This window comes from Antechinus flavipes, chromosome 1, assembly GCF_016432865.1.
Source record: "Antechinus flavipes isolate AdamAnt ecotype Samford, QLD, Australia chromosome 1, AdamAnt_v2, whole genome shotgun sequence".
NCBI classification, from domain to species: domain Eukaryota; kingdom Metazoa; phylum Chordata; class Mammalia; order Dasyuromorphia; family Dasyuridae; genus Antechinus; species Antechinus flavipes.
In genome coordinates this window covers 492,229,997-492,374,175 of record NC_067398.1, presented here as the reverse complement: position 1 = coordinate 492,374,175, position 144,179 = coordinate 492,229,997, and positions in this window count along the sequence as shown.

Genomic DNA, 144,179 nt, shown 5'->3' with positions numbered 1-144,179 from the left:
GTGTAAGTATATATGTGTCTGTTTGTGGTTGTTTAAACATTTCAGTCATGTCCAACTGTTCATGACCCCATCTGGAGCTTTCTGAGCAAAGAGACTGAAGGGGTTTGCCATCTCCTTCAGATACAGAAGAAACTGAGGGAAATAGGGTTAAATGATTGGCCTTGTATTACATGATGGCTAGTAAGTACTGGAAGTCAGATTTAAATTCAGGAATCTTCCTGACTCTAAACCTGGCATTCTGTGCATTGTGCTTCCCAGCTTTTCTATTATATGCTTAGGCCGTATCTACACATAGTTACATACAATGTACATGTTACATGTGTGCATAATCCATCTGTATTTATATCTGTCAAATGGTCTTACAACTGATGTAGAATGAAAGTGAGCAATCAAGGATGATACTAAAGTTTCAAATCCTCAACAAAAATCATGAATTTTCAAAGTGGTGTATGTTTATGAGGAAAATTACATAATGATATCTATAATTAATTAATTCCTAGCATTTATATAGCACTCACACTTTACATATATTTATTTAATTTGATCCTCATAGCAACACTTAAAAGTAGGTACTATTATTATCCTCATTGAAGAAACTGAGACAGAGGTGAACTGATTTGCACGAGATTGCCCACTAATCAAAGTCTGATTCAAACCCATTGCAGGTTATAAGACACACAGGTTTATTCATCAGGTGGGTCTTTGGCTTAAATTTGTTCTAGTGGATGAGAGAGGTGATAAATTGGCACTCTCTTTTTCAGTGATTAAAGCTCTTTAAGCACAATTTAGTGGGGAAGTTGGAGTGGAATGAAAGAAAACAAAAGCAGATGTAGTGAGCAAGAAGGCTCATCCATCAGAGGCCTGAGGATGTAGAGAGGAAGGATTTTCTGGAGGGCCTAGACCTTTGCTTTCTTAGGAGTCAGTCAGGCTGTTCTACATGAAGAACCCTACAGGGCTCCAGGGATGGCAGCAGGAACTTTTTTGTCTCACCATGATGTAAGTAGGGGTAACATTTTGCTGCTTCTAAAGGTAGAAAGGCACCCAGCAAGCTGAATGAAAGTGCTAGGGCCACTCTAGGGCAGGACCTCTTAAACATTTTCCATTTGTGATTCTTTGCCTAAGAAACTTTTACACAATCCCAGATATATAAGTATATGAAATAGGTATACAAATCAAACATATACTCAAATAAATCATAAAGAAATTTATTTTACAGTTTGGTATACATATAATTTCACCATTTCTTAAAGATAAAATCAAATTTGCATACCAAATTTGCATACATAGATGGATGTAATTTTTATTTTTACATAAAAATATTAAATTTTTCACTGTTGCCCAATACAACTCCATTTCAAAATTTGATCCACAGTTTGAAAAACTTTGATATAGAGCATTCTTCTATTTTTTTCTTAAGATATTATCCAACTCTGTCCAATGCAAAATGAAAATGTTTTTAGGGAGGGAAGGAAACTGTCTTTACTCTCTATTTCCCTACTTATAATATAGTACCTAAGAGCCATAACTAGGAGATCTTTGGTGGAAGGAAGTAAGTTAATGGAGATTTTGGAGCCAGAGTTGTATTTTCCCCAAAACCCTAATGCTGCAATACAGCTATTGTTGGGAATGCTGGGTTGGAGTTCTTCCCAAGAGGTTGAAGCTCAGAGCAAAAGAGGGAATCATGAGGGAACTACAGGAGGGGAAAAAGAAGGGGAAAGTTTGGTGATAGTTGGTTATTGTATGAAAAGCTTCAGTGAGCTATCATCTCATTCTCTTATTGGTTCATCATATCCTTCTAAGGTCCACTATAGCCCCCACTTTGGAGAGTACTGATCCCAACATTGATAAACTCTGGCTCTTACCCTTGGTCAGTTTGATAACCTTTGGGTGAGGGCTCATCTACAAATAGGTAAACAACAAAGCTAGAGTGCCATAGCTTTGTTTCATCTTACTATTGACAAAATAGCCACCAAAGTAGGACTTGTTCTAGACTACTATTCATGCTACAGGAACTTCTAAACTTGGGATCCATGGGATACAGAAGAAACTATCTAGATCATGTTCCCTCTTTTAATATTGGGTTTAGCACTGTCCCTTCAATGAATGAAGCTGAATTATTCCCAAATTGCCATCATATCAATTCAGGTAAATATAGTAGGGGTCCTTCTCCTCATGTACCTTCCAGGGTGCCCTTTCCTCTCAGTTTAAAAGCTTTTATTTCTTTTCCTCCAGGATTTTCTTCTTATGATCTTTGTGTACCCTTAAACTTGCTCATTGTCTCTTTATGCTTGTTACTAGAGTGGAGTAAGATGGAGAAATGAGTGAAGGTGGTTAAGTACATTTCATTAAAGGCATTCCAATTTGGCTGATTATGTTTCCACCATCAGCAGAGTTTTCCTTAATAAAGAAGATCAAGACACACTGACTTTCTTATATGCTAGCAGGATTTCTTTAAAATCAAGCAGCACTCTTTTTAAAATAAAATTTTTTTTAGAAACCCTGTAGCCAGCTAACAGGGAATTTATGACTTTGCAGAATTCCCTGAGAATAGACGAAGTGAAAAATCGTACCCATGTTGTCAACAAATTCCAAGAATAATGTTCCTGTCTATCCATCCATACAGGGAAGTTTACATGCCATAAACATATGGATGAAAACTGTAATTCACTGCTATCATAAGAACATGTTAAAAATATGTGGGAAAAGAATAGTAAATTTTTTTAAAACCTTAAAAAAAAAAAAAAAAACTAACAATTGGGTATGATCTTCCTGCCCCATAATTTTGCAGCTCATTTCTCATTCATAGTGAAGTATACTTGAAATTCAATATTGAATCTACATTTATTTGACTTTTATCTGATCAAAAATTAACTCCTGGTACAAGAATTAGAAGGGTAAAAATGCTTAATATTCTTTGCCTAGTGCTAACAATGAAAAAAATATATATCTTATATGTGTCTGTTGTTTTAGGCACATTGAGTCAGACTGCATAGCTCTTTGTGTAGTTTATGTCCATTAGCCTAGGCTCATTCATGTGAACATCTCTATTTGCACATGTTTATGTATGTATATAAATGTATATTTATGTATATGCATGTGTTTGTATGTTTACATATAAACACACAAGTGTTTTATGTACATATGTGTATATCTAGAAAGAAGAAAAATGCAAAGAGATAGAAGGCAGGAAGGCAGGAAGAAAGGAGAGAAGGAGGAAGGAAAGTAGAGAGGAAGGAAGGAAAGGAGGAAGGAAGGGAGGGAGGAAAGGAAGGAAGAAGGGAGGAAGAGAGGAAGTAAGGGAGGAAGAAAGGGAATAAGGATTAAGGAAGGAAGGAAAGAGGAATAAAAGTAAGGAAGGCAGAGAGAGAAAGAAGGAGGAGAGAGAAAAGAGAGGGGGGAGAGAGAGAGAGAGACAAAGAAACAGAAAATCGAAAAGAGAGGAGGTTTCTTGGAGTCAGAAACCCCTAGATTAAAGATGTATATCTGTCACATGCTGGTTATGTGATATTTAGTATGTCACTTAATAATTTCAATGCCCCAGTCAACCTTCAATGACTCTACATTAGGGACAAGTTGCTAACAAATATTAGGGGAGGGTGTTCAGAAAGCTGAGTGACAGTATAGTATTACAATAAAATGAAATCACAGATCAAATCAAAGGTATAATGGGAAACAATGTAGTCCAAATTATTCAAATATAGGTAGCCCTGAAATTCTTCAGGAGACAAATTGTCTTCCAGAGTAAGATAGTCTTAATCTATGACATCCTTAGAGCTCCAAACCCAGCAGCAAATGAAGTCAGGGAAAATTCAGGTAATCTTGACCTGACTAAAAATTCAGCAAGTCCATGGCCCCAGAATCATCAAGACAGCCCTGGCCCTAAGCAACATATAGTCAGCTTGGACCTGGTAAACAATGCTAAATAATTTCTGAGAAAATAATTTCTAGTCTTAACCACAACACTGAGGATCAAGAGGAACGGATCTTATTTCTATAAATTTGGCTCAGTTCTTTACATTTTTGAAAAATGAGATCTTTATCAGAGACACTTAATGTAAAAATCTTTTTCACAATTGTGATTGCTCTTCTTTCCTTCATCCCATTTAACCTACTCTCTTACACAAACCCTGTGCATTCTGAAAAATGTTTTGCTTCTGATTTTTACCTCCCTCATTCTGCCTCCCTTCTATCATCCCTACCCCCTTCTCTTATCCCCTTGCCCTCCTATTTTCTAGTATAAGATATATTTCCATTCTCAATTGAATGTATATTATGTCTTCTTTGAGCCAATTACAATGAAAGTAATGTTCATGTGCTCTTTACCCTTTTCACTTTCCCAGTTACCCTACACTTGTAAAAACTCTTTTGTGTCTCTTCTATGTCAGATAATTTACCCCATTCCTCTTCTCCCAGTGCATTCCTCTTTCTCACCTCTTAATTTTATTTTTCCAGATAATCAACCTATCAAATTCAACTCATATCTCTGCCCTCTGTCTATGTATACTCTTTTTAATTGCCCTGATAATGATAAAGTTCTTAGGAGTTACAAATATCATTTCCCATGAAGAAATATAAACTATTGAATCTCTTATGATTTCTCTTTCATGCTTGCCTTTTTATGCTTCCCTCAACTCTTATTTTTGAAAATCAAAGCTTCTATTCAACTCTTGTCTTTTCACCAGGAATGCTTGAAAGGTAGTGGGTTTTGCTGAGTAGGTGATTCTTAGTCCTTTTGCCATCTGGAATATCATATCTCAAGTCTTTCAATTCTTTAATGTATAAGCTGCTAAATCTTGTGCTATTCTGATTATGGTTCCATGATATTTGAATTGTTTCTTTTTGCGCACTTGCCCTATTTTCTCCTTGACTTGGAATATTTGGAATTTGCTAACAATATTCCTTGGAGTTTTCATCTTGGAATCTCTTTCAGAATATGATGGGTGTTTTCTTTCAACTTCTATCTTATTCTTTGAGTCTAAAATATCAGGAAAGTTTTCTTGATGATTTCTTGAAAGATAATGTCTATGCTCTTTTCCTGCTCTAGTTTTCAGGTAGTTCAGTAATTTTAAAATTATCTCTCCTGGATCTATTTTTCTAGATCAGTTGTTTTTCCAATTATATTTCATATTTTCTTTTTTTTTTTCATTTTTTGACTGTTTTTTGTTTGTTTAAAGTTTTAAAGCTTTTGTTTAAAGTTTCCACTTGACCAAGTCTAAATTTTAAGAAATTATTTTCTTTGGTGAGATTTTGTATCTTCTCTTCCATTTGTCCAGTTCTACTTTTAAAAGAAGTTCTTTTCTTCAGTGAACTTTTGTTCCTCTTCTACCATTTGGTTTATTCTGTTTTTAAGATGGCACTTTCCTCAGTATTTTTTGTATCTCCTTTAATATTGACTATTTTCATGATTTTCCTGTGTCATTCTCATTTCTCTTCCTAATTTTTCCTTTATCTCTTTTAAGACATTTCTAAACTTTATTTTTTTATTAAAAAAAAACACAGAAAAAAGAAAAACAGAAAAGATAAATAAAATAAAATTGTCTTGTGCATAGCAGAACATCATGAAGGATTCAAAATATATAACATTAAATTATCAGTTCAAGAAAGGACATATAATAGTAAAACAAATAATATTCATGTGTCCATCTTTTCTTTGTTTCCTTACAAGTTGTTCTTTTATTCTCTGCTGTGCATTTTTTATTTTATTCATTTTTCCCCTTTCTTCCTTACCCCCACTTCCCCCCAAGCAAGCTATAATTAAGCACAGATATATTTATAAATACATATATATGTAGATATGCACACACAAACACATACATACATATATATATACACACACACACACACATTCGCACTGACCCACACACATATACATATATCTATATTCACATACATAGAGCAACATGCATACATATTTACAGTCTAGTCAGTTAGCTAGCCCCAGGGGTACCCAGGGGTATTTCTGTCGAGCTAGACTGGAGATGTTTGCACTTCATGATATCTCTGGCCTGGGCTCTTCAGATCTTCTTGAATTGTACCAGGAAAACCCCTGTTCTGCCCCAAGTCTTCTTTGTGTTTCACCAGTCTATGTTTGCCCTGAGGCACAAATTTGTTCTGTTTATGAGGGATATCTGGAGAGCTTGAAATTTGCTGACCTATTCCACCATCTTTTCAGAATCCTTCCAATGTGAATTCTACCTTTTTTACTTGATTTTCAAAATCCTTTTGAGCTTGTCTAGTCCTGAGACCAACTCATATTTTTCTTTGAGTCTTTGGATGTAGGAATTTTGACTTTGTTGCCTTTTTCTGAGTTTGTGTTTTGGTCACCTGTCACTATAGTAACTTTCTATAGTCTTAAAAAAAAAAAAAAGCCAGAAAAAATTTAAAATCCCTTATTTTTTCTGCTATATTCTTATTTTTCTAGCCTATTTCTTGAATTTCAACTCTATGCTAAAGTGGGTCTCTGGATTCAGAGAGGAGAAGGAACTGTTCCAAGTTTTGTGGGTTTTGTTCAGCTATTTTCAGGGATACTTCTGGGGACTTCTAAGTTTTCATTTCTCCTAAAATGGTATAACCTAGGAAGAAGTCTTTTACTACTCTCCTAGTCTGCACTCTGGTCTGTGAGCAGCCACAAGCATTCTTTTCCATCATGGAGCTGTGACTAGGGTTCCTTGCTTCCCTTTAGCCACAAGTTCTAGTGTGCTAATACTCTCCTGTCCCTGGAACTGAGATTTAGATTCAAGTAATGGTAATGCAAAAAAAGTTCTGCTCCTGGTACCAGCTAAACGACCTCTCTAATCTTCTTCTGACCAGGTATCTGATGGCCTTGCTGTCTCAGGACTTAGAATTCTGGAAAGCACCACCACTATTACTGATTCAGTCTCCTTCAGGCCTGCTGCTGGGTTACGGAAGCCTGGGCTATACTGGACAGAGTTGCAATTTCACCTCAGTATAGCAGACCTTTCCTGCTGATCTCCTAAGTTGTCTTGAGCTGGAAAATTGTCTTTCCCTGTCCTTTTGTGGGTTCTACTACTCTAGAGTTTGTTTTGAAGCATTATTTGAAATTGTTCAAGGGGTTTGGGAACAGCTCAGATAAAACCCTGTCATTTCTCTGCCATTTTTCTACTTTCTGAAACATCAAAATTCTTAAAAGAAAAGTTAAATGAGCTAGAGGAAGAAATAGAAAGTGGAACTATACTAGTAGAGAAATGTCAATTTCTCAGAGCTAAGTAAATATACTGATAAAAAATTAAGAAAAAAGTAAAGGAGATGAATAGAATTTTAGAAAAGTTAGATATACCTCTGGAGAAAATTGAATGGAAATAGAGAGTAATATATCTTTTTCTCAGCTGTATACAGCATTTTCACAAAAAACTGACCATGTATTACTATAAAAATCTTACAACCAAATGCAGAAAAGCAGAAATATTAAGTGCACCCTTTTCAGACCATAATGAAATAAAAATTGCATCAAAAGAATGAAAACAAAAATTAAAAATTAATTAGAAAGTAATCTAATCCTAAAGAACGAAAGAACAAATAATAGAAACAATATTTTTTTTTAAAGAGAATAACAAGACAACATCCCAAAATTTATGGAATGCAGCAAAAGCAGTACTTAGAGGAAAATTTTATATTTCTAAATGCTTAAATCAGTTAAATGGAAAAGAACAGCTCAGAGATGAGGGCATGCAGCTAAAAAAAAAAAAAAAAAAAGCTAGAAAAAATTTAAAATCCCTTATAAGTACCAAATTGGAAATTCTAAACATCAAAGGAAATAGTAATAAAAATTGAATGTTTTTAAAAATTGAATGAATAAATAAAAATAGGACTGGTTTGAAAAAACAACAACAAAATAAATAATCCATTGGAAAAAAAAATAATCCATTGGTTGATTTGGATTGCAAAAGAAAGGAAAAAAAAAGAAATTAATAGTTTCAAAAATAAGAACAGTGAGTTCCCCAACCACAAAAATAAAATTAAAGCAATTATCAGGAGCTATTTTGCCCAATAATATGGCAATAAATCTGACAATCTAAGTAAAATTGATAAATATTTGTTAAAAATATAAAATGCCCAGATTAACAGACAAATAAATAGATATCTAAATAATTTTGTTTTGGAAAAAGAAATGGAACAAGGCATAAATGATTTTCCTTTGAAAAAATTCCCAGAGATAGATTCATAAGTGAATTTTACTATAAATTTAAAGAACAACTAATTCTAATACTGTATAAACTATTTAGAAAAACAGGTAAAAAAGAAATCCTACTAATTTCCTTTTATGACACAAACATGGTGTCAATACCTAAAGAGAGAGGAAAAACAGAGAAAGGAAACTATAAACCAATCTCTCTAATGTATAGTGATGTAAAACTTTTAAATAAAATACTAGGAATGAGATTATGACAACATATTATAAAGATCATATGTTATGATCAAATGGGATTTAAATCAGAAATGTGAGGATAGTTTAAAAGTGGGAAAACTCTCAAAATAATTGACCACAAAATAATAAAAACAACAAAAATTATGTGATTATTTCAATAGATACAGAAGAGGCTTTTGATAAAATATAACATTCATTCCAATTTAAAACATCAGAAACCATAAGAATAAATGGAACTTCCCTAAAATGATAAGTAAAAACAAAACCAACCATTGTCTGTAATAAGAATAAGCTAGAGTTTTCCCGATAAGTTCAGGTGTAAAACAGTGTTGCCTATTATCATCACTATTGTTCAAATTGTATTAGCAATGGTAGCAATAGCAATAAGATTAGAATAAAAAATTTTAAAAATAAAAATAGGTAATTAGAAAACAAAATCATAACTCTTTATTGATAATATGATGATAAAGTTAAACCAAGAGAATCAACTAAAAAACTCATTAAAATAATGAACAATTTTAGGAAATTGCAGAATATAAGATAAATCTACATTACAAAAACAAAGTGGAAAGCAGTCTAGCAGAAATTAAGCAAAGACTAGCATTCATACCATATTCCAAGATAAGCTCCCAAAATGCCTAGATTAACAGACAATAAATAGAATATTTTGTAATGTTCTCTTTTCTCAAAGTATGATTGTTCTCTGGGAGCAGATTTTTCAGGGGGCTTCTGGAGGCAGCCTTAGTTTTGGCTCCATGTAATAATCACCTCAAATGCAGCCAGCTGGTAAAAGTTCAGGTCCTTTATTGTCTCTTCCAAAATAGCCCAGTTATCTTTTTTTGGTTCCCAGAGCTCTTGTTGTTTGTCCTTTGCCTCTTTCAACTTCAGCCTCTCTTCTTCCGAATCTCCAGTTCTGTCCAACTGCAGTCTCTGGCTTCTCAATCTCCTCAACTGACTCTTGGCTGAGGCTCCAAGAGCTTCTTATATATGATCTCTTAAAGGTATGAACTCAAAGGTTGACTCCTCCTCCAAGAGTGGGATTGTGGGAGCTGTGATGTGTGAATCTCCTCCATTGAACTTGTGAATTTCATACTGAATCTTGACTTGTGAATCTCGAACGCTAATGTGTGAACTCTTAAAGGTGTGAAAGGTGTGAATTCTGAACTAGAGAACTGTTAAACACGATGCTAACTGACTTACCACTTTGTAAGAATCCTAACAATATCTAAATAATATCTTTGTTTTGGAAAAAGAAATGGAACAAGGCATAAATGACTTTCCTCTTAAAAAATTCCCAGAGATAGATTCACAAGTGAATTCTACTACAAATTTAAAGAACAATTAATTCTTAGACTTAGACATAAAAGGTGATATCATAAATCAGATGAGTAAGGAAGAAATTATCGTTTGAATCTGTGTATAATTCATTACCAAGTAAGGGATAGAAAGGATCACAAAATATATAATAAACATTTAATTTTATAAAATTTAAAGAATATTGTGTAAACAAAACTAATACAGTTAGAAGTAGAAAAGAAACAGTTTAGAAAAATTCTTTGTGGGGTTTTTTTTGTGCAAATTTTTTCCTAATAAAGTTCTCTTATCTAAGAAATAAGATCCATTTCCCAATAGATAAATGGTCAAAGAATAGAAACAGACAGTTTTCAAAGTTTCAAAAGAAATCCATGCAATCAAAAGTTATAAGGAAAAAAATTCCAAATCACTAATACTAGAGAAATGTGAATGAAAATAAGTCTCATATTCTATCTCACTCCCTATAAGATTTTCTTTTGAATAAAAGAAAAAAAAAAGTAGTTAGATATAACCTATTTGCGCATTGTGTGGACTTATAAATTGGCTCAGCTATTCTGGTGAATAATTTTAAATCATACCTAAAAAGTCATTAAATTGTTTATGTCCTTTAACACAGAAACATCACTATTAAGCTTATACACCCAAAAAATCAAAGAAAAAGCAAAATTATCCTCTAAGTACAATGCTTATAGCAGATTTTTTTTAAATTCTGTAAATGGAAACTAAGAGATAGAGAATGATTAAACAAATTATGGTAGATGAATGTAATGGAATATTATTTGCCATAAGAAATGATAAAATGGATACAGACAAAACTGGGAAGAACTATGACCTGATGCAGAGCTAGGAAGATAATTTATATAGAGAAGAGAGCTAGGAGGATAATTTATATAATAACACAACATTATAAAGAAAACAACTTTGAAAAAATTGAAAACTCTATTCAAGACAATGGCAAATTATGATTCCTAAGTGACAGAGGGGAGATGAACTTAAGATCTAGAATTAGGCAAACATTGTTAAACATGGCTAATATAGGAATTTACTTTTCTTGACAAACCATATTTGTTACAAAAGTTTTATTTTTCTTTGTTGTTGTTATTTATCAATTGATGGTAGAGAAAGATTGGAAGTAGAAAAAAGTTTGATAATAGAAAAAATTTTTAAAAAAATAGGGAGAATAAGATACCAAAAACATGGGAAAAGTCTTGAGTCTAATCAATATTAAAAATGATAATCAAGAGAATAATCTCTCTAATTTCCCATTCACATAAAAAAAAAGATTTTCAGAGAACTACATTCAGAGAACTTACATTCAAGTAGAACATTCTCCATGTGAAAATTAATAGAAAATAAACAGGCTTTTGCTTCTTGTATTCCACAGTATTCTATCTCTTCATTATCATACTATTGAATGAATAATATGGATAAGACAAGATGACATTATGTTTATTGTTTACTGGTTATTTTTAAAAATCGATGTGATACATATAAATTGTAAAGGCACTTTTTAAGTAAAGTATAAACCAAATTTTTTTTAAACATCCATTTAAAAATTCTTTTAGTTTCAAACCCCCTCCCTCCCTTCCAATCTCTCTTTGAGAAGGCAAGCAATTTGCTATAGATTAAACATGTGCAGTCATGCAACACATTTGCATATTAACCATGTTACAAAAGAAAATGGAAGCCAAAAACCCAAGAATAACAAAATTTTCAAAGTATGTTTCAGTTGCATTAAGACTCCATCAGTTCTTTCTCTGGAAAAGGACAGTGATTTTCATAAGTCCATCAGAATTGTTTTAGATTGTTGTATTGTAGAGAATCATAAATCATTCATAGTTATCACACAATATTGCTGTTACTGTTTACTGTGTACACTATTCTGCTCATTTTAGTTCATATATGTCTTCCCAGGTTTTTCTGAAAGCATCCAGTTCATCATCTTTCATATTACAATGGGGGTACTGTCTCAAACTTCTAGCCTTTCTTGCTGATATTTTCTAGCTCTGGAGGTCTATAAGTTTTGGGGATTTCCAAAGTGTTATGATTTAAGGAGAGGTATGGTCACTGTTCTCCTGGCTGTGGAACGGTCTTTATCTAGGAAAGACTTTGTTGTTTCCCTGCAGCCACCAGTGCTAGGAGTCCTACTTCTTGCAGGGCTCCCTTCTTTTTTGAAATTGAAACCTGAGTCCCTACTTCTAATGGATGAAAAAGCTCCTCCTCTTCTCCCTAGAACTGAAATCAGTGCCCTTGTTTCCCTGTGGCCACAAATGCTCTCACTCCTTTTGACTCTGGGTCTGTGAAACTGCACATGGGCAATGCAAAAAAGTCCTGAACCCAGCACCAACAAAGGATCCCCTGCAATATCGTTCAGACCAGTTGTCCAACACACCTCCCCTCTCCATAGGTTGTGAGCTCCTACAGCTGCAGCCACCCCTGTGTTGTGTTTCTGGGGACCATCACCATCCTGGTGAGACAGGCCTTTCTTCTTGAAGACAGTTATCTTCAGCTGAAAAATTGTTTCACCCAATCTTCAGTTGGTTCTGTCACTCCAGAATTTGATTTGAGACATTATTTTAGAGTTGTTTGGAGAGTGATTCGGGAGAACTGGCTTAAGTGTTTTTCCACACCACCATCTTGGATCTCTGTCTTACCCTATCTCTCTATTTTATTTATCTACTTACTTATCTATCTATTTATCTATCTGTTTACCTAATAGTCTTTTTAGGTCTACTTATGTCTATCTATCTGAATCTATCCAATTGTGTTTATTCATCTAGCTAGCTAGCTAGCTTCTTTATTTATCAATCCATCCACTATTTGAGTCTATCTAATTTGTTCTTATTTGTCTTTCATTCTCAAAGAGAACCATGTCATCAGGGAGGTGGTACCATGATATGCAAGCGAATTGGATTTAAGTGAGGGAGAGCTGGGCAAGGTCACTTTCCTCTTCAGAGCCATTTGGGACCAGTGGCAAGATATAGCTCAGGATAACTGGAGATGGTCCTGGGTGAAATGGGAGATCTTAGCTGTTTGAAGCTAAGGTCTTCAACAGGTTTCAATATGACTGAGGCTGCACCCTTAAGGTAGCAACTGAGGCAAAGAATCTCCTCTTTAACCTAGTTCAAAAAACAAAATCTAAATAAATAAATGATTCTGGGAGGGAAAGACTCAAGAGTTTCTGGTGGAAACAAAAATGACTACTATTTATATTCAATCTGAATCAATTGGGACCTAAACAATGACAAAATAGGATTGATTGTTAGCCAGTTAGAATCAGATTGCTTTTAATTTAAGGCTATCTACATATTTTTATCTTCATACTCTATCAATCCATCAATCTATTTGTGTTCAGAGTATTATCAATATGATAACAGTATGATTGAAAGAGGGGAGGTTTTCTGATGACCTTACTGAGGACAATAATTATTTGAAAATTTATGTTTGGGGACTTCCTTTATTTTAGAAGAAGATTCCCTTCTCTTAGATATCTTCTGGCTAAAGTAATGGCAACTTAGTTTAAAGATTGTACTCAAACCTGGTCAAATACCCATGGTACTCCAGAACACCTAGGTCAAGTAAGTCATCAATACTATAATTATGTTCCTTAAACAATTCAAATGGATGATGAGTTGGAGTTAGAATTAAACAGAAAAAGAGGAGAAAAAAGGCTAGATTACCCCTGGGAAATTTCAAAGCTCCTTTGAAACATCTGAGAGATCCTATTGCTCTTCCAGAAGCAAAGATCCATTATTTTAATACCAATAGTCTACTTGCGTAGTTGTATGGCTACAAATCATAACATCAAATTTCCAAATAATTACAAATCAGTATCACTCAGAAGGTGATGGAGAGATATATGAAAGATTTAAGTTATAACCCAACATAATTTGGGGGGAACTATGAATAAGAAAGGTAATGGCATCAAAGAAATGTGTAGCATAGTGCCTAGTTGGACTACACTCAACTGAAGCCTTGAGGACCAGTAACCTTTGCTATTTTCTAGCCTTTACCATAGTTCTCAGTGGAGAGAATAGACTTCCTAATTCTTATATTCATTGGCTCTTCACCCATACCTCAGCTTTCCAAAGAAAACTGCTAATTACAGTTATGTTTTGTTTGTCTCTAGTCTAGGGATTCCTCAAGGAAGCAGGAAAAGTAAAAAAAGCTGCCCAGTGTACAAATATGAATCAAGTACTATTTCTTTTTTTTTTTACATTTTATTTTATTTAATAATAACTTTGTATTGACAGAATCCATGCCAGGGTAATTTTTTACAACATTATCCCTTGCACTCGCTTATGTTTCGTTTTTTCCCCTCCCTCCCTCCACCCCCCCCCCAAGATGGCAAGCAGTCCTATATATGTTAAATATGTTGCAGTATATCCTAGATATAATACATATTTGCAGAACCAAACAGTTCTCCTGTTGCACAGGGAGAATTGGATTCAGAAGGTAAAAATAACTCGGGAAGAAAATCAAAAATGCAAATAGTTCACATTCGTTTCCCAGTGTTCCTTCTTTGGGTGTAGCTGATTCTGTCCAACATTTATCCATTGGAACTCAGTTAGGTCTCTTTGTCATAGAAATCCACTTCCATCAGAATACATCATCATACAATATTGTTGTCTAAGTGTATAATGATCTCCTGGTTCTGCTCATCTCACTTAGCATCAGTCCATGTAGGTCTCTCCAAGCCTCTCTGTATTCATCCTGCTGGTCATTCCTCACAGAGCAATAATATTCCATAACATTCATATACCACAATTTACCCAGCCATTCTCCAATTGATGGGCATCCATTCATTTTCCAGTTTCTAGCCACTACAAACAGGGCTGCTACCAACATTTTGGCACATACAGGTCCCTTTCCTTTTTTTAGTATCTCTTTGGGGTATAAGCCCAATAGAAACACTGCTGGATCAAAGGGTATGCACAGTTTGATAACTTTTTGGGCATAATTCCAGATTGCTCTCCAGAATGGTTGGATTCGTTCACAACTCCACCAACAATGCATCAGTGTCCCCGTTTTCTCGCATCCCCTCCAACATTCATCATTATTTTTTCCTGTCATCTTAGCCAATCTGACAGGTGTGTAGTGATATCTCAGAGTTGTCTTAATCTGCATTTCTCTGATCAATAGTGATTTGGAACACTCTTTCATGTGAGTGGTAATAGTTTCAATTTCATCATCTGAAAATTGTCTGTTCATATCCTTTGACCATTTATCAATTGGAGAATGGCTTGATTTTTTATAAATTTGAGTCAGTTCTCTATATATTTTGGATATGAGGCCTTTATCAGAACCTTTAATTGTAAAGATGTTTTCCCAGTTTGTTGCTTCCCTACTAATCTTGTTTGCATTCGTTCTGTTTGTACAAAGGCTTTTTAATTTGATATAATCAAAATTTTCTATTTTGCGATCAGTAATGGTCTCTAGTTCATCTTTGGTCACAAATTTCTTTCTCCTCCACAAGTCTGAGAGATAAACTATCCTATGTTCCTCTAATTTATTTATAATCTCGAAGTACTATTTCTATAATAGAAAAAAAAAGTAATGCTAAGCAACAAAAAATTATAGACTTATTAGAATAAAATGGAAGCAGAGTCAAGATTACAGAATGTTAGAAAGCTGTGTAATGGATTCTACTTCACAAACTTTTCTAAACCGATCTAAAAAATCTACTAGACTGAATCCTGATGGGGTAAATCCAGAGAAAGTCACTTTGAGTCATTGTCCTGCTGAGCTCAGAATAGAAAGATAGAGGCTTGTCAATTCCGAAGTTGGGATTAGACAGGAGCATTCCAATGCCTAGGGAGAGGCCGTACATCAGGACAAAAAGATATCAGAGAGCCATAACAGGTCACCACCAGATTTCTATAAAGCACAGCAACAGGGACAAGGGCTACCTCGCAGATTTGTTACTCACTATGTAGTTCTACATTGCAAATCCAAGGCTGAGAGCAAAGGGGATATGTGAATGGGGTAATGAGGTGTGGAGGTATTCCCAGTTAGGGAGGTCCTAGGTAGTATAACAAGAAAGGAGGACATTCAGAAGGTGGAGGCAGCAACAGCATTGATGAGTCTCAGACTCAAAGCCCAGAGCAGGGATTCAATTAAAGTATGTAGCCCAGCTGATAGAGGAATAACCAAGGCATGAAACCCAGACCAAAAGGGAGCCTACAATTCTACCATTCTAAACCAACAGAGGCTCCCAAATGAATGATAATGACTGAATTGAACTGCAGTCTGCTTTTGCAAAGACCCAAAAGCAAGTCAAGAATTTTCAGGACTCAGAGAAGAGGAGAAACAATCAAATTTTGCCCTGAATCAGATCACTTTGGTAGCACGGAAAACTTATAGGTCCCCAACATTTCCCTAAGATTTTGGAATAATATAACTCAAAAAAGCAGCAGCAAGGCTAGCCTAGTCCTTCATATCAATAATGTGACAGAGCCCAAACCTGCCATCAAGTCTGAAGTCAAGAAGTAGGCTGGAAGGAGCAAACAAAAAATGAACCATCACCATAATGAGCTATTGTGGTGGCAAAGATGCTTAAAAGACAAACCAAGAAGAAAAGAATGACTCCAAAACAGCTATAGCAAATGCCAGGAGGTTAGAGTGGGAGAATGAGAAGGCTATTGACCCTTTTTGCAAGGGTGCTAATCAATCAGTTCACATTTCATCTGAGCACAGTCTTATCAAAAACCAAACATTCCAAGCATGATCTTTTCTGGAGATTCTCTCTGTCTCTCTTTGTCTCTCTCTGTCTCTGTCTCTCCCTGTCTCTGTCTCTCTCTGTGTGTCTCTCTGTCTCTGTCCGTCGGTCTGTCTATCTCTCTCTCCCTCTTCATGTGTATGTGTGTGTGTATGTGTCTGGCTCTTTCTGTCTCATTCTCTTTCCTCCCACCCTCCTTCTCTCTGCCCCCTCTCTGGCTCTCTGTCTCCCCCTTACTCTCTGTCTCTTTCTTCCCCGCCCCTCTCTCTCCTGTCTCTGTCTCTCTGTCTCTCTGTCTCTCTCTCTCTCTTTCTCTCTCTATCTCTGTGCATGTGTGTATGTGTGTCTCCCCGTGTCACAAGCCTGATTCTATAATTATTATAACAACTACTAGGTAGAATCTGCCCTTTCTAAGCTATCCAAGACTTTCTGGTGTCCACAAGGTCTATACTAAAGGAAAAGAAACCTAAAAGGAGAGGCAAAGCAGCTAAGGACCCCATATATAAGGCCAGCTAGTTGAGTCCAAACTCCATTTGAGGAGTGGAGCCTAGAAGGTCAGTTCTTGTTTGATTTTGCTGGGATAGGGAAAAAACACTTGCTTCTTCCACCACCCAAGTGGAATCATAGTTTATCTTTTCAAGAATACTCAAGGCAAAAATCCAAGCAACAAAAATATTCCTCATGTTCTACCAGCTATGGGAACCCCATCATCAGTTTTTCTATCTCCAAAATCAGTCACAGGTGGCTTATAACAGTGATAAATTATAGGTAACCAGAAGCATGAAAAGAGTATCCATATATGTAGGAAGATGAAGAATTGGGGTGGGGAGGGTGGGTAAAGTACCTATTGCAAATGCATGACTGAAAAAAAAGAGATAGGTTGATCATAGTAGATTGAGAGCTAGCCAGTTTTAATGGTCTGTGTGTTCTACTGGCATAAGGAAAAATTGATGAAGCTCCTTAAGCATTTTGCATAGATGACCAGTCACCCCAAATGAAATGAAGGGAATATGTGAATAAGAGTTGCTCAGAATGAACAAACAGGTTGTGATGTGAATCACTGGAGAAAACAACAAAATCAATTAGCTGGGTGATTTTGGACAAGTCACTTAACCACTCTATCCATTTTACAGATGAGGAAACTGAGGCATAATCACAGTATGCGTGTATGTGTATATGTGTGTGCGTGCATGCGTGCATAAACTCATACAATTCATAATAATTTATTAAAGGTTTTTTACCACTAAGCCCCCCTACCCCCCTTACTAAATTTTATCGCTTCCGTCAAACCCCAAAACCAGATGATAGGCCTGACAGGGCATTTTAAAGTACCAAATGAAATAGTATATGGAAAGCCCTTTGCAAACCTTGAAATGTCATATAATTGCTAGCTCCCATGAAATTACAGATTTCTTTGAGTGTTAAAATATGTGTATGTATATAAAAATATACATATATGTATATGAAGATGTAGAAATTTGCACATATGTGTGTATACATGTCTGCGTATATATGCTAATGGTAAGAAATAATAGTAGAGAATGTAGAATGCTAATTATAGAGCAAGAATGACCTAAGTTCAAATCCCTCCTCAGACACTTACTACCTTGACCTAAAACAGTCATTTATGAGTTTTAGTCTACTCCCTGAGCTGCATCTACTAAATCTTAGATGGATGTGGTTTGCTTCAAAGGAAGGAGTTCCCAGCCAAGGATGAGATCATAGAGCCTTCCAATATTCCCTTGGGTCAACAGTGCCCTTATTTAAAAGGCTCCCTGAATCAGAGTTTTCCAAAGATTTCCACTTTCTAGACTTGCTAGTTCATTCTTTAAGTCTGAGCTGACATCCAGAAAAAAATTAAATTCATCTGGTTTGTTCCAGGATGTTATCATTTGAGTCTATGATTACATGACAAGTTTCAGGTATTTTTTAGACCCCAAATTTCTCATGTCACATCCAACCAAAGGAGCCTCTGATATTATACCTAATCACCCAATGTGACTTCTTTTCTCTCAAAAGTTTATCTTTGCAAATATTAGAAAATAGGCTTCAATAAGGCACTTTTCCTTTTGAAATTGTTGCAAATATAATAGAAATATAAAATATAACATATTCTTCTATCTCTAAGTTTATAATTTCAAAGGAAAAGATTTTCATCCAAGCCCATCTACATAGCTATATACAAATGTGTATATATCTGTACACATTTGTATGTGGGTAGGTATATAGGTGTATAGAGATTCATATATCTAAATTTATATGTATATGAATTAGTTATTTTCCTTGAAAGGAAGGATTGACATTTCTATGTTCAGTAATATCTTTTCAAAGTCCCTGGTTCTTAGCCATGCAAATAGTGGGCACCCAATAAATGCATCCTTGGTATATGGCTATATACATATTCATTGATCCATTCACCTTACAGCTTTCAGAGTAAGTATCCCCATGTTTGCTCAACTCTATTTTACAGAAGGGAAACTGGTGCACTATCTAGTGAAGTCAACAGCCTGCATCATTACCACTAACAGAATCTGGGGTAAAATACAGGCTTCTTCGTGCCCAAAAGTCTCTGCGCTCCCAATATGTCTCGGGGGATAACGGCTATATACTAAATAAAATAATAATAATGCATTTTATTTACAAGGCACTTATCCATCATTGGTGCTCAAGGTGTCTGCCTTGAAGCACAGCAGTAAAACAATTAAACTTTATTGAGCTGTCTAATGTCATCCCCATGTGGATGGTGCCTTATTGTAAGACCTCGCTCAGGGTCCTTTGTAAGTCCTGCATTTTCTCCAAAACTGCTGTTGATTCTTTGTGTATCTCTAATTTCTTTCCATAACATCAATAAAGGAGAATATTGAGAGGAGAAAGGTCTCTTCCAAACAGGGGGTCCGCCTCTCGGCTGTGATTTGCTTGGCAATTGGAGAGTTCGTGTTCAGGGTCTTGCAGCAAAAGGTGAGAAATGTAGGAGCAGTGCCTTTAAAAAGAGAGAGAGCAAGGCACAGACAGCAGCGGGAAGCCCTCTCTGCCCAATTACAAGGTGATCCCAGTTCATTTTTATGGTTTGTTTCTTTTTTTTTTATCACATATGTTTCCAAACACAGTCTTGATATCCTGTGGGGCTGCTTTTGTAAAGAGCCAGAGCTTCTGATTTAAGGAGCTTCAAAAATAGCTCTTTGCCTCTTCTGTCTGGAAAAGAGCAGTCATGTAACAGCACGTTTATTCTCTTTGAAAAATAGAAGGATGTCAAAAGAAAAGTTCATGGTGAAATTAGGCTGATTTGTTTTGTGCTCTTGTGATTCCAGCTTTGGATGGCAACAATAACAGCAACAACAACAACAACAACAAATTCCCTCCATAATGGTTTGTTAAATAAGCAAAAACTATTATTAAAATGAATTTGGGGCTCAAAAGAACTTATCCAGACAAGCAGAATCATCAATTATACAAGCTCTGAGAGAAAACATTTTAAAAATAGAAAAGAAAAGCTTGATATCCATGGACAGATATTTCCCCCCTAGTCAGCACACAATACAGTTATCACATTCAAGAAAAGGAAAACCTCATTAGATTTGCTACAAATGATCGGCAACTCTCCCAGATTCTCTCATTGTTGGCTATGATGGATGCTAACTGATAATCCCATAGCTTGAAACCTACATAGTGAAAGTACTTTGGGCTGATGTTGACGAGGGGCAGTCCTTATTTGGAAAGACTTTCAAGAGATGCCTAGGTAAGATTTTCTAGGCAGAGCCACCCAGAGAGCTATAGCTCAAGTCCTAGACAGAATCCATATCACTTACTTCACATTTCATTTTAGTCAGCATAATTATACATTCTGCCATTCCAATAGCTACCATTGTTTAATTTACCTTTTTTTTCAGATCTCTTAGAATAAATTCTAAGTTTGGTTGGGGAAGGGGTGTTGGTGAGGAGGGGGCATCCCACACATTTTTCTTGATTTTTATGTGTGAAAGTTCCATACCGTACCAAGAATGTGTAACCTATTATCTCTCTTTATTGAACTGGTGGGATTTTATAAAGAAAATAGAAGAACAATCATTCAGCACCCATATGTAGTGTTTCAAATTAAACCTATTTTCCTTCTATTTCCACATTAGATATACTGACTTAAATGCAAAATTTCTGTTCCTGAGTTTTCATCTAATAATGATCATCATTCAACATAGGAAAGAAAATTAGGTTAATATACTACTACCAGATGCCTCATTATACTTTAAATATCTCATTCAGTATCATACACATAAAGAACCTTTAAACATAAGTAGTGTAGTAGTGGAGAGAGAAGAAGTTTTAATGAGATAGAAAATAAACAAACAATAGAAGACAAGAGATTGTATGTATAGAATATTCAGTTATCCAGACGGGGGTGACCAATAAAAGCAAAAAATTACCTAAAAAGCTAATTTTAGCTAATAGTTTCAAACCAATCCCTTCTTTATACTGTCTTTTTCTCAGAGTTTCTAAGAAAGAAAAGAATTTAATTTATATTGCTTGCCTTATCTACAACACTACCAAATATTGGAAATTATTACAAAAAAGAGAGGGAAAAAGAAGAATTCCAGGCTTAGACTTTTTTTTTAAGGACAAGTGAAGAATACAAGGCAAATAATGTATTCTATCCAGGGAAATCTCAAATTTTCAGATCAAATCTTGACTGTTAGCTCTTTTTTTTTGTTAACTTTTTTTTTTTTGACACTGATTTAGTACTTTGCATAGCCACTGTAAGCCAAGACTTCCTCGATGACTTGAGGTCTGATTTCAAAATCTTTCATCAATTTGATATACTTACATAAACAGAGTGTGTTCTCTCTCTGTGATTAGTATTTCTTAGAGAGTAATACCGATAATTTCCCATTTTTCAAATGGATCAACTATGAGGGTCTTCAAAACTTTTCCTTTTTCTACTTGAGCAGTTAACAACCTCACTACTCTGGTTCAACAAACAACCACACTATGCTGTCCTGAGCATGGTATTGATACCTGCACTGCAGAGTAGAATATGGATTGTGAAGCTGTGTCCTGCCATGTTTGGTATTCCAAACCAAACTTGTCCAGCTTCTAGAAGAGCCAAGATGATAGCATCCCTATTTTGAGAGTGAAGCTGAAAACCGCAGAGCACAGCAAAATCTAACCAGAGCTGTAGGATGCAAAAAGTTTTCTAGGAGAAGCAAACCCATTCCATTTGTGGCTTTTGCTAGTTTTGCCCCATCAAGAAATGCATTTTCCAAAAACCTTTTCTGCAAAGCTTGCAAAAGCCACAAATTCGATCCCTTTGCTTTACATGCAAAATGTGATGGCCAACTCCAGTTAGTCTTTGCAGTGCATTAGCTAATGTAATCTAACTTCTTCTAAGAAGTTCCAGGTCAGCCAGCTTAACCCACACATTTCACAGAACATTCAAACACACTTTGGTTTAAGACCTCAGAAAACCATTGACAAAGTATGAAGTGGCAATGGAGCCCAACCTTAAAATATTTAAATGCTGCATTACCCCCATCCTGATGGTCTTGATGTGCACTCACAGAATCCATGCACCTGTCAAATGATTCTATCAACAGAACAAAGACAAGGTCAGATCTTTAAAAGAAGGAGACGCCAGCATAAAATCTTTGACTCAGTTGGGTTATAGACAAAAGATATTCCATCTGCAAAAGTCTGAGAAGATTCCCTTCCAGAATAAATAACAAAGAGTTTAGAAGGGAGAAAATGTCATAAAACTAATTTCCAAGAAAGCAACCATAATGTGACATTTTTCTTCTAAGATCAGATTCTAAAATCTTTACTGGTGCTGATTTTTGCTGCTTCTGTTCCCTTATAGCATTTACTTCTATTGTTCATGCTCTAGGTAAAAGTCGACTTAATTAGTGATTTCAAGTTCAACTTTCTTGTTTAAATTTATGAAGCTCATCTATTTACCCTACTTTCACTGTAGAAATATTTATTTCCCTTCATTAAAGCTGGTTAATTCAGTTTGTGTTTTTCTAAATAAAGCAGGGTGTGGAAGGTTTATACTATTCCCTAGGCATGGAACAAACTGCTATAAGGGAACAGTTGAGATTTGGACATCTCTGAACTAGATGACCTTGGACGTTCCTTAAAATTCCAATGTTTTCTGATTTTATAAAAATAATATAGTTTGTGTAAATTGTCCATGGTTCTTTTTTTTTTCTTATTCTTGCTCACATAATCACAGAATTCCATAGTATTGAATCTTTATGGCTGTTTAGCCCAACCTACATTTGAAAAAGAATTGTCCACAAGAGAGGTGCTGAATATGATGACTACCTAGTGCTATTCCCGAATTATCTGTATTTAGGAGTAGATAGACTATTCCTGTTTGTTACTTATGAAGGAGAATTAGGATTCTTCTGGATAAAGGTGCTTAAGGTATCATCATTGTTGGTAATATAAAAAAATACTTAGGTTACATGTAAGAAAGAGCTAAAAATCCCCCAGTCTCTCCCAGGCTGTTCTCTTATTTACTTATGATCTTATGATGAAAAAATGTTAAGAAGACTGAGAGCACACGGATTTTTAAAGTATCTTCTTTTTATTTCCCAACATATCATTAAGCTTTGGATTCACAGAAGCAAAATGGCCTCAGATGATGAGGATATAGATTATGGACTGAGGGCTACATAATTAAACATGTAAGATATCAAGGTAAAGTACCAGAATACATAAAGAGGATAATTTCTTTAGTCAGCAAATGGGCAATAACAGGAAAAGAATTTTTGTCTTGGGATAGTGAGCAGTTGTATAAACATATGATGCAAAGGCTTTTTCAAATAGACATAACATTGCCATATGTTCCATCAGAAAACTGCAGAGGGACTTGGGAAAATCAGAATGATTTAAGATCGCCTATACACATCTCTGCCACCACTTGGTTAGCTGAGCCCAGGCAGCTAAAGGTAAGGAGTGTAGTTAAATGGGGACATGTTGAGAGACCAGAGTGTGCCCCAGAGATTGTTGTGCTGAGATAAAGGAAACTATCAAACACCACTACTGTACTGCTGCTCCCCTTAAAATACGGCTGAATATGTGTGCTCCCTCTAGGTTCTTCAGTACCACGGTGCACAGTGGAAGGCTTTCCTCCACATACAAAGAGGAGCCTCCTCACATGGCATAAGATTCAAACTGTAGGTAATGTGTAGTTTCACTTCCCCCTCTCCCATTGCTACTTAACTACTAAAAAACAAAAACAAAAACAAAAAAAAAAAAAAAAACCTACTGTATGAAGGAGTCAGAGTAATCGTAAAAGAAACAGATCCTTCCTATAAACAGAGGGAGACAAGTTTCACTATAAAGTAGTCCTGATGGAAACAATTGGGACTCAACATCCACACACGTCCCTATAAAATGGCAATGCAACTTATTTTTTAAAATGAAAAAATTCAATACAGCAATTTTTATTTATGTGATCTTATTTTTCCACTGAATTAACTATGCCAATTGTTTTGGTTTTGTGGAACTTGCACATAATAGGGCTTTGATATTTGAATTTAATTGAATTTAATTAACTCAGTCATGAAGATGTAGCTGTAATGGGAGGAACTATGGACAATCTGATGAATTTGAACTACCCAAAATGAAACAAATTCCCACACCACCACCAATAAGTCAACTATCATGGCTCACTTTGATACTTTGAGTAACCTGTAATTATATCACTTAGATGTTCCATCCAAAACTATCAATCACAAGCCTTCTATATCTTCTAATCTTATGCTATTCAGGTCTATGTTTATTATTAAAATCCTCTTCTGAAGCTCTACCCAATGCAATGGAGATTTTTCCCTTTTGGTACCTCAGAGATAACCATTTTTTTTAATACTTTTTTTTTTTTTTTACCAAATTGTCCACTTGTGAGTTCATTATTTCTCACTCTTCCTAAACTCTTCATTTACTTTTCTAGTCACAAATGACCTTAATTCTGTTTTTTCTTGATACATTTGCAAAATATAAATTTTTCTTGGTACAAGTTACAGCCTGCTTTTACCCACTATTTTATGTTTCCCTTTTAATCTTTCTGAGGTAGAGATGTTTCATGACTCTTAGTGTTAAGGAGATAGGCCCTAGGGGTAGTCTGGGATAAACTGAAGGTCCTAGATAATTTTCAATATTCTATCCAGGATGATCTTTTCTTCTTCTGTGCTTATTAGTATTCTGATGGAAGGTTTGAAAAAGATAAACATACATATTGATGGGCTAAATAAATAGGATGTCTATACAGCTATACTTCATAATCTACAATATACGTTTTTCATCTACTTGTTTCACACACTTCTATGTATGTGTATTATTGTGTGTTTTAATGAAGAGACTTTATATGTTTTAGGGCTTATTGTAACTGAAACATTTTCATTTAATTCTGTTGCTGAAATCAATTCAATGCCACACATTAATAAAACCCCTAATGTTTCAAGGACACTATGCTAAGAGCATATGAATGTAAATATATACATAAATATAAAGATTGGGTAAAAAATTATCTCTACCCTTATGGATTTTATAGGGAGAAAACATGTAACTAGATGTCATCCATAAAATGTTCATTATTGAGGTACAAAACAAAGTATTATGTAGATAACTGATCAGAGAAAGTCCCATAAAAAAGTATCACTTGACAGAAAGGCAAAAGTTTAGCCAGTAAAGAGGGGTAATAGAGAATATTCCAGAAAGACTGAAGTGAGCAGAGATACAGAGTTTTATAGCATCTAATTTGGTAACAAATCTATGACTTTTCTCATTCCTTGAACCTAAATCATATTTTCCAACATTGCTTGTACTATCTTCTCTTGTTTGCTACAGTTGAAATTGTTGAGTATCAGAGTACATGTGGACTTAACTTGTAAAAATTCATCAAGTCTCTCATAGACTTTTTTCACCTTTTCACCCTCAGCAACAGATGTTGCCTCCTAAGCAGCAATTATCTTCATGGCAATCTATTTGTATGCACTCACCATGAGCACTGCAAGAGATGTGATAAGAAACAAAATTTCATGGAAAACTTTATTGTTATATGTGGGTGCATAATTAAACCAACTCTGTCAATTCTTTTGATCTCTCCTTCATGTTCATTTATTTGCAGCTTCACCAATTGGGCAGCAAGTATTTATTAAGTACATATTACATGCCAAACATTATACAAGGCACTGGGAAGTCAAAAATCAAACCATTCCTAACCAAAAGAAATTTGATTTTTTCTTTCTCCTGATTATATTTACAATAAGAAAATAAATAGGAATATAGTTAGGTTTTTCATGTAATAGACAAATTTACTATCAAATGAGATTATTCAGCTGAATTAATATTAGCAAACTATCTTGAAAAGTGGGAGTAAGTTGGTTATGTTTGGATAATGTAAAAATAAAAGGATATGTAAGAAAGTTGGATACCCTTGAAAAAAAGAAAAGTGAAAGAAAAAATGGAAAAAATTATCTCACATAAAAGAGGTATAAAAAGAAGAGCCTTTACAGTTAGAGTAAGGCAGGGGATGGGCATTTGAACCTCACTCATATGTAAATTATTTGAAAAAGAGTATGTGTGTACGTATGTACTTAATTAACCTATTTTACCCAACAGTGAAGTAGTAAGAGAAGGGGGGATGTGGGAGAAGGCAGGGAAGTGGATAAAGAAAGCAGGTACAAAACTTGTTAGAAGAGAGACAGGATAAAAAGAGAAGATAATAAATAAGGGGAATCTAAGAAGGAGACAAGTCACAGTTAAAAATCATAACTGGGAATGAGAATTGCATAAACTCACTCACAAAATAGAAGCAGAGAGCAGAATGAATTAGAAGTCAGAGTCTAACAATGTCTTCTTTATAAGTGTAGAGGGCCAGAACTTTGGCACTTAAAACAAGGATATTTACAATGAGGTATTTACTCAGTGTAATTGATGAGATAATGGTTCTCTAGTTCACATATACCTAGTACTTAGCATGGTGATGTTATGGTTCTCTAGTTCACACATACTTATTGTGTTGTAATGATGAAATCATACCAAGGTATTTAAGGGCTGAGAGGACTGGAAATGAGACATTCCATCTTTGACCATCCTCCTGGTGGCTCTCCTGCCCCCTGCCCTCTTCCATTAAGATCAAGACTGGTTTAGAATAAAGACTCTAGACTGTATTTCTGACCATTCTTGTTGTGTCTATCCTGCTGAGACCAAGGCCCATCTGAAGGATCTCCAGAAAGCTAGCCTGAACATTACATATAAGAAACCCACTTGAAACATAGAGACACACACAGAGTAAAAATAACAGGCTAGAGCAGAATCTATTATGATTCAGTTGAAGTAAAAAAAAATAATAATAATAAGGCAAGGGTAACAATCATGATCTCAGACAAAGCAAAAGCAAAAATAAGCCTAATTGGGAAAACTACATCTTACTAAAGGGAACAAAGACAATGAAATACTATCAATACTAAACATATATGTGCAAATAATATAGCATCCAAATTCTTAAAGGAAAACTTAAATGAGTTACAAGAGGAAATATACAATAAAACTATGTTGGTGGAGGAACTCAACTTTCCCCTCTCAGAGCTAAATAAATGTAACAATAAAACAAATAAGAAAGAAATCAAGGATATGAATAGAATTTTAGAACAGTTAGATATAATAGACCTCTGGAGAATATTTAATGGGAATAGGAAAAAGATGCCTTTTTCTTAGCTATACATGACACCTAAACTTACCATATATTAGAGCATAAAAACCTCATAATCAGCAAAGAATAACCAGGTGTGGGAAAGCAGAAATATTAAGTGCATTATTTTCATACCAAATTGCAAAAAAGTTTTTAATTTAATAAAGGGCCATGGAAGTATAAACTAAAAGCAAATTGGAAACTAAACAATCTAATTTCCTAAGAATGGGAGGGTTAAAGAACAAATTTTAGAAAATATCAGTAATTTTCCTTAAAGAAAATGACAAGGAGACAACATTCCAAAATTTGTGGGATGCAGCCACATGAATACTTAAGAAAAATTTATATCTCTAAATGTATATATCAATAAATTAGATAAAGGACAGATCAATGAACTGAGCATGTAACTAAAAGAAAAAAAACTAGAAAAAGAACAATTTTAAAATATCCAATTAAACATCAAATTGGAAATCCTAAAAATCAAATGAGAGTTTAACAAGCTAGAAAAAAGAAACCATTTAACAAATAATCAAAATTAGAAGCTGGTTTTATAAAAAAGCAAGCAAACAAACAAACCACATGTACATACATTCACACAATAAAATAAATAATACTTTAAGTAAAAAAAAAAAGAAAATCAAATTATTAGTATTAAAAAGGATAATGATGAATCACCAACAAAGAAAACTGAGAAGTGAGATGGATACAGATTTATAAAAATACAAACTGCTGAGATTAATAGAAGAGAAAATGGAATAAATTTCCCAATATTAGGAAAAGAAATTGAACAAACCACTAATGAGCTCCCTACCAAAAAATTTCAAAAAGATGACCACAAACCATCTTGATTTACAAGTAAATTCTAGCAAACACATAAGGAACAATTAATTCCAATACTAAAATCTATTTGAAAAAATAGATAAAGAAAAAACTTCTCAAATTCCTTTTATGATATAAATACAGTTTTGACACCTAACCCAGGGAGAGCAAAAACAGAAAGAAAACTATAGATTGGTTTCCTTAATAAATACTAAACAAAAAATGTAAATAAAATACTAGCAAGAATAATACAGCAATATATCACAAAAATTATACACAATGATCAGGTGATAGTTATAACAGAAATGAGGACTAGTTCAATATTAGTAATATTATCAGCATAGCTGTTAATACCAAAAATAACAAAAATCATAGAATTTTAACAATATATGCAGAAAAAGCCTTTGCCAAAATATTCATTCCTATTGAAACATAGAAAGCACAAGAATCAATGGAGTCTTTATTAAAATAATAAATAGTATCTATCTAAAACCCAGAACAAGCTAGAAGCCTTCCCAATTAGATCAGGATTAAGCAAGTTTGCCCATTATCACCACTGTTATTCAGTATCACACTAGAAATGCTAGAAACAACATAAATTATTTGAGAGCCTACCTACCAAGACAAATCCAGAAATTATATGAACACAATTACAAAACTAGAAAACTGAAAATACCATTTGCTCATGGATAGGCTTAGCCAATATCTAAGTTAATTTACTTATTCAGTGGCATAGCAATCAAAATCAAGAATTATTTTATATAGCTAGGGGAAAAAGGAACAAAATTCCTTTGGAAAAACAAGAAATGAAAAATATCTGAGGAATCAATGGGGGAAAAACATGAAGAAAGATGGCCTCGCTATACCAAATCTCATTATTATTACAAAGTAATAATCATCACAACAATTTGGTATTAGCTAAGAAATAGAGTAGTGAATCGCTGAAATGGATAATATACATGAAACACAGTAATAAATTACCATAATAAGCTAGTATTTGATAACACCAAAGATCCAGCTTTGGGGGGGTAAGAACTCAACATTTGACAAAAATTGCTAGGAAAAACTGTAAAGTAGTTTGATAGAAACCAAGCATAAAGTAATTTCTCACAGTATTCTGAGATAAGGTCAAAATGGATAAATGATTCATACATAAAGAATAATATCATAAGGAAATTAGGGAGTGTGGGGAAAATGTTTATCAACATTAAGGGAAGAGTTTATCAACAACAAAAAAAAAGAAGTAGAGGGTATTATGGGAAGTAAAATAGATAATTTTGATAACATGAAATTAAAATGCTTTTGTACAAACAAAATTAATGCAGCTAAAATTAAAGGAAAAATAGGAAACAAAGAAGAATAAATGCAGCAGATTTCTCTGATGAAGACCCCTTTTTAAAAAATATAGGGAACAAAGGCAAATTTATAAAAATAAGAGCCATTCCCCAATTGATAAATTGTCAAAATATATGAATAGGCAGTTTTCAGAAGAAATAAATTTTATCAATAATCACATGAAAAAATCTTCTAAATAACTACTGATTAAAGAACATTAAAAGAACTATGAGATCCCACCTCCCATGTATCAAGTTGGTTAAAAGAAAAATGACAAATTGAGGAGAGGATGCAAAAAAATCAAAACACTAATGTACTCTTGGTGAAATATGAACATGCCCGACCATTCTGGAGAACAATTTGGAACTACACTTAAAGGGCTACAAAACTGCATACACTCTGACAAACACCACTACTAGATCTATAGCTCTAAGAAAATGAAGAAAAGGAGAAAGGACCTACTTGTACAAAAAATAATAATAATAAGGCAGTAGAAAAGAATTGGAAATCAAAGGGATGCTCTTCAGTTGAGGAATGACTGAACAAGTTGTGATATACAATTAGAATGGAATATTATTGTGCTATAAAAAATGATGAGCAAGATGGTTTCAGAAAAACATGGAAAGATTTAAATGAATTGATGTAAAATGAATTGAGCAGAAGTAGGAGAATAGTCTATCTAGTAACATCAGTATAGTAAGGATGCTCAATTGTGAAAAGACTTAGCTACTCTGATTAAGAAAATACTTCAATAAAATTCCTGAGAATCCAGGTTGAAAATTGCTATCACCTCCAAAAAGAGAACTAATGAAGCCTGAATGTATATTGAAACACTGTTTTTAAACTTTAGTTTTATTGTTTCATTTTGTGTTCTTTTTGCAACATGGTTAATATGTAAATATGTTTTGCATGACTTCACATGAATAAGTGTTATCACATTTCTATCCTTCATACTGAGTGTGAGGAAGATGGAAGGAAGGAAGAAATTTGGGGACTCAATTTTTAAAAAATGATTAGAAGATTTTACTTGTAATTAGGAAATATTTAATGAAACAAATAAAATAATTTGGAGAAGAATGTTACTACTCTGGGCAACAGAGAAGTACATGGGAATTATAGTAAGAAATCAAACAGAAGAAATGACAAGACATACAGAGGACTCTGTGTCCTTTATGCATCCATAGGCTTCCTTTCCAAACTGATGTATTGTTTGTGGTAATAATATCTAAAACCTTAAATGCACATATCTCAGATGCATATAGATGAACAGAAAGACCTAGGACCACATTATATCACAGGCTATTTCCTTTTCTAATCTAAGCCAATCAAGTGACATCTAGAATTACATCCACAACCCAGAGACAAGACAAACTAGATGTCTTGTCCTTCAAATGAACTTGGAATTTAATCACTTGGACTCTAAAAAGTATTAAAAACAGCAATAACATTTCAGGTCTATGTACCTGCTCATACACAAGAATATTTAAGTATAAAACTTTAAGACAACTGTGGATACATAGTTGAATCTGTGATTACACACATTACAAAGTATGGATACACACTTTGAATCTATAGCATCATCAAAACATTTTGAATAGTAAATACATTTCTATAGTGTAATATGGGAATTCTGGGATCCTCTAAAGATCATCAACCCTCAGAAACACTTTGATATTTTCTTTTAAAATTCTCATCTTAACAGGTAACAACTAGAAATGATTGGAAATACCTACTTGTAAACCCATTATTGGCTTACTGTGGCCATTCCTGAACCTTAGTCATTTGTATTTCAGCATGATTTTGTCACCATAAGAGGACCATCAATCTTATCTACTGCAATTATTTGGTCACTGTAGTCAGTAAAGGAAATTGGCTTTCTCCTCTAATCATGTGTTCCTACTCTTTTCACTACTGCCAGAAATCCAACTATAGGTTCTTTCACCTTTTCTTAAATGTTGTCCTTTCTATTGACTTGTTTGTCTTTCTTTTCTTCCTAATTCGGTAAGTTTTCTTTGTCTCCTTCTCCTCACCTTACAGCGCTATGTTAGATACAGACTTCTTGCCCAATGAAGTTTCTCTCTCCTAATTATCAACATTACTCCTATGTCTATTAGATCATGCTTCTAAATCAGATCTCATCTATGTTTGGTTAGTTTACATTTTCCAGCCAATGACTGGTTTGGCCAAACTTCAGGTATTTCAGCCCTTATAAAAAGCACTTCTCGAATGTTAGTTCTGGATATGTAATCCTCAGATCTTGCCAAGGATGCTCAGTTTTTTCAGGTTTTCCTCTTAACTCCATGGTCCAGGAAAAGAGCCTTAGTGCTGCTCTTTGGATAACAGATACCCAATTTCCTATGTTCCATAAATTCTTTTCCAGAAGGAAAAAGAGTATGAACATATGAGAAGCTAAAGGGAATGGAATAGGAGAAATCACATGATTTTAGAAGAGTAAAGTTTTCTTTGGTCAAGTTTAACAAATTATCCTATGTACTTATTAATCTCTATTTTTCTGTCTGTACTGCTAAGAGATTGCATAATGAAAACCTAATGAACTTAATTATTTGAGTATCAAATACAGAATGGTAGAAAACAAAGTGTTTTCAGTTTGTGTACCATATATAGATGTTCCATTTTTTTGTTACAAAATCAGACTGTACAGAATATAAAAGAAAGTGTCTACCTCTCAATTTTGTTTTGAGGAAAGAACTCTGTAAATAATTTAAAACAATATTCTTCAGGACTTCAGCCATCCATTCCTTCTTCTACTGAATAATGTTAGAATTATGTCCTTTTACTGACCTTCCATAAAGCTATCCAATGTATTGGAGGCCTTCTTCTAAGTCTTTTGAAATTTCAAGGATACCAATGTAGCCTAGAAGAAAATAAATCCATCTGCTTTTTCTCAGCTGTTTTCAGCTTTTGACACTGGTGACATCTCTTTCCTAGAAATTCTATGATTAGATTTTTCACTGCCTGAGGATTGACTATCTTCAAATCCCCAAATCAAAATTTCTTTCCCTATCCACCATGCCCCTAGATGTACTAAATCTTTTTGTTAGAATCTAAGTTCATAGAGCAGAGACTCTTCTACTCTTGTATTTCCAATGTTTAGCATAGTTCCTAGTACATAGTAAGCATTTAAATGCTTTTTCCTTCTTTCATTCATTCACCACTATTATTTCTCAACTGTCTAGATTCATTTTTAATCATCGCTCTTGATAGATTTAATAATATCCCTTCAATAAAAATCTCTTTGATTCTTTCATGCTTCCAGTCAAACATCCTGAAAAACTGGAAAAACAACTTCTTTTTCTTTCTCTTACAGCTGATCATAATTTCATTCTCAGTCTTTGAGCAAATGAAATACATAAAGATCAATACAATTTTGAGTTTACCACAGTTTTATTTGAATGCTGACTTTTGGATACTAGATGAACATAAATTTGGACACATTGGCACACATACACACCCATACATTCACATACACATAGGCTAGAAAGAGAAAGACACAGAAAGACAGAGACAGGAAAACAGAAGGAAGGAAGGAGAGAAGGAGAGGGTGAGAAAAAAGAGAGAGAGAAGGAGAGAGAAGGAGGGAGAGAGGGAGATTTAGAAACAGATAAACCTTGGAATGTGTGCACATTCTTTCTTAGAGCAGAAAAGACATAAGAAGAAAGGAAGAGCACCCTAATCCCTCAACCACCAATATGTAGAAAAGGTTTTTCTTCCCCTCAAAAGGACAAAACAATGAACTGAAATTCCAGAGACATAAATTTATGCTTACTATTAATGCTTAAGCTGTCAAAAAAAATGGAATGATTCACCTCAAGATCTAGTGGGTTCCCCATCATTGGAGGTCTATAAGCAGAAACCTGATATCACGTATTGGGAATACCATAGCAAAGATCCTTGTTTCTTTTACAGGAGTCTCTAAAGTTCTAATTTGGAGGTTCTATGACTCCTTTAATTGATCTGTGATCACAGTTATATTGATAATCCCAATAAAGATTGCATCTTCTTCTAGATCTTCTTTTATTGTGTTACTATTTTTATATCTCTCTATTGGTTCTTTACAAAAAGCCCACCAATGTGCTAGAAATTTTCATCTACACTTCTCATTTTGTGATACCAATGGAGCACATAGGATGTGTTTCTTTTATCCTTTCTTTTCACTTTTGTAAAATTGACTCATTTTTCTTCTAGTCTCACATTTCAATGGTACTTTTTATGCAATTCTTGATGCTGAAAGACATCTTTTCACTGACCTTTGAGTGACATGAAACTTTAATTCTTCAGGATCATAGGTTCCAAAATTTACAGACAAAAAACATGATGAGATTCAAAACATGGATCTTTGTTTCAAAGAAATATCATTAAAAGCATCAAAAAATTTTTTCTCAAAGGTCAGACAGCCAGATTCCTTCCTGCTTTTCATCTAACCTAGGCCAAGATTATTGTTCATCTGCAGTATGCAGACAAAATATTGGAAGTGGGGAGAGAAGGGAATGTAGGGAGTTATATGCATGAAAGATTTCTACTATTTAGAATGTGATATGCAGCTAAATGGCAATTAGTTGAGTTAACTCAACTTACTGTAACTCAATTGCTTCAGTAGTGTTTGATTCCTCGTGACCCCATCTGGAGTTCTCTTGGCAGAGATTCTGGCAAAGTTTGCCATTTCCTTCTCCAAGTCATTTTACAAATGAGGAAACTGAGACAAACAGGGTTAAGTTGCCTGGCTGGTCATCCTTCAATTCTTTCCAAATTGAGACACCTTCAGGAAAAATTTCTTCTGTACATGTTTGGTCTCATTCGGTACTTCATCTTAAGTGCCATTTCCATTTCCACATAGAACAAATAATGAGTTGTTAGAATAAAAATGTGATAACTTCCTTGTCATCAGTTATGAGAATGGATTCATAAAGAAATTCTGGAAAATCTGTTCTGGTTTTCTTCCTCCCCATTTTATTACAAATTTTCTTGGAACAATTTGGCTTAATTGCTTTTGTACCACATTTTCTTCAGACTTGTTTTCCTTTTCATTATTCTTTGCTACTCCATGAAAGGCAATTACTTTTCTTCCATCCTTCCTTTTGATGTTTAACAAGTGACTTTGTATGACAAGCTAGTGTGTCACCTGGATGCCATGAATCTTTGCTTGGTAAGTATTTACTAGCTGATGTGATTCAAGAACTCTTGTTATGATAACCACTTTATTCCCAGACTTTGTACATATTATGCCATTTCCTGTTTTCATCCTTTGTACCAGCTATCTCTTATATTTGACAGGTTTCTTTCCACACCTCCACTTTTGAAACCACCTAAAAAGGAGATTTTCCTGATCCCTCCAGTTGCCAGTTGGTTCCTATGCATACAAGGTTACTTTGAATTTGCTTGTATCTTGCATGCTACTACATATGTACACATTTTCTCCCCATTAGAACATAAGCTCTTTCAAGACAGAGGCTGTTTCTTTAGTTTTTGCCTTTATGTATTGTATATTTAGCGGTATCTAAGATATATCAAGTACTTAATAAAGACTGATCAATTTTAATTTTTTCCAGATGTCTGAATGGATTATATTGGAACTCTCACAGCTTCACAGTTTTTTCCTCATTATCTTTGCCCCTAATTTGGTGTTGATTTTGACCTTCATTTTAACTGGTTGGTCACACATCCTGATTCTAAAACAACCGAGTCTCACTTATTTCTTATCTCTTAAAAATAGCTTTTCCATTTTCTGTGATGTTCTTTGGTATTCACCATGTCCACAACTTAATGATTCTCTTCTTGAAGATATTACTGATAATATGCAAAAAGTAAGGCTTCCAAGGAGCTTATAAGCTTTGTCTTTTTTTATTTCCTTCATATTTTCCAAGATACTTTCACCCATTTGCTCAGCTTTGTAAGGAAATCATTGAATACTAAGATACATATATTTGGAGAATCTTTTCATTCTTCATTAAATGTGCCTTCCTCTTTATTTTCTATGCCATCTAATCATCAGATTTCTCCATTGTGGTGACAGATCTTATCATTGGAAGGCATCTAACAGGTTCTAAAATTCTACCTATATTCACCAGAAAATCTCTTCTCTAATACCTCTAATGAGTGATCATCCAGTCTTCATTTTAAAATGGAGAACCCACTACTTCTGAAACTCCCTGTTCTACTTTTCAGTAGCACTGTTAGGATGTTTTGTTTGTTTGTTTGTTTGTTTTCTTTGAGCCATTATCTGCTTTTCCGTAGTTCTTCCCTCCTTTTTTTTTTCTCTTCTCCTCCCTTCATCCCCAATTTCTAGTTCTATGACTTGGGGCCAAGAAGAATAATTCTATCCCCTCTTCCACAGAAAAATGTCTGAAGACAATTATATTCACCACAAAATTTTCCTTTTTCAATTCCTTCAATTGATTCTTATATAGACCCATGTGCTTGTAAATGTTTAGTTTTTGGGGCAAGGAGGAAATATATATACAACTCCCTTTAAAATTTAATCTACAATGTTAAAATTTTATCCATTACTTTCTCAAGTCTAGATCATCAATAAAAGAATAAATCAATCTCTGATTTGTAGTATTTGCCAACTTCTGATACTAAAAATGAAACTTTAACAATCAGCTCTAGGCTATATAATCTGGGTCCCATATGTTCTTGTTTATAGAGCAAGCTTTTAAGATTCTTCACCAATCTGGTTACTCTCTTTTGAAACCTTTCTAAATTAGCAATGTCTTTCTTAAAATATGGCACACATAACTGAATTACTATATCATTCAACTTAATAATGTATCAAGCTTTTTTGTCTGCCATATCACACTGTAGATTCATCTTGAATAATTCACTTCACTCCCATGTTTTTTTTTTCCTTTCTGATGAACTATATGTTTCTTCTATGCTATAATTGTGGGATTTATTTTTAATATAATAATAACTTTTTACACATATAGCACCTACTATTTGCCAGGCACTGTGCTAAATACAAATATTATCCCATTAGATCCTCATGACAACCCTAGGATGTAGATGCTATCATTGTCCACAAAAGACTTTATATTTTACTTCAATAATGATAAATCTATAAGCTCACTGCTGTGAGTCCTATTTCTCAATTAGAACTATTTCTGACTAGAACCTACCCATGCATACCATCTCATCAGCAGAAGCAACCCCTAGAAATACTCCTAAGATCTACCCCTCAGGCTAATGGTGGACTTTGGCTCAATTTCTTAACCTTGCAAAGACATCAATGTAATATGTAAACTGCCATCAGTGAACCCTTGTTCTTACTTTAACTGTCTATTCTATTTTTGTGTTCATTCATTTGATTATATGTTTGATTCCACTTTTGTGCAATTATTTGTTAGTAAGTGGTAAAAGCCTCCTCACGCCTATCACATCTACATTGTGCTTTGAGTTTCTTGGAAATGCAGTTCTTCAGAGGCTTTGGTATTCTAATATTCCCAACCACACAGCATCATCCAAAACGTATTGATGTTAAAAATTTGGACCTTCCAGTTCCATAAACTTGGGATGAAAAATGCCAGCCATATCTAGAAAGAGAACTATGGATATTGAATGTGAATTGAAGCATAGTATTTTCACCATTTTGTTTATTTATCTGTTTCCCATGGCTTTTCCCTTTTGTTTTTTTTTTTTTAGCATAACATGACAAATATGGAAATATGTTAAAGAGAATTGCACATATCTAACCTATATCAGATTGATTGCTATGCAAGGGAAGAGAAGAAAGAAGGAAGGGAAAGAGAGAAATCTGGAATGTAATGTCCTACAAAAGTGAATGTTGAAAACTATCTATACATGTATTTGAAAAATAAAATACTATCAAAAATTTTTGGGGAAAAAAGATACAAATACAACAAAAAAAGATTTTTAAAAGTTGGACCTTCTATCAGTTCAAAAATTGCTGAACATTTTGTGATCTGTGAAGGTGATGGAATAAAATTGTGCTGTAAAAAATGACACAGGGAATAGTTTCAGAGAAATTCATGAACAATTGTATGAACTGATGAAGAGTGAAGTTAGAAGAACCATGAGAATAATTTATACAATAACAATAATATTGTAAAAGTAAAAGACTTTGAAAGAGTTAGAAACTGATCAATGCAATAACCACAACAATTTCAAAGGAAATATGTTGCTGATTTCCTGATACAGAAGCACAGAGCTCAGAGTACAAATTGAAACTTTTTTTTAAACATGGCAAAAATGAGAATTTGTTTTATTTAACTATACATGTTTATAAGAGGAGTTTTGTTTTTCTTGCTTTCTCAGTTGAGACCCAGGGGGAAGTAGAAAGAAGAAAAGGCTGATCTTCAAGAAAATGAAACAAAATTTAATTTTAAAAAAGGTAAGCCTTATTATCCTGTAAAAATAATATAAAGAACTCAGAGAAATGAGGAAGATTTTTATGAACATCAAGAGAACAAGATGCACGATGCCTAAAAGTAAATGAAAAAGTCACCAAAAGGAAGTCTAAAACTAAGGAATTTTTAAAACCAATGAAGTTCCCAGAATGAAAATGAAAATAGTGAAACATATCTGTTTCCACTCAGATAAGAGGTATGAGACCACTAAGACCATACTATATTCTCTTTGTTGTTAGATGCTATTTTGATATCAGAATTTTTTACTGAAGGAAAGCTTGAGATGATTATATTGTAAAGATAAAAGGCAAAAATAAAGCATTGTTAAAAGAGACAGACCTTTGTCTCAGGTGCAATACAACCCAAATTCCTCTTACTATTCTATGGTCAATTTTCATTCCATTTGCAATGTTACTCGACAATATATGTAGATACAGATGGACTGCATGAGTTGATCTAACTGCTTTCTTCTTGTTTTTTTTTCAATAATAAGTGGAAAGTTAGACTAAGCTCTTTTGAATTATCATGGATCTCATTTAGATGACCATGTCCTGGAGCTTTTTGCAATTGGTACAATGTCTTTTCCAAATACGAGCATCTAGAGAACATTATTCACGGAAAACCATAATTTATATATTTCCTTGTTTTACATCATGCTTATCATCTGTGTGTTTCCTTATCATCACTAGGACCAAATATGTACTCTTCTATTTGGTATTATATTTTGACCCCCAATTTACATTTCCAGCCTTAGGACATATTACTTTCCTTCATATATTCCATATATTCTTTCTGTTCTTCATGCCTAACTCTTCTATCTTCTACCTCCATATCATTGTATTAGCTATACTCTATTCTAACTCTTAGACTCTTTTAGTGTCTTTTAAAATTCAGCCCAAGTACCATCTTCTATATGAGCCTTTTTCTGAGACTCTGAGGTGCTAGAATCTACCCTATGCTCCTTATAACAACAATAAAAATTACCATGTATTTAATTTGCATGTAATTTCTCTCTATATGCATAGATTTGTCTGCCCTCTTTAGAATGTAAAATCCTTGAAGACAGGGAACAATTTTGTTTTTGGATTTATATAACAAATATTTGTATATAGCACAGTACCCAGAACATACTAGTTGATAAATATTTCTTAATTAACAATTGATCAGAAAATTGTCAAAATTATTGTAGTTCTCTAGAAATGTTGTATGATAATTGGAGGAGGAATTTGAAAGAGGCCTTTTGTTCTATTTGACCAAAAGATGTTATTGTTTTGTTTTGTTTTTTTAATAGTCAACAGACAATTGGCATGATGGAAGCTTTTATTCTCTTCCCCCTTTCAGTCAATTGTGTGATATAGTCTTCTATAGAATATTATCTGTGAAAACCTGTCTGCTTCCTTATCATAATATCAGGAAAGATGCCCTTGATACATCATAAATTGTTTTCATAAATATTGTTTGGGGATGAGGAAAGAGGCATGCAGATCCTTAGTTATTGATACTTTCTCAATCACCTTTTTTGGTCATAATAAAGGTGGTGATTTTTCCTAAGCATTTGACAGTTTATAGATATCTTGAAATTTGATCATTCTATGCCTTTATAATTTTTATTTATTTCTAGCACAAATCACCTCTGTGTATACTTGGTCTAGTTCAATAGCTTTTCCCATCTTTGTTTTCTTTAATGCCATTTCTATTTCCTCATGCAGCACATCAGAGACTTTACATTTCTTCCTATTAAATTTCACCTTATTAGATTTGGCCCAGTGTTCTAGCCTGTCAAGATCTTTTTGGATCCTAACTCTGTAATCTAATCTGCTAGGTCTCCCTCTTAGCCTGCTGTTATTTGCAAATTTGATATAAGCACACCATTTAGCATACTACCTATGCCTTTATCCAAGTCATTGACAAAAATATTAAATAGTATAGGGACAAGTACAATTCTCTGGGGCACATCACTAAAGCTCTCTTACAACTTGACATGGAACCATTAATGACTACTCTTTAGGGCCTGCCATTAAGCTAGTTCCAAATACAGCTAACTATACTACTGTCTGATCTATTTTCCTCTATATTTTCTGCTAGAATAGCATGAAAGCCTTTATCAAATGCTTTACTAAAGTCTAAATAAGCTGGAGGCTCAAGAACCCTTTCTCTTCTTAGTCTAACAATACTGTTTTTATAAGAAATGAAATTAGTCTGTCATGATCTGTTTTTAAAATTTTATTTTATTTTAAAAAGCAGAATAAGAAAAAAGAGAAAAAGAAAAGGCATACAAAACAAAATAAAACCAAAGTGAAAACTGTCATGTGCCCAGCAGAACATCAGGGAAGATTCAAAATATACAACAAATTACCAGTTCAAGAAAGTATAAATATATGTAATATACATATATAGTGGAAGAAATTATATTCACAACTGTCCACTTTCTTATTTCCTTGTAAATCATTCTTTTGCTCTCTGCTGTGCACCTTTTTTTTACTTTATTCTCTCCCTACCCCATTTCATCTCCCATTCCTACCCCAAGCAGGCTACAATTAAGAAAAAATATATTTATGTATACATAGGTAGATAAATATATAAACACACACACACACACACACACACACACACACACACACACACACACACACCCCTTTCCTATCCCTGCTGACTCTTTGTTTTAATTCTGCTCCTACACTTGCCTTGCTATTATTTAACCTTCCCCCACTCAAGGATCCCTCCCTTGTCTTCTTCCCTCACCCTTTGCTTCCCCATCCACTTATCCTTTCCTCCCTTATTTCTTTATAGATTTTGGAGGGTGCTATAACCTTCATGATATCTATGTAGTGTTGCCTATTGAACCCATTCCCAATATAAGTTTTCAGAGCTATGAGCCCTCCTCCCCTTCTAATACCTCTGTGTCTAGTCTTCCTCTGCACCTCATTTGTATAACACGATTACTATTTTTAACAATTCTACCCCAATCTTTCTTTTGAGCTACCCTATTGCTAATGCCAATCTTAAACATATAATATATATTTCCCATGTAAAACAACATAAACAATTTGTTCATGTTGATTTCCTTGAAAATGATCTTTGATATTGGCTCTGATGTTAAATTTTCTATTAAGTTCAAATATGGTTCATAGAAAGTCCTGAAAATCTGCAGGTATTTGTTGAATGATCATTTTTCTCATTAATATTATAGATAATTTTCTCACTTAATATTATGGATAATTTATAGGTCAAAGACCTAGTTATTTTAATTGTCAGTAAATATAATTCCAGGATCTACATTCTTTTTTTTTTTAATTTTTATTTAATAATTACTTTATATTGACACTCGTTTCTGTTCCAATTTTTTTTCCCTCCCTCCCTCCACCCCCTCCCCTAGATGGCAAGCAGTCCTTTATATGTTGGATATGTTGCAGTATATCCTAGATACAATATATGTTTGCAGAACCGAACAGTTCTCTTGTTGCATAGGGAGAATTGGATTCAGAAGGTATAAATAACCCGGGAAGAAAAACAAAAATGCAGATAGTTCACATTCGTTTCCCAGTGTTCTTTCTTTGGGTGTAGCTGCTTTTGTCCGTCATTTATCAATTGAAACTCAGGTCTCTTTGTCAAAGAAATCCCCTTCCATCAAAATATGTCCTCATACAATATCGTTGTCGAAGTGTATAATGATCTCCTGGTTCTGCTCATTTCACTTAGCATCAGTTCATGTAAGTCTCGCCAGTCCTCTCTGTATTCATCCTGCTGGTCATTTCTTACAGAACAATAATATTCCATAACATTCATATACCACAATTTACCCAGCCATTCTCCAATTGATGGGCATCCATTCATTTTCCAGTTTCTAGCCACTACAAACAGGGCTGCTACAAACATTTTGGCACATACAGGTCCCTTTCCCTTCTTTAGTATTTCTTTGGGATATAAGCCCAATAGAAACACTGCTGGATCAAAGGATATGCACATTTTGATAATTTTTTGGGCATAATTCCAGATTGCTCTCCAGAATGGTTGGATTCGTTCACAACTCCACCAACAATGCATTAGTGTCCCAGTTTTCCCGCATCCCCTCCAACATTCATCATTATTTTTTCCTGTCATCTTAGCCAATCTGACAGGTGTGTAGTGGTATCTCAGAGTTGTCTTAATTTGCATTTCTCTGATCAATAATGATTTGGAACACTCTTTCATATGAGTGGTAATAGTTTCAATCTCATCCTCTGAAAATTGTCTGTTCATATCCTTTGACCATTTATCAATTGGAGAATGGCTTGATTTCTTATAAATTTGAGTCAGTTCTCTATATATTTTGGAAATGAGGCCTTTATCAGAACCTTTAACAGGATCTACATTCTTTTATTGTGGTTGCTTATAAGTCTGTACAATTCTAAGTCCAGCATATTTGAATTGTTCTTTTTTCTTAATTCTTGCAAAATTTTCTTTAATCTGGGGATTTCAAAATTTGCCAATAATATTCCTATGTGTTTTCCATAAATGATCTCATTAAGGTGGTGACTAGAGGATTTTTTTCTATTTTTAGTTTCCCCTCTTCTTCTATTACTCCAGGACAATTTTCTTGGATTATTTCTTTCATTATTGTGTCAAGGTTTTTTTTTTTTTGGTCACAACTTTCAGCCGCCCAATTATGCTTATATTTTCTCTTCTTAATCTGTTCTCTAGATTTATTGTTTTTCTTGTTGTTTCACATTCTGTTCTATTTTTTCATATTTTATAGTCTGTTTTATTATTTTTGGTCTCTCATAGCTTCACTCAAAGCTTCCCCTTACCCAATTCTAATTTTCAAAGAGTTATTTTCATCTTTGAAATTCTGTATCTCCTTTTCTAGTTGGTTAACTTATTTTCATAGTCTTCTTGTTTTTCTTGGATTTATTTAGTTAGTTAATTTTTCCTCAATCTCTCTCATTTGATTTTTGAAGTCTTTAAGTTCTATAAATTCTGGGCAGGAAGCCATTTCACATTACTCTTTGGAGTAGAAACTCCTTTTACTTTGGTGTCCTCAGAAGATGAACTTTGGTCTTCCCTATTTCCATAGTAAGTTTCTATGATGGGGTTCTTTTTCTTTGCCGATTCATTTTTTTTAAAGAGAAGAATTGTTGTAAGCACCTCTACTTGTGGGGTAGAGGGATGATACTTCAAGCTTCACTTCAGCTCCCCCTTCTTATTGGGAACTCCAAACCAAGAGCTCCACCCTCCACCAACTGCCCCCAGCCAGCAGAGTCCCTGCCCCACTGCCTCCACTCATGGGTATGCTTGTTTCTTCTCACCCAGGGCCATGTCCTTGAAGCCAACTGGGCCTGGTGTTTCTAAACAGATGAGGCTCACTCAGTTTTCCTGGACTCAGATCACACTGGAGGAACAGTCCAGGAGGGGAAAGTCTTTGTGGTTCCAGCCAAACCCAGCTTGCCCCAGGACTCAGGTATTTCTGTGGAGTTAGCCCAGAGGTGTTTACACTTCACACAGACTAATCCCCAGCATGGAATGTTTCTTCCCATTTTTGGGGTTGATGGGAGGACCCCTGTTCTGCCCCAAGTCTTCTTGATTTTTCACCAGTTTATTTGCCCTGAGGCACAAATTTGTTCTATTTATGGGGAAAATTGGGAGAGCTTGAAATTTACCAACCTTCTCCATCACCTTCCCAGATTCCTCCCTGCATGACATTCTTTTTTTTAAATTTTATTTTATTATACCTTTTTATTTACAAAATATATACATGGGTAATTTTTCAACATTGATCCTTGCAAAACCTTCTGCTCCAAATTTTCCCCTCCTTCTGCAAAACCCCTCTCCTAGAAGGCAGGTAGTCTAATACATGTTAAATATGTTAAAATATATATTAAATCCAATATATGTATACATATTTATACAGTTATATTACTGCACAAGATAAATCAGATCTAGAAAGAATAAAAAAAAAACCTGAGGAGGAAAACAAAATACAAGTAAACAATAACAGAAAGAGTGAAAATGCTATGTTGTGGTCCACACTCAGTTCCCACAGTCCTTTCTCTGGATGTTTATGGCTCTCTTCATGACTGAACAATTGGAATTGGTTTGAATTATCTCATTGTTGAAGAGAGCCATGTCCATCAGAATTGATCATTGTATAATCTTATTATTGCCAAATATAATGATCTCCTGGTTCTGCTCATTTCACTTAGCATCAGTTCATGTAAGTCTTTCCAGGCCTCTCTAAAATCATCCTCCTGATTGTTTCTTATAGAACAATAATATTCCATAACATTCATATACCATCACTTATTCAGCCATTCTCCAATTGATGGGCATCCACTCAGTTTCCAGGTTCTTCCAGCTATGAAAAGGGCTGCCATAAACATTTTTGCACATGTGGGTCCCTCTCCCTTCTTTAAGATCTCTTTGGGATATAAGCCCAGTAGTAACACTGCTAGGTCCAAGGTTATGCACAGTTTGATAGCTTTTTGAGCATAGTTCCTCTTTTTGAGCATGAGCTCTCCAGAATGGTTGGATCCGTTCACAATTCTACCAACAATGTACCAGTGTCCCAGTTTTCCTACATCCCCTTCAACATTGGTCATTATCTTTTCCTGTCATTTTAGCCAATCTGAGAGGGATATACTGGTATCAGAGTTGTCTTAATTTGCATTTCTCTGATCATAGTGGTCTGGAGAATCTTTTCATATGAGTAGAAATGGTTTTAATTTCTTCATCTGAAAATTGTCTGTTCATATCTTTTAACCATTTATCAACTGGAGAATGGCTTGATTTCTTATAAATTTGAGTCAATTCTCCATATATTTTAGAAATGAGACCTTTATCAGAACCTTTGAATGTAAAAATATTTTCCCAATTTAATGCTTCCCTTCTAATCTTGCGCATGACTTATTCTTAAAGAAACCATGATGGATATTTGGAATCACTATCTCATTTTTTAAAATGTTAATTCTGTGGATGCTTATTTGATAGAAGTACTAAGGTTTAATATCTAGAGCTGTGGTGTCAAACTCAAAGATAATTTTTGTTCAGTTGTGCCCAACTCTTCATGACCCTGATGTAATACAGCTTTTAGGGAAGACAACAATGATATTGTGATCCACAGATTAGGGGAGGGGCTTCTGTTCTAACAATAAATCAGGGATCCTAAATCTTCTGGCTTTGGAGTCCGCCTCAGGAAACTCCTACACTCAATAGACCACTCCACAGCCAAATAGCTTCTGGCCTCAGGATAGTCCCACAGATCAAACTCCTGAGACAATAGTGACCACATTCCTCAATTCATTGCTCACTGTCAGATAGCTTATCTGTTGGTCAGTAATAACCAAATTCCAGAGACCACTCCTCTAGGCCATTGAATTAGCATGTCAATAATAGAAAGCTGGCAAAGGGGTGTCCTCTCTCTTGGGACTTTACTAATTTCTTTTGGAATTTAGCCCCCTGATATTGGTGTTACAATTACAATAAAACCTTGCCCCTTGAGTAGGAAATAGGTTCAAGCCTGCAAATTCTTTTTAGATATCTCATGACACCAATCTATGATTCCAAAACTTTAGGGTCCCCTTCCCAATCTCAATCACCTCATTTGGGATTTTCTTGGCAAAGTTATGAGATTGGTTTACTATTTCATTCTCCAGCTTCACAGATGAGGAAATTGAGGCAAATACAGGTAAGTGACTTGCCCAGGATCATACAGCTAGTATGTATTTGAGACTGAGATTGAACTTGGTCTTTATGACTCTAGGCACTTTATCCACTACACTACCTAGGTGCCCTAAATTTATGTTTATATATTGTCTAAAAACTAATTGAAATGAGGAAAATACCTTTCCTCACTTAGAGGAAAGTTTCTGCTATTACAAAACTAGTGGTTCATGAATTTCTAAGGAGTAACCACTAGGACCCAGAAAAATTATCAACCTATGTGTGCATTTTTGTCTAGCTAATGCTTTTCCCTGACTGCATGAAGGATTTTTTACTTTAAACTGGAAGCTCTAGATTTTAACTATCATTCTCCCTGTCTCCTGGGGATATATATTTTAAATGACTGGTGGATTCTTCCTATTTTCATTTTACCCTCAACTAGATCTAGGCAGCTTTCATTTATCTTTTTCTTGAAATATGATACTAAGGACTTTTTTGTGGTCATGATTTTCAGATAGTTGAATCATTTTTAGATTATCTCTTCTTGACTTGTTTTTGGGGTCAGTTGGCTTTGATGGCACATTCTGTGCATTTTTTTCTTTTTTTTTATATGTGTTTGTTTCAATCTTATTGATTTCCTTTTAAAATTCCTTGTTTATCATAGAGTCCTTTTTTTCTGTGTGGTCCATTTCAAGAGACCCTTTCTTAGCTAAGTTTTACCATCATTTGTTCCAACTTATTAATTCTCTTTCCCATTTTTTCCTGTCTGGTTCTCATTTCATTAGATATACTTTGTATCCCATGCTTCACTTACAGTATTCTTAAAGAAAGATTTTGTAGCTATTTCATTCTTTTCTCTGAGTTTTATTTGGAAGTACTACCATGTTACTCTCCTCTTTTGGATCTGCCTTTTTGGCTTCTGTTAATCTTTTGTATTTTTCATAGAATTAAAACTTTTCTCTTTATTCATATCTCAAGCCTGCATTTCTAGATTGGGTTGTATGTGAATGTGTGCACACACATGTGCACACACATACAATTCCTTCAGACTCTGATTCTTACCACCACCACCATTGGCACTACATTGATAGAGGCAAAATTAGTCCTAGAAATGGTGACTAAGACTAGTCTAATCTGTGCAGGAATTCCTGGCTATTGGTGCAGTCCCCCAATGACTTAAATTTTAATCTCAGTCCCTTTTCTGTCTCCTTGCACAAACTCAGAGTTAGCCCTAACCAGATGCTGTCAATTGTGATAGTAGACCTCTCCTTTGAGATTTGTTTTGCTTCCCAGGTGTTTCCCTGGCCTTTTTTCTCCAGCTGCTGTACAACATGGGCTACATGGGTGCCAGACAAGCTAGAATTAATCTTGTCCTTTCTTATTGCTATAGTTCTGGCATGGTCTGCCTGAATTCTGGGTTGGATACAGGTTACACAAATCCCAAGTTAAATATGAACTACCTAGATACTGATCTTGCCCCCTGTCTCTTGCCATGATAATGGACTACTTGTGAGCTATGCCCTTTGCCTACATATGAAGTGTCTCATCTCAGAGCCTTCAGAAGTATCTGGAAGTCTTCTGCAAATCTGACTGAATGGGAGATGTTATAGTCATTTCTAGTTTTTGTTTTTTGTTTTTTGTCATTGTCCTTTGTGATGCATTTTAAGAGCTTTCCTGGGGTATTTGTGGGCAATCTGGGCTTTTTAATTTCTCACATGCTGCCAGAAGCCCTCAACCAATTTCCTGTAGATGATCCTCTCCAGACAAAATTAGAAAACAGAAATAGACTACAGCCATCTTCATATACAAAGATTTTTTAGCTAAAACTCGAGGTCCACTGGCAAATAGGTGACTTATGTATAATGCATTGGACCTGAAGTCAGGAAAACTTGAGTTCAAATTTAGCCTCAGATACTTATTAGCTGTGTGACTTCAGGCAAGTCATATAACATTTGTTTGCCTCAGTTTCCTCATGGAAACAATCAGGATTGCCTATCTCACAAGACTGATGTGAGGATCAAAAGAAAAAACACATATAAACCACTTCACAAACCTTAAAGAGCTCTATAAGTTTATGATAATTATAACCTTCAATTATCCAGAGTGATAACTAAGGTAAGCACCAGACTACAACATATAAATGTGGTACTAGTATTATTAAGAAACTTATGTGGTATTATAATAAAAAGAGTGCAGGTCTCTGAGAGAGGAAAATATGGGTTCAAATCCTCCCTATGTCACATGCTTGATGTACACATCAGGTCAAATTTGTTAATTTCTCATTCCTCACAGGAAAATTCTCTGAGATTATAAATTCCAGAGAAGATACTGACTATAGCATTTTCTCAAAAGGAATTCACTATCTCATTGAAATTACAGCTTCAATCTTCCCCTCATAGTCCTTGCCCCCCACCAAATAGTAAATGAGAAAAAAGAAAAAAAATTCTGCAACAAAGGAGTAAGCATTGGCAATGAATATGCATGAAATATCTACTCTATATAAAATGCTATGTTAGATTCTAAAGATCCTTATTTATACAATTGCTTGTTATATTGATGCTTATAATTTTTATGTATGTATTTACTTTCCTACATTCTGCAATGCTTGATCCTTATATTTTCCTTGGGCTTTTCCTAGTTACTGAAAATAGGTATTTCTCTCCTGAGTGAACTCACAAAAGTCTTTATTCTAGTTATGCTACCCAGCAAGATATATCCTGAGAAGTTGAGTACATATATGATGCACTAGGTTCAGATATCCACTTCTATATCATCTATAACTAATGTCTTTTCTCTATTAATGAAATGAATTATTTTGCTTTTTTAACTAAGTATAAAATCTTAATTTTTTTTGAATGGAATTTAACCTACCAAAAAGCCATACCTTTTCACCCTCCTGACATTTTGTTTTTATCAGAATTGAGAGTGAACATGGTGAGATACCCTTTTTATTGACATTGTAGGGTACATTTTCTAGAAATTAGTAACTTATGGAGATGACCTGTATTGAAAACATGACTTGCCAAATCCCTGAATAACATTTATTGTCATCCCTTGCTTCTTTAGTTTACATAATTAGTCATGTGACTTCTTTCTTGACTCTCACTAAAGAACAGCAAAAGTGACCCCAAAAATTGGTCCTTGGATTCATGGAACTAAAAGCTGAAGGAGAAAAGAAAAAAGACTCAGAAAAAAGATATCTGCCTCAAAAGCTCTAATGAAATCTTAAATACTTAGCACCAAACAAGGAATAAATGATCAGGTTTGCAAACCACAAATGTCATCTTTGAAAATTCGACCCCCAAGCTTCTGATTGGAAAGGATGGGATGTTTGTCTAAGTGTCTTTGTAAAGCCCCATCTCTTTGAATATTGGATGGCCATTCAGTTGAAAAATATTTGCATGCTAGTCCTTCAATAATTCCCATTAACTATAGGAATCCTTTGTGGATTATTGCATTAATGAGGAAGTCACTGACGATACAGGGTCTGCAAACAGTAGAGTATGTCTCTGCTTCATTTCTTTTGACAAGTGTAGTTCTGCTTTAATTATTTATGCTCTTACACCACAGCATAGAAGTGCTCAAGAATATTTTGTATGAGTAATGAAGTTTTAGTAATACGAGCCCTTACTACATCTCTCTGCGATTAAAGCTTCACAGAGGAGTGGGGTAAGAATTTTAGGTTTTGTGAATTAGTGAACTGGGAATTAGCTAAGTTCCCTAGGCTAGAGTTCTAAATAATACAATGAAAATAAATATCTACAAGTGCAATTCTAATCTTTTTCAATCCCTTTAACAGCACTCAGAAGACCCCAGATGAACCACAAGGAAAATGATAAGAAGCAAAGCAGCTAATGATCATAATTAAGATGGCAGTACTGCTTATCCAAAACTTCATGGCTTGTCTACACAAGCTTCATGAAATGAACATAGAGGCAAGTAGGTGGAACAAGAAAATAAGAGTATTATTGGGCCAGAGCAATCTATCCATAATGACTCTACATTAGTCTCATTCAAAGAACTGTTACTCACCTCTGTACTTTACTGTACAGATAAAGAGGTGGTTTTTAAAGTATTTGACTACAAGTTTTACATTCATACATTCTCTCCCTCTCTCTCTGTCTCTCTGTCTCTGTCTGTCTATCTCTGTCTCTGTCTGTCTGTCTCTTTCATTCACCATTCATGTCATTTTTCATGTAGGATTCTTTTATATCAAATTATATTCTTTACTACTTAAATGTGACTAAATAACTAACATATAGTATTAATATTGACAGAATATCCTATTTGAAGAAAGAATAAAAATATAATAAAATAGATACACAATTAATATAATATTAATTAAATAATTCTTATTCATCAAAACTGTTTCTTATTCACCTACTTTTTTTTTTCTACTATGAGTTTTCTTGAGTCTTCACACTTAGTAACAAATCAAGACTCATTCACTTAAGTCACTCAGGTGAGAATATCTGTGTGGGCCATGGAAAGACTCATAAATAACCCAAAAAAGAGAAGAAAGAGAGAGTCAAGGATACAATGAACCTAGCTCCCATGATGGCCTTGAATTCTGAAAGATGACCCAAAGATGCTGGACTAACATGACAAAATGGCTCTATTAAAGCTGTCTTCGATAGCACATAAGAAAGGCTATTTTTAACAGCATTACAAATAAAGAACAAATAATTCTATTAGGGTAATAGAATGAATGAAAAATGCAAGGAAGAAAAAAATTCTTTAAATTTCTGGAACTGCCAGATTGAATTTTATTGCAAACCAGTCCTTACCAGGCATTATTATAACTACAAGGTCAGTTCTAGTTACATTGTGATCTAATCCAATCAAATTGAAAATAGTGGGTTAATGGGGAGGAAAAGCTCTTTAATAAAACTAGAACTGACATAGAAATGTGTATTTAGTCTTTATGTTAACTCTAGAGCATATGCTTTGAATAAATTATTAGGGATCTTTATCTACCAGTTAGAGAACTCAGATTTGATTCTGCCTTCTATGAATAGAAACCCTTCTAATCTGCATGCTAGTATAAACTCTTTAGTCTTCCTGATATCACCACTTGCCCCCCTAGCCATTTAGTAAAATATTCTAAGGCTATACTCACAAATAGGGAACATGTTTCCATGCATGCTGAAAGAGAAATGGATTTAAAATATAGAAAAAGTCATTTGTGCTTGAAAGTGAATATTTACATTTGCAGGCAATTATTTAGAGCTTAGGAAGGCAAATTTATTTGTTGATTTCCTGAACAATAAGTCAATGAAGTTTTGTGTGTGTGTGTGGTTTTTTTGTTTTTTGTTGCCAAAATGATCATTAGTAGGTACTTAACCAATGCTTTCTGAAATGGATTAAATTGAATTAATTAATTAAGTTAATAAAATAAATTGAACTAAATCACAAAAACCTCAGAAATCATGTTGGCCAACCTGTATTTGAACAAGAATGCCTATTATGATTAACTTGACCAGGTCTTCAGCCTTGAAGACCTCCAGTGAAAGGGAACTCACTATTCTTCAAAGCAACCCATTCCTCTTTTGGATCTTTCTAATTATTAGGAAGCTTTCTATTGCAAGATTAAGTCTGTCTGTCTCTGAGACTTCCACTTCTATTGTATGCATTAGGGTTCTCTTTGTGTTCCAGTATCTTTGCCAAGAAAACCTCAAATGTGGTCATGAAAAAAGATCAAACAACAACAAAGTTGTTTCAACAACATAGTGCTGGCTCTCATATTAGTCATTACCAGAAAATTAAGTTTCTGCAATCTTCCTTAGTAGTCTAGTGTAACAAGTTAATAGACTCATTTAAAATATTTTTACATTAGATCCAAATCCTCTTGTTCTTATCTCAATAAAGAAAGAAAATAGAATTAGCTACCATGTTTCCTTAAGCACAAATCTGCTCATGATATCCCTCCACTCAATGAACTCCAGTGGTTCCCCATCACCTTCAGGATCAAATCCAAAATGTGGTATGGCATTCAAAACCATTCATACAATTTGGAAATATGCTCAAAAAGTTATCAAACTGTGCACACCCTTTGATCCAACAGTGTTTCTATTGGGCTTATATCCCAAAGAGATCTTAAAGGAGGGGAAAGGACCTGTATGTGCAAAAATATTTGTGGCAGCCCTCTCTGTAGTGGCCAGAAATTGGAAACTGAATTGGATGCCCATCAGTTGGAGAAAGGCTGAATAAATTATGTTTGTTCTGTAAATGACCAGCCAGATGATTTCAGAGAGGCCTGGAGAGACTTACATGAATTGATGCTAAGTGAAATGAGCAGGACCAGGGAATCATTAAATACTTCAAAAACAATACTATATGAATGGCTATCTTCGGCAATGAGAGGATCCAATTCCATTCCAATTGATTAGTGATGAACAGAAGCAGCTATACCCAGCAAAAGAACACTGAGAAATGACTGTGGAATGCTTGCATTTTTGTTTTTCCTCCCAGGTTATTTTTACCTTTCTAAATCTGATTTTTCTTGTGCAACAAGAGAACTGTATAAATATGTATACAAATATTGTATTTAAGATATACTTTAACATGTTTAACATGTATGAGACTGCCTGCCATCTAGGGCAGGGGATGGAGGGAAGAAAGGGAAAAGTTGGAACAGAAATGATTACAAGGGTCAATGTTGGAAAATTACCCATGCATATGTTCTATCAATAAAAAGTTATAATAATAAAAAAAATGGAAATAAAAAATAAAAAAACAAGTTAAAGAAAAATTAAATTATGAAATTAATTTTTTAAAAACACCATTAATAACCTTTTACCTTCCTATCCTTCCAGTCTTCTTATACCTTATTCCCCAAAACATATTCTTTGAACCAGTAATACAGAAAGAAGCAAAAATCAGTCCTTACCCTCAAGTATCTTACAATCTAGTGGAGGAGACAGCAGGTAAACAAATACATACAAAGCAAACCATATAGAGGATAAATAGAAAATTACTAACAGAGGACATATGGATGAGCTAGAGAATTTCCAGTGATGAACAAGTTAGTAAAGATCCCCAATTCTGTCAAATGAGCATCCATTGAAGGAACTGGAGATGTTCAGTTTAGAGAAAACAAGACTCAAGGGGAGCATGATAACAGTATTCAAATACTTGAAGGGCAGCCCCAAAGGGCAGAACCAGGAACAAGGGGTAGAAGTTGCATAGAAGCACAGTTATGCTGGCTTATTAGGAAGACTTTCCTAATGTTTAGAATTGTATAAAAGTGAAATTGACTGATTGCAGTCAATCCCCCTCATTAGAGGTCTTCAAGGAGAAGTTAAATTGTGATTTCTTGGGTTTATAATTCCACAATTTAACTTCTCCTTGAAGACTCTCCATCTCTCAGGTCTGATATTTTCTCTGGTTGTCCCCAATACAGAGAATGCTCTTCCCCTCCAATGTCTAACTACCAAGATCGCTGGCTTCCTTTAGATCCCAACTAAAATCCTACTTTTTTTAGGAAGCCTTCCCCAAATCCTCTTGATTTTGATTTCAGTACCATCCCTCTTTTAATTATGTCCTATATATCCTCTACATAGTTTGCTTTATATAGATTCACTTACATATTGTCTCCTCCATTAGATTGTAAGTTCCTTGAGGACAGGACCTATCTTTTCTGTCTTCTTGTGTTTCCAATGCTTAGTTCAGTGCCTGGAACACAGTAGAAATTTAATAAATGTTTATTGATTGATTGTATATGGATCTTTAATATGTGAAATCTTTAAGGAGATCATCCTTCAGCTTCTCTTCTCTGAACAGAAATCTGATGATGAGTGTTACTTCCTCATGAAATTTAGTTGTCAATGACCACAAATACTGAAGTAGAGATTGTTCTGATGGGCATTTTACTTCTTATCCCTAGAACACCAGCATTATTTTACAGAAGATAAGATAGATCTAAGAAACCCGGATTGTTCATTCCACCTTTGCCAAAGAGCCTATGAAAAACTTCAACTAAGTCCCTTCATTGATCCATGAGTCAATGACTTTCCCTGTAAAATTGGGATAGTTCAAAGGATCATGGGATCATAGATTTATAGCTAGAAGGGACCTCAGAGGTTATCTAGCCCAAACATTTTATTTTACAGGTGCCATGGTGGGAAAAAAAAGACCTATGACTACAAACTGTGCTTATACAAAAAGAACTGCAATCCTAAAAATAAAAAAAAAAAATTATAATTCTACTAATCAAAACTTCCTTTCATTCTCCAAGGCACTTTTCTATTTTTTTGCTCTTTTCATTCCCCTCTGGCCTAGAGCCATGCTTGCATTGCCAATCCACACGTTTACATTAGTAACCTAGACCTTTTGGTAATTTCTTTTCTCTCTTCTTACAAATTACCACCACATGCTCAAAACATTAACATTTTCCTCCCACATTTATTCATTATCCCCTTAAAGGCTCTAACATTTAAAACCAAATTCTTTACCTGAAAAACAGTAAACAGACCAGAGGTGTTCCTAAAATGCAATGTAGGTTTGGCACAGTAATATAATTATATAAATTATATGTTTGTAATTTCTTCTTTTATTTATGCTTATATTCAATTTTTACCTTGTTTTCTATATTACCATGTCTATGGAACATACTTATAAAAACCCATCAAAACAATACAAAATGAAAAACCAGTGCTGGTCTGACATGTTAGTTCAGCTATACAGTTTTCTTAGTTTCTTCTATCATCTTCTGGGACCTTTGATTCCCACAAGCTTGTCTATGCTTAACCTCCTATTATTACAATTTCTATTTTTTAATATCCTGAGCTATAATGAAGAAAAGAAAATGAGATTGGTTTCCTCCTGCTCCTGTCCATCTAGTCTCCAGAACATACCTAAAAGACCAAAAAAACCCAAAAATTGGAGCAAGTTTCTTTGTGGATGATTCACAGAGACAATTAGGTGGTACATTGGCCTGGCTGGTGCAACACTGGCCTTGAAGTCAGGGAGATCTGAGATAAAATCCTGCCTCAAAAATTTATTAGGATGTTGACTATAGGTAAGTCACTTAGTTTCTTTATCTGGATCTCAGTTTCTTTATCTGGAAAATGGGGTGGGTGATAATAGCATCTGCTTCTCAGAGTTGTGAGAATAAAATCAAATAAGATGATCTATGTAAAATCCTTTATAAACCTTAAAGTACTAAATAAATGTTAGCAATTTATTATGCTCGTTCAGAATCTCATTTCTCATGATTGTCCTCCTGTGTAGCTATAAATATCATATAATCGCAGAACTTTAGAGCTGGAAGGTATCTTAGCTATTTATATAGTCCAAATCAAGGAATTATAAACCCAAGAAATCACAATTTAACTTCTCCTTGAAGACCTCTAATGAGGGGGAATTCACCACCTCTGCAAGCAGTCAATTTCACTTTTATACAATTCTAATCATTAGGAAAGTCTTCCTAATAAGCCAGCATAAATGTGCTTCTATGCAACTTCTATCCCTTGTTCCTAGTTCTGCCTTTTGGGGCCAAAATCTAACCACATGACTGTCCTTCAAGTATTTGAATACTGTTATCATGCTCCCCTTAAGTCTTGTTTTCTCTAAACTGAACATATCCAGTTCCTTCAATGGATGCTCATTTGACATAGAATCAGGAATCTTTACTAAGTTGTTCATCACTGGAAATTCTCTAGCTCATCCATATCCTCCGTAAACTCTAGTGCCCACAGATGAATATATTTCTTCTGGTGATATCTTATGAAGGCAAAGTATCTACAGACATCACTTCCTTATTTCTATAAGCTACACTGTTTTGAGTGCAACCTAAGATCATACTAGAATCACCCTGCTGACTCACATTGAGTTTGCATTGCAATAAAATCCCTAGATCTTTTTAAAGGTTTAAATTTATATAACACTTTAAGGTTCACAAAGTACTTTCCACTCAAATGTTCCTTTTCAGTGTAATAATTTTCCCCATTATACAGAGAAGGATACTGAGGCACAGAAAGATTAATCGACTTATCCGATATTATAGAGCTCTTAAGGGTCAGAAGTCGGATTTGAATACTAGGATTCTTTTTCCTGATTAGACTTTTCCTACTTCAAATATGGTTCTCTTTCTAATTCTTCCTATTTCCTGCCACCTCTCTTCATTTCCTAATTTTGTGAGTATGGGTAGTTCACTTAACTTCCCTAAACCTTAATTTCCTTTTCTATAAAATAGAAATAAGAATATCTGTCATGTTTGTCTCATAGGGTTGTCTTGAGCTGTATGGCTATTAACTTTCAAGAGCTATATAAGTTTGTTATTTGTTATGCTTCTATATTTAAATGAACCTTGAATCTCACCAATATAGATCCTCCCTCCATTTGATTCAGATTACAGCATAGCCATAATTTCTCACTCTGTCTTATTCATGATTTCTCATGGATCTTCTAGAGAAAAATTTACTCAATGTGCTAAAGGGCCTTTACCCAGATCCTTTCATAATTTACTGGTGTTATCCATCTGTTATCTGGAACTCTCACTACATGGCTAATAGAACTGTTTTTTCTTTATTATAAATCTCTTCATTGATATCCTTAGACATTCCTGCCCACAAGGCATCACTGGAAATATGCTTCTCACACACACACACCCAATCTTGCACCCACTAAGCCTGTATATTTGTCCTTCTGGTTATTCACAACTTTGATTTTTCAGAGACTGAGGCATTCCAAGTTGTGTGGTCATTTAACATTATTGAGAGAGCATCTTGGGATTGTTGAAAGAATATCACAATTTCTCAAATGTACTTTGGCCCTCATAATTCTTCATATTTAATTATGAGCCCACTTCTCTAGTAGCTATGCTCATTCTACATATACATCATGATGTATTAAACCAGTGGACCAACCATGTAACATCATCCTCTGGTCTTGACATCTGAGTGTGATCTTTTTTTATTGTTATTTTTGCCCACTAAGAATTGATATTGAGTGATCATGGATAAGCGAAAGGAGTTTTATGATATTCTGGAGTTCAATGCAATCAGCAAAATATGTATAAACAGGAACATCTAAAATACCTTTTTCACCACCTATCAAGAATTTCTCTTCCATTTGAACTTTGTACAGGACATCTACCATGACAGTGACAAACACTTTCATGAGCATATATCTTCCTACTTTATGCCGCACTTGGTGTTAATAATCAGTGGGTCATTGAACAGAATTGTCTCTGTGGTTACATTTATCAAGAAATCTTGTATGATCTTAACATATGCATGAGAGAATTCTTGATAGAAGAGAGCCCTTACAGCAGAGTTTCACTCTACTTAATCAAATCCTTTCTTATAATAAGAAAAAATAAATAGCAGAATCTTATGTTGTCTGCCAGTTGTGTGACTGTGAATATATAGTCTGCTGTAGCAAATAATTCATAAAAGACAATATATTGGCTCTTATATTTTCATCTAGGATACCCTCAGTACATGTATAGATAATTCTTACAAAGATTTGTAAAACTCAAGAAAGTAGCCACATAGATCAGCAATTATTGATGTCTTTCAATTGTCTTTTTGAAACTCTTTAAGAGTTTCTTTCTTTTTTACTTGCATTTATATCCTCAGCTCTTTGTGAAGTTCCTGGCATATAGTGTTTAATAAATGCTTTTTTCCTACCTTTTAAGATAATACAATTCATGATTTTTTTCCTTCATTCATCTTGCTTTCTTCTTGTAGATAGCTTTTTAAAAAGATCTCTCATTGCCCCCCAAAATTGTATGACCTCTTTAATATGTATTTAGTCTTATCCAGCTGCTCTTACTGAATTTATTTTCTTAAATGCCATTTCTACTTCTTTGTACTGGGCTCCAGAGATTGGGGAGTGAAGGTCCAACTATTATGGTTCCACTATCACTGATGATAAAATGAAGTTTTTGTGGAAACAGACAGAATTATGCCTTTTCCAATGACCTTCTTGCTAGTTTGATCTAGAAATGCTGTCTTTTTTGTCTTTCAGTTGGATCTCCTGTCAAAGTTTCAGTAGACTTGTTTTTACTGATTTCACTGTTTTATGATAGAACACTATGTGTAATATACTATCAATTTCCACATTGTTTTACAAATGAGTTTGCATTCTAAACAAGGGCAACCAAGTTTTGCCCTTGGCTGCACCATCTTACTGCTTGGCAAGGAATCAGAATCAAGTACTTGCTGGCTATAATAGTCTAGAGACTTTTTTGACCTCTTTGTGTCAAATGTTTTGCATCAGTTAAATTTTTTTCAAGAAATGGTGAAAACTGAGGTTAATGTTTTGGCCTTTTATTTTCCATTTCTTACTTTTATGCATCAATGGATCATTTTAATGGGTAAAGTTAAAGCTTACTCAGTTTCTTCTCATTCTTCCTATTCGAGATTAGTTTTGGCCTTTGCTTTAACTGGTGGACAGTCTAATTATACATAGACAATTTATTGTAGTATGATTCTCACTTTAGTAACTAGCCATTTGTCCTGGGGTTGCCATGTCTAGTGCCTTCCAACTCTTTTCTGGAAGAAAGTATTCATTAGTTAAACACATGAAGCTTTTGACCCCAGTGTACCTATTCAGCCTTATTGCACATTATATCCTTCATGCATTCTATTGTTAAGTCAAGCCAAACTCCTTCCTATTTTAGCTTATCTCTGTGCCTTTGCTGTGACTATGCCTGCAAGGCATTCAACCCTCACCTATAGATATAACATTCTCTAGTTTGCATCAAAACTTTGCCCAAGTGCCATCTTCTACATGAAACCTTTTCTTAACCATCTACCCTTAACTGCCTCTCTTCACTCTTAGCTGCCTCCCTTACTTCCAAACACTTTGCATCTCTTTTGTATATATTTCTATATATACATATAATATCTATGATAGAATATAAACTCTTTGAGGAAGAACTGTCAGATTTTTGTCTTTGTAGTGCCAACAGCATGGTAAAATGGAAGACATACTGCATTTGGAGCCAAGGAATATAAATTCAGATCCCAGCTCTGTATCCTATAGGAGGGAATCTTAAATTTTTTCCACTCATAATCCCTTGTGTCCCAAGTAATTTTTATATGACCCAGAATACATAAGTATATTAAAAGGTATAAATTAAACATTTACTGATAATAAATCATAGTTTAGCAACCCCCACATTCAGTAATGAGAACCCATTTGCAATTGTAACCCATATTTTAAGAAGTTGGGTCCTATTGTACCTTATTTTCCCCTGAAAAATGAGAGAGTTGAATTTATCTAAAACACTTCCTGGTTCTGAATCTATTATCCAAATAATTTCTGCCCTGTTCCTAGAAGGGTTCCTGATTGGAGGAAACATCCTGATGGAACTAATCTATTGGTCTCTTTTTCAAATAGTGAAATGAAATGCTTGTTGAAATGAATTGAAAGTCATTAAAATCCAGTAAGTTTTCCCTAGGCATTATAATGTTGAGGCCTCTTACTTGTAAAAGGATCATGGCTACTTTCTTACTAATTTTCAAGTGCTTACCAGAGTTCTTCAAGGAAACAACTCTATGATTGACATAGGAAATTCATGAGGGCAACTCTTAAGGGCTTTTCTTCTTCCTGTATCACAGATGTTTACTATCTCAAAGATAGCCTTATTTCTTTCAGCACAACCAAAAACCGAATTATTTAAAGGAAATGAAGATTTTAGTATAAAAACATGGATTTCCATGAAGATGTTACATTAAGCAAGATGTTAAAAATTAATACTCACCAGAAAGAACTGCTGACTGGTTAAATAAAATTGCCTCATTATGGGTCCAGAGCAGCAGTTCTAAATTACTCTTAAGCTTCAGATTGAAATTTTTATTTTTAATTTTTGTGGTTCAGGAAATACAGGGACAGAATATCCAGAAAATTGGAAGCCTTCTGTGTATTGTCTGCCAGAGGCAGCTTCTGAGTAAGCTTTGTCCAGGATGCCAAAATTCCTTAGCAATTAGAAAGAGAAAGTTCTTACTGTGACCTTTGAATTCCTAGCCTTTAGAAGCCATAGTTACCTGTGCCCCAAGAACAAATTTGGCACATAACTTATCTGAGCTTAGGCAGTAATGAAAATAATAAAAATGTACCAGAAAGAAAAATGGATTTCCACCTTTCTTTGTAGTTATAAGTGGGGGTAAAGTTGGAGAAACTATGCTACTTTGGGTTGACAAAAAAGACTGTTTGGTCTCATAAAAAGAACTAGAGCATAGCACAGGAAAATGTAGATTACTCAGCACCAACAATCCTGACAATTGGAAAAGAAAATACAAAGTAGTCTTTTTATTTAAAAAATGAGGAGGGGGAAGAGAAACATAATTCTGGATGTCACAAAAAGAAGCTCACAGGAAAACAGCAGTTCAAACTTTCCAGTGTGTAGTCATTTCTAACTTGAGTGTTTCTGGGGGAAAGGATAAAATGGAAAAAAATCTGCTCTAGAGATAATACAAGAAACATGTTTAGGTCAATAAACCCCTTATCCTACTTCAAACTCCGCCCCCCCCCCAGACTTCCAATGAAAAACACACAAGTTCTGAAAATAATTACTGAAACTATATGTCTATACTTGATTATGAATTGATTCAAATTCCCCTTCTCCCTTTGATGCTAAATATATTAATTTTGGCTTGATGTAAGAGGCATTTTTTCTAACAATAAAAGATGCCCCAAAATGGAATGGATTAGGGATAGAAGGATTTCCCCTCCTTGGAGAGCTTCAAACTAAGAGTGGATGACGACTATCTGTTGAGTATACTATAGTGGGTATTATTTTTAAGTCTGGTTGAACTTAGAAGGCTACTGAGATCTCTTCTAAGTCTCAACATTCTATGATTCCATAATTCTGAGATTTTAATGATGGAACCAGTTATTAAGCAGCTGGCAGAAAACAGAAACAAAAAATAAACCACCTTAAACCATGGTGAAACTTTTTGTTACGTATTTTCTCCATCAGAGAGTAAGTTGTGTGTTGGTACCTATTCTCTCTGAAGCTTATCTATACATTCATCTACAAAATGATAAGCTCCTTCCATTTATAAACCTATGATCCTATGATCTATAACAAGACAGTAAGGTGATAAAGTGAATATAGAAGCAGGAGTAGACAATGTTCAAATTAGGTCCCATTAACTTACAAGTTGTGTGACCTTAGGTAAAGCACTTCACTCAGTTTGCTTCAGTTTCCTCATCTGTAAAAGGACCTAGAGAAAGATGGAAAAGTATCACAGCATCTTTGTCAAGAAAATCCCATATGGTTCATGAAGAGTTGGACATGACTGAAACAGCTAAACAACATGTCCTCTAACAATTTTCACCAAATCTGAGGGGAGAAAATTATAGAATAGAATATTTTCATATTTTTTTCTGAATTTTGTGTGTAATATTCTATACATTTGTACTTTTGATTTAACTTAGACAATGGAATAACTTCCTTAAGATATTTCTTCAAACTAATCTCTTTTCTTAAACTCTTTCACAAACTCCACAGCATTCAGGGTAGCAGAGGTGAGGAACAGAGCCTGTGATTTCATCGACATGAGAATTTCCAGTGAAGAAACTTTCTCTTCCAATATAGATCACTATCTGCTCTGCACCTAAGAATTCTAGAGAGTTGTCTGAAGCATTGTGTTTAGATCTTGCCCAAGATCAATGTGTGTTAGAAGCAAAACCTGAACCCAGTTCTCGCTGTTTCTTAGACTGGCATGCTCTTCACTAGGCCATGCTGCCTCTCAGAATTAAATACAAAGAACCTAAAATGGAACTATCCCCAGGAAACTATCACAAGTAGGAGGACAACTAGGGATTAGACTCTTAGTACTTTGGATTGCTCCATTTTGTTTCTGATATTAAAATGGACTCTCAATTCCCAAGTGGAAAGAATACCTTTATATTTTGATATATTCCTTGTCTTAAAGCCTAAAATACTTGATTTGGGTTATAAATCTCCCAAATAGGCTCAAATTGGTCTTTGCAATGCTTAGTACTCTCTGATTGTTTTTAAAGTAAAGAGGAAGCTTAAAAAGAATGGAAGTGGGTCTATCGTGCCTCCCTCCTTCTAGCTTTTCAATTTCTATTTGCTCCTTTATTCTCCATACTTCTCTGTCCTCTCTTTTGTTTAAAATCTCATTTAGCATCCTCTTGAGAGGGAGAACACAAGATTACAATCTAACGATTGTAATGAGAATGGGTTAAGTTGGTGCCGTTTCCCATTTTCATTACAATCTTGGTGGCAAGAATAATGTAACAGAATTTTTAATGCCTCATATATTACGTGAACATTTTCCCGAGAGCTCCTGCTACTTTTCAGTGGACAGCTCTGCTACCGTGGGCTGTGTGACTTTGATCTTTTTATTCTCTGCATTATAATCAATTGGCCATTTCACCCCCTTCTCCACAAATTACAGTAGAAGGAGAGAAAAACTTTTTGATCTATAGCTACCACTACTTTCCATGACAATAGAAGTCTGTCACCTACAGCTCTGGACCAGAAAAATCAACGGACACCAAACCTCAGCTTATATAAAATTTAGAATCCAGATATTCCCACAGCGTTTCTAAATGACATGGCAGGAATTATAGCATTCAAATTCAGAACATAAACATACAACACTCTCATTTCAACAATAGGAAAACATAAGGAACATGATTTGGGACTGTAAGATAAAGATTCTTTATCTGGAAAGCCCCTGGGATTGTTCCTATAAAGTTTCTTACAAGGAAAAAGAAAGTTAATTATCACTTAAATTTTAGTTCATGACTTTTGAGTATCTCTTCCTAATTTAAAAGACAACTGAAATTGTTCTAAAATCAGGTATAGTCCTTAACAAAATTATGAGGTTGTCAAAATATATCTTTAGTGACCTTCATAGAATATTTGACTCATTAATTTGAGATCTCAGAAGTTACTTATCTGATCTAATCAGAAGCAAGACTTCTACTCTATATTTTCCACAAGAGTTAGCTATGCTATGGTGGGAAGAGTACTGGATTAGTCCATAAGAAGGGTCTGGATTCCAGTTCTACTACTTACAAACTCTTTAGTCTTGAGTAATTTCACTATTTTTGGCCTTATTTTCTTCATCCTTAAAATAAAAACAATGAACTGGATGTTCTCAAGTCCCTTCATCCTAAATCATTGGACAGCCTCTTAAAGTTGACTTTTCTAATTCTGAACAACCTTCCCCTTTTATCACCAATCCCCCATTCCAATATACCTTGTATGAATACCTTTGAACACCTTCTCAATAATACCTTCTACATGAATACCTCTGGCACCCTACCTGAAGGATTTTTCCTGACTTTTCCATCTAAAATGTAGTGTACAAAAGTGAAAGAAAAAAAAAAAAAGACACTAGTTGTGATTTCACCAGGGTAGACTACAATCACCTTCTTATTGCTCAACACTGCATTTTTCTTATGTAGCCTAAAAAAATTATTTGGTTTCTGAAGCTCATTGTTGATTCACATTGAGCTTACAATCCTTTAAAATCCCTTGATCTTTTTCAGACCAACTATTGTCTAATATGTTTCACCCATATTGAACTTGTGAAATTAATTTTTATTCAAGTATAAAACTTTACATTTGTCCCTATCAAATGTCATATAGTTATATTGAGCCCGTTGTTCTAGTCTGTCAAGATCTTTGTAAGATCATAACTCTCAGGGTGAAGCTCTCCTTCTTAGTCTTATATCATCTGCAAATTTGGGTTAGCACACCATCCATGGATTTAAGTAAGTCATTGATTAAGATGTCATATAGCTCTAATTTCAGGAACTTTCTGCTATATATCTCTTGCCAAGCTGACATTGAATCACTATCAAGTGCTCTTTGAATCTAGTCATTCAACCAGTTTCTAATCCATTTTGGACATCACATGATCACCTCCATTCCCATCATTTTTACATTTCTTCAGTTTTTATTGTTGCCTACCTATGCAACTATAAGTGTTGTATAGATTTTTCAATCTCGACAAAATGTGGGGACTTCAAATTAATTTGAGCTTACTTATTAAGAGAGATTCTTCTTAGTCTAGCATACTAAAGTTTAAGGAAATATTGAATAGACATGTATTGCTTCATGGGCCCCACTATCTCAAGATCACAAAATATACCTCTAAGTTTGCTGCCCAGTGGTCAAGAGCATAAATGATTCAGTATATTCCATTACAACTATGGGAGAAAACAACTACTGTTTTATATTCTACCAATATTTTTTACTAAACCCAAAATTCCTGTAGTCTATGGCATTGCTCTCACAATAGGAATGCTGTGGTAAGGAAAGAATTATTTGTATCCATGAAGTATTTATAACATCATGCCATAATAGACTAACATCGAGTTTTCTGGTCCCAAATAGAAGTCTTACAATATCTTTAGTTAAATCATTATCTTTAACAACTAAAACAAAAGAGAAAGGGAATTCTGAGGATCCATTCCAAGAGTTGTGCTCCCAAATGGGACTGGTCTTATAGAGCTCTTATAGAATAGAACTGAAAAAAATGAATGGAGAATTACAGAGTCAGATGAATGTCATATGCAAGGGGAAAAAAATCCTAATAAACAAGAATGACAAAAAGTAGAATGGCTTACCCTTAACCTTAAGTGGTTATGGGATATCAGAGATCATCAATTTAGAACAGGAATTTATCTCTGAAGTAATCTAGTCTAAACTCCTCATTTCATAGAAAGAAAGAAAGAAAAAAAAAAAAAAAACCTGAAGCTTAGAGAGCTGAAGACACTTGTCTAAGGTAATAAAAGTAGTGAATGGCAGTAATACATGACTCTTCCTTGAAATCTTCAAGGCAAGACTAGATAGCTAATTCTCAGTTTTTTGTAGAAGAGAGTTTTGCTCAGCTAAGGAAATAGTTTCTGAGGTACCTCCTAGCTGAGAAAATTTATGATTTAGACAATTCTCCCATTCTTCTTTCAAAATGCTTTACTCCTTTCTCTTCTTTTCCATTTTCACATATCCTTCCCAGCCCTTCCTCTTTTCAGACCTGGACTGTTGCCATCCTCTTTAGGAAATAGACACAGGGTGTTTAAATTAATACTATTTTGGTTGTCAGAATTTGTTTTATTTTATATTATTTATAATAGTGTTTTATTTTTCAAAATACATGTAAAGAGAGTTTTCAATATTCACTTTTTTTTTCAATATTCACTTTTGCAAAACCTTGTATTCCATATTTTTTCCCTCCCTCCCTATCTTCCCCCCTCTCCAGATAGATAGTAAGTAATCCAATAGAAGTGAAACATGTGCAATTCTCCTAAATGTATTTCCATATTATCACAACATAATATTTTTATCTTTTTTATTGTTGTTTGCTTATATTTTGTTTTTTTTTTGTTTTTTTTAATATTTTATTTTATTTTATAATAACTTTATATTGACAGAATCCATGCCAGGGTAATTTTTTTTTACAACATTATCCTTTGCACTCATTTCTGTTCTGATTTTTCCCCTTCCTCCCTCCACCCCCTCCCCTAGATGGCAAGCAGTCCTATATATGTTAGATATATTACAGTATATCCTAGATACAATATATGTTTGCAGAACTGAACAGTTCTCTTGTTGCACAGGGAGAATTGGATTCAGAAGGTAAAAATAATCTGGGAAGAAAAACAAAAATGCAGATAGTTCACATTCATTTCCCAGTGTTTTTTCTTTGGGTGTAGCTGCTTCTGTCCATCATTTATCAATTGAAACTGAGTTAGGTCTCTTTGTCAAAGAAATCCACTTTCATCAAAATATATCCTCATACAATATCGTTGTCGAAGTATATAATGATCTCCTGGTTCTGCTCATTTCACTTAGCATCAGTTCATGTAAGTCTCGCCAGTCCTCTCTGTATTCATCCTGCTGGTCATTTCTTACAGAACATATATTTTGTTTTCTTTCTCATTTTTTTCTTTTTTGATCTAATTTTTCTTGTGCAGTATGATAATTGTGGAAATATGTATAGCAGAATTGCACATGTTTAATAAACTGGATTACTTGCCATTTAGAGGAGAGAGTAGGGGAAAGGGAAGGAATAAAAATTTTGAAAGACAAGGTTTTGCAGAGGTGAATGTTGAAAATTATCTATGCGTAGAATTTTGAAAATAAAAAGCTTTAATCAAAAAACATATTTTCACATTTATCATGCTGCACAAAAAAAATTCAAATTGAAAATGAAAAGAAATGAGAGAAAAAAGTAAGCAAACAACAATAACAATAACAAAGATGAAGATACTATGTTGTGATCCCCCATCAATCCCTATAGTCCTCCTTATCAAGGAAGATGGCTCTCTCCATCCCAAGACTGTTGGAAATGGCCTGAATCAACTCATTGTTGAAAAGAACCAAGTTCATCACAGTTGATCACATAATCTTGTTGCTGTTGTGTACAATGTTCTTTGGATCTACTCACTTAGCATCAATTTATATAAGTCTCTCCAGGCCCTTCTGAAATCATCTTGCTGATCAATTCTTATAGAACAATAATATTCCATTACATTTATATACCATACTTATTCAGCCAATCCCCAACTGATGGGCATATATTCAGTTTCAAATTCCTACCCCCCATGGAAAGGGATGCTTGGTTGTCATAAATTCATGAAATTGTATTTTTGCTTTAACACTATTTTAAAACTTGAGTTGGAAATTTTTTTTTTTTTTTTTTTTTTTTAGGCAATTGGGGTTAAGTGACTTGCCCAGGGTCACACAGCTAGACAGTGTCTGAGACCAGATTTGAACTCAGGTCCTCCTGACTTCAGGGCTGGTGCTCTATCCACTGCGCCACCTAGCTGCCCTGGAAATTTTTTTCAAGAATCTCTTATCATAACTTCATTTGTAAAGTAGTTTTAAATATTACATTTAAAAAATCAAATGTTAGTAAATTTTCTCTGTGTTTGTTTAGACTGTTGATGATTGAACATATTTCTTACTAGTGCTTCACTTTTAATTTTCCCAATTGAGTGAGTTAAAAATAATTTTTTTTTTTTGAAATGTGATCTTGTACTCCTTATGAATACCGGAACTTCTGGAGAAGAGTGACAAAGTACTTGAATATCACAGGATATCCTTTATTCAAACAATATTAAGAAAAGGAACTAAATAGACTAGACTCAGATATCAAAATGAGTAATTGAGGGTCTATCCATGAATTTGAAAGCATCATATTTTTTAATGTGCTATAATTCCCAACTTATTTAAGGTTATAGTTTTGTTATTTGTCAGTATAATTTTATTAGTGGTCAGAAATTTGGGAAATGGAAAGAATACTTAGCCTAGAATAAGAAGACTTGGATTCAATGTATGGAATACACATCATATATCCTATGGGTATATGTACAAGACCTATGGGTCTTGTACAAGACACTTAACCTTCCTGGGCATCAGTTTCCTCTATCTTTATATGAAAGCTTTAGAACTGATTATCTCAATAGTTAAATCATACAATCTTAAATCATCTTCAAACATTCATGATTGATATTCTTTATGTATACTCTTGGTCCAACAACCTACAAATTAACATAATCTTGAAGGAAATTCATAGGTTTTGCTTTGTTCAAATGGAAGGATAAGTCTATAGGTTCTCCAAGAAGCCAAAGAAAAATTGTTGGAAATATTTTCATTTAGGCACTTGGCTACCTATCTTTCAGTGCTCACAATGAACATAAGCTTACAGTGAAGATAATTATAGTTCATGTATTAAATCTGTTGCAAAGAATTAAATGGTAGAGAAGTTTTTTGAAGAACTTTATCAATTCCTCCAAGCTAAATCCTACCTTGCCTGATAGTTAGTGATTTCTCTGTGGAGTCAACCCAAGGGAAGATGGCAAAGACTGTGCTGAACAATATAGTTCAGGACAAATAAATAAAACATTTGAAAAAGATGTAGACTCTTCTGTAAATCATGGGTCTTTTCTCCAAAAAGAAGATTGAAAGGTTTGGGCATGTTTGGCCCAACTACCAAACATTAAAAAAAGACCAACATCAAAATCAGATACATCCTAACAAAGATGAAACAATTAGTTACAGATGTAACAATCATTTCAATATCACACAGGTCACTGTATGGAGGTTTTTTTTCCTTGAATTATTGCCTTATTTTGACTATTGTCTCATCAACAATTTTTCATCTTAAGGAATCCAATGATTCTTGCTGGTTTTTCAAGAACTAAAACAGTTTCATCTTGTGTTAGGAAATCGAATGATTCCTGAAGATTTTAAAAGTTCTTTTAACAGTCTCATTGTCAGCCATCTGAGTCTTTCTCCATCTGTGGAAATATAAGCAGATCCTCTTCCCCAAGCAGTTAACCTATCTAATTCCCTTCTATTTACCAAATTTGGGATTTCTCCTCATCATCTGGTAATTACATTGGAGCCATTTGCACTGGATATTGCCTTGTTGTCTTAAAAGGCCTGTATTCTTCCCAACTGTAATCCTGATTGCTTTTCTGTTGGTTGATGACATCAGAGTTCTGAATTTCTAAAGTCTCTCTGGGTGTAACCTCAGCTGCTATCATGCCCCACCTGTCCTTTGATTGATACTTTGGAACTGGGCCCTGCCTCTCATTCCTCTGGGTCAATATACATTTAGAGGCCCAGTGAAAGCCTCGATTACATTTTGGACATGGGGTTTTGGGTTTTCTCTCACCCTGTCTTCTCATTCTATCTCCATTTCTACATTGAGCTCTCAAATGTCCAACTTTTCCACATTGAAAACATCGACGAGTTTCTCTAGAATTCCTTTGCCAAGAAGCTCCTTGTCTTTCCATGTTCATCATAGTTTGGGTATAATAAGCATTTGTGCCCACTGTGGCACAGCGTCTTATGATCTCCTCCAAAGGAGCATCTTTGTCTAGCCCCCATATAATTCTTTTGCAAACCTCATCGGCATTTTCCTTAGCCAAATGTTTAGTCATTATTTCTGGCATAGTTTAAAATGTGTGAAGTTTCTATCTGAAGAAGTGAAATTAAGTGAATTAATCTCCTGCAATTTTTTTTGCTGTAATATTTCTTATATTCAGAAACTTCAAGTGCAACCCTTATTTTGAATATTCTTTTCTTGAGCAAAAGAAATATTTTTATGGAGTGGTTTCTTTCTTCCTTTCTTTCTTTCCTTCTGCCCAAAAGTTGAGTCAAAAAAATTTTTCCTTTAAAGTTTAATATTTTTTCTTTTGCAACTTTTGCAAGAAATTGAGTGGGCTTCTATCTTCTTTATCCAGGCTCCAAATAATACCATCTACTTTGAAGTTCATTCTTCAGATAATGATTATTTTTTGAATTGGACAACTTGTATACTCTCAAATAACTGCCACCACCATAGGAAGTATACTAGGATATATCCTTATGATAATTATAAGAGCCGTCCTATTGTAGACTTTCCCCTTGAAGAACTAGTCATGAGTTCAGAAAAGGATGTCTATGAGTTCAGCCATTTGTGCCTGGTATGCTTCATTAACCACTATTAGAATAGATATGCTTTTGCATTTGGACTTTGCTTTCACCTTTTAGTGGAAGAGCAGCAAAGTTTGCTACTTAACTACCCATTACAGAGTAAATATTCTGATAATGCTAAATATTGAGGAATCAGTGAGGAAAACTGATCTTCTCTTCAATCTTCAGAAATATCCCTTCAAACCCAAGACAATTAGTTAAAGGGAAAACTAAAATATAAAATTAGAAGAAAGAATCAATTTAAAATGATACTCTATGTAATTCCAGCAGATTCTATGGAACCTGATTAAGCAAGTTGACAATACATAAAAATGACATTGACTCTGATTGTCCCTATTTCTTTGGTAAGTTTAATGCATACAGATAGCATAAAAAAGAAAGCCAAAAGGCTCAGACTACAGATAAGTTCTTCTGACCAAGTGGAAAGATGTCAATGACAAGGGTAACAACAGTTTCAGATACAAGATCACTTGTAAAACAAAGCTGGCAAAAAATAATGAGGAATGTCATTTCACACAATAGTGAAAAACAGATGTGATTAAGAGCTGATAAGAACTTTAAAAGCCAGTCAATCATTTTATAGAAGAAGAAATTACAGAAGAAGCACAGTCACATAGAGTTATACAGCTAGCAAGCATCTGAAAAGAATCCAAAGTTTGGTGTTTCTGATTTATTCTAGTACTTGATCCATTCACCTCCTAGCTGAACCTATAGAAAGACTGGAGTGAGACAAAGCTAAGCTACATTGTCCTAAGCACTCTTGTGGATGAAACTTGGAGACCAAATAAGAGAAATGAAATATAAAGGCACTATTAAAATGTTTATGGGGATATAGACTTAAAGGTGCCAATACTGGGACCTGTACCTGAATATCTGATATTCTCTGTAAGGAAGGGATTAAAAAAATATGAAACAGCTATGAAAACACAGTCATAAGGAATAATTGAAATTTAAAATCATACGGACACTTGTGCATCATCTTACAGATCAACTTATCATGCAATTGAACACTGCTGGAAGAAGTAGCTGAATTGTGTTGACTTGGTCTATTACCACCTTGTGTTATTTAATCTCTACTGGTTTTATTATTTCTACAAGAAAATCTTCTACCCCAGTTGACATTTGATTACATTCCCCAGAAGTACTATTGCAAATCTTTTCTTTTCTCCAAATTGTCACTTTCTATTCAAAGTCTTCTTTTCAAGGATACAACCTACTTTCTCTTTTACAAATTATTTTAATCAATGTTGTATTGGAGCTTTTATAGAAAATTGTTGTCAGACTGACTTCCAGGGGTGGAGCCAAGGTAGTAAAGTAAAGTCAGGAAGCTGCTCCAGCTCTCTGTTTCCCTTGAAAGTCACATGAAACCAAGATTCTGAACAAATCTTGATTAAATGAAACTACTCTTCAGCTCAAGATAGACTGGAAAGACTTCAAGAAAAGCCAGTATCACTGGGGTGAAAAAAGTGTTCAGCCCAGCTCAGATAAATTCTGGGAAAGTCAATGAAAGGGTCTTAATCATAGCAAATCAACAACAAAGATCCTCAGATCTGGCTCAGTAGAGGAGGAAATCAGTGAAGCAGCTTCCAGTCCCAACTCAGAAGGCAAACTCTGGGAAACAGGCTATTTCCTGAAAAGAGAAAACAAAGCTATCCCTTATAGGTGGTCCTATGCTCAAAAACAAGGCTTAGAGATACATAGGAAACTTGGGACCATGCCCCTTTTACCCCAGGAGCAGAGCTCAATCATAAAAGTGAAAAAAAGAGGAAATACCAAAAGAAAAGGAAAGAAAATGAGCAAGAAACAGAAGAGAACCTTGACCATAGAAAGCTACTATTGTGACAGGGCAGACCAAAACACAAACTCAGACAAGGACAGAATGTCCACAGAAGAAATCTCAAAGAGTGATATGAATTGGTCTCAAGCCCAAAGAGACTTCTTGGAAGTGCTCATAAAAGACTTTAAAAGGCCAATAAGAAAGGTAGAAGAAAAGGTGATAAAAGAAATGAGAGGGCAACCTAAGAGAGTCAATTTGGAAAAGGAAAGAAAAAAAATTGTTTGAAGAAAACAACTCCTTAAACAGTAATTAACCAAAATTAACCAACTTTTAAAAAAAAGATATACAAAAGCTACCTGAAGAAAATCACACATTAAAAACTAGAATAGACCAAATGTAAGCTAATGACTTTGTGAACAGCAAGAATCAGGCAAACATATTTAAAAAAGAATGAAAAAAGAAAGAAAATGTGAAATATCTGTTTGGGAAAATAGCTGAACTGGAAAATAGATCTAAAAGAGACAATTTTAGAATTATTGGCCTACCTGACAGCCATGACCAAAAAAGAGCCTGGATAGCACTCTACAAGAGATCATTAAGGAAAATTGTCCCAATATTCTATAAAAAGTGGGGAAAATACTAATTGAAAGAATCCATTGATCACCTTCAGAAAGAGATCCCACAAGGAAAACCCCAAGGAACATTGTTGCCAAACTCTAAAACTACAATCTCAAGGAAAAAATACTGCAAGCTGCCAGACAAAAACAATTCAAACATCAAGGAGCAACAGTTAGGATTACCCAAGATCTGGAAACTTCTACAATAAAGGATCAGAAAGTATTACAAAAAGCAATAGGGTTGTAACCATAAATTAAGTACCTAGTCAGATTCTGCATTATCTTTCAGGGGAGGTAATTGGAGCTTCATTTAAATAAGAGACTTTCAATCATTTCTTCTGGGAAAAAAAAAAAAAAAACAGAACTAAACAGAAAATTTAATCTACAAACACAGGACTCAAGAGAAACACAGAAAGGTAAAAGGGGGGAAATATATATTATTTAAAGGTTACACTATTTACATCCCTAGATGGGAAAATTATATCAGTAACTCTTGAGAATATATCTGTCACTGAAGCAGACAGAAGGGGGCATCACATGGACTGAAGGTGTGGTTGGGAATGGATTCTGATGTGATAATATCAAAAAAAAAAAAAAAAGACATTAATGGGTGGGGAAAGGTCTGTACTGGAAAAAAAAGAAAGGGGAAGTATAATGGGACAATTAGTTTACATGAATAGATGCAAAAGACCTATTACAATCCAGGGAAAGAAAGGAGGGGGATGAGCATTGTCTGAAGTTTTATTTTATCAGTTTTGGCTCTAAGAGGGAATAACTTAGTCATTCAATTGGGTATAGAAATTTATCTAACTTTATAAAGGAGTAGGAGGAAAAAGAGGAAAAGTGAGAGACAGGATAGAAGGGAGGGAAGAAACTAGGGAAAAGGCTAAGAGAAGGGGGAAAGGGTTTATAGAAGACAAGGTAGTAGGTAGATTGGATTAAAAAAAAACACTACTAAGAGAAGAATGGTAGGAGATAAAGTAATGGGTGGAGTGAGTAAAAAAACACTAGTAAGAGAAAGGGAAAGGGAGATAGGAAAAAAGATAGTGGGTGGGGTGGGTAAAAAAAACCCTAGTAAGAGAAGGGGGGGGGGGGGGGTGATAGGAGATAAGGTAGTAGGTGAGATGGATTAAAAAACATGACTAAGGACAGGATGGAAAGAGAAAACAAAAGCATATACATGGGAGAAAATAGGATGGAGGGAAACACAGAACTGGTAATCATAACTTTGAATATGAATGAGATGAACTCTCTCATAAAAGAGAAGTGAAGAGCAGAGTGGATTAAAAAATAGAATCCTATAATATCTTGTTTACAAGAAACACATTTGATACAGAGACACATACAGAGTAAAGGCAAAAGACTGGAATAAAATTTATTATGCTTCAGCTGAAGTAAGAAAAAGCAGGAGTTGCAATTCTAATCTCAGATAAAGCAAAAGTAAAAATAGATGTTATTAAAAGAGATAAGGAAAGAAAGTACATCTTGATAAAGGGTACAGCAAATAATTAAGTTGTATTGATACTAAATATGTATGCACCAAGTGGTAGACAGGCAAATTTCTCGTGAAGATTTTAAGCCAGTTACCAGAAGAAATAGATGCCAAAACTATTCTAATGGGGGACATCAACCTTCCCCTCTCAAAATCAGAAAAATCTAACCACAAAATAAACAAGAAACTAGGAAAGTTAATAGGATCCTAGAAAACATAAATATGGTAGACCTCTGGAGAAAATTAAATAGGTACAGAAAGGAAAACACCTTTTTCTTGGCTGTACATGGCACCTACACAAAAATTAACTGTTAGAGCATAAAACCTCACAATCAAATGCAGAAAGGAGGAAATCACAAATGTTTCCTTTTCAGAGCACAATGCAATAAAAATTATATTCAATAAAGCCAACAAAGACTAAAAATCAATTGAAAATTAAATAATCTAATTCTAAAGAATGAATGGGTCAAACAGCAAATCACAGAAACAACCCATAATTTCATTCAAGATAATAACAATACTGAGACAAAACACCAAAACCTGTGGGATGCAGTCAAAACAGTTCTTAGGGGAAGTTTTATACCTCTAAAGAGCTACATGAATAAAATAGAGAAAATGGAGATCAATGAATTAGGCACACAACTAAAAAACTAGAAAAAGAATAAATTAAAAATTCTTCAATTAAATACCAAATTAGAAATTCTGAAACTCAAACGAAAGATTAATAAAATAGAAACTATTAATAAAATAAGAAAACTATTGAACAAATAAATAAAACAGAGTTTGTTTTATGAAAAAAAAAAAAAAACACAACCAAATAGATAAATCTTTGGTTAATTTGATCAGAAAAAGGAAAAAAACAAAAAACAAATCATCAGCATCAAAAATGAAAAAAGGTAAACTTACCACCAATAACAAAGAAATTAAAGCAATAATTAGGAGCTATTTTCCCTAAGTACATGGCAGCAAGTTTGACAATCTAACTGAAATGGATTTATATTTACAAAAATATGAATTGCCCAGGTTAACAAAAGAGGAAATAAATTATTTAAATAATCCCATTTTAGAAAAAAAGAAATTGAACAAGTCATTAATAAATTCCCTAAGAAAAAATCTCCAGGGCCAGATGGATTTACAAGTGAATTCTACCTAACATTTAAAGAAAAATTAAATCCAATACTATATAAACCATTTGGAAAAATAGGTAAAGAAGTCCTGCCAAATTCCTTCTATGGCCCAAATATTGCACTGATACCTAAAACAGAAAGACCCGAAACAGAGAAAGAAAATTATAGACCAAGCTCTCTAATGAATATTAATGCAAAAAATTAAATAAAATATTATCAAAGAGATTACAGAACTTTATAAGCAGGATAATACCCTATGACCCAGTGGGATTTATATCAGAAATGCAGGGCTGGTTCAATATCAGAAAAACTATTAACCATAATTGACCATATCAATTACTAAATAAACAGAAATCATATGATCATCTCAATAGATGCAGGAAAAAGTCTGACAAAATACGGCATCCATTCCTATTAAAAACACTAGAGAGCATACGTATAAAGGGAGCTTTCCTTGAAATAATAAGCAGTATCTATCTAAAATGTACAGCAATCATTATTTGTAATGGAGAAATAGAAAACTACAAAGGATGGTAGCTTAGCAGTACCAAACCTAAAATTATATTACAAAGCAGCAGTAATCAAAACCATTTGATACTGGCCAAGAAATAGAGTGCTGGATTAATGGAAATGATTAGATACACATGACACAATAATCAGGACCTATAGCAATCTAATATTTAATTAACCTCTAAACTCAGCTTCTGGAATAAGAATTCACCATTTGACAAAAATTGCTAGAAAAAAATAATATGTCAGAAATAGCATAGATCTATATCTCACACCCCATACCAAAATAAGGTCAACATGGTTGCATGACTTGGGCATAAAGGATGATACTATAAACAAATTAGGAGAACAAGGGATAATTTACTTAACAGATCTTTGAAGAAGGAAGGACTTTATGACCAAAGAAGAACTAGAGAACACTATGAAAGGTAAAATGGATAACTTTGATTACATTAAATTAAAAAGGTTTTGCTCAAAAAAAACTAACAGAAATAAGATTAAAAGGAAAGTATAAAGCTGGGGGGAAATCTTTACAGCCAGTAATTCTGATAAAGATCTCATTTTTAAAATATGTAAAGGAATATGTCAAATTTATAAAAACACATGTTATTCCCCAATTGATAAATAGTTAAAGGATATAGACAATTTTCAGATGATTAAATTAATCATTTATAGTTATATGAAAAAATGCCCTAAATCACTATTGTTAGAGAAATGCAAATTAAAAGAACTCTGAAGTACCACTTCACACCTCTCAGACTGACTAAGGTGACAGGAAAAGATAATGATAAATATTGGAGAGGATGTGAAAAACTGGAACACTTATGCATTGTTGGTGGAATGATGAAATGATCCAATCATTCTGGAGAACAATCTGGAACTATGCTCAAAGAGCTATAAACTATGCACATCCTTTGACCCACCGATGCCTTTACTGGGTCTGTATCCCAAGGAAATCATAAAGGAAGGAAAGGGACCCACATTTCCAAAAATGTTTGTAGCAGCTCTTTTTTTTTTTAAGCAAAGAATTGAAAAATGAGTAGATGCCCAATAGTTGGGAAATGGCTGAACAAGTTGTGGTATATGAAGGTAAATTGCATATTATTTTTCTATTAAAAATGATGGACAAGCTGACTTTAGAAAGACCTGGAAATATTTACATGAACTGATGCTGAGCAAAACAAGCAGAACCAGGATACATGGTACACAATAACAGCAAGAATGTGTGATGATTAACTATGAAAGACTTGGTTCTTCTCAGCAGTTCAGTGATCTAAAGCAATCCCAATATATTTTGAATAGAAAATGCCATCTGCATCCAGAAAAAGAACTAAGGAGACTGAATGTAAATTAACACATGTTATGTTCACTTTTTTTTCTGTTTTTTAAAATCTCTCTATGCTCTTGCTCTGATTTCTCTTTCCCAATGTAATTCATGAAGCAATATGTGTTATAAATAAATGATTTTTTCCCAAAAAAGAACAGAAAATTGTTGTCTTTCCAATGACAACCTCTGCTTTCTCCGAAGGAATCTTCCCTTGCAACAAAAAGTACAATTAAGTCAAACAAAAAAGGATATTGGCCATATCTGACAAAATCCACATTATTCCACATTTGTTATCTGCCACCTACCTCTTTGCTAATAGAAGGAAGGTATGTTACGCCCTAAGTCCTCTGGTATCAATTTTGAACACATTCTTGACTAGCTTTTCAATGTTATTTTCCCTTATATTATTGTTCTCCTAGTTCTGCCTTTGTCTTGATTCAGTTTCTACATGCCCTTCCATGCCTGTTTGAATTCTTCAATATGATTATTTCTTAGTTATAATATAACACTGTATTAAAAAAAAAACTCATTTGGACATATTCAATTGAGGGCTATTCAAATTTTTCCCAATTTTTTGCTAATACAAAAAGTGCTACTTCAAAGGCTTTTGTATATATGGAATTCTTCCCAATGTCTTTGACCTCATTAGTATGTTTCTAGTTGTATTACTGGGTCAGAGGGTGGATATAGTTTAGTGACTTTGATAATAGAGTTCCAAATGGTTTTCCAGAAAAAGAGAATCTATTTATGGCTATACACACAAAATACATTAGCATGCCTAATTCCCACAGCCCTTCACCAACTCCCCAAACTATCTTTCTAACCTAACTTCCTACTACTCCTCTGTAACAACTTACTTTCTTTCAGAACATCCTCCATAGTCATTCTTACCTCCTTGCCATTGCTTAGAGAATTCAACTTGATTCAACAAATATTTAAGCAGTTACTTTGTGTCTTGCACACAGTAAAACTATATGCAAGGCACATGGAAAGACTATTTGCCCATATTAGACTCTGGGAATAAAAAAGCAAAAGGAAAAAAAGTCCCGACTCTTAAGAAGTTTACAATCTCCCTCTCCCTTTGTTCTCATCTATCCTTCCAAAGACAACTCAGTTTACCCCATAACGGGGAACTCCTTAAGTCCTTGACCACAATTAGATATGATATCTTTGTCCCCTATGAACCCTTAGCACTAATTATTTGCACCATCAATAAGTTGCTTGAAATAGTAGATATTGAATTAGACTTGAAGTCAAGAAGACTTAGATTAAAATCCCACTTAATACAAAAAAATAATAACAATCATATCTAATTTTTATATAGCATTTTAAAGATTGCAATCCACTTTACATAGCTAATAATAGTTAATATTTCTATGAGATTTTAAGTTTTGCAAGGCACTTTATAAATATTATTTCATCCTCACAGCAACCCTGTGAGGTAGGTGCCTTCATTATCTCCATTTTACAAGCAAGGAAATTGAGTTTGAAAAAGGCTATATGAAGTTAGTCTGAGGCTCAGTTTGGTCATTATACCTGGATAGATTGGAAAGGTAGACTGGTTAAATGTTGGAGGGACTATGGGAAAACAGGACCACTAATGTATTGTGTGTATAGCTAGCAGTCTCAATAACCATTAAATAAGATAAAATATGCAATTTCATTTGATCCTAATGGGCAACCATATGATTTAATTGTCATTATTACATCCATGTTCAGATAAATTAGCTAAAGCTGGAAAGATTAAGTGACTTGGTCAGGGTCACATAGCTACTTAAGTGCTTGAAGCTGAAGTTGAACTCAGGGGTTCCCAACTCCAAATCCAGCACTCTGTTTCCTACTGCCTTTTAATTGATATATGACTATGGGTTTACTTAATTTCTCTGAATCTCAGACTCTTGTATTTATAAATTTTACTTCCAATGCCTATCTCACAAGATTACTGAGACGTTTAAATGAGGTAACATGTGTAAAGTGTCTTGTGACTTTAAAGGACTTTGTGACATTATTATTAGAAGTCATTTAATCAGTTGTTGCCTAGTGACATCTCTTATTCTATTCATATTGTATTATTGTCTTCCTTTATTCTTTGCTATTTATAATGATAGTCAACACTGGATGAATAATGCCTACATTGCAAAGATTTCCTCTGGGCAAATGTCCCTCTAGACCTCTAAAATTACAACCACTCATTCTCTCAGTTCAACTAGTGAAAGGACTCCACTTTGGTCAACATGAAACACTGTAAAACAAGTTTGGTTTTTTTTGTGTGTTTTTTTTTTTTGTCTTTCAACCAAGGGTCCTCTGAAACATGCTGATAGTCCACAGGCTGTCTCTTTAAAGTCTATACAACTGTCACAATTTTCATCAAAGGCATTGAACAAACCTTAGTTCAGAGATGAATGAATAGGTAGAAAAACCAAAGAGCCAAATGTATCTATATCAAAAGAGCCAATCTGAGATTAAGCCACAAGCAGACAAAATGATTTTTTATTCTTCTCAGTGTCTAATTCTTCAAAATGCATTATTACTATAGCCAGAATCAGTAGAAAATAGGAATATTGTCATCTATGAAAGAAACAAATATATCTCCAGACAGAAGATAATGTCAATCAACAAGCACTTATTTAGAAGCCCTACATGCCAGGTACTAGAATTGTAGAGACAAAAGTGAAAAATAATCCCTACTCTCAAAGAGCTTGCATTCTAATAGAGGAGATGATATACAGAATTGTAAGTGTATACAGAACACATGCAGAGTAGATGTTAGATAATTTTCAGAAAAAGGTACCAATAGTCAAACAAGAGAAGATCTCATGCAGAAGGTAATGGTCAAGTTGAAATTTAAAGGAAACTAATAATTTCAGAAAACAGAAGGCAATGGGGAAGTATATTTTGGAGATAGTAGAAAGTAATTTTTTTAAAAAACAACTACTAGAGTATTATGTGTGAAAAATAGTAAGGACAGTTTGGCAAGTTCATATGGAATGCTTACTATGTTGCCAAATATGATTGATGTCAGTTTTGATAAAATTTGATAAACTATTTTTTCTTTTTTTAAGCTTCATTATAAAGAACGTCTCACTGGGTAGGTGGGAGAGACACTCAGAAAGAATGTGATTTTAAAACAAAAGGTATTGGTTGTTTTGTTTTGTTTTAAAGAATAGAATCTCTTTGACAAGTAGTCATTCAGCCTCCAATGGAACAAGTTTATAAAAATTCACAGGCAAAGGTTAGAAGAAAGTAAAAAGAATGAGTGGGATGGAGAAAAAAAAACTGGGGGAAAAATCTATGCTAATGATGAGAATATAGAAAGTAAGGGAATAAGATAAGGTGATTGGGACATAGAGATGGGATGTAGTGAAAAAGGCCAAAGAACAAAGTTCTAGACATGGTTACAAAGACTGAATCATAAAATATCCACAAATGAACAAAGGAAGCTATTAGAGAAAACTTAAAAGAGAACAGGGGAATAGAGAACTATGACAAATCATTGAAAGAGCAGCAAATGGAAGGAAATACAACAAAGTAGACAAAGCAAGTATAAGAGGGAAATCAGTAGGAAAAGTCCACAGAGGGTGAGGTAAACAAGCAGTCAGCTGTGACAGAGAGAAGAGGCAATGAAGAAACATAATAATATATAATGCCATTTCAAAACAACAGCTGGGAATAGGGAATTGATAGTGAAGCGATAAATACTAGCAATGAGGGAACTAAATACCATTAAAATGCACAATAGTTAATAACAATGAAGCCAAAGTCTGGAAGCAATTAATAAATTAATAAACAGTTACACAAAATATAAAACGGATGAAAGGAAAGGTGAGATTATAAAAATAATAGTCAACTAAAGAGAAGGGCAAGAGGCTCATTGAAGGGAGATGAGATGAAAATAATTCATCTGGGTGTCAGAGGAAGAACCAGTCATTTTATATAGTAGAATAATGTAGCCAATATAAGGGACAATACTGTATAGGTAAATAGGCAAAGGACTGCCCCAGGCCTCTCTGAACCCTGGCCTAGTGGTACCATTTTAAATTCCAAACCTGTTCAGTGTAAATGTCTTAGTCATAAAATCATGCAGTCTCAAAGGACATAAGACATTTTGTTCAGTCCTGAGAAGGGGTCATTCAGGTTCTGTTGGAAGGCCTTAAGTGACAGGGAATCACTAGTAATGAAGTATTTTATTCCATTTTTCGACTTAACTTCTTAAGGCACACAACTAGAAAAAAATGAAAACTAAATCTAAAAGAGGAAGAACACTAAAGTGAAGGTGATAATATTAAATTTGAAATTATTTATTAAATATGTCTATTGCATTACAAAACAACCAATTTCTTCTTTCTCTTAAGAAGTTTGCTTCTTCCAATGTTTAATGAAGTATTATTTATTACTCATTACCTTTTTTACAATCCTTTTTAACATCTTATGTCCCCTACTGAATTATAAGTTTCAGGATGGTAAGTGCATACTTAGTTATATTCATATTTTCCCCATTGCCTTTCAGAATACCCCATATCAGTGGTTTTCAAACTTTTTAATCTCAACACCCTTTTAAATTCTTAAAATTCTTAAAAGACAAAGAACTTTTATTTAGCATTTCATTTTTAAATAACAATAATAAACTCAAAATACATTAACATCAATAAAATATCTTTTTTTGGGGGGAAACTGTATTTTCAAAAAAAATTAGTGAGGTGAATAACATTGTTTTACATATTTTGGCAAATCTCTTATAATATCTGGCATAATTGAAAACATCTGGATTTTCATATTTTGTCCTGTATTAAATGTGTTGTGATATGAGGTTTTGATTGAAGCATATGAAAAAAATCTACTTTCACCCAAGTATGTAGTTGGAAAAGGAAGGAGTATTTTAGTGGGCAAATAAAGTCTTGGTATTTTTCTGCAAATAGTTTTGATTTAGTGCAGGGCTTCTTAAACTTTTTTCTACTCATGACCCCTTTTCACCTGAGAAATTTTTACATGATTCCCAGTATATAGATATATAAAATAGGTATAGAAATCAAATATTTACTGATAATAAATCATAACTTCATGACCCCCACATTGTTACATGACCCTATACAGGGTTATTACCTACAGTTTAACTTTGATCTAATGGATCCCCTAAAAGATCCTAAGGGATATAAGAACTGCTGCTTTACACTGGAGGAGCCAAATCAGGGAATCCCTTTCTCCTGCAGATTGTCCCTTCTATCATCCCTCCCTCTCTCTACTCTTTGATCTCTCTCTAACTACTATTTTATTCCCTACTACCACATATATCCAAGGTTCCTCCATACTTAAAAAAACAAACAAACAAACAAACAAACAAAAAAAAAAAACTCTTACTAGATCCCACTAATTCTGTTGTCTCTTTTACCACTCCTACTTAGTCTCTCACTAATTCATTATCCATATCACCCCTCCAAAATGTGAGTGTACTACAAGGTTCTACTCTCTTCTCCCTGTACAATCTCTTGCTTGATCATCTTATCAGCATCATGGTTTCAATTACCATCTCTAAACAGATGATTTTCAGATCTATATATCCAGTCCCAGTCTCTTTCCTGAGCTCAATTTTCATATCATCAACTGCCTATTAGATATTTCAATCTGGATACTATGAAGGCATCTCAAACTCATTAAGTCCAAAATAGAACTCATTAATCTTCCCTTCAAATCTTCCCCTCTTCCAGACTTCCGCATTACTCTCAAGAGTACTACTACCTCTCAGGTCACACAGATTCAAAAACTCAGTGTCATTCTTGACTTCTCACTTTCACCCACTATTTCACATATCTAATCAACTGCTAAATCTTGTTTCTTCTTTCTCCACCACGAGTCCCCTTCTCTTTACTGATAAGGCGACCATTCTAGTTCACACATCACCTTTCTTCTGGACTGTTGCAGTCTACTGCCTCAAATTTCTTACCACTCCAATCTCAGCCTCCACACAACTACAAAAGTAGTTTTCCTGAACATAGATATGATTGTGTCATCTTTTTTCTCAGAGTTCAATGGCTTCTTATTGTCTTGATAATCAAATGCAAATGCTGCTGTTTATTATTTCAAGCTTTTCACAATCCCAGCTCTTTCATTTTCCAATTTTCTTAAATACTTGCCTCTCAAGAATTTGAAATCTATCCATACTTACCTACCCATTTTTGTTGCCTCCTACATACTATTGTTTTTATAAATACACTCACACCCACCCTTTCATATTCCATTCCTATATCTTCTCTCTTGCTGTCCTCAATCCAGAATGTACTCTTTCTTTATTTCTACTTATTGGAATCACCAATTTCTTTTAAGACTTAGCTCAAGTGCACCCTTTTACAAGGAACCTTTTCTGAGACCCTCCTGCATGTGTGTCTAAATCTAGGCCCCTCATTAGCCAATTCCCAACTTCCCAGTCCCCCCTTACATATAAATGAGAAAATAAATGTCCAAAGAGGACAAGCAGTGGGGGGAGGAGGGAAAAAAAGAAATTTACATGATAACTTGACTATATATTTTTAAAAGGAATAAAAAATTATACATAGTAGATTTGCAGTTTCATTTGCAATCATGTTTTTATTGCACTATGTTATGGAAATGTTTGTTTTATTTCATAAATTAAAATTTAAACAATAAAAATATATTAAAAAAATTTTTTCTAACCCTTTTTATGCTAGAGTCCTTCCTGTGTTGATTATTTCCAATTTATCCTGTTCATGACTTATTTAAACTTAACTCTCTATATGTTATCTGCCTCATTAGAATGGGGACTTCTTGAAAGCAAGGACTGTTTTTGTCTGTTTTGTGTATTGTTCGCACCAAGCACAGTACCGGCCACATAGTAATAAATGCTTGTTGATTTACTTGCTTCCCTCTCTGGTCTCAGTTAATCTGCAATATTGGGGAAATTGGTCTAGATCATCTCTCAAGCTCTTTCTAGTTCTAAATCTAGGATCTTATGAAGAAAGAGGTGGAGAGCACATTGAAACCTTACTGTGATAACTAATACCATGCTGCTTTTCTTTTGCTAGGAGATGAAATGAAATCCTGTCCCACATGCAATTAAAATCTTGGATATTTTTACTGCCCCCAAAGTCATGGCTCTCTAATCTTTCTGCATGAGGCACATAGTATTTAAAATACCATCAATTATATTCCATAGTTATATGCTAACTAATGCCTTTTCCCTTGATCTAGTGCCTCACACATGGGCTCTCGTTCTCCAGGCCAGAGGTAAAGACAAAAGGAACCAGTTAAGACTCTTTCCAATTTTGGCAACTTGCAAATGATTGAAAGCACCAGTTCCGCATTTCAGAGGAAAGCTTTGTTCTGTTCTCACCACATTCTATATACTGCATGGAATTAAATTCTAAGCATTGATCATATTATACAGACGATCATAATAATTAACATCCATTTTGGAGGCAGCTAATAGACAGATTAGGTGACCTTTTCATTTGGGAGTCTAAATTATTAGTTATTGGATTAGCAATTTGTTTTTACTAGGTCAGACATGAATTACATTGATTCTAACTACATAAAGTTTAGCATGATTAACGCTCTACATTGTCTTCTTTTATACAAGATTTTTGTGGCTATATGAGACAGGTCTAGGTAGAAGCAAATGATTCCACTTGAAATACATTTTTTATCTTTTTTTTTTTTTAAAGAGAGCACTATTTAACAAGATGTCATCATAATATTTGTGCTGGAACAACTATAATGCAGCCATAAAAGAAAAACAGATGCACTTAAGAGGAGAACAGATTGGTCATTGGTAAATCACAGTAATGTATTTTTTAAAAAACAGAAAGGAAAATTATCTTTGATTGTTATCTATCTTTTTGGTGTATTTAGAGCTGAGGAACTTTACTAATCCTCTAATCTAACTTTCTCATTTTACAAATGAGGAAACTGAGGCAGAAAGAGCTTAAGTGGCTTGCCCAATACCACAGGAATGTTAAATATCAAAAATAGACTCCAGAACCAATGTGCTTTCCACTATACTATAATCTCTCATATTGTGCTGTGATTAATAAATCAATCAATATTTATAAAATATTTATTAAGTGTCAGAGGGCATTTGGTAATATAGGGGACAAAATCACAGCCTTACAATCAGGAGGACTTGAGTTCAAATTTGACCTCAAATATTTACTAGCTGTGTGATTCTAGGAAAATCATTTAATCCTGTTTGCCTCAGTTCCTTTTGGAAATGGCAAGACATTCCAGGATCTTTGCCAAAAAAATCTGAATAGGATCACAGAAAGTAAAACAGGACTAAAAATGACTCAACAAAACAGTATATGCCAGGAACTGTGCTGCTAAGTACTGGAAATATAAAAAAGGCAAAAGATAGTCCCTGCCCTCAAGAAGTTTTCAATCCAGTCAAATAAATAGAATTAACTTATTTGGGAAATAAAATTTAGCAAAAGAAATATATGCACACTTAACTCAAAACTATTCTTATTTTCTTTATTATCATATGTTCTAGTAAACACTTCAAAGCCTAATACTATTATTATTTAACATTTAGGAGGATACTCCAATAAAGTGCTACCATGAGGCAACATGATATTCAAGAGCTCCAAACTTGGAACTGAAAGACTGATTTCAGATCCTGGTTCTACAAGTTTATGTGACCTTCAACAAACTGTTTCACATCTCAACCTATTTCCTTATCTGTAAAATATGAGCATAACTCTAGATGAGATCCCTTCCAAATCTAATTCCACGGTTTTATCATACCAAGTCCTATCATACAATTTTCAAAGAATATGCAAAATAAAACAATTTCTGACCAGTCCTACCAATGTAGAAAGGCTTTGAGTACCAGTTCAACAATATCCTAAGTATCTGGTGCCCAAAGACCAGACTAGCTAAATTTGAGGAGGCCCATTATCTGAATGAATGAATAATAATGATGAAGGAGAAAAAGATGAGGAGGAGGAGGAGGATGGTGGTAGTGGTGATGGTTATAACTTAAAATTTCAAGGCAAGTTAAAGTTTGCAAAAGGATTTATACATATGTAGACTAAATATGGGATCTATGACTACTCTTCCAATCTCCACTAACACTATACTGGGAGTCCTGAGTCAAGCTTTTGTTCCCTGTCAGAGTTCTAATAGTAAGGTAAGAATGTTCCTTTAATGCTAATGTTGCTTTTCCATATTAATCATCAGTGATTAGTACCTAAATATCATTTGTTAGGGCCAGTTAATATCTCCCCAACATCTTTTAACCAGTTGAAAACTCCTTAATATTATTGATAAGTAATTAACATCAATTAGCTTTCACAAAAGGACATTTACTTAGGAGACAAAGCAATGGGTGCCTTAGAAGTCATCTTAGATAAGTGAATAATAGCAGAACAAATGGTGATATATGAATATAATAGAACATTACTGACAAAAAAATATTTCAGAGAATCTTGTTATGATCGGACCAATATCCCTCAACAACTGCAACATGATCACATTGCTCATTTTTCAAGGATTCATATACATTATATACACACACATCCTCTGATAACAATTATAGATAATAATATAAGAGCTAACATTTTTATACCATTTATGACATATCCCAGGCACTGTGCTAAATAGTTTACAATTACTGTCTCATTTGATCCTCACAACAACCTTGGGAAGTAGGTGCTATTTTTATCCCCATTTTATAGATGGCAAATAGAGATTAAGTAATTTGCCTAGGGTCAAACAGCTAGCAAATGTATGAAGCCAAATTTGAACTCAGGTCATCTTGATTCCAAGACCAGTATTATAACCACTGTGCCATCTGTGCATAGTAAATTGAAATCAAAAGACTTGGGCTCCTGTGCTGCCCCTGCTATTGAGCAGTCTTTACTTAAATTATTGAATCATTCTGTATTAGAAGCAAAGGTATCCTGAGGATAGCTCACTACTTTCTTAGAGCACCAATTGTTAAATTTTCAGTGTGAGCATTTATACCTCAGAAATCAACAACCCTACAAATTGGTGCTAGATTTATGGTTTTGTTGACAGTCTAGTCTTAAGAAAGTGATGGAGAAAATAATGATACATATTAAACTTAAAAGTGTAATATGGGAATATATTTTTTTCAGAGACAATCTTTAAACACTTACCAGTAATCTCAGGGGGAAGGGTGGAGGAGGATAGAGTAGGGAACCTTACAGAGCATCTAACCCTATTCTTCTCCTTCCTCATTTTAATTATGGAGAAGCTGATATTAGAACCAAAAATCATTTTCCCAAAGTTTCATAATTTATCGTAGGAGAAACTAGAACCAAGTTGACATTATTCTTTTTCAATGCTTTTTCCCACAATACCAATACAATCCTTCATTCCCTTTGATCCTCCTAGTTTCTTCTTCAATTTGCATTTTTTAACTTTACATTTTTCATGATTGTTAAAAAGCTACAGCTAGGGGCAGCTAGGTAGTGCAGTGGATAGAGTACCAGCCCTAAAGTCAGAAGGATCTGAGTTCAAATCTGATCTTAGACTTTTAACTTCCTAGCTGTGTGATCCTGGGCAAGTCACTTAACCCCAATTGCCTTAGGAAAAATAAAATAAAAAATAAAAAAATAAAATAAAGACATAGCTAATTAGCTTCCTAAAAGATTGTAGCTCCTTTCCTTTATGGAAGAGTTTCTTAACCTTTTGTGCCAGGGATCCCTTTTACAAATCAAGTGAAACCAACAGACTCTTTCTCAGAACAATGTTTTTAAATGGATAAAATACTTACATTTACAAAGAAAGAGAGTCATGCTGAATACAATCACCAAAATATTTTATAAGCATTTATGGACTCCAGGCTAAAAATCCCCTGTGGGATTATAGGATTTGGAGCTAGGAGATACAAAGATTATCTGATCCCATGGTCTTTTTTTTTTTTTTTTTTTTTTTTTTTTTTTTTTTTTTTTTTTTTTTTTTTAGCAGTGAGGAATCTGAGGCTTATAAATGTAAAGTAATTTTTGTTCAAAATCACAACAATCATTACCAGATTTGAACTCTGGGCTTCCAAATTCAAATCCATCACTCTTTTCACTATATCAAACTGCCTTTGTAAAAAGGTAATCAATAGTTTTGCCCTACTTACTTCACAAGAATAGGGAGAATTAAAAAATAATAAATATAATAAGTACTTTAAAAGTACTATATAAATGTAATGTACTAATGTTATATTAATATCAATATTATCTACAATCCTACAAATTGGTGTCAATATAATACTACAATTAACCTAAAATAGTCATTTAAGTCAGAGCCAGGATTTTTATTAAAGTCCTTCTGATTCTGAAATCATGTGCTTTCCATGACACCTAATTTTCCACCTATCACGTTATAGTGATTGTTTAGTCAAATTAATGGAATTAATTGATTTGAGAAATTTTGTTGTTTGGTTTCTCAGTCATATCAAACTCTTCCTGACCCCATTTGGGGTTTTCTTGACAGAGATACTGGTGTGGTTTGCCATTGTTTTCTCCAGTTCATTTGACAAGTGAGGAAACTGAGGCAAACAGGGTTAAATGACTTGCCCATGGTCACACAGCTAATAAATGTCTGAGACCAGATTTAAACTCAGAAAGGTGAGTCTTCCTGATTCCATTCTGGGCACTCTATCACTTGTGTCACCTAACAGCTAAATTTGAGAAATAAAATTTAGCAAAAGAAATGTATGTACACTTGACTACATGTTAAAGACTTATTGTATGCTTTAGTATACATTTTAAAAGTCCAGCACTGTTATTTAATATTTTGGAAGATATTCAATACAGTTCTAACCTAAGACAACATGATATTCAAGAACTCTAAACACTGAAAAACTGGATTTAGATCTCAGTTCTCCCAATTTATGTGGCCTTAGACAAACTTCCTCATATCTCAATCTCAATTTTCTCATCTGTAAAATAAGCACTAAACTAAATGTGGTTCTTTCCTCATCTAGTAATCCATACTTCTATTATGCCTGGTCCTATTATTCAGGCCTGATGTTGACCCTCAGTTTCTAAGGCTGTGCTAGAGGAATACAACTTCAGACTAGTCTTATCAATGTGGAAAGTCTCTGAGTACAAGTTCAGTGTCAATCTGTGTGTCTGTGTTTCCATTATAGAAAAAAAAAAAAAGCCTATGCTATCAATTTATATATATATATATATATATATATATATATATATATATATATATTATCAGTGAATAAATCAAGCCAGGGAAGGCATAAGAGAATGATATAGTAGGGGGAAAAAAGAAAGAAAAACTCAGGAATCTGAACTCAAATATGATTTCTGGTATAACTATTTGTGTGACCTTGGTTGAGCAAATGACTTCACCTCTCTAAGTTTCAGTTTTCTCACCTATAAAAAAGAAGATGTTGGACTACCTGGCTTCTACAATCTCCGTCGGTTTTAAATCTATTGTTGGGTGCTGGATATGTTGAGGTCAAAGCTATCCCATTTTCCTTGCCATTAGAAATGGAAGAATTGAGTTAGAAAAAATCTTGGAGCTCCAATCACCTTTTCATACTATTGTGTCATAAACTCCAAGTGCATTATCTCGATCCTTGCTAGGATAGTTCCCCCTCCATTTGAATATTGCTTCTCACCTCACTGTCTCCTGCCCTTCACCTTCTTATCTTAATCCCTAATCTGTCAGGATTGTTTTGAACCTTTCCTGGAATTGTGGCTTGTCCACCCACCCAGTATCCCCCCCCCCATTTGCCTTTGTCCCCCCTATAAGATTATATACTCAGGTTATGTATTCTGTTTGCAAACCCTAGTTAGCTAAAAACCTATATAAATTCCCTGCCTCAGTTTATCTGCACTGAATGCTTTGGGCAAGAGTCCCATCTGGTCGGCTAGCCTAAACTCTTCACATTAAAGAATAAAAACCAATCTCTGTCTGCCTCAGTTTCTCCAGTATTACATTATGGCTAAGTATTTGGAGAATAGAGAGAGACATATTGTCACAGTAATGAAATATCTCAAATCGGTCAAGCATAGGAAATAGGCTTGGTCATACAAGACAAGTAGAAAGTCTTCTCAAAGTTTTTCAAGAAAGACTATATTTATATATATGTGACCAAAAAAAAAGACAAATATATATTTATATATATATACTATACTACTACCCCTACCACAATGTTAACATGCAAAAAGTTTTGAATAATTAAGGAAGATTCATTCTGGCCCTGGAGAGTAAGAGAATTGTAAAATTATCCAGATGCTTAAGAAATTTAGACCCTAAAACTAACTAGATCAGCTACTTGGAGTAGAAGAGAGTGATAACATTAAGAAGGACTAATTAAATCTGCCAAGATCAGAGAATTATGGCAGAAAAAGATGGGTGCCTCCTAAGAGTACTAAGTAGACACAAAATAATAAAAAATGGGACGTAGAGTTACAGCAATGAGCAAAGTGGAGGAATAAACTCATTGTGTCCTACCAAAATTGATACAATGAGTCATAGAAATTGAAATTGTCTTTAGATCTGCAGAAGGGAGACTCAGTGGGAAAGATAATGGGCTCTCTTGATACTTATGATCTTAGGGGAATTTCCTCTCTATAAGCTTTACTATATAAATAAAACATTCTTTTGTTGATGCCATGTGTGCCTAAGTGCTTGTAAGGAGATCTGGTGCTACCCCTGGAGGACTGCCAAATAGGAAAGTTTCCAGGTTCCACTTGGGTGCAGACAAGGACTCATATCAATGAGAGATTCCTCAAAGTAGAGTCAGACTTCCACACTTGGGTCCTAGTGCATCTTAGGGTTATCAGTCTGTCACTACTTGGCCAGGGTAATTCTTTTTACAATCTTACGTTTTCTGAAGGATACATTTCATACTGCTTCTTATACAGAAGTCATAGTTAGTCATATGCTCTAATCTATTATTCTCCTGATTATTCAGATGAAGCAAGAAGAGATTTGAAGAACAAGTACTTCTTGGTGATAATACCAGATGCAGGAAACTAGAATTAAATCCACTGTCCTGCTCTTATCCCAGAAGGTGCTACTTAACAATTTGTATTTAAGTAGTTCATTTCCCATAAAACTCTGTTGTATCATCTCATTTTACAGATGGGAAAACTGAGGTGGCAAGAGGTCACACAATTATTAAGTGCCCCAGAACCACTGTTGTCTCTTCTGGAGCACTCTCCCCATAATTAATGCAGACCAAAGCCTTGCTCAGTGACTTTACAATTGAGTGTGACTTGCTCCACCCCATAAAGCCATCAGGCCTCTTCAGAACCAGATGTCTTCCTAACGTGCTCATTTCCAGATTCCTGCTGAGAAAGTAAACTCCCACAGGACTAACAGAGAAGTAAAAACTCACCCACATTGTCCAGACATTGACCCAAATTGTTAGTTGAACCTTTCTTTAGATGTGATAATGTAAGGTAAATGTATTTTTGTGCCTGGCATTCTTTTTCTGCACATCTGCTTTTAGCTGAGATTGGAAATACCAGGCTTCCATAATAACTGCTGTTCCCTTGGGGTCAATTGTGCTACCTATAGATTTCCTTCCACCTTTCCTGCTTCCACTTAGCCAACTGGCAGTATTCAGGATGTAGCCAAGCCCCTCCAGCTACACAAAATCTTACAAAAGCTTCAGTTCTCAAGACATTTTCAGCCCAATGCTCTAAGTGTGAATGGGCTGATAGGGATTAAGTTAAACAAGATATCCAGAATTCCAAATCAGGAACCATGTTTTGTTTTGTTTTCAAAAATCAGGAACCATGTTTTGTTTGGTTTTCAATAGAGACAGGAAGGTGAGAAATAATCCCTTTCAAAGTATTACATATTGATTTTGTAAACAATACCCAAATGCAAATTGGGAGGGATCCAAAAAGAATGTTAAATTTTGATTCTTGTCTTCAAGGGACTTACAGTCTACTGAATGGAAAAAAAAAAAAAAGACAAATATATGAGCCTCCTCTCTCTCCTCATCTCTTTCTCTTGGAATAAAGGCTTTCCTCAAGATTCAGCTCAAGTATTTCTTCTTGCTGAAGGTCTTTTACATTCCTTCCCCGCTCTATCCTTAAGGGCCTGATCTGCAAAATTACCTTTCATCAGCTCCACATGCATCTTACATGTACCCATTTATTCATATATGTTGTCTCCCCAAATAGAATATAAGCTGCTTGAAGGCATGAATTATTTTTCATTTTCTATCACTCGTAGACAGCACAATGCCTAGCACTTCATATGTGCTTCATAAATACCCTTTAATGGTTAATAAAGAAAACATAATATAAGGTATAAATGATAACACAAGCTTTCATTCCTTAGTCTTTTACTTATAAGTATATGTCATAATGGATAGAGAGCCTACTGATCAGAATTGGCTTGGGATCAAGTACTGTCTCCAACCAAAGACAGGCCCCTGAGCAAAATACAATCTTTCCATGCCCCAGGAACTTCTTAATACTATAAAGGTAGGAGCAGTTAGGTGGTGCAGTGGATAGAGCAGCAGCCCTGAAGTCAGGAGGATTTGAGTTCAAATCAGATCTTAGACACTTAACACTACCAGTTGTGTGACCCTGGGCAAGCCACTTAACCCCAATTGCCTCAGGAATAAAGAACTCTATCAATATAGAGTATATGATAATCTTTATTGGTAGTGGTTCATTATGTTGAGGTTGGGAAAGGGACCCCAAACTCTTGGTGTCTTAACTGGTGTCTCAAAAGAATTTGCAGGCTTGAATCCATTTCCTAATCAAGGGGCAAAGTTTATTGTAATTGTAATACCAACTGAAGTGGGTTAAGTTCCAGAAGAATTAACAAAGTTCTAGGAGAGAGGAGACAATTTTATCCAGTTTTCTATCATTGACATGCTAATTCTATGACCCAGAAGTAGGACCTAGGAGTGGTTATGTCCAGAATTTGGTTCTCACTGACCAAGAGATTATCTCTATTGTCTCAGGAGTTTGGTCCATGGGACTCTCCTGAGACCAGAAGCTCTCTGACAGTCAGCAATGAATTGAGGAGTGGTCTATTCAGAATCAGACAGATTGTTGTTCTTAGATTGAGTGTGGGAAGTTACTGAGGCAGACTCCCAAGCCAGAAGATTTAGGATTATTGAATTATTGTTAGAAGTCCCCCTAAGATCAGGGTGATGCGCTTTAGGTTTTGGGGTTCATTTTAGTAGAGAGCCAAATGACAAGGTCTAGATTTCAGGAACCAAAATGAGATCGGGGTTTCTGGTGGTCAGGGAGTTAAATGCTAAGGTCTAATGGCAGGTGTGGGGTTCAGGGAAACAAATGGAGAGGTCTGGCTCTCCTGCACCCCCTTGGTATTTGGAGCAAGGATAGGGAGTTTGGGGGAACTTCCTTCTAGCAGTGCAGAGATTCTCTGTAAAAGGATTTGCAGACCCAAAAACCTAGATTGATAAAAGAGGTTTAATTAGAGGGACTGGGAAGTAAGGTTAGAAATCCTGACAGAAAGTTATAAAGTCTTTAGGGAAATAGGTGAGAATAAAGAGAGGGTGGCACTGGAAAAAAATATTATTCCAGCGGACAGAGGTTTCCATGGCATAGCCTAGCATGGCATAGCATGGCATGTTTGGAACCTCTGCAAAGAGAGGATTTTAGTTTGGCTCTTTTATAATAGGAGCTTTGGCTACAAGCTGAAGGGAACTCGTGGGTGGAGCCCCAAGTTGGCTCATTTACTCCCTGGATTTCAGCTTGAATTGAATTTGAATAGAATTCAATAATGAAACTGTCTTGTTTGCTTTTCCTCGGGTGGAGTCCCTCACTGAGACAGAGTTGAAAGGAAATTTTCTCCTTCAAGGATTTTTAGAGTTTTGGGGTCCCTTCTTCAAGGAGAAATTGTTGTCTCCCTTAGAAGCTATATTACACCAGTTATACCTTTTTAGGGCTATTCATCCACTTTGGTATTTACCTATCCTTCAATTCTCACTTTTGACTCCAAGAAGCTGTAGCATACAAACCAGGTTGAGGAAAACTCACAGATTTCAAATCCATCAGTGAGTTAGGGGGATGTACAATCTAAGTATGTGAAAATGAATATCCCAACAGAATAGGTGAATGAGAAAAATTTGTTCTAATGATGATGAAAGCAACTAAGGCAGACATTGTAGAGTACTCAGAGTTTGGTCAGATATCAAGGATGCCAAGGGCAAGCAATGCATCCTGAATCTTCCCCAGCTGTCTTAACTTTGATCTTGCTACTGGATTTCAGTGACTGGGAAAGAGAGAGAACTTCTTTGTGCAATTCTATCTCACTTAAATCCAATTCACACACAAGTCAAGACATTCTCTATCATCCACTAATTACCCCAACATCTTGACATCATTGGTTTCCTTCAAAAAGAAAAGGTGAAGGACAGTTAAGTGGTGGGCATTGCTCTAACTATTGGAGAAATAAAGAGAGAGAAGAGACAGTTCTTGCCCTCAAGGAGTTAATAATACCAAGAAGGAAATCAATTTACAAAAAAAAGGCTTGAGTTAGTGCAAAGTAATGCAAATGGGTGGGAAATTATGAAAGCATTGTCTGGTAAGTCATCTTAAAATGAAGGATTTGGGATCCTTTCTACCATCTCCATTCAGAAATGGGAAGGAATACCAGGGGCAGAGGGTACTGAAGAAGTATGAGTTTCAAGATATATGTTCTCTTTCAGAATGATAAGATTCCAGAGAATATTGATGAAATAGAGAAGCCAGCCAATTAGGAAACAACAGTAGAGGAAGTTTGCTCTCTAGGATAGCAGTTTTGCCCAAAATTTTGTTTATGTACATAATCTCTTTCAATCCTCACAGTAGTCCTTTGGGACAGACAATGAAAGAATTATTCTCACCCATTTTACAGATCAAAAACACTGGGGGTGGAAAGGAATGAAGAATTATTTATTAGGTACTTACAATGTAGATACTCTCTGTGATCTGAGAACTCACATGACAAGTGAGGAGACAACATACAGAAATGTTCAGGATCTGAACAGAAATGTTTAGTTCATAGCAAATGGAAAAAATATGTAATGCTGGAGAAACTGAGGCAACATAGAGATTAAAGAGTAGTTAATAATTTATTTTAAAGGGAGGGATTTACTGGGACCAAATGAATCCATGGTTTGGTCCCAGGGCTGAATGAGACTATTGTCTCTAAGAATTCAGCCAACAATGTGAGTTCTCAATGACCTATATAAACATAGCTCAGACTCAGGGGGTATACTGAGAGCGGGAATGGGACTCAGGGTGGGGTGAGCCTCTGGAGAGGAATGACATAATAAGGAGAGGCACCCCAGACATGGGGAGAAGCATCTTGATAAGACGGTATCTGACATTCCAATAGCTTGGGATGGGGAGAGGCATTCTGATATTTTAAAACAGTAGTTCTCAAACTTTTGTATTCAGTATCTTTATCCTATTAAAAATTATTGAGGGTCTCTCCAAAACGTTTTTGTTTATCTGGATTATATTTATAGACATTTACCATATTGGAAATAAAAACTATTTTTGAATTTGGAGACCCCTCTAAAAAGGGTTTCAGAGATCCCTAGGATTCTCCCAGGAGACCTCAAACTACGGCCCATGGGCCAGATGCAGCAGCTGAGGACATTTATCCCCCTCACCCAGGGCTATGAAGTTTCTTTATTTAAAAGGCCCACAGAACAAAGTTTTTACTATAGTCCGGTCCTCCAACAGTCTGAGGGACAGTGAACTGGCCCCCTATTTAAAAAGTTTGAGGACCCCTGGACCATACTTTGAGAACCACTGTTCTAAAACATAAGATTTTTTATGTTTATCAAATATTCTGATAAAGAAGGAGGGGAGGTTTTGCACAACTGAGCTTTGAGCTGATAATTATAAACTGAAGCAGAGAAACTGAGTCAGGATAATTAGGGAAACTGAGTCAGGACAATAAAAGAGAACTGTGGCATAACAATGTATCAAATACATAGGGTAAATTTGTGCATGAATTTATGCAAAATGTGTACAAAGTTCCAATTTGAGTCTCATTCTTTTAGCCTAACAGAAAACACCCTTCCCATTCTGAAATCCCACTAGATAAATCTAGTTTATCCCTTTATCATCAGATAAAGCTATTTCTGTCCATTCTTTATAAAACAAAGCTAAATGAAAAATTATGGAGGAGAGAGAAAATAGAGTTGTAAGGAAGCAGATAAGGAGGGCTAACTTTGGGGATTTACTATATTTCTTTGTGGACACACACTAAAGGCTATGTTCATTTTCTCTTAGGTAGAAATCTACATAGAGGCCATTCCAGCTGTTGACCTAGCAATGAGTCTTCTAATGTACAAAAGGGACTATTTCAAAATATCCCAAATTGCAGTAATTTTCACTTGTGAATCTAGGCACTCTTAAGACCCACCCATAAGCCTTTGTGTGCTAAAGTAAAATGGCAATTTCTCTTTATGGACTTCATGAAGAAGGAACTGTCTCAGTCACAGATTTAAAACATATATATATATATATATATATTTGCAGAAGAGAGCATGTTTTGACTGCAGGAATAGATTTGTATGAATAGAACCCCAAGGCATCAAACAGTTTAAATAATGGTTTCTATTCCAGGGGAGAAAAAAAATATTTTTCCTTGATAGCACTTTATATATATATATATTCACTACATTGGAATTACTTTTTCAAAATTCTGCCAGTGAAGACTTATCATATGTGGGTGCCATTGCTGTAACATAAAGATAAGGATGGAAGCAAATTTCACTCCAAGCTCATGAGTCTGTAAATTGGAGCTATCCTTCATAACACAAAGCATTTTACCAATCCAAAAATTTTTCTCGAAGGCAAGACAGGAGGGTTTTTTTTTTTTTTTTTGCTTGCAGTATGTCAACTTTCCTGAGCTTATTCACAGTCCATTTATGAGGGAAAGATAAGAACAACATGAGGTTGGGTGTTCCAGGAGCTATAGATGAATTATTTCTGGCTTTTTAAGAAAAAAAATTCAATTCTACAACTAAAAGGGATAAGAAAAAGTAAACCATTAAAATTCATGTCCTAATTCATATAATTATATTGTAGTTTGTCCTCAGGTTCTCTAAGAGAATCATGACATCAGGAAGGCTTTGTCATGACTTGCAAATAAATTAGTCATAAGTCACAAGTCTCACTTTCTCCTCTGGAGCCATCTGGGGGAAGAAGAGGCAATAAGTATTTATATAGCACCTACTATGTACCTGACACTGTGCTAAGCACTTAATTATGACATTTAATGACTGTCATCCCAGTGCTCAGCACAGTATCTGGCACATAATTGGTGCTTAATAAATGTTTGTTGTTTGATATTCACTGAGTGATGCCTAGAATCCTCTTGTTTCTCAACTACACCTCCTGGAAATTCTAAGTTTCTTTTTTTTTTTTCCTTTTTTTTTTTTTTTTAAATAATAGCTTTTTATTTTCAAAATATATGCATAGTTTTCAACATTCATTTTTGCAAAACTTTTTGTTCCAAATTTTTTCTCCCTCCCTTCCCCCAGTCTCTTCCTTAGACAGCAAATAATCCAAATATGTGCAATTCTTCTATACATATTTCCATAATTATCATGCCCAGCTCCTTTTTAGGTTCAGCTCAAGTCCTCTTCTTCAATAGACCTTTCCTAAATCTCCAAGGATTAGCAGTCTCCATAAATATATTGCATCCTCCTTGTAGACTATAAACTTCTTGAGGATAGCTCCTGTCTCATTTTTATATTTGTATTTTCTGCATATCACAATAACAAGAACATAGAGACTTGACCTGTGATTTCCTTAGGCATAGGAACTCAAACAAACATAAGGAAGCTTTCTTCACACATGCAAGTTGGCATCTTCTCTGCAACTTGAAAGTTATAGGAAGTTGCTTAGGCACTGAGAAGTTTAATGATTTTCCCAGAGTCATACAGCATTGGGACTAGGATAAAGGCAGAATTTGAATTCAAGTCTTGGCTGGATTTTAAAACTTTTCTTTATGCTTTATATTACACTACTTGTCATGGTACATAGTAGGCACATAACAAATAGTTGCTGATCATTGATTTGGTAAATTGATGATGCTTTGATTCTCTTGGATATGCTGATCTAGAATGGGAAAATAAGGTGATAAAAAGTCTTATTTAATATTTGATCTGAACTTAATGAAAAAATTATTTGGATGTTCAAAGGATTTCCTAAGGTACTTTCTTTCTCCTCAATTTTCATTTGATTTACTTTTCATTTTCTGCACTTCAGTCATAGGCTCAGTCTCAGAGGATTATGGATCTTTGTATTAGCTTTATATTCTAATTTTTAGTTTACACTGCAAAGAAGAAAAAAAAAAGATATGAAAGTAATACTTGCCCCCTTTCTTCTAGTCCCAACTCTTTTCATTGGGACATTAAAACTCACCAGAACACCATAAATGTAAGAGTATGGAAAATATCAATCCTTACCAAAGAGTGTCACAATCATTACTGGAGAAGAATGGGTTGGGGGTATTTTCTGGTATTGTTTTGTTTTTCAGATTTCTGTCTGTTGTTCCCAGAGAGCAGTAATATAGTTCACCATCTCATCCCATTCAGTTACTCACAATAGACCACAAATAATATCATGACTTGCAAAAAAACTGGACCATTGTCACCTACCTGACCAAGGACAATACCCACAGGCCGTTGGGTTCTTTGTTTGGGGACTGTTTTTTTTTTTCCCTACTTGGATATGAATCTGTATTTTATTTTGTCCTTATAGAGAGCCTCCTCAAGATTTCTTTCCTAAAGAAAATTATTTTCTTGGGGTTTCCCCCTCTCATTTTAGTTATTCCTATATTACTAAAAATACATAAAATAGAGACACATCTCTTCATTTAAAAAAAAAAATCTTTAACCTCTCAGTAATGATGATATTAATACCCATTGTGCGCTAAACACCTGAGACATATTCAGTCCTGAACAGCCCAGCCCCTCCTCTCAGAACCTGGGAGTCAATAAAATAAAATATCCCCTTTCTCTTTAATTAACATATGAAATAAACACAATCTGTGACACCTAGTGTGCAGCAGCAATTAAGAGGCATTGCTTAGTTAAACCTCCTAATACCTCATTTAAATATGCAATTAAGGGATAATTGCCTTCAATCAATAAAAAAATTGAAATATTTCGCAGGGGCTTCAATTATTTTTTGCTAGGCTTTCTACTTTCTCCTTGGCCTGAGCTAAGCCTATGAGTCTTACTCCTCTTATTAAAGTGACATTACTCCCTTTCTTCATCTTGGCTTTTAAGCATGCTATTAACATCACAAGAGGCCAATAACAATGGGTAAGCCTTAGAAATCATCTCTTTTGGCCTTGGTGAGAATTTCTATAGCCCTGAAATTGCCTCTTCGTGACTTGCCTTAGGTTACAATCTTTGTTTTTGCCCAAACCAGAGACACCAATTTTCATCTCAAAGCAAACTGATCTTACACTAACCTTGGAACAATATTAGAATGCTTCCTATTGACCAAACATCAATAGAAAAGATAATACTTAACCAATCCAATAGGCAATGCCTTTGCATAACCTGTTTATTTATTTTGGTGCAAAGGGTTTTCTGCCACCTCTAAGACCCCCAAACAACTCCAGTTATATATGTGCAAACAGTTATGTAGAATAAAATATTTTACACTTAATCCTGAGGGAAAACATGGAGAAGTTTATGAATTAAATTTGAAAGCAAGATAACCAATGCCAGGGAAGCTCAAGGAATAACAAACTTAAGTAATTTAAAAAATAAAAATCAAACAAACTAAAAGGATTAGGCATCTAGGCAGCAAAGACCAATTAAATATTTGACCGGGAATGGTGTAAATTAAGTCAGCATGGAGATAATACATTGAGTGGGGAAAAATACAAATAGTAAGCAATGGTCCTATAGTCATAGCCAGAAAGTAAGGTACATCATCAATCAGGGAGTAAGTTAGTAAATTAGCTGGGATCAGTTAACCCATATCAAAGTCAAGTAGAGGGACTCATATCATTTGAGGAGTGGGATGGGATCTAGGAACTTCCAAGGGAAAGAGTGTCATATTTGAAGCTAGCAGATCTGGACTTGAATTTCAGCTTTTATGCTTACTAATCTATATGGCCTTCAGCAAGTCATTTAACCTCAGTTTCCTTATCTGTAAAATGAGAGATTAGAATAGATCATCTCTAAGACCTCTTCCAGCTATAAACTATAACCCTAAACAGTTGTGCTGGGTAATTGGAGAAGAAATGATAAAAAGTTTAAAATTCATTCTGACCTGAATTTTGTGAATCTGCAAATCCAGCTCATCTGAAATTAATCTGATAATGGGTTCAACTGCCTGCTTCACTCTAGTTGAGCAGACCTGACCTTAAAAGATCCATGTTATTTTGTTCTGAATATGAAGAGGCATTATTACATTACTACTTAGGGAGGTGTAAGATGTGTACTGTTCAATTTGGAGCACCTTAGGACTCAGAAAACCCCTGAGAACCAAGAGGCAATAATAAAAGGATGCTTTTATTGAGAAGATGAGCCGCCTAAAATCCTAGCTTCTCCGGGTGTGAATATTCAAAACAAAGCTTAAGAAGATCTGTGTGCTCTTTAAACCTCACAACTCAGATCTTATAATCTAGAAATGGTCTCTGTCACCCAACTCGAACACGTATACCCATCTCAAACTGTCCAAAAATATCAGCTTCCAAAAATAGTCATTGCTTTATTTTCTCTCCTTGGGTTACACAATAGTCAGCACTTAGATTGGACAAGAACAGTGCACACTTCACACAACAAACTTTGGTGACCTCTTTTCACCAAACTAGTTCATCTAGTGATCTCACCAGCTTCAATGAGCTCAACTTTCATCTCTACCACTTATGATTTGTATATTCATTTCTCCAGCTCTAATCTCTTCATCCATATAAATTCATCCTCAATTCCTGGATCCAAGTCTTGTTTTTCCTTCAAAACACATCTCATACCCATGCTCTATTCTGCATTCTCACAGCTAGCATTCTAGATTATCTGCCTAGCAGAGTTTCTAAATGGTCTTCCCTACCTCTAGTGTTTCCCTATTCCCATCCATACTCCATCTAGCTAATAGTGATTTTCCTAAAACATAGGTCTGACTCGTGGATTGGGCTATCATTCCCTAACCCACACATATTCAATAAACTCCAATGTTTCCTATTACCTGTAGGATCAAATATAAACATCTTTCTTTATTGGACATGAAAAACTCTCAACAAACTGGTCTCTTCCTACTTTTCCAGTCTTCTTACAAAGTACTGTCCTCCACTGGTTACATACATCTACTTGCGAATCTTCAAACATGGTATTATATCTGTCCTCATTCCTAAAACGTTTTCCTCTCTCGTCCCCATTTCTAAGAAACTCTAACTTTCAAGACAGCTTAAATTCCAATTCCTGGAGATCTTTCCCAGTCCCTCCACTTTCACAGGTCTTCTCCCCTGAAATTGCCTTCTATCTTCTTGTGCCAATGGTAAACCATTCCAGTATTTTTGCCAAGAAAATCCCAAATAAAATCACAAATTGAGACAGGACTGAAACAAGTAAAAAATACCATCATCAATATATCTACATGCTATTTACATGATGTCTCTCCAAGAATAATGAGAGTTCCTGGTTGAAGTAAATGCATTAGCTAGCTCTTTATCATCTTTGTTGTTATACAGAGGAAGGGCTGGTTATTTGTTGCAATGGGATTTTATATTCTTTTTTCAGCTGAATTTTTAATGTAGCATGGGTCTTCTCTCTCCTGAAGAAATCTCCTTCATCAAGTTATATTTTTTGTTAATTTTTTTTTCCATCTGGCCCAATTGAAGGGAATCAGCTTATTTCTGAAATTCTGAACATCTTCTCTGAATTCCCTCAAGCTTTTTTATTTATTAAATCATAATTAGAGAATCATAGAATGTTAGAAATGGAAGGGGCCCTAGGAAATATCCAATTTAACCCCCTCTTTTTATAATGAGGAAACTGAGAACTAGAGAAGTCACAGAACAAATCAGTGGCAAAGCCAAGAGTATAGTTCTTGGCCAGCTACATGGTGAAATGACTAGAGTCATAATCCTGGAGCCCAGGAAAAATGAATTCAAATGTAGCCTTAGATGCTTCCTAGCTATGTGACTCTGGACAAGTCACTTAATCTTTGTCTCAGTCTCCTCAACTAGGAATTAGGGATAATAATATCTATGTCCCAGCCTTGTTGTGAGGACAAATGAGAAAATATTTGTAAAGTATTTTAGCACAATGTTTGGCACATATAGGCACTTAATAAATAGTTGCATCCTTCCTTCTTTTTTTTTTTTTTTTTCAGTTTTCTTAATGTAAAATTTTACAGTTGTTTCCTCAACTCTAAAATCTGGATAATAATCACACCTACTTCAGAGTATTGTTATGAAGATCAAATGAGATAATATTTGTGAAATACTTGATTTTATATATACTGGGAATATCCTTAGTACCTAGCAACCAATTTTCTTCTTTCTTTCCTACCTTTTTTCTTTTTTCTTCTTTCATTTCTTTCTCTTCCTTCTTTTTACCCCCCTCCTTCTTCTCTTCCCTTCTTTTATTTCCTCCTCCTTTCCTTCCTTCCCATTTTTTCTTCTCTTTTTTCTTCTTTCTTTTCTTCACTCCTTCCTTTTTTATTTTTTTTCTTCCTTCTAGTTCAGTGTTCTTTCCACTATACCCTGGTCAACAATTAGTTCTGCCCCTTAATTCCTTCCTGGACTTGATTTTCATCAGTTCAATGCTTGAAGTTAAAAAAGTTAAAAAAAAAAAAAAAAAAAAAAAAAAAAAAAAAAGAATGCAGTTGAGAAAGGAACAGGTCTGTCCTTTAGGATGGGCTAAGAGACAGGAGAAAGAGGATATTGAGTACCTAATACTTGGATATTCACCAATGTTTGGCATTACCAGGCAAAAAAATAAGAAAAGAAAACCCCAAAAGCCTATAGTTCATTTCAATTCTCTGCCAGTACTAAAGTGAACTCAGGTATAAATCTCTGCTCATCACAATATAATTTGTTGTTGTTCAGTCCTTTCTGGCTCTGTGACTTCTTTGGGGGTTTTCTGATTTGCCATTTCCTTCTCCAGCTCATTTTGCAGATTAGGCAAACTGAGGAAACAGAATTAAGTCTCTTGTCCAGGGTTGCACACAGCTTTTAAGTGTCTGAAGTCAAATTTGAACTCAGAAAGGTGTCTTCCTGATCTAGACCAAGAGTTATATTTATTACATCATCTAGCTGTCACAACAATATAGCTAGATTTCAATTAATGCAAATTCAAATAATCCAAAATTTGATTTAATGTAAATATGAAAATCTAGGTTGCAGTTAATGCAAACCAAAATATAAATAAAGCTTATGTGTGAATATTCAGTGAAAGAGAAGACAGTCCAATCTACACTGCTGAAATATTTTAAATTACAATTTGTGATGTCATCAGTTTAGGCTTATCTTTTAGGTATGCTTTTGTAATTTTTATCATTTTTTTATTTTGCTTTGTATAACTGTTCTGTGACTTTGTAATGAACTTGACTTAAATACATTTTTTCTTTTCCTTTGCTATTACATTATATTAATAAACAGATTTCTTTAACTTATTTTAATTTTTTTTTATTGCATGTTTCCATTGGCTGGAACTAATTACCTTATTTTATATATAATTATAAGTTCAAATAGTGTGAATTAAAGAATGTTTCTCAGGATGAGTTGCTCACATCAAACAGGACCTAGCTACAGTAGATTCTCTCACTAATTAAAGTTTATGTTCAAAAACTTTTTCTAATTCAGACACTCTTACTTTTTCCCTGTGGCACTTTGCCTAGGAAAGATGTATCAGGCTATCTTAGCAGGGGGAGGTTTGAATAAGTCTACTTTCCAAGTCCCCATTTGTATTTCCCTCAGATTGAGTCTGCTCAGAATAGTACCATAGAAAGGTCATAGACTAGAGTTAAAGCAATTTGGATCCCTCTCTATAAGGAGATTGAATTAGGATCCTTGAAATTTGGATCTATGATTCTGTCCACCCCCTTTAGGCTTCTTAGAAACTTGTTTGAAAAATTATTTGCAGTACAGTAGAATATCTACTTTGAATCCTTGTCTCCTTTCCTATCCTAAAGAGCTAGTCTCTGGAGAAGAGACAGGTTGACAGTATCATTGGTCATTCTCAAGAAGGACAACAATCTTGAGGATGCTAAAAAGAAATCTTTGGGTTTTCTTCATTCTTTTTCCTGGAGACTAAGACAAAATATTAATAAGGCAGTTTCTTACTTCTTATGACATCATTGTAGTCTTTCTACTTTTTAAAGTTTTCCTAACAAAAGGTTAAGCAGACCTTCCTTTTAGAACAATGGAAAGGATACTAACATTCTCACAAAACCTTAGTTCTAATTCTATCAATGGCACATTTGCTTTCATTTTAGACCTCTGCCTTTTGTGAACAGTCTACCTCCTGGTTCTCACAGAGACCTGATTCATCCTAGTAGACACTGCCAGTACTGGCTGCAACTTCATTCTTACCCATTGACATATTAATTGGTCATGGAGGTATAGTGCACATTCCTTAGTCTTTATTTCATTGTTCCTTTCATGTCCTCCTTCTGTCCCTATCCCATGCAAACTCTCTTTCTTTTTTTAAGTTTATTCTACTAAATATATCATTTACTCCAGATCCTGATGACAGTCATCCATTAATTCTTTCTTCCTTCCATTAGGTGTCTAGAATATGTGTGTGTGTGTACATGCACACATGTGTATAAAATTATTCTGTACATACATTTATCAGGATGCAGATTCTTTTTTCATGTCTTTTATAGTTAATCTTTTGAGTAAAGAAGTCTTTCTGACTATTATAAATAACAGCTTATAGAAAAGAAAACTAAGGCAAACAGGATTATTACTTGCTCAGTATCCCACAACTATTAAGTGTTTGAGATCAGATTTGAATTCAGGAAGATGAACTTTTCTGACTCCAGGCCTGACACGCAATCCACTGCACCACCTAATTGTTCTTACTATTATCTACCAATTCTCTACTTTCATGCTGAATAATTTAGATATTCCCTCATCTGACCATAATCTTTGTCATTCCATTTTTCTTCATGTCTCACAAACTCCTCTGTAAACTGTTTCTCATCCTTCCTATAACTTCAAGGCTCTCCACTCCTCAGCACCTTCTCAATAGTCACTCTGCTGCTGTTTCACTTCTCAGTTTCTACTCTATGGTTTCCAAAAGTTAACTAGTTTAATATTACACTACCTTCTATTCTCCAATCCTTTACCCTTTGTCCAATCACTGCTCATATCTTGGTGAATCTCAAGTTTGGACTATTCCCCCTCCATCAACTTCCTGCACTCCTCTTCACTGCTTCTGAACAAAAAGGAAATTTAATTTTGCCTTTATCAATTGTATTTTGCACTTAAAGGAACAGAGACTATGCTGTTTTCCAAGCCTGAACATGAATCTGCTTTGCACACTGCCACTAATTTAATCTTCCTAAAATATCGATTTTATTGTCATCCAATGAAGAATTTACTCTCTTCTCCTGACTCTGTATGACTCTGTCTTTAGAAGCTGCATTGTCTGTTTTCAATTTTTAAAAAAAACAAAGAAAACTCTGTTCTGTTGTCTGTACCTATCTGTAAATTCTCCACTGAGAATCCTCAGAGCAGCCTGGGAACATTCATGTTGTTCTTTCAGTATCTTGAGAATACAATGTTTCACTGAAGTTTCTAGCAATAGTTTCTTATTTTTAGTATATTATATGACTGCCTACCTCTTCTTTTGGTCATATATATATATATGACTTGTTTTTCTATCATCTTTTGAAATATCTGAATGGAAATGCGATCTGAGTCCTTTAGGCTTTGTCTAACTATATCCACTTATAGAATTGTCTCTGGTCAGGTGGGAGAGATAATGACCTTGTCCTAGGCATGCTTTGTCTCTGTCACTTTTATTTGCCCATTCTTCTACATTGAAGAATGCAAAAGATTTAGAAATGGAAAACTAAGGGACCCTGAACCCCAAAGCTGTTTGTTAATTATTAAGCAAATAACTATTTTGTGATTTTGTGCATGGTGATCCAAACTCTATTTGGATTGTGGGCAGTTTTAATCTTGATTAGATTAGATTCTAGATTCTAGATCTAGATTAGATCTAGAAAAGATCAAGGTGAGAAGCAATGGGAAGAATCACCACAAACTAAGATGATTTCATTAACAAAGACATCCAAAGTCCAAAGAAAAGAATAGACCTGAAGACATTAAGTCCTACTTTTGTTCTAAAATCTATGGTATCTGAGCTTTAGGATCACTTAGTAGGCAGATGAACTAGCCCAAAAGAAAGAAGGCAAGACATTCCTTAAAGGAAGAAAAAAATGACAAAAAGGGTCCGTTCTCCCTTCTCTCCCCCCGCCCCATCCATCCATAGACTGCTATTGGTAGTATGGTTGAGAACATTTGCTTTTCAAAAAAGAGCTTTTTCTATTGAAAAAAAATTTTAAAGCTCCAAATTTTAAACTGAAAGATCACAAAAGAACTCACTCTTCTCCTGAGGAAGAGATAGGCAAGGATTTCACCAGAACCAAAAACTGGCAGAGAAAAGTTTCACAGACACATGCCAGTTAATATCATATTTGGGATTATCTGGTGAAGATTATCCATATAAGCAGAATTTGGTTGTTCAGTCATTTTTCAGTCATGTGTAACTTTTCATGATCCCCCTGAGATTTTGTTGTCAAACATATGGAGGTCAGATATTTGCCATTTCCTTTTCCAGTTCATTTTGCAGATAAGGAAACTAAGGCACAGAGTTAAGTGACTTGCTCAGGGCCTCACAGCTTACTAGTTTACTAATATCTGAAGTTGCATTTGTGCTCAGGAAGATGAATATTCTTGATTCCAGATCTAGCACTCTATCCACTATGACACCTAGCTGCCCATATAACAGAATTGTATTTAGCAGAGACTAATCTCATAGAACAACATTCTGAAGACAAAATATCTAGCAGAGGCTATATTGACTTGCAGACAGAAGAGTGGAGAAATGTGAGGTAGATCTGTGTCTAGCACTGATTCTAAGGGATAGCAAAGAGGTCCCTATGTCCATCAGGAACCAGTTGAATTAATTCAATATCACCACCAAAGACATCATCAGTCATGCAGTGCCAGAAAGTGGAGCTGACCCTCCTCATGCCAATGTCTTGACCATATGTATTCTCTACTGTATGTTTCCTATAGGTATCTATTCTTCCCATTGAAGGCACATGTATCTATGAGAAAATGCGGTTTAGTGGGAAAGTGTTTTATTGTTATTTTGAGTTAACATATTATTGTTAATTCAATAAACATAAAATGAAATGTTATTTCATAAAATAATTTCACTTTGAATTGTGTCTTCTGATTGAATATTAAAAGTAAATACATCAGTAGGAACATGTGGACTATGATTTTGAGTGGATATAAACCCAGTGAGCATCTTGAATGCGGAATAGCCTTCTCTTTTGGACCCATACAGGAAATATCTGTAAGTTTTGACTCTTCTGAGAGTACATTGTTCCATAATTCTCAGCAATATCACATTACTATGAGACCTTTGATACTAAAGACATAGATAAAGCTAGAGAGCAATGTGAGGTCATTGAAAGCCCTGCACAATTTCCAAAGTGTTCTAGCCTGTTTTGCTATTGCTGCTCTGTTTTGGGTCCATATCAGTTATCCATAACCTATGCAACTTGTCCAGATTAAGGATCTTCACAGAATTCCAACTATTCAAAATTGTATGCATTTTTAAAATCTCTGATATTTTTACAATTCACAGAGCACTTTCTCTTATTGGCCTTATGAGACGATAAGAACTATAGTCCCCATTTTGCAATTAAGTTTGAGGCTCAGAGAGATATACAACATGGGATCACAGATTTTAGAACTATGAGGGATCTTACATGTCATAAAGACCACATGTATTTTATAGGTGAGGAAACAATTACATTTACAGATGAGGAAATAGAGGCAGCTATGAGGCACAGTGGATAGAGTGCTGGACCTGGAATCCCAAAGACCAGAATTCAAATCTGACCTTTGATAATTACTAGCTGTATAACCCTGACAAGTAACTTAAGCTCTGCCTCAGTTTTCTCAAACATAAAATGGAGATGATAGTAGCAACCCCTCAAGGTTGTTGTAAGAATCAAATGAACTTACTTGAAAAGTACTTCACTGGCATATTGGTACATCAAAGACTTCTTAAATGATTGTTTCATTCCTTAAGTGAGTTGCGGGAGATTATATGATTAGTAAGTAGATCAAGGACTTGGATTCAAATGCCAACTCTGACACTATATGTGTGACTTAAAATCATTTTTTCACTCTGGGCCTCAACTTATCTGTAAAATTTGTGGATTAGACTAGATGATCTTTAAGATCCTTCCCAGCCAGGGGCCAGAACTTGAATCAAAATCTTCTAATTCCAACTTAGGGGCTCATGTTATTATACTATATTGATCTTTTTCTGTGTAAAGAAATTAATGCTTAATGGATTATCAGAGAGTGAGCATGAAACCCATATCTTTTAGCCCAAAACTGAGTAAATTCAAGATCAACATCCACGAGTAATTCAATACATTCAACCCAACATCATTAAATTTAAAACATGTTCTGTCTGTATCATTTCTACTTCAGTCGAATATCTTCAATATGATTGTTATGTTGCAGGAGGCATTAGGGCCAGGAGGAATCTGAAGCTTTCCATTAACTTGCTGCATCTTGGCAACCTCCAACACAACCTCCCCAACTGTTCTTTGTTTGTTTGCTTGTTGAGCTGAGCTTAAATCCAAATTCAGCTGTGAGTCATTAAAGGGGGGATTTTTCTCAAAACCACTGATTTGTCTTTGGACAACTGGCAGTCACTGCCCATGCCTGCATGGCATTATTCTCCACGACAAAGCTGTCAGGGACAGAGGCAATCCAGCAGAGGCTGCCAGATTTCAGCTTGAGCTTAAGGGTAGGTGGTCACTTCTAAGGCCCCTCTGGGATTGTCCTCCCTTCAGATCAATCAAAACAAATAAAAAGCAAAATGCTATTGTAAGGGGAAACACTATAAGATTATTCCTCTTCTCTTCAGATATTTTGCTTTTCCACTATTTGCTTGGGGAGGCAATGCTCCCACCTGCTTCTGATCTGGGCCAGGAGGGAGTGGGGATAATTTGAGATAAGTCACTTAGACATGAGTCTTTTGTTAACCAAAAAAGTGGTTCTTTTGCCTGTTTTTATAAGTATGGTTTACTTTCTCTATTTTCTCTTAAATAGTACTTAACTATACACTTCATAGATGTTTTATTCATGCAGACTAACAGTATCCTTTATGTGAAGGTACAAAAGCTCGAAAGTCAGTGGGAATCATGCAGCTAACCTTTGGTGAAACATTTTTTTAAAATTGTAGGGTCAATAATAACAAGTTTTGTGATTACCTGTGTTTGTGTAGATGTAACAAAATCTCATGCTTCAATATAAAAATTCATATCTTCAAGATGCAAGAAGGATATTTCTTCCCTACTATCTTCAGATGAAAGAAGTATATAACTGGAGAAATATATTCCATTCTCAGGAATGGATTGCAATGTAAGAATTTTTCACCTTTCTTTTTGTTCTTAAAATATATACTCTATTAATTCACTCTCCTTGGGCTATGTGTTGTGAAGGATTTGGAGATATAAAAAACAGAATTCCTAGCTTAAAGGTGGCCAAGTCTGGTGAATGTTTATTTTATCTAATTCCCCTTCCTCCCACATAAAGAGACAATTTTGCACTTAGTAGAGAACTACCCAGCACTACCCAGACAGCCTATTGCAATCTTGTCATTAAGATGATTTACATGAAGTTGGACACCAATATAGTAAGGGAAAAAATAAGTGAAGATGTTCCTATGTAAAAAAAATATATACTTATAGAGAATCAGCCTAAGCCAGAAATAAAGTAGTGAAAAGATTACTTTTCTACCTGTCCTGATCTTTAGAACAAAAAGAACTGAAATAGTCCTAGAGCTATGAGCTAAAAGATCTGACTAGACCTCCAGTAGAGTGAGGAAAGGAAGGAAAGAGACCAAGAATCATTGAAGACCAGCTGAGGAAAATTTTAAAAAGGTAACATATCAAAAGATCAAGACTCAATGGAAAGAGCAGCTCAAAGAATATATTAATGGCATAGATGGGCCGTGATCAACAGTGTCAGACACTGAGAAGGTTCCTAGGGGGGACACTACCTTCAGGTCATGAACGTAGTCCTATGGTATATATGTTCTCCCACAAGTTTTCTGACCTGTGTGTTCCCCAGACATAAATGTCCCCTGGCCACATATGTTCCCTATGTTAATCTTTCAGACTTGGATCATATATCAATCATTTGGAAAATGTACTCCAGTATTTACTGGCAGAATTTTAAAAACTTTTAAAAAATTAATAACTTGAAAATCATCAACATGAACATTTTCATAGAAAAGAGACAAAAAATAATTGTTTGTGAAATTATGAAGATATTGAATATAGCTTTTTTGTAAGCATACATTAAATTTAGCATGGTAGTTCCAAAACTGTCTTATATATCCCTGTAACATCCTGGACTATCACCAGTCATTTTGACTTGTGTCTTGTTTCTGGACTTTGATGACTCCAGAGGAGAAAGTGAGGTTGACAATTTGTATAGTTCTGCCTCACTTAAATCCAATCCACAGGTAAGAGAAGATATCACTTTCATGATGTCATTGGTTCTCTTCAAGAACAAAGGACAAACAAAACAACAAGGAATCCCTATCCTTTTCTGTACTTTCTTCTGCTCTTTTATTTTTTATAAATATTTTATTTTCTTCATTTTTTGTCTTCTTTTATATCATTATCACTCTGCCCACTTCTCCTTCCTCCCCTATAATACTGCCATCACTAAGGGAATTTTTAAAATACTTATCTTGTTGTAATTTTAATTGTATCTTTTTTTGAAATGGAAGTCATGGTTCATCTATCTAAAGAATCATAGGTACTTGCTGCCGTGGGAAGAAGAGGGATAGGAAAGGGAGGGAGAAAAAATTGAAACAAAAAGTTTTATAAAAATGAATATTGAAAACTATCTTTACATATATTTGAACAAATAAAATACTATTGAGGGAACAAAAGCAACTGTAACCAGAAGCACAAAAAACACTTAATTCTACACTACACTCCTTATACACAAGTACTAATCATTAGTTTATGAAAAGAAGAGAAGGCAATTATACCTCATGTCAGGTAAGTTACTTACCAGGGAGAATAAGTCAGTTTCATTGCATATAGAACTTTACTTTCAAGTCTTTAATTAGGAAAAAAAAGTGGGGAAAGGCCCAGTGAATATTTACTTGGTAAAGAAGGTTTTATAATGGATAAGCTTCCTAAAGTTGGTGGAACCACTTCCTAAGGTAATTATAGAACTCCCACATTTTAAAAACTCTCATGTTTCTCAAATTTCAACCTTTGCTTTGGATCTACTTTCCCTTAGCAACTATTATGACTTTTGTCTTTATCTCTCCCCTCCTTCAAAATCCTGTTCAAACCTCACCTTCACTTACCTTTTCATAACCATAATGCCACATATTGATGCCATTATTCCTCATTCCCCATCATCTCCTTCCATAAAGTTCTATTCTTTAACTGATTTTTTGTAAAGTCATCTCTTTTTTTAGGTTCAATTAGTACATTTTAGAGTTTTTTATATACCACAATCTCTTCCATCACCACCATCCAATGGTGTTCTTCCTTATATAACCAACAACAACACTTTTTTTAAAGAAAGAAAAAAAAGAAAGAAAAAAACTGACAGCACCTGAGAGAATAGTTGACATTTCAAAGCTATAGGTTACCATATCTCTATGGAGAGGAAAATATTGCTTTATTAGGGAGGCAATATTAATCACTGCATTTGATCAGAATTCTGGTATCTCTTAATGCAGTCTTCATTTTTATTACTGTAAATTATATTAAAGAATTCCTTCCCTTTGGAAGCTTACATTCTAATGGGGGAAATGGCCTAGGTCTATATAAGTATATAAAATATATGCAAAATAAACACAAACTTATTACAGAGAGGAAGTAATAGCATCTCAAGGATGATGAAATACTTCCTGGAACTAAGATGGGTTTTTACGGAACCTCAGGATTCTAAGAGACAAAAGAAAGGCAGAGGAGGGATGCGAAAGATACAAAAAAAGAAAAATTTCACATGTGAAGAACAGTAAGAAAGTCTGTTTGACTAGGCCATAGAGTTTGTGAAAGAAAGTAGTGTATAAGTTTGCAAAGGTAGACTGGATATAGGTTCTGAAGATCTTTAAATGATAAAGAAGTTTTTACCTAATTCTAAAGCAGAGGTTCTTCATCTGAGGTCTATAAACATATATACATACCTGTGTAAGTATGTATGAATGCATATGAATACAGCTGTGTATTTATATTTATAGTTGTATCATAATAGAATTGATTTCCTTTGTAATCTTACGTATTTTACTTTGTACATTTAAAAACATCCTGAGATGGGGTTCCTAGTTTCCCCAGGCTTCAGTGAAGTGATATAAAAAATGATTAAGAATTTTTGTTCTAGAAGACAGAAGACACTCTATAGCTTTCTGAGTGGGTGAGGAACATCGTCAGAACTATAATTTAGGAAAATCATTATGCAGTTTGAAACAATCCTCCAAAAGCTACTAAACTTCCCAAATGGTACTCCACCTGTGGTAAGGCTTTATAAGCTCAAATTGCTCTCATCATCCATATCTAGACACACAGTATACTGCCCCCCCCAAATGCTGATGTCAATTTTGTCCTCTTTAAGCACAGAGGACAAACAACAACAAACCAGCTATTCTATATAGAGGCCTCTGCTCCTGAGAAATTAAAAAAAAAAAAAAAGGAGAAAAAAGATTAAATAGATACAGAAATATTTATAGCTACTATTTTTGTAGTAGCCAAAAAATGGAAACAGTGGAACCAACTGGGGAATGGCTAAACAAATTATGGATTATGGCATATGAATGTCCTTGAATATTACTGTGCCATATAAAGGGCAAAAATGGACAGTTTCAGAGGAAACTTGGAAGACTTCTATGAAAAGATTCAGAGCAAAGTAAGCAGAATTAGAAGAACAATTTATACAATGGCAAAAAAGCAAAAATAACTTTAAAAGACTTGAGAACTCTGATCAATACAATTATGAAACATGAGTCCAGAAGACTGAAGATAAAACAAACTATTTATCTCCTGCCAGAGAGGTGATAAATTTAAAATATAGAGACATATACTTATTGGCATAGCCAATGTATATATTTGTTTTGTTGGACTCTGCATGTTTATAATAAAAATTCTATTTTGAGGTTTTTTTTTGGGGGGTAGCTTTTTAATTATATTTTATTATTCCCTAATTACATGTTAAAACAATTTTAATTTTTTTTTAAGTTTTGAATTCCAAATTCTATCTTTTTCTTCTTCCTTCCCTTCTCTACCTCTGAAATGGTAGGCAATCAAATATAGTTTATACATGTGCAATCATGTAAAACATTTCCATATTATTCATTTTGTACAAGAAAAAAAGGAGAGGGATGGAGAGACAGAGCAGAGACAAGAGAGACAGAGATAGATAGTAATAGTGTGCTTTAATTATATTCAAATAGCATCTGTTCTTTCTCTGGAGGGGGATAGCATGCTTCAACAATCCTTTGGGATTGTCTTGAATCATAGTGTTGCTGAGAACAACTAAGTCATTCACAATTCTTAATCATATAACTGTTCTGTGGATAATGATCTCCTAGTTCTGCTTGCTTCACTTTGCATCAGTTTACATAAGTCTCTTCAGGTTTTTCTGAAATCTGTTTCTCATTTCTGATAGCATGATAATATTCCATCACAATCATATACCAAAATTGTTTAGCCATTCCCCTCAATTTCTAATTCTTAGGCAGGTTGTGGTAGGTTTGTTTTGCAATGGGAAGAACATCGGGAGGGCTGGATTATAAATGCACATAAAATATATAGGAAAACAGTTTAGGAAGAATAGTCCAAATCAATGATGGTGACAACTTGAATTAAGGTGGTGATCATGTAAATAGAGAAAAGAGATGTGAGAAAAATATTTTCCAACTGATTGGACATAAAGGGTGAGGAAGAATGAGGTGTCGATAGTCTCAGATATTGTGAACATGTTTCATAGGAAGGATGGTAATATCTTCAAAAATTAGGGAAGTTTGAAAGAGAGTTGAGTTGGGGAGTGTAGTGCTTTTCTTCTTTAAAATATAATAGTTCTCTCTGGGAGAGAGCAGGTTTCTCAGGGAGGTTTTCTGGAGGCAGCCTTAGTTTCAATTACAAGTAATAATCACTCCAATGTATCCAGGTGCTAAAAGTTCAGATCTTTTATTGTCTCCAATATAGCCCGGTTAGTTTTTCTTAGAAGCCTCTCTCTCCTTGGTTCCAAGAGCTCCCTCCAAATGTCTCCAAATCCAAAGGTTTGTCCTTCAGCCTCCAGCCAGCACCAAGGTGGAAAATGCAATGAATCTCTCTTGCCTCGGAGAGAGGGCTTGTGGGCTTCCTCCCAGAGTGTTCCTCTCTGACCCCAGTCAATGTTCCAAAGTAACTCACTCCCCCGAAGCTAAGAGCCTCTTTATATATGATCTCCTCTGAGAGAGTGGGATTATGGGTTTCTCCCAGAGTGCTCTCTGGCCCTGAGAGCTTCAAGGGAGTTGTGAATTCGGATATCTCACATTAAACCCTGAAATCTCCCAAACGTGTGAACTCCAATGAGTAAAGGTGTGAACACAAGCATTGTCTCCTCAGTTCCACTTAGTACCTTGTTTCTTCTGGCCATAACATCTCCTTGTAGGATCAGATCAATCATACCGAACCATGCTAAATTAGATAATTATTGTCTCTATCAATTCTAATGACTTAACAATCTGTAAAGATTCCAACAGGGGAGAACGATAATGAATTCTGTTTTGGGCTTGTGAACTTGAGATGCCTATCCCTTAGGATAGTATTGGAACTCAGGAAAGAGAATAAGGATATATGTATATATACATACATACATACATATATATATATATATATATATATATATATATATATATATATATATATTATATACATATATATTTTGAATGGTCTACATAAAAATAGCAATTGAACTCACTGGAACTATATTGTAAAAGGTTTAGAGTATATGTGAGGAAAATAAGTAAAAGAAATAAAGATAGCTCTAGGAGTTTGACTGAAAAGTAGGTAAACTATAAGATAACTTGAGTAGATAATGTATGAAGTCCGGGTTAGCTCCTTGGAGGCCTCAGAATCAGCCAGAGTCAGGATAAGCAAAAGTCCTTGGTCTTTAAGGGGAGAAGTGAAGGGGACAGACAAAACTGCCATGATCTCTCCACCAACCGACCTCCCTTCTCCTCGTCCTCCTCCAAAGTGACTCTGGCTTGTCTTACTCCATCCCCTAATTCAGGAGTCCTCAAACTTTTTAAATAAGGGGCCAGTTTACTGTCCCTCAGACTGTTGGAGGGCCAGATTATAGTAAAAACAAAAACTTTGTTTTGGGGCCTTTAAATAAAGAAACTTCATAACCCTGGGTGAGGGGGATAATCATCCTCAGCTGCCGCATCTGGCCCGCAGGCCGTAGTTTGAGGATCCCTGCCCTATTCCCTCCTATGATTATCTGTATACACCAAAAAGATCGAGCCAGCACAGAATAGTGAGAAGGGGCATTTTTCCAAACATATGCTAATAGAGTATTGTCCAATAGGTAAATAGCCTTAAGTGCTCAGTTGTCTGATTCCAGTGTACCTATTCAGAGTTTCAGACCTTTACAATGGTGGGTCAACAGAAATTGGTTTTAAGAACATGGAAGAACCACATGTGCAAAAATGTTTGTGGCAGTCCTTTTTGTAGTGGCCAGAAACTGGGAAGTGAGTGGATGCCCATCAGTTGGAGAATGGCTGAATAAATTGTGGTATATGAATGTTATGGAATAAATTGTTTTGTAAGAAATGAACAGCAGGATGATTTCAGAGAGCCTGGAGAGACTTACATGAACTAATGCTGAGTGAAATGAGCAGAACCAGGAGATTATTGTACACAGCAACAACAAGATTATATAATGATTAGTTCTGATGGATATGATTAACTTTTCAACAATAAGATGATTCAGTCCAATTCCAATGATCTTGTGATGAAAAGAGCCATCTACACCCAGAGAGAGGAGTGTGGAAAGTGAGTGTGAATCACAACAGAGCATTTTCGCTCTTTTTGTTGCTTGCCTGCATTTTATTTTCTTTCTCATTTTTCCTGTTAATTTGATTTTTCTTGTGCAGCAAGATAATTGCATAAATAATATATCCATATATTGGATTTAACATATTTCTATCATGTTTAATATATATTGGACTATTTGCCATCTAGGGGAGGGGTTGGGGTAAGGGAGGAAATTGGATCAGAAGATTTTGCAAGGGTAAATGCAGAAAAATTATCCATGCACATGTTTTCAAAATAAAAAGTTTAAAGAAAAGAACATGAAAGAAATGAGAGAAATAAGCAAGTGGGAAAGAACCAGTAGAAAAAGAAATGGAAGATTAGCATCTGTTTATATAAGTTTTTACATGTTTCTCTAAATTCCTAATATTTATCATTCTTTGAAGTACAATAGCAATAACATTGAAGTACAATAACATTTAATTACATTTATATATTCCCACTTATTCAGCCATTTAGCATCCACTTTATTTAGATTTCTGCTACCAAAAAATGCTGTTATAAATATTTTGGTTTACATGGAACTTTTCTATCATTGACCTTCTTAGTGTAAATTCCCAAGAAAGGGAATGGACAAGTTAATAGTTTTTCTCAAAATTTCTCCATTTTGTCTTCCAGAATAATTGGACAGGATCACTCTATCAACAGGATATTAGTGAGCCCATCTTCCTACTTTTAATCATGCTTTATCATCAATTTAATAAGATGATATCTATAAATTGGTACTTTGTATTTCTCTAACCATAAGTGCTTTTGAGTATTTATTTTCTTTTAATTTTTGATAAATTATATATACATGAAACCATATCTGGGTTATGATTCTTAAGCTAACAAATTTAAGATGCTCCCACATGTCTTGCATGATAAACTTATGCCAAAAATATTTGTTGCAATTATCTTTTCCTAATTGCTAGCTTTTCTTCCTATCCTTCCCATATTGATCCTGTTCATACAAGTTTTTTTTTTTTAATTTTTTAATATCAAAAATTTCCATTTTTTGTTTTTTGGTCTCCTCAGTCTTTGGGTACAAATTCTCTCCCTAACCATAATTGTGAAGGTTAACTCATAATTCTATGTTTATTTTATGTAAGGTTCTGGTTTGGTTTTCCGGAGGTCTTTGAGCAGCTTTCTTTTCAGTTAAGTAATCACCACAAGAACAATCAGATGTTAAAGTCCAAAAGTCTTTATTGTCTACTTCACCTGGTGCTCAGCTAGCTTTCTCGTGGCCTTCAGAAGGAACTTGGTTTCAGTGCAAAAAATGCAGGAGGATAGCCCACCACGGTGGTGTGAGATGAAGTGAGTCTGAGTCCAAGGGTTTGTGCATCAGCCTCCAGTCTTTTCTCTTCTCTAGTTCTAAATGCATCTGGCTGAGGGTCCTAGTTTATATGCTCTACATTGAGTATAAACCAATCATTATATCACTAGAAAACCATTATTTGTTGTATGATTAAATCAATCATACTAAACTTAGAGAACTATTAATCACCATGCTAAACTAGATAACCATTGTCTCATCAATTCTACTGACGTAACACCTTGTAAAAATCCTTGTTTCAAAGTTCTGGCCCATAACAATTTTACTTTATGTTTATTTATACTATGCTCATTTTGAACTAACTTAAATATCTGGTATAAGATACTTATATAAATCTCTTTTCTTACAAACATCCTTCTAGTTTCCACAGAAGTTTTTGTTGAATAAGGAGTTCTTTTCTCAAGAGATTACATTTGTCAAACACTGTTTCCAATATTTATTGACTCCTAGGCCTATTCTATTGGTTCACTTATTTATTTCTTAACAAGTACCAAAGAGTTTTTATAATTGCTATTTAATATTATGATTTGAAATCTAGATCTCTTAGGTATCATTCTAGATCTCCTTCATTGATGGTTTTCTCTTATTTTCCTTGATATTCTTGATCCTTTGTTACCTTAAACATATATTGTTTTTTATTTTTTTAAATCCTGTGAAGTTGTCCCTTGATATTCAGTTATTATGAAATTAAATCTGTAGACTAATTTAGAACTAATCTATAAGTAGATAAATGAGTAAGTCATTATTTTACTATATTGGTTTACAGCATGAATTTTAAGTATCTTCTCAATTGTGTGTTTCCCTCTATTTTCACAAAGTATTTTTCATAATCATATTCAAAGAAAGAAGTCCTTTATAATTATATTTACTTAAAACTTGATAAGTTAAGTAGTTATTTTGTCTTTTTTATTGTAATTTAACAAGATGCCTCTTTTTATCACTTCTGACGTTTGTTAATATATGGAAATGCTGATGATATTTGTGCATTTATTTTGTATCTTAATACTTTGGTAAAGGTATTAATAAGAATCAGTCATTGATTCTTTGGAGTTTTCTAAGAAAACTATCATATTTTCTACAATTAGTTATCATTTTGCCTTTTCTTTTCATGTTTAATCCTTTAATTTCTTTCCTTGGACTTGCTGCAATAGCTAGCATTTCCAGTATTATGTTGTAGACATGACTATAAAGTCAACACCCTTTAAGTTCAGATTCTTTGTTGGGATGAAATGAAGCATTTACAAATCACTTAACATTGAACAGAGGAAGAGGTTTATTTGGCCTAACATAGCAAAGATATGCAACAAGGATACAGTGGCACATAACTTCCATTGATATAGTCCCCTCTATTACCCCATCTGCCCCATTTCCCTTGGCTGTTTCTAGAAATGTTTCTGGTCATTCAATCATGAGCATATAGTGAATTGCAATGTCTCAAATACCCATCAAGTCTGAGAGGTATGAAACATATGCAATTGGGATCTTTTATGCCCCGACCAGAAAACTATGTCAGATTTAAAGTGGGACCAATCAAATTGAAGGAGAAGAAACAGCTATGTAAAAATCAAAGAAACTGCATTAGGAAACTGTTGGTACTTTTACATATGTCAAATTAGCATGAAAGTGTATATTTGCTTTAACTCCAAACTTATTAAGATACATTCCTATGTTTCTCTCCTGTAAATGTTGCTAGCTCTTTGTTGTGAATTTGTGTGTTATACTTTTCATGATATTAATAAAAGTTTGTTACATGTCTATAATTTTTAGAATATTTAGATAATAAATTATAAAAAATATAAATTAAATAAATTAAAATAACTAAATATTTTATGTTACCAAAGCTTCTTTTTGTATTTATTGCTATGATCATATAGTTCTACTATTTATAATATTAGTTATTCAATTGTTTTCCTAATTTTAAATCATCCTTATATTCCTGACATAAATTCAACTTAATCATAATCAAATTTTTAATTTCCATTTATAGTTTCTTAGCCAAAATTTTGTATAATTTTTCACTAATGTCAAGTGTTGAGGTTAATTTATAGTTTTCTTTTTCAACCTTATCCTTCCGGCATGAGTATTAACAATGTATTTGCAGAATAAAAAAAGAGATTAGTAGGAAGCTTTCTTCATTATTAAAATTTTTGAAGCAAAAGAATTACTCTTTAAGCATTTTATAAAATCCAATTTTAAAGTTACTTACCCTTCCTGAACTCTTCTTTAGGACATGCTCACTTTCTCTTTTTGAGACTACATTAATATTTCTGTTTTGTTTTATTATATTGAGTATTATCTATTCCTGTGGTTAGTTACTTATTTTCCTTTAAATTATTACTTTTGCTGTAATGTACTTGGGAAAATTCTATTTGTTTCCATTTTATTCATTTTGAATTTACCACATTCATTTTGGCTTCTTGATTTTACTTTCTCAAGTTAACTAATGATCTATAAGTTTCATTAGTACTTTTAAAAATAGACTTTGGCTCAATTATCAGTGCAGTATTCATTTTCATTATCACCCAATTCTATGATTTTTAAATTTTCTTTTTGGGAATTATTTTGGGGTTATAGATTGATTTTCTAATTTTTTTAATTGTATGCCATGCTCATTGATATTTTTTTCAGATTTTTTTCTATATATAATTTTTTTCAGAAATTATGTTTCTTCTGATGGTAGCTTTGAATGTCCACCAAATGGAATTGTGAACAGATCCAACCATTCTGGAAAGCAATTTGAAACTATGCTCAAAAAGTTATGAAATTCTGAATTCCCTTTGACCCAGCAGTGTTTCTGTGGGGCCTATATTACAAAAAGATCTTAACAGAGAGAAAGGGGCCCACATGAAGGAGATAATTTGGAACAGAAAGCTTTGCAAGGGTCAATGTTAAAAAATTACCCATTCATATGTTTTGTAAATAAAAAGCTTTAATAAAAATAAAAAAGAATGTTCTCCAAAATACTGATTCATTGTTCTCATTTCCTTTAAAATAATTATTTATTATATCTATGAGGTGTCTATTCACCAACTCATAATTTAGGATGTTATTATTTAGCATCCTATTTGGAATGTTTATTTTCTTCATGCTTCCTTAATGTTTCACTATTTTATTGCACTGTTACAATTAAGGTATATATGTCTTTAACATTTATTTGTGCTATTTTTTATATCACATGATCATTTTTATAAAAATGCCACGTGATGCAGACAAATTTGCATAGTTTTTACTATTCATATTTATGAATTACCAAAAAGCTTTAAAATTAAAATTTTACAAACATTCTTTGAGTTTTGTATTTTCTTTGTTGATTATTTCTGTTATCCAATTTAATAAGATCATTAAACTCTTTTAAGAAATACTGTTATCCACCACATACCAAGATAAGATCAAAATGGGTCCATGACCTAGGCATAAAGAACGAGATTATAAATAAATTAGAGGAACATAGGATAGTTTATCTCTCAGACTTGTGGAGGAGAAAGAAATTTGTGACCAAAGATGAACTAGAGACCATTACCAATCACAAAATAGAAAATTTTGATTATATCAAATTAAAAAGCCTTTGTACAAACAGAACGAATGCAAACAAGATTAGTAGGGAAGCAACAAACTGGGAAAACATCTTTACAATTAAAGGTTCTGATAAAGGCCTCATTTCCAAAATATATAGAGAACTGACTCAAATTTATAAAAAATCAAGCCATTCTCCAATTGATAAATGGTCAAAGGATATGAACAGACAATTTTCAGATGAAGAAATTGAAACTATTACCACTCACATGAAAGAGTATTCCAAATCACTATTGATCAGAGAAATGCAAATTAAGACAACTCTGAGATATCACTACACACCTGTCAGATTGGCTAAGATGACAGGAAAAAATAATAATGAATGTTGGAGGGGATGCGGGAAAACGGGGACACTGATGCATTGTTGGTGGAATTGTGAACGAATCCAGCCATTCTGGAGAGCAATCTGGAATTATGCCCAAAAAGTTATCAAACTGAGCATACCCTTTGATCCAGCAGTGTTTCTATTGGGCTTATACCCCAAAGAGATACTAAAAAAGGGAAAGGGACCGGTATGTGCCAAAATGTTTGTAGCAGCCTTGTTTGTAGTGGCTAGAAACTGGAAAATGAATGGATGCCCATCAATTGGAGAATGGCTGGGTAAATTGTGGTATATGAATGTTATGGAATATTATTGCTCTGTAAGGAATGACCAGCAGGATGAATACAGAGAGGCTTGGAGAGACCTACATGGACTGATGCTAAGTGAGATGAGCAGAACCAGGAGATCATCATACACTTCGACAACGATATTGTATGAGGATGTATTCTGATGAATTCAACTCTCCCTGTGCAGTGGGAGAACTGTTCGGTTCTGCAAATATATATTGTATCTAAGATATACTGCTACATATTTAACATATATAGGACTGCTTGCCATCTTGGGGTGGGGGAGGAGAGAGGGAGGGGAAAAAACGAAACATAAGTGATTGCAAGGGATAATGCTGTGTAAAAATTATCCTGGCATGGATTCTGTCAATACAAAGTTATTATTAAATAAAAAAAAAAAAAAAGAAAGAAATACTGTTATCAGGGCAGCTAGGTGGCACAGTGGATAGAGCACCAGCCCTAAAGTCAGGAGAACCTGAGTTCAAATCTGTTCTCAGAAACTTAATACTTCCTAGCTGTGTGACCCTGGGCAAGTCACTTAATCCCAATTGCCTCAGGGCGGGGGTGGTGGTGGTTATTATCCTATCTTTCTGAAATTCATCTAGCTTATGTTTTAAGAACTGAGATGCTATGCCATTTGGTGCATGCATTTAATTGTGCTATCATTTTATAGTATTTGATAATTTTCCTGTTTTTCTCCCTTGTTATTATCAGTTTTTATTGTTTCTGTATCTGATATCATGATTGCAATTCCTGGATTACCAACATAACAATAAGTCTTATTCTAGTCCCTCATTTTCAATATATGTGGCTTAACAATTAAAATGTATTTCTGATATGCTGGAAATTTTAGTTTTTTTTTTTTTTTTCTTATTCATTGTCATATTCTTATGTTACTTAGAAATTGAATTCATTCACATTTTTAGAGAAGTGCTATCAAGAATTATGACCCAAATTAACAAAAAAGACCAAAATATTAATAAGATCTCAGAAAGAGAAAATTAGTTGGAAATTAAGGGAAAGCTCATCAACTGTGGAGTGATAGAGCCAACTGTGGTATGTGAGTATAATGGCCTAGTATTGTACCATGAAATCAAATCAGTTAGCATACATAAACAGCTTTACAAACTTTAAAATACTATATAAGAAATGATGAAAGGGACAGTTTGTATGAACTGATATAGAATGAAGTAAACAGAAGTAAGAAAACAATTTATATAATAATGACAGAAAACAAATATTTAAGACAAATGCTAATCAATCCAATGCCCAACCATGATTCTAGACACCCAAATGAAATATACTTCTCATTTTCCAATAGAAAAGATAACTCAAATGAAATATGCTTCTCATTTTCCAAAAGAAAAATGAGGTTACATATTGGGACATGTTTGTTGGTGGGTCTTTGTTGTTGTTATAGTTGGTGGTGGTTGTTTAATTGACAGAGCCAATAAAGAAATTTATTTTGTGTAACTATGAATTTTCATCATAGAATCTTGTTTTTCCTTTTGTTGGTGGGGTGGGAAGGAAGAGAATAGATTTTTATCAAATGAATAACATATTCTTTTTTTTTTTAAAGAATAGCATATTCAATTTTGTTTTTTATTTCTAAAATCCAATGAATATTCTTGGAATATTGATGGTGTTTTTCTTTGGAAAGCTAAGGGTACTTCTTCCGGATGCCTACAATATTTGTTTTTAATAGTGAATACTAAAAGTTTGACAACAGCATTTCTTGGTCATCTATATTTGATGTTTGTCAGTAACTTGTGGGTTCTAGTGATTTCTACTTTCATCATTTCTACATAATTTTATTGGATTATTTTAACAATGGAATATCCAGGTCTTTTTGTTCAGGGAAAACTGATAAATTAAAATTCATAAATTATATATACTCTGAATTTAAGGTCAGTGGCTTTGGCTTGTAGAGATTTAGTGTTTACTTTGAATTTTGCTGCATTTTGATATTATTTAATGATTTTTTTTCCATTATCACATTTTATTTTTTAGTTGGATATTATCATCTTCAGAGAATCTGGTTTTTTGGAAGATTCTCCAATGTTTGTCATAAAGTTTTTGTTCTGTAGATTGCCTTTTAGATTCCTTTTATGAAAGCTTTAAATTTCATCTGCATGTTCATTGATCTTTATTTTTATACTTTTTTTTGCTTATTTATACCTGTAATTGTCCTCAAAGCCCAGACAGTAATCTTGGCTGTGACTGCTGGATTTATGGCTTTTAAAGATGCTGCCTTTACATAATTCTTGTGACTTTTTGCTTATTGGATATCTTTGTTTCCATATATTCCATTCCTGACTTTAGCCTGTCCTGCCCTTCCTTCTGATGCCACCCAAAATACAAATTGGTACTCAGAAATGGATAGCATATATAAATTGAATATCAAAAGAACAGATTATAAACCTAGTAAAATCTCCATTACCATTAAAACTGGAAACTTCTATAGGGTGGAGCCAAGATGGCAGAGTGAAATCAGGAAACTGCTTGAGTTTTCCCAGTTTTCCTCAAAAGCTACATGAAACTAAGCATCTGAACAGAGCCTGGAATGATGGAGCCTACAAAGAAAAGGAATGAACCTATTCTCCTGCTCAAGATAGATTGGAAGGACTTCAAGAAAAGTGAGTCTCATTGGAGTGAAAGAGGTGGTCAACTTAGCTCAGACAATGTAGGGGAAAGCCAGCAAGAGGGACTTAATCACAGCAGATCAGCAATTGTGGACCCTGATTCCAGCTCAGTAGCAGAGCAGACCATGGGGGATCCTCCAGTCCCAACACAGAAGGCAAATTATCAGCAAAGGAACCAGGCCACAACAGGCAGAACTAGATTGGGATACCTCCTCCTGTGAATAAAACCCCAAACACAAAGGGATCCTGTGTTCAAAGCCAAAGCTCAAAGTTGCACAAGAAGCTTGGAACAGAGCCCCCTGTTCCAGGAGCAGAAAGAAAATGAGAAAGAAAGAAAGAAAGTGAGCAAGAAACAGAAAAGAACCTTAACCACAGAAAGCGACTATGGTAATAGGGAAGACTAAAACACCAACTCAGAAGACAACAAATTATCCAAATGCAAAACCTGTGAGATTTGAATTGGTCTCAGGCCCAAAGAACCTTCATGGAAGTACTCATAAAGGACTTTAAAAGTGAAATAAGAGAAATAGAAAAAAATTGGGGAAAGAAATGAGAGGTATGTAAGAAAGAGTCAACAGCTTGGAAAAGAAGGAACAAAATTGAGTTAAGAAAACAATTCCTTAAAAAACACAAATACAAGGGCAGCTAAGTGACACAGTGGATAGAGAACCAGCCCTGACCTCAGACACTTAACACTTCCTAGTTATTTGTCTACCTAAAGGTGAAGAAGAAGAAAGAAGAAGAAGAAAGAAGAAAAAGGAGGAGGAAGAGGAGGAGGAGGAAGAGGAGGAGGAGGAGGAGGAGGAGGAGGAGGAGGAGGAGGAGGAGGAGGAGGAGGAGGAGGAGAACCTGCATACCATTCTTCAAGAGAATAAGAAAAACTGCCCTGATACATTAGAATCAAAGGGCAAAATAGTCATTGAAAAAATTCATTGATCACCTCCAAAAAGAGATCCCACAAGGAAAACCCCAAGAAACATTGTTGTAAAAATTCAGGATTGTAATCTCAAGGGGAAAATACTTCAGACTGCCAGGAAAAAAAAATTTAAGTACTCAAGGCCACAGTCAGAATTACCCAATATTTTGGCAGCTTCTACCTAAAGGATCAGAGAGCTTGGAATACTATATTCTGGAAGATAAAGGACCTGGAATTACAACTAAGAATCAACTACCCAGACTGAGCATCATGTTTCAGGGGAGGTGATGGGTCTTCAATGAAATAAAGAACTTAATTTAATCACTTCTCTTGAAAAGACTAGAAAATTTGATCTTCAAATTTTTAAAAAGGATTAAGAGAAGCATAGAAAGTTAAACAGGAAAGAAAAAAAAACATTAAAGATGAAAGTGTTTATATCTCTAGATGGGTAAATAATATTTGTAGCTCTTCAGAATGGTATCTTTTATTAGTCAGTTAGACATGAACAGGGGGTATGGGTATAAATTAATTATGATATGATGATATTAAATAAAAAGACATTAAGGGGTAGAAAAAGGATTGTATGGGAGAAGTAATGGAAAGTAAAATTGGATAACTTAGATCACATGAAGAAGCACAAAAGACTTATAGTAGAGAGAAAGAAGGGAAGAAGATAAACATTATATGAAGCTTAATCACATCAGTTTGGGTTCAAAGAGGCAGTGACATTCATTCATTTGGGATATAGAAATTTATCTTATTCTATAGGAAAATAGGAAGAGAAAAACAGAAAGAAAAAGAAGGGGTTAGATAGAAGGGAGGGCAGAAACACTACAAGAAAGGAGGAAGAAAAGAGAAGAAGAGTGATAGAAGGGAAGGCAGATTGATGAGAAATAAAACACTACTATGAAGGGAAAGGGTGAAAAGAGAGAAAAAGTATAGATGGGGAGAAATAGGATGGAGAGAAATACATACCTAATAATCATAACTGTGAATGTGAATGGGATGAACTCTCCCATAAAATGGAAGCAAATAACAGTGAATTTAAAAACCAGAATCCTACAACATGTTGTTTACAAGAAACACATTTGAAACAGAGAGATACATACAGAGTAAAGATAAAATGCTGGAGCAGCATTTATTTATGCTTCAGGTAAAGCAAAAAAAAAAAAAAAAAAGAAAAGAAAAAGCAGAGGTAGCAATTTTGATCTCAGACAAAGCAAAAGTAAAAATAAATCTAATTAAAAAGGATAAGGAAGGGAGCTATATCTGGTTAAAGGGTGCCATAAACAAACAATGAAGTGGCATCAATACTAAACATATATGTATCAAGTGGTATACCATCCAAATTCTTAGAGAAGTTAATACACTTACAGGTAGAAATAGACAGTAAAACTATAGTAATGAGGGATCTCAGCCTCCCTCTCTCAGAATTAGATAAATTTTAACACAAAATAAAACAACAAGGAAATTAGGGAGGTTAATCAAATCTTAGAAAACTTAGATATGATAGACCCCTGGAGAAAACTGAATAGGAATAAAAAGGAATATATCTTCATTTCAGCAGTACATGGCATCTACACAAAAAAACCGACCAAGTATAAAAACCTCATATCAAATGCAGAAAGGCAGAAATAGAGAATGCATCCTTTTCAGATCACAATGCAGTAAAAATTACATGTAATAAAGGACCAGGGAAAGATAGACTAAAAACCAATTGGAAATTAAATAATCTAATTCTAAAGAATGAATGGGTCAATACCTACTCATCATAGAAACATAATCAGAGAAACAACAACCAATAATTTCATCCAAGAGAATGACAATAATGAGACTTATGGGATGCAGCCAAAGCAGTTCTTAGGGGAAATTTTATATCTCTAAATAATTACATGAATTAAAATAGAGAAAGACGAGATCAATAAATTGGGCATGTAATTTAAAAAAGTAAGAAAAGAACATCTTAAAAATCTACAATTAAATACCAATTTAGAAATTCTGAAAAATCAAAGAAAAGATTAATAAAATTCAAAGTAAGAAAACTGTTGAACTAATTAATAAAACTAAGTGGTTAATAGATAAACATTTGGTTAATTTGATTAGAAAAAGGTAAGAAAAAAATCAAATTATCAACATCAAAAATGATACTTACCACCAATGAAGAAGCAATTATTAGGAGCTATTTTGTAAACTGTATATCAACTAATCTGACAATCCAATTGAAATGGATGAATGAATATTCATCACAAAATACAAATTGCCCAAATTAACAGAACAGGAAATAAATTAAATAAATAATCCCATTTTATAAAAAGATAAATTGATAAACCATCAATGAACCCCCTAAGAAAAATCTCCAGGGCCAGATGGATTTATAAGTGAATTCTACTAAGCATTTAAAGAACAATTAATTATAATTTGTAAACTATTTGAAAAAATAGAAAGAATCCTGCCAAATTTCTTCTATGATGCAAATATGGTGCTAAAACCTAAACCAGGAAGAGCCAAAACAGAGAAAGAAAATTATAGACCAATGTCCTAATATTGATGGAAAATTTTTAAATAAAATATTAGCAAAGAGATTACAACAATTTAGCCACAGAATAATACACTATGACTAAGTAGGATTTATAACAGAAATGCAGGACTGGTTCAAAATAAGGAAAGCTATTAGCATAAATCAATAACAAAACTAAGAGAAATCATATCTCAATATGATAATCTCAATAGATTCAGAAAAAAATTTTTGACAAAATACAGCACCCATTCCTATTAAAAACACTGAGAAGACAGGAATAAATGAAGTTTTTTCTGAAAATGGTAAGTAGCACTTATCTAAACCATCAGCAAGCATTATTTGTAATGAAGAGAAACTAAAGCATTCCCAATAAGATGAGAGGTGAAACAAGGATACCCATTATCACCACTATTATTCAAAACTGTCTCTAGAAATAAGATAAGAAAAAAAAAACAAAACAAACAAACAACAACAACAACAACAACAAAAAAAAAAGCAGAAGAGAATAGGATGAGTGAAGACCTGTCATAAGAATGTAGCCTATGTCCTAATTGTGACTTGAGACTGCAATAACAAAGTTGAATTATAGCTAAAAGCTGCAGTTCTATTACCTTATATAAATTTCCCTCCTCTTCCTCTCTTCCCCTTCCCCTCTTAATTAGCATGTAAGTACTTAATGGGTAAAGAGTTTGCTATTTACAAGTATTCTTTTGTTTTTGGGATAGATTTCTGAGTTTGGGGCATAAGCCTGGACTTCCCCAGACAATGGGAAAAAAGGTGTGTGAGGGGGAGTTTCTGTTTAGGGTCTGTATAATTTTGTATTTTGCTATTGGCACTTTGCACTCCTTTACTGAAGATATCTTGTCTGTTAAGAATTGCCCTTTCTCAGGGAGATTATACTAAATCCTTTTTGGTTTTCTACCTTGAGAGTCTCTGATTTTAATTTGGGTTGGGTACATAACTGTCCCATACAGATGAATTAGAAGAGGTGTAATGCCAGAGAAACTGAGACAAGACAGAGATGAGGGTTTTTAATATTTTAATAGAGAATTTGGACTAACATTCAAACAGAACCCATGTCCAGCCCCCAGCCACTTGAATGGGACTTTTGTCTCAAAGCATCCAGCAACCAGCAAGTAATTCCAGAGACTTTCATAGGGCTCCAGCTATCAGGGAAACGAAAGGAAGGGGGATGGGTGGGGGAGGGAGGAAGAGGCAGAGTACTGGATGAGTGGAGATTCCAGGAAAGAACCATAACTTACTTGTGAGAGATTGGCGGGGTCAAGAAGATGGTCAGTCAGGATACAGGAAGTCTGAGACCAGGAGATACCCAAACATTTGAGATAAGCCATCTGGAGTTTTATGACTCAGTGGAATGTGAGAGTGGCCACAGTTTCAAGGCCCCAATTCTCTCAGTCCCACTGGGGCAAGGAAGAAGGGGGTGGGGGGAGGGGCACCAGGGAAACTGAGGCAGGGAAACAGAGGTAGGGAAACTGAGGTATTACAATCCAGGGAAACCAAGGCAAGGAAACTGAGGTATTTTATAGGCAATGAAGAGATTAAAACTATCACTCTCTGCAAATAATATGATGGTATACTTAAGGAATCCTGAAGAATCAACCAAAAAACTACTTGAAAGAGATAAACAGCTTTATCAAAGTTGCAAGACATAAAATAAACTCACATAAATCCTCAGCATTTCTATCTGCAACTAACAAAACCCAGCAGCAAGAGATATAAAGAGAAATTCCATTTAAAATAACTATGGACAAAATAAAATATTTGTCTTCCTGCCAAGACAATCCCAGGAAGAATGTAAACACTTTTCACACAAATAAAGTCAGAGCTAAACAATTGGGAAAATATCAATTGTTCATAGATAGACCAAACTGATATAATAAAAATGATAATTCTACATAAATTAGTTTACTTATTCAGTGCCATATCAATCAAACTACCAAAAATTATTTTATAGAGCTAAAAAAAAAAAAATAACAAAATTCATTTGGGAAAAAAAGGTCAAGAATATCAAGGGGACTAATAAAAAATGCAAAAGATGCTGACCTCTATTATAAAGCAGCAATCATCAAAATCACCTGGTATTGGCTAAGAAATAGAGTGTTAGATTAGTGGAAAAGGTTAGATACACATGACACAATAATCAATGATTATAGTAATCTATTGTTTGATAAACCAAAAGACTCCAGCTTCTTGGATAAGAACTTACTATTTGACAAAAATTGATGGGAAAACTGGAAAATAGTATGTCAGAAACTCAGCATAGACGTATATCTTACATCCCATACCAAAATAATGTCAAAATGGGTACATGATTTAGGTGCAATGGGTAATAATGTTAGAACCACAGGAAAACTGGATTTGAGAATTTAAAATGACCCAGAAATCCCAAGTCCCTTTTGCACACCTAAAAAGACCCTTGTCTCTTTCTCTCCTGTATAATAATTGTAACAGAAATCTCATAGAAGACTGCTGTCTTCATTCCCTGTCTTTGATGTATTCCCTTAACAAACAATTGCAAATATGACAGATAAGGTGTCTAACCTGTTTGCTGTCAACAAAGGGGTCTTTATAGGGTTTCTGTCAACCCTATAAAAATCCCTATGTCCTTTTGTTTGGGGCCATACGATTTGGATACTGATCCCATGTGACCAAAATCGACTTTAATAGATTTTCCATTAAAAATTAATATTTATCAACTCGTCTCTATATCTTGGAACATATATAAACAAATTAGGAGGGCAAGGGATAGTTTAACTCTCAGTTCTCTGGAAAAGGAAGAAAATTATGGCCAAAAAAAAAAGAATTAGAGAACCTTATGAAATGCAAAACTGATAACTTTGATTAACATTACATTAAAAAGGTTTTGCACAAACAAAATCAATACAGCCAAGATTAGAAGGGAAGTAAAAAGCAGTGAAGCAATTTTTATAGCTAATATTTCTGATAAAGGCCTATCTTCTAAAATATACAAAGAATTAACTCAAATATATAAAATTACAAGTCATTTCCCATTTGATAAATGGTCAAAGGATATGAACAGATAATTTTCAGGTGAAAAAATTTAAACCATCTTTAGTCATATGAAAAAATATTCTAAATGAGTATTGATTAGAGAAATGCAATTTTTTTGAGGGATGTAACCTTTAACTTTTTTTTTTATAATTATAACTTTTTATTGACAGAACTCATGCCTGGGTAATTTTTTTACAGCATTATCCCTTGCACTCACTTCTGTTCCGACTTTTCCCCTCCCTCCTTCACCCCCTCCCCCAGATGGCAAGCAGCCCTATATATGTTAAATATGTCACAGTATATCCTAGATACAATATATGTGTGCAGAACCAAACAGTTCTCTTGTTGCACTGGAAGAATTGGATTCAGAAGGTTAAAAATAACCCAGGAAGTTAAACAAAAATGCAAACAGTTTACATTCATTTCCAAGTATTCTTTCTTTGGGTGTAGCTGCTTCTGTCCAGCATTGATCAATTGAAACTGAGTTAGATCTTCTCTTTGTCGAAGGAAATCCATTTCCATCAGAATACATCCTCATACAGTATCATTGTTGAAATATATAATGATCTACTGGTTTTGCTCATTTCACTTAGCATCAGTTTGTGTAAGTCTCTCCAAGTCTCTCTGTATTCATCCTGCTGGTCATTTCTTACAGAACAATAATATTACATAACATTCATATACCACAATTTACCCAACCATTCTCCAATTGATGGGCATCCAGAAAAATACAAATTAAAACAACTCTGAATTACCACCTATTATATTGGCTAAGATAACATGAAAAGATAATGACAAATATTGAAGGGGATATAGGAAAACTGGGAAATTAATGCATTGTTGGACTGTGAAATGATCCAACCATTCTGGAGAACAATTTGAAACTATGCCCAAAGGACTATAAAACTGTGCATATCTTTTGATCCAGCAGTGTCTCTACTGGCTCTTTATTCCAAATAAATCATAAAAAATGGAAAAGGACCCACATGTACAAAAATGTTTATAACATCCCTTTTTGTGGTGACATTCAAAAATAAGTAGATGCCCATCAGTTGGGGGATAGTTGAATAAATTATAGCATTCAAAAGTAATGCAATAATTGCTCTATAAAAAATGATGAACAGACTAATTTAGAAAGATCTAGAAAGATTTCCATGAACTGATGCTGAGTGAAATAAGCAGAACCAGGAAGAGATTGTAAACAGCAACAGCAAGATTGTTCAATGATCATCTATAATAGACTTTGTTCTTCTCAACAATTCAGTAATCCAAGACAATCCCAATAAACATCTGTGTCCCAAGAGAGAATTACGGAGACTGAATGTTAATCAACACATTGCTAGGTTCACTTTTTTTTTCTTCTGTTTTTTTTTCTAATGGTTTTTCCCTTTTATTCTGATTTTTTTCCTCCCAACAGAATTCATATGGAAATATGTAATAATGAATATACACATATAACCAAAAAATGTTGTTTTATATGTAACTTGGAAAAATTACAATTTAAAATTTATTAGGTACCTACTATGTATCATGCATGGTGCTAAGCAATGGGAATAAAAAGAAAAAATTTTTTAAATTAATTCCAAAGTAGCAGTTAGATGGCACAGTGGATAGAACACCAGCCCTGAAGTTAGGAGGATTGGAGTTCAAATCCTGCCTAGACACTTAGTATTTTCTGTGTGACCTTGAGCAAGTCACTTAAACCCCAATTGCCCCACCCAAAACCAAATAAATAAATAAATGAATCCTGCTATTAAAGAACTCGGTCTAAAAGGGGAGACAACATACAAACATATACAATATTCAGGATTAGGAGAAGTTAAGCAATTGAGCAAAGGGACTGGCATTAAGGAAGACTAGAAAGGCTTCCTTTAAAAGATTTCAGCCAAAACTTGAAGGAAGCAGGGAAGCCAAGAAATAGAGATGAGGAAGGAAAGAATTTTGTTCACGGGAAATGATCAGTGAACATGCACAAAATTCAAGAATGATATACCATGTATCAGGAGGAGCAAGCCAGGATTACTGGATTGTAAAGTATGTGGACACTGTTTCTAATCTATTATTTATTATTAGGTTTGTTTAAATTTGGGATTTTATTCTCAATTAAAATAAAAAATAAAAATAAAAAATGATTCCCAAAGTAGAGCCTCCTTTCAATTTTTGTGAGATTAGGTGTAACTTTTCAACTCTATCCTGAAATGGAAGACTGGACTGCTCCTTTTTTTTCTAGGATGAAATTCTCAACCTTTATTGGGCTATAGTACAAAAATCATGGGCTTAGTACTCAAACGCAGGAATAGTAACCAACAAACTCCTAATCTTCATTCCACATTCTCAATCCCAAACTGCACAGGAAATTATAAACACCTGGGAACCACAAAGATACTGACAGCACACTTTTTAAGACATCTAAAAAGGGGTGTGGTGCAAAATTTCTGCATGTTAAGCAATTTATCTACTGGCAAAAGCATATTTGAACATTTCGCTGACCAAACTTCACTCTTTCTATAATATATTTGTATTATATTCCTCTCAGACAGCATTTTTTTTTTTAATCTAAGGTGTTCTTACTATGTAGAGCTATGTATCTGTGAGATCAACTATAATCCTCTGGGTTCAACTAAAATATTTTCAGTCCACAGAGTCAGTTGGTCTTGCAGAATAGAATCTAGAATACTGGTGTCTCAGCTGAGAGATAGCAGCCAAAAGAGCTAGAACTGTTTTGATATTGTGACAAGGCAGTCCAGCAGGCACACCTTCACTACAAAATAGGAAACCTTGACTTTTTTTTTTTGAGGAGGAATGGAATAGATTGGCCTGTCCCCAGAATATATCCACTAATTAAAATACTACCCACCCTTTAGGTCTGTATTAAATGGCAATATCCTCTAGTAAATAATTTTCCTTGAAGACTTGAGAACCTCCTGCTCCTACTCACATGGCTCCTGATTGTGTCTGAGAGACTCCTAAGTCTTAGATGCTATATAACACTTACATGAGGGAGATATAAATTCAGATTATCAGAGAATATTTCATGGAAGAAGTTCAAGAGAGGTGATTGAGGGATACAAGGGCAAACTTTTAAATGGTAGACACAAAGCTTCCCCTGAAGCTCACAGCATAGGAGAAAATCAGCCCACAGAATGGAGCCTGATTCTCAGCATCCAGAACCCTAGAGCTTCTTTTCAGTGAAAGCTTTTTATCTCTCATTGATTGATCTGAGATCTCACCTTAATTCCAGTAAAAAAACTCACATGCTTTTTCTATTTTCAACTGTTTATTAGAATAAAATTTCTCCCATTTCATATCTATTACTTTGATATAAAGGTTTACTTTTTTGTATTCACATTTAAAATTTATATTTATTCCCAAAACATCTTTCTTATTAGATTCAGCCCAATGCTGTAAGATGTTTAAAGTTTTTTCAGATCTCCATTTTGCCATTCAGTATATTAGTTTTCCTTCCCCAGCTTTTTTGGCATCTGAAAATTTGAAGAATATCTTGAAGAAAGACTATAATTTCTAATTCTCCAGAGAATATCAGGAAGTTTTTTGTTATTGTTGTTGTTGTTGTTGTTGTTTCTATATATAACCAATGTTTGATGAGAGGGATATGAGTTATTGAAAAGAAGATAAATATTATCCTCTCATTTGGAGTGACCAGAAAAATTACTTTGATTCTGAAACTCTTATCATACTGCTTGACAGAAATTGTTAATATAAATGTAATATAGACTATCACTCTCTTAAATGATCCTTGTAATGTCATAATTTTAGTAATATCCTCACATTTCTATTTTTAAGATATTTACTCTTGATTAGGTTGAGTTCAATTATACCCTAGGTCTTTCCATCCTATGATTTTGCTTGGATCTAGATCTCTGATGATGTCCTTTGCCCCTTTCTACTGGGATTCATGGCATGAAGGGCAAAACAGCCAGAATGAAGCAGTTTTCCTTGTTGAAGGCAACTGGGATTACATGACCAAGTCTTGCTACCTAGCTAATCACAGACTAACATTCTCCTCTTCTTTTATTACTATAAAAACTTTTTCATGGGTTTCTGGTTGGAAAATCCACTGGACATTCCATAATGTGGCAGATTTGCTATTCTGCATCTCAATTAAGGATGCGTTATTCTTCAACTCATGGCTTTGATTTATTTTAAGACTTGACACTCTAAACTATAGCTATTTAATATGAGGTAATTAGATAAAATCCTAATCAATGCCCAATCCTGGATTTTGTTTGCCCTTTCTTCACTGAAGCTAATGAAGGCCTAGCCCATCTCCTACTCTCTGAAAAGGTAATAATTGTAGTCTCCCTTCAAGGTAGTCATTAGGTGACAAAAAGCACAGTGGATGACACAGTAGAGATCCAAAAAGAATCTGACATTCTGGGCTGAATCAAATAAGAAAAAAATCAACAAGTGTAAATGGGAAGCCTTATACTTGGGCACAAAAAAAAAAAAAATCTACGTCAAGTATAATAAGACAGGGAAAACATGGTTAGACAATTGATGGTCTGAAAAAGATTTGAAGTGGGGAGAGGGTATTGGACTGTAAGCTGTAATGCATGAACAGTGGGCTATAGCAAACAACCAAATTAAAAAAAAAAAAAAAACACTAATGCAATCTCTGGCTGCATTCAGAGGGGTATAGCTTCCAGGAAGAGGGAGGTAAAAGTTCCATTGTACTCTGCCTTCATCAGACTTCATTTGGAGTCTTATATTTAGTAGAAGAAGAATATTGAGTAGCTGGAAGACATCCAGGGGGGAACAATCAAGAAGGTTGAAGAACCTTGAGTATTATATGAGAATAGACTGAAGAGAATAGCCATGTTTAGTCTGGAGAAGAGAAAATGAACTGTGTTACAGTATTCAAAAGGCCATCCTAAGGAAGAAGGATTCACCTTCTTTTCTTTGGCTGTAGAGGACAGAACTAAGGGTAATCAATAGAAGTTAAAAGGAGAAACCATGAATTTTATGTCAGGAAACACCTTCTGTCAAAACGTAGAAGGATTTCTTGATAAAGAGGGTTTGTGGAGATTGTGGAAAGTCTTTAGGCAAAAGCTGAACAATCAATCATGGTTTGCATAACTGTGAAGATTCTATGTAGGTCCGGGTCAGACTATCTGGCCATTGAAATCCTTAGCATTTCTCAAATTCTGTGATTCTATAAGGGCAAAATAAAAAATTTTGGTTTACTACAAAAAATTTGGTAGAACTTCACCTTAATGTTTGTCACTAGAGTGGGCTCCTGAGGAAGACAGAAGTGTAAAAGAGATCCTTCAGAGGTACTTTTTTCCTCCTAATTAAAATGATCTAAGATGATTTTAGGGTCTTCCTACTTATTGCTGATAGGTATACTAGGTATGTTTGAGATTTATATAATTATTTGGCTATCTATTCCTCCTTAAAAAGTTAAGACCCATCAAAAATGTTTTAAATGATTTATATTATTCTTTACCTGAATATTGCAAAGCACTTTACAGACAAGTAACCATGAAGGGGGTAGGGGAGGAAGGAAGGAGAAACAGAGAAGATAAATTGATCGCCCTAAAACCACAGGGTACATTCTGGACCAGAATACATAGTTCCTGACTTCCATTCAAGGACCTAAACTCTCACAACAACTCTGCCTCAGTTCAGGATTACTGTGATCATTTATTTATCATCACCTTGCAAATAGGTTGTTCCTCCCTTCCCCCCCTCCAAAAAAGTCCATCAACCAAAAACCATTTACAGGCCCACAAAACTTTCTCCAGACTTGCCCACACTTACCAATGTCCATGAGAAGATGGATCTGAGAGAAATGGTAGTCCTCCACTTGAGGAACTGGTTTGAGGTAGGTCCCTCCCTTTCTCAGAACACTTCAGTGGCTTTCCATTGCTCCACAATCAAATTGAAATTTCTGACCATGGGTTTTAAATGCATTCTTCTTTACCTCAAAGTCCTCACTTCTTGGCTTTTTTCACTGATGCCTCAGCTTACAGGAGCCACACTAACCAGGCAAATTGCCCATCAACATACACTTCTTTCTCTCTTGCTTTCAATTGCTAAGTATGTGGGGTGGAGTGAGAGGGGAAGTATGTGTCCTTCCTTTTGTTCTGTCTATGTTAGGACAGAAGGGAACTACACCCCTCATTCTTTAGTGTGTTTGGGGGGGGGGTTCCAACTTATTGTTGGGACAATAGTAATTCCTTTTCAGCCCTTGCTATAAACTTAGGTGAATCTGGAGGTGGTACTGCTGAGAAGGCTCCATCCAGACTCAGGACAACAGGTAATGGCCCAAGGCAAGGTTTCCTGAATAGTCTGTAATTTTAGGTACCAAATAGGAGGAAGCAGGAAAGAAATAAAGCTACACATAATAGAAAGCAATTTACTAGGGAAGAACAATTTTTAGTCTACTAGCAATGCTCACACATCAAGAAGTCCTAAGGATCTCTTGACCCAGTCAAGTACTGGGCCCTGAGCTCAAGCATGGACTAATGGGAAGCTCTGACTTTATACGTTGTTTCATCTAGGTCAAGTAGAATCTAGTTTTTCTCTAGGGGAAATTAATAATGATTCAGAGACCTTCAAGTAGAGTATGGTTGCTAGCCTTGGGGCCTTCCCACATGCTCAGGATAATTTGGTATCCTAACAGCAAAACTATACAATAAGAATTTTTATATATACATGAATAAAGATATACAAATCTATATAGATATAGGATAAATATAGTTAGTCAATAATATTTATCAAGTACCTACTATGTACTAGATATTATGCTAAACACTGGAAATACAAATACGAATTTCCTCAAGGAAATTACAGACTACTGGAGAAACATAACAAAGAAGTTATAAAGGAGAAACATAGTACACAATGGGAAACCTCAAAGGGAAATGGGAAGGTGTGAAGAATATACCAGGTACTGGAAACTTGATAAAGAAGAAGTCTAAAGCCAGCTGGTACTGTCCTGTTCCTTAAATGGGGATTTGGGAGATTATGATTATGGAGGGGAGGAGAGACAGGTAGAAAAGAAAGGGAGAGAAAAGGAAGGAGAGGTAAGGAGGAATAGATACAAGAAAGAGAGAGACAGATACAGTGAAACAAAGAGACAGAAAAGATAGGGACATACAGGGACAGAGAGAGAGAGACATACAGAGACAGAAAGAGAGAGAGAGAGAGAGAGAGAGAGAGAGAGAGAGAGAGAAATGACATCCAGGGCACTAACCACAGGTCTTTATAGGAGTTTTGAAGTTCCCTAGTTTTTGCTGAACCAGAGAACACAGAATAGCCTTAGTAGGTCATTAGCTGTGCCCCTGCTGCCTTATATGCCATTATAAACTACAGATTTTCCTGGGGGGAACCTCAGAGAACCAGCAGGCACTTCATGAGAAAGAAAACCAGCTCACATCCTAGAAGAACCTAGGAAAAGAAAATGGGCAGGGTAACTTTAAGATTTCCAAAGTGTTCTGAGCAATTCTGAAGGAATCCTGTTAAATTTATACTTCTCCAATATCCTTTTTGAGCTGATGTGAGTCCCTGAAAGGACACTGAAATCCACTATCTTTATTACAGTATAGTCACATTCAGAATATAAACTATACTAGAGTAGCAAATATCTTTTTGCTTTAATAGCTGCAGAATCTCATAGATTTAGTGCTTCATTCCTGATGTACCAAATAGTGGCCCTGGTACCTAGTGGTGACACCTAGCACGCCACATGCAAGATCATCACATTCATACCATTAATAAGAAGAATAAACAAGAGACAGTAGTAATGGAACATGGAATGGACAATGGAAAAAAAAACACTGGCTCTGCAGTTAAGTTCTTTTCTTTTAAAGCTTTTTATTTTCAAAATATATGCATGAATAATTTTTCAATATTAACCCTTGCAGAACCATGTGCTCCAATTTTTCCTCTCTTCCCCTCAACCCCTAGATGGCAAGTAATCCAATATATGTTAAACATGGTAAAATATATGTTAAATCCAATATATGCATGCATATTTACACAATTATCTTGTTATACAAGAAAAATCTAATGAAAAAGGGAAAAATGAGAAAGAAAATAAATGCAAGCAAACCACCACAAAAAGATTGAAAGTGCTATGTTGTGATCTACACTCAGTCTGAAGTCACGTTCAGATCATACCTCTGACAATTACCTTTCTTGGTACTGTTGTTGTTGTTATTTAGTCCTGCCTAATTCTTTGTTATTTTCATGTTAAAAACACTAGGATGTTTTGTCATTTCCTTCTCCAGCTATTGCTTTAAGGTTTTATGAAATTCTTAATGAATATCTTGATTTTTATTGAGAAATACTCTCATAATAATCTCATGAGATATGTATCCCATTTGATAGATGAGAAAAACTGAGGAAAACAGGGTTAAGTGACTTGCTCTGTCACACAACTTGTAAGTGTCTCAGGCCAGATTTGGAATTAGGTATAGCACTCTATCCACTGTACCACCTTTACCTCTCTAATCTTGAACACATCATTTAATCTCTCCTAACCTTGGATTCCTTTTCTGTAAAAGGAGAGGATTGAACTAGATAATTTCCAAGGTTCCTTCTAGCTTTAGATCAGGAACCCTGTGATGATTTTCAGAATTGATAGTAGTTGTTTCTCTTGATATAAGAATTCTGGTACTGAGAACTCTTCCCTGAAGAGATGCCAAGCATGTCTCTACCAGCCATATTGATGTTTTTGTCCCCTCCTTCACATTCATTCATGTTTTCCCCTTCTCCCCCATTTTCCCATAAGATCAGGTTCATAAGCACCCACTCTCCTTTGTAAGCCTTCCCTACATACAGTAGGCAGTGAATAAATGTGAGCTAGTGACTAGCATTAAAGGATACTATTTCAAATTTTTATTGAAATTCTGATTTGCCCTTAGTGTGACTTTATTTAGGTTTCCCCTAATTTCTTTCAGCTCCTAGCATTGTGGCCCTGGGTTAATTTGCATCAGGGCTATGTCAATGCTTCTGAATGCGGTCCGTGCGCTAGATGCTGTTGAGAACCAAATAAAATTTGCCCTTGTGATTTGTTTTCTTTCAACTTGGCAGATTTGTGACCCCTGTGTTTCTAGGAGCTGGAATTGTCAAGACTCTTTTAATACACCTCTTTGTTCGGGCAATAGCACGCCTGGTGGCTTTGAGAATAGCTTGTCGTTTGGAGAATAGCATTTGTAGACACAACTGCTGTGGAAAAGGAAAACCCAGCGCATGGGCTGTTTCTCTGGGAACAAGGCAGGCCGAAAGAGTGCCTATTGTTCTACTTTCAAAAAAATAAATATGACCTGGAGGATTTAATTTGACCATGAATATGAGACAGTGTTTGGCTAGAAATCTGCCCATGCATGTACCAATGTCATCTACGCAGGTATAATCCTTTAGGTAGCAATCAATGTTGGTTCTTTGTGTGGTTGTTGTTTTTTTAATCACCCCCCAAAGGTCTGAGACATATAAGAGCTTGGCCCCTGCCTCTAGGAAGCTCGAAGGATGGCTTTCAGTAAACACAACAATAGTCCCAGTATCTAGGAAGCTACTCCTATCCTCGTTATGTTTCATGGCACAAGAAAATGCATAGCTATTAATCCAACAGGCAATGGTGATCCCAAAGAACCCCAGGTCTCAGGTAACTTTTGTTAATGGTATTTTTGTAACTCAGTTTCTTGCCTCCTTTTGTCATAATTTACCAAAAGTTGGAGCTGACAGGGGGTACATTTGTCTGTCCCCTGCCAGGATATTATTGTTCCTCAGTTTCTGTTGTTCTCTGCCATGTTCTGTCTACTTTGGGCCTGAGGCAACAGAATCTGGCCCTTGGGTCACAAAGAATCCACTGCTGTCAATTAAACATTCCAAATCATACATAATATAATAAAAGTTGACATTAGATAGGATTTTTCTCCTTGTAAAATATTTACTTTTACCCTACATTATCAGCCTTCTTTCAAGTCCCAGATAAAAATCCCACCTTCTCCTTTCTCAATTTCAATTCTTTCAATTATAATCCAGACTTTCTTCTTGTTGATTATTTCCTATTCCTGTTTGTACATAACTCTTTGCATATTATTTCCCCCTTTGTAGTGTAAACTCCTTGAGGGCAAGGACTATCTTTTCTTTTCTTTATAACTCCTGTACTTAGCATAGTACCTGGCACACAGTGGGCACTTAATAAGCATTCATTGACTGACTGACTGACAAGGCATAAGATAGTCCCATTCCAAAGATTTGAGCAAATGTAAAAAGAAAAAAAAAATCCTGTTGTGTAGATTGACTACTTAAGGAGTAGGACTAAGTAAGAAGATAGCTCAAACCATAAGTATAGGATCTTAACTTGGACACCTGGCAAGATTCTAGAATACTGGCCCTCATTGATTTACTTTATCAAAAAATTAAATTAATTACATTCTACTATACATGACATGATTAGTTATTGACATGGGCGTCATTTCTTAATCATATATTAACTATTGGTGCACAGCAGACTATTGTTTAACCAAATATAAAAATAAGTTCCAAATTAATGAAATAATTCCAAGATTGTATTTGGTGCTTAAAAAAAAAAAAAAAAAGGAAAATTGATAAAAGATCAGACATTGACACAACTTATCATTGCATGCTTAAGAAATTTAATCTATGTAAATTATTCACAACAAGCCTCACCCTGCAAACACTGGATCTCCTTACCAAGTAGAAAATAGAACATCTGAAAGCAATAAAAATTTATAATGTGAACTTATTTTCAAAATCTTCTAGAGGAGAAATAAAACATGAAAACTTGTGCTTTCCAAAGGCATTTGAATGACTGCCCATCATCATGGAGGATATGCATCTCAGATCCCCAAAAGAAAAGAGATTACTTTAGGCAGTAAGGTGATACAGTGGAGAGAGCACCAGCCCTGATGTCAGGAGGACCTGAGTTCAAATTTGACCTCAGATACTTAATACTTCCTAAATGTATGACCCTGAGCAAATCACTCAACCCCAATTGCCTCATCAAAAAGCAAAATAAATAAGGTAATATACTAAGTGCTTTGTGACGATTATTCCATTTGATCTTTACAACACTGAGAGATAGGTAATATTATTGCTTCATTTTGCTATTGAGGAAACTGAGTCAAACAGAGGACTTCCTTGGGTAACACACCCACTAACTATCTGAGGTCATCAATTATATAGACTGAAAGAATAAAGAAAATATGCTAAGTCTGCAAGTGATGCCAGACTGGGATGGGGACCAGCATCTGGGAGGGTAGGGTTTCAATTGTAAATGCCCTAACCAAATAATGGAGTCCCTTAGAGACAAGAGAATGGTGGTGTACTTGGGAAGGAAATGCTAACTACAGAATTATTAGATAAGGAAATGCCTAACTGTGTTCAAGTATATCAGAAAACCACTTAGGTCCATCACTTTGCCTCTTGATGCCCCATTTTCTTCATCAGGAAGAGGCTAATGGTATTTGTTCTACCTACCTCCCAGGTTGGTGGGTTTTGTGTGATATCCTAAGGCATTATAAAAATGTAAGTTATTGTCATTATTTCTTATAAATGTAAATAATACTCAAGTAGATACCTACAATAGAGTTTGCCCCATCCCATCACCAATTATCAGTGAATAACATTGAGAGGTAGCCACAAAAGTTGAAGATGATCAGAACACTAGATTCACTTTTTGCTAATTAACAGATGAGACAGAACAAGGAAAGAATAAGAAATTCAGAGGCCTGAGACATCAGTTGGTATTATAAATGCTGATTCTGAAAAAAGGAATAGGAAAAAATGACAGAAACCCAAAAAAATGGTCACAGATATCAGAGAACAAGATCAAGGACTCAATAAATAGCAATAAGATTAGGAAAAGTAGACTGTTACCATGTATTACTTCAATTCTCTCTTTTTAAATTTTTAAAAATTTTCCACAGTATTTTATTTTGTGAAATACATGTAAAGACAGTTTTCAACATTCATTTTTGTAAAACTTTGTGTTCTAAATTTCCCCCTCCCTCCTTCAACTCCCCTCTGCCCAAGACAGCAAATAATCTGATATGGGTTAAATATGTACAATTCTTTTAAACATATTTCCATATTTTTATGTTGTGCATGGAAAATCAGAACAAAAGGAAAACATGAGAAAGAAAAAACAAACAAAAAAGGAAAATACTATGTTTTCAGTCTCCATAATTCTCTTTCCAAATGAAGATGGCATTTTCCATCTCAAGCTTAATGGAATTGCTTTGAATCATGTCATTGTTGAGAAGAGCCAAGTCCATCACAGCTGATCATCACATAATCTTCACAAATCTCTTTCAATAAACAGTAGGCCCCCCACTGATTTCATCGCTTTGGGATTTAAAAAGGCTTACCAAAAAAAAAAACTGGAACCAAACAGGATTCTTTCAGTTCAATTCAGTAAACATTTATTAAGCCTGTAATAGGCAGAAGGCAAAGTGGTAAGCACTGAGGACACAAAAAGAGACAAAAAATAGTTCCTGTCCTTAAGAAGCTTACAATCTAAAGAAAGAGATGTTTTTCATCATTTGCTTTTTCCTGTGTGAATGATTAGGCCAAATTTAAATAGTTAAAGGTTTTTTTCCAGGTATAATCTAATCCTGATGCAATCATGTTGCCATTTGCATTTAAAGGATTTCACCAGCTATAGGGAACCTCCCTTCAATTTAGATCCTGAACTAGATCTCCTCCATGGCAATGGCAAACATGTTAGTGAACATGTGTTTCTTCACTTTATAACTCTCATCATATTAATGATCTAAAAATTATTGAACAAAGTTATCTCTGTAGATATCTAAAGACAAATAATTTTAATGTATGCTTGAGGGGCAGATTATTGGAAAAGTGCCTTTGTATAGGCAAATCTAAAGGTTATTGTTATAATCAACAATGAGTACAGTGGGATTTTCATTCTCTACATCTTTCATTTGGTTGTGTGATAGTAAAGATTAGGCAGTTAGATGACATGATGGATAGATTATGGGGATAGAAGTCCAGAAAACCTGAGTTCAAATCTGGCCTCAGACACTTATTAGCTGGGTGACACTGGGCAAGTTACTTAACCCTGTTTGCTTCAATTTCCTCATCTGTAAAATGAGCTGGAGAAGAATATGATAAACCATTCTAGTATCTTTGCTAAGAAAACCCCAAATAGAGTCACAAAGAGTCAGAAGTCTGAAACAATTAAACAACAACAACAACAACAAAAAGATGTGAACTACTGTGGAACTTTGCTTGTGAAAGCTTGCCTATTCTTATATGTAAACAAGTCTTTTTAAAATTATCTAAAGATGGAAAAGTAGGCACATGGGTTAGTGGTTGTTGATGTTTTGATCTTCTCTCAGCCACCTTTTTTTTAATTAAAGCTTTTTATTTTCAAAACATATGAATGGATAACTTTTCAACATTGACCCTTACAAAACTTTATGTTCCAATTTCCCCTCCCTTCCCCCAACCCCCTCTTCTAGATGGCAAGTAATCCAATATATGTTAAATCCAATATATGTATACATATTTATATAATTATCTTGCTGCACAAGAAAAAATGATCAAAAAGGAAACTATGAAAAAGAAAATAAAATGCAAACAAACAAAAAAAAAGTGAAAATGCTATGTTGTGGTCCACACTTAGTTGCCACAATTCTCTCTCTAGGTGTAGGTGGCTCTCTTCATCACAAGATCATTGGAACTGACCTGGGTCTTCTCATTGTTGAAAAGAGCCATGTCCATCAGAATTGATCATAGTATAATCTTGTTGTTGTGTACAATGATCTCCTGGTTCTTCTCATTTCACTTAGCATCAGTTCATGTATGTCTCCAGGCCTCTCTGAAATCATCCTGATGATCATTTCTTATAGAACAATAATATTCTATAACATTCATATACCATAACTTATTCAATTATTCAATTCTCCAATTGATGGGCATTCATTCAGGTTCCAGTTTCTTGCCAATAGAAAAAGAGCTGCCGCAAACATTTTTTTCCTGTCATCTTAGCCAATCTGACAGATGTATAGTGGTATCTCAGAGTTGTCTTAATTTGCATTTCTCTGATCAATAGTGATGTAGAGCACCTTTTCTTATGACTAGAAATGGTTTCAATTTCTTCATCTAAAAATTGCCTGTTCATATCCTTTGACCATTTATCAAATGGAGAATGTTGGCCACCTTTTTAAGGGGAATTAAAAAGGTCTAAGGGATTTGGAGGGGGCGAGGGTGTACACATGTGTATATGGATGCACTAATCCTTTTGTTACCTTCTCCTTTCTTCAGATATCCTGCAACAGATCCTTAGGATGACCTCTCAATTGTGTTCCCTCCAGCATAGATCTTTCTATAAACTGGAAATTTGGTCTAATTCACATTCCTTCCATATCTTTGTTTTTGATAGTGCCATTCCTGTCTCTTCAAAAACATATCTAATTCAAAGATGTAGGTTCAGTTATGGTAGTTTGACAATACTCCATGTTGAAAATGTTTATTATAAAAATCTGTGTAGGTTTTTTCCATTTTTCTTTCTTTTTTTAATTTGAATTCCCTTAGGATGATTTTGCCTAGGTTTCCTACTAAACTTTCTTTGAATTGTTCTTATCCTCCACTGCTTTTCTCTGTTTTATGAGGCGACTACTCATAATTTTCCATCCGCCTTTTCAGTAAGATTTTACAAATGAGTTTATATTCTCAACTGGTATTGCCTTTGGCTGCTATATCTTTCTATTTGACAAGTAAAAC